Here is a 144,179-nt window from a genome sequence, read left to right on the forward strand (position 1 = left end):
GAAGCTCTTCCTAGGAGGGTTACAGGAATGGACCATTGGATTGGCGCATTTGGGAATGTACAATCTACTGAACTTTCAATTTCTTATCTCTGCTAATCACGATAACAGTACACACCCAATAGCTAACAACCAAACCCTAACCATTCAAAATTTGGATGAACTTAGATTGAATTTGCCCAAAGAATTAAGTCCTTTTTTCTGATTAGCACTTATGAGTACAGGAATGTGGTATGCAAGTCGGTGGTGGAGAAGGTGCCTGAGGGGTGGCAGAAAGAATAGTGGCAAGAGAAGTGAAGAATTTGAGAGACAGAAGATGCCTATCAAGAAGGAAGAGGTTGGGCTGAGAGCCCTGGTCCATTTCATTTCCATTCTGGTAGACATTGATGATGCCCCTAGAGGATGGGAAATATGACAAGAGTATTTCCCATGGGGTTCCACCATTAATGGGTGAAGAAGAGAAACCATATGGGGAATCCAAAGGTCCAGAAAGGAAACGAGAAAGAGGATTTCAGTTACAGTCTGCCTGGAATAAGTCTTGACATAGATTTTAGAGATGGGCAGGCCTGGATTGGAGACCAGGAGACCTTTCTTGAACTTTTTCCTTCCAGACTATGAAAGAGGGATAAGATAGGTGATAGTGTAGCAGTTAGAGACGATAGGTGTGCTAGAAAGCACCATGGAGGGCGCAAGCAGAGTAATGGAAAGGGAAGAAAAAGAGTCAGGGAGAACTGCACAATTTACGCCAAACTCATCAGGTGGCCTAGCAGCAAGCCAGGCATAGATGAATCAGGTACACAAGAAAGGAAGTCCAGACCAGTAAAGAGAGGTCTGCGGAGGGAGAGCTCGGCACAGAGGCTAAGAGACTAGATCCCTTGCCATTCTTCCTTCATACCCACAGGAGACCTAATATGCAAGGATTTACTTCTGCAGTTGTTTCACTCAGAGCACAGCTATAACACCAGAGTGCAGCAGAGGCTGGACCCAGTAGATGCGGTGGAGCACCTAGAGCTAAGAGCACAGAACTGAGTGGAGGGGAGGATGTTTTGATTTCTGGATAGAGGGAGGAACACCAAAACTTCAACACAACAGCAATGCAAACACCTAGATTCAAGTTTTTGGGTAGAGAGGGAACAAAACCTACATTTCAAAACACAGCAGAAAATGCAAAACACCTAGATTCGAGTTTCGGGTATAGAGAGAAAAAGCCTACATTTCAAAATACAATGGAAAATGCAGTACACCTACATTTGAGTTTCGTGGATAGAGGGAACAAAGTCTACATTTCAAAACACAGCAGAAAATGCAGAGCACCCAGATTTAGGATTCCCGGGTAAATGCCTAAATGCCAGATATGGATACCATACAACTGAGGGCGATGGGCAGCAGACTACAGGATTTTTGGTAAAAGGAGTAATATGAGATATTGCTAATGGCAACAGAGTGGCAGATTTATCAGCTAAAGAAGCAGTTTACTTAGACAATCCTAATCTCATAGTGCCCTCTGAATTATCCTTAAAAAAGCAGAGTACAGTCCCTTGCAATTCCTTTCCTCTGCTCAGTTTACTGATTTACGAACACAAGCCCCTCAGCAAGAAACCAAGTTATGGACTAAGAGGGGGTATTCTTTCTCCTACTGAACTCATATGGAAGCAACAAGTTTTGGGGAAACCAGTTATGCCAAAAGCATTGGTCACTGTTGCCCTTGATTAGTTGCACTTTCCAACACACACATCAAAGGAGTACCAAGCTGCAGACTCTCAGTAGGAGGGGTTTAAGGAGGGGTTTATTCCAAACTTCCCAGAGTATTTTACTGATGTCATAGCAAATTGCATTACTTATCAAAGATGCACTAGTGGTCAGAATCTTAAAATGCATAAGGCAACATTGCCCTGCTGGCCTATTAAGACACGTCTCTATTTACTATGTGGAAATAGTTAACAGGTGCAGTAACCTTCATTATCTTATTGTTTTGGTTTACCCCTTTTCATGTTGGCTTGAAACATAATCCTGTGTTCACCAAGATTCTATGCCTGCAGCATATTTTCATGTACGTGAGGTGTTTCCCCGGTTAGGAATTTGTGACGTTATCTGGCCTGACAATGGAACTCATTTTTTCAATGTTAAATGCAGGGTATAAAACCCACATTATGCACTATTTATCACCCACAGGCCAACAGGGGTGTTGAATGCACAAATGATTTGTTGAAACAGAACCTTGCAAAAATATGTATTCACAAAAAAGAGTTGTTTGCTCTGTTTGTTTCTCTCTTTATTTGCTCACAGGAATCAGCTGGCGTTTGACCAACACCTTATGCTGCACACAATAATCACAGAAAGAAGGTTTCACACCCCTCTCACACCTGCATGCACAGCCTCAGATGCACACATGTCTGCTCATATGTTAGGGAAATAATTCCAGGGGTGACTGAGGGAACTAACACAATCTCTCAGGTTTATACCATGCAAGGTTTTGCCCCAAGAACATGATCATGATCCACCAGTAGACGAGTCATCGCCGGCACAACAGGAGTCAATGTGGTGTGTCTACATCGACAGCTCTTCCCATGTGATCATGTTTTTGTCAAAACTTTGTGCAGAAGTGGAAGGACCCTTCATTTGACAGATCCTACTTGCACCACCCTCAAGGTTTCAGGCAGGAAGCAATGGATTCACCTCATCAATGTCCGGAAATACAAGTCTTGTCTTGCCCCCCACCAGCAGGTGGTAGAAGAGGGGGGATCATGAAGGGAAGTATGATTCCTATGGCTATGCATCCATTAGGGGAGCAGGAGACAGTTGCATCACTGCAATCAAAAGAATACTGATAGACTCAAACAATGTATGCGTTATCTTATTCTTATTTCTTTAATTGTGTGTTTTCTCATGTCATATTTGTTGTGTATTCTCTCCCTCTGGGATGTAGCTGTCTATAATGTTCCTAATATTACACACACTGAATTGCTAGAAAGAATCAATGTTTCTGAACCCACTGAACTGCTAGGGAGTATTAATGTTTCTGTGTGCAGAATTAAGAGGGATATTACTGACCCATGTGTTATTCCATATAGATCTAATGATGTGCATCACCATTCAGAGGATAGCCTCAGGTATCATCCCACGTGGGTAGTGGGGAGAAATTATGTGCCCCCTGTTTTGTTTGTTAATTGATTACCTATGTGGTAACCACGCTCAGGCTAATTCTACCCAAAGAATTGCCACCAGACATAGCATGATGTTTAGTTCACCTGGCTTTATGCAGAGTGTGAGGCACTGTTCAGGCAAATACGGTCTATATCCATTGGAAGGGAGTTAATACAATATATGATGGAACAGGAAATGATAACAGAAGAAAATGGGTTGAATAATCTTATATACAAATGTTTCAAGGTAGAGGGCAGGAACAGATAACTGAGGCAAGAAGAGTGAGTTCATTTTAACAACATCCCCTGAATGCAAGGGTTTATACGGCACTGGAAGAGACAGTCTCATTGTGGAAATAGACCTGCTTTGCAGGTGATGCACTTAATACATCAACAGTGGTACCAGGAGAACGAGAGAAACTGAAGAAGGATGGCAGGAGGATGTAAGGATCAAATCAATTTTTTCATTTTATTTAGATTTGTAGAAAAACCATAGAACCTTTTAATAAATTCTTAAAAAACATTGTACTAATCATGCATTCATACATTCACTCACTAATTGAATAGCTAAAAAATATAAATGTGCTAAGATGTTACAAGAAATACAATTCATTTCATTAATACAATTCTTTACCATTATACTATTAATGGTTCTAAACAACATATCATTGTTAATAACAGTTCATTCCAGACAAAATATCGACTATTGGTGTCCAAAAGTAGCGATCTTTTTTACGAAAAGGGCATCCCAGTTAGTAAAATAGTTTCGACTTGACAAATTGTGTGTGTCTTCATCTGGATAGGATGAACATTAACAACATTCTAAAAGCAAACAAACAAACAATTAAAACATTGTTTAAAATACATACTGCTGTCAACCTTCTATCAGTTTAACTCTCTAATAATATAAACCAGACATTAGCGGACAGAACAAATCTATCTCTAAGTCCACATGGAAATCCCTTTATCCACGGTCTTATAAACATATTTAAATGTTTAAAACTCAAGTCTAATGTCGCCAATTTTGAAGAGACCACAACCAGCCAAATCGGTCTAGTTTCATATACCCATCTAAGCCCTAATTTAGTTAGGGGCTCCAGGGTTCAAAAGGAGTAAAATTACTCCCATGTTCCTAATCATCAGCACTTACCCTTTGTGCTAAACAGCCCTCTCTATTCACACCCCTGCCCGCACTAAGACATGCTTCAGAAAACAGTTTAAAGTGGAATCATACCTGAAAGCCCCATTTAGTTTGCCTAGTGGCTTGTATTCCAGTAGCCTCTGGTGTGGGTTTAGACCTCCCAAAAGAGAAAAATCTAAGGCCAAAACAGGGAATAGCATCAGAGTCTTCAATATCAGTAACAGACAACACTGACTGTCCATATTAGTCTCTCTAAGCAGAACATAGACGTATAGAAAATATACATATAGACAATATATACCTTCGTTCCACGAATTTGTCTCCCAAACTGACCCATTCCTAATTAGGGTCAGGGGAAAGAATTTCAATTTTGTGGTCCTCTCTCCCTACTCCGCCGCTTACTGTTTGTTCACACTAAAGAATATGGCGCTGTCAATACAGCAGTGGTGAAGACGAAGAAAGCGTAAATCTTCTCGGACACAACGCTGCCTAATCAGCAAGAGTGACGTAGAAGAAAGTGTAGCTCTTCATGGATAAACGCCTACAGTCGCTCATGTAGCGATCTGTAAATAAACAAATCAGATCAGCTCAATTATAAAAAAGCTCAGTTAAAATATCTGCTGCTTAGGAAAACCAACAGAAGCCTAACGCCGACCCGCTTACCTTAGAGGCAACGGCGCTGTCTATACAGCCACGGAGAGGAAGAAGGAGATATAGCTATTCTCGAGCACGGCACTGCCTGCGCTGCGGTGTTGAAACGGAGAGATGCGTACCTTCACTTATGTAGCGATCTATAAGTAAACAGATCGAATCAGCTATTTTGCAAACTAGCTGCTGCTTAGGTGAACAAACAATCGCCTAATGCCAACCCGCTTACCTTACTCACAGCGTCTCGAACCAATATTGTAATCCGCGAGTATCTGAGGGATGAGGGCCGGACGGCATGCATCACAGTCCTTCTTTTATTTCAGAAATGTATCAAGAAAACAAACAACGGACCAATCTGGAAGTCCATCCAACGCGGCAAATGTGCCGCTGATTACGGGAGTCCTGAGCTAGAAAAAGGACTCCAAAAGCCTATCAAAGAATATAGTATTTCCGAGAAAGTCAATCACTGACAAACTGCAAGTCAATAAGGCATTCAATGTAATGGAAATCAAAAAATGAATGGATTCTAAGAGCCAAAGAGTCTATCAGTAAAAGGCCTCAAGGCAAAGGGATCTATACGCCCAAAGGGATACAAACAAATATATCATAGGGCATGAAGAAACAACTTAGGACACGAGAAAAGACTATTTGGCAGAACGGCCAAAGAAAGGGAAAAGGGGGAGGAAGAGACGGGTGTACAAAATCTCAACCTTCTCCCTGGGAAATGGGGAACCAATTCCATTCCTCCTGTTAATTCAGGCCCCTATCTAGGCTGTTGGTGTCGTATATCCACCATTGTTCCTTCTGCGCTAAGCGTGCGGCGGTGTTGGCCGCATCAGTGCCAAACACTTTTTCAACTGCCCACATTTCAAATCTTCTGGCCTGTGATTCAGTTCCAAAAAATGCATCATTAAGGGAGCATTCCACTGACCTGTTCTGATCTTAGATTAATGCTCGCTTATGCGTAATTTTACTGCTCTAGATGTCTTACCAATGTAAGCTTTCTTACAAGGGCATATGATAGCATATATTACATTGGCACTAAGGCAGGTGGTATGATGCCTCAGTTTTCAGTCCCTTTCGTGGATATTCTTGGTGGCTGGGGCAATTTAAACAGTTACCACACGGGTAGTGTCCCATAACAGGTGGCATACCCCACGAGGCTGGTTGTGGTCTCTTCAAAATTGGCGACATTAGACTTGAGTTTTAAACATTTAAATATGTTTATAAGACCGTGGATAAAGGGATTTCCATGTGGATTTAGAGATAGATTTGTTCTGTCCACTAATGTCTGGTTTATTTGTTAGAGAGGTAAACTGATAGAAGGTTCACAGCAGTATGTATTTTAAACAATGTTTTAATTGTTTGTTTGTTTTCTTTTAGAATGTTGTTAATGTTCATCCTATCCTGATGAAGACACACATAATTTGTCAAGTCGAAACTATTTTACCAACTGGGAAGCCCTTTTCGTAAAGAAGATTGATACTTTTGGGCACCAATAGTCGATATTTTGTCTGGAATGATCTGTTATCAACAATGACAGGTTGTTTAGACCATTAATAGTATAATGGTAAAGAATTGTATTAATGAAATGAATTGTATTTCTTGTAACATTTTAGCACATCCATATTTTTTAGATATTCAATTAGTGAGTGAATGTATGAATGCATGATTAGTAAAATGTTTTTTAAGAATTGATTAAAAGGTTCTATGTTTTTTATACAAATCTAAATAAAATGAAAATAATGATTTGATCCTTACATCCTCCTGCCATCCTTCTTCAGTTTCGCTCGTTCTCCTGGTACCACTGTTGTTGTATTATATGTCCCTACCTCAAGGTGCCAGGGATTGTTGAGGTTCCCACCTTGGGTTTTGTTTTGCAGGTGATGCACACCATTTATTACAAGTGCATATGGGTCCCAGGGATAACAGGATGTGGGGAAGGAGTGATGTTCAGGCTACGCAATGATTTTCTGCAAAACATTTATGCAAATTCTTTTTTCTACATGGGGCTAATATGTAAAAAGTTTGACTTGGATAAGTTAACATGAACCACCTACAAAGTAATCAAACCAACCCTCACAATTCTCCTTATGTTTGAGGAGCAGTGGCAGTATGTTTGTCGCAGTGAGTCAACACCCCTACCCATTCCAAAGGCTGCTCACCCTAGACTGGCTAGGAGATCTGAACTGTGTGGTCAACATTACAGGCATCTTCCCATTCCCCTGGTCTGACCAAGTTATTGTGAGCTTTGATATACCTTTGCCCATGAACAATCATCCCTCTGGCACATTGATGCCACCCACGTGGTCCAGAAGCTCTCACAAAATCACTAGAGATAGCATCTCTCCTCTCCTTGCCAACCTCCACCCAGACCGCCTTGCACCTTGGTTAGACAACCCAGAAGCACCAGCTGACCTCTATAAAACAACACTTGAAAATGCAGTGGACACAGTTACCCATCTGGCCACTTGAAAAGACAAAACGCTCACCCATACCAACTCGTGATTTACTGATGACTTCACGGTCCTACAGACTAGCCATCATTCAGGCGAAAGCCTCCCATACAATAAAGGAATTGTCAAAGCTAGCTCTAACACAAAGGAGCTCTTCACCATCCTTAAATAATTGGATGCCCCCCAGCACCTACCCCATACCCCCAGGTATCAAAAAAGATGATACCTGGTGCATGAGCATCCAAGAAGGCCTCCCATGAAAAGTATCCTCCCTTCATTAAAAAAGAAAATTGCAACCAAACAAACCTCTATCATAACCAAACCACCCACGATGCCACAATCTGGCCACCTACATCTTGACCCTCTGCTCATCCATCAGGTCTCAGAAAATGAAGTGGGTACTATTGTTAAAAGCTTTAAACCCTCAAGATGCAAAGGAGATGAATGCCCTGCCCACATCATTGAAGAATGTGCAGAAACGGTCATCCCCGTCATCATCAGTTTTATCAATGCTTCCTTCTCTTCCAGTTTAGTTCCCACCTCTCTAAATGAAGCATGGGTCCTCCCCCTCCTAAGAAAAACCCTCACTTGACCCAGCCATGCCCAACAACTACGCAACAACTACCGCCCAATCACGTCCCAATCCTGCTCAAGATCTAAGATAGGGAGGCCTATCTTCAAATCCAGCATTATCTAGAATCTAAGAAGAGACTGGGTCTATGCCAATCGGGTTTCAGACCAGGTTATGGTACAGAATCAGCCTTGTTTAACCTAAAAACTCAACTTGACTCCATCAGAGACGATGGCAAGCTGGCCATCCTCCTCCAACTAGACCTCTCTGTGGACATTGATTTGGTAGACTGCAATATCCCGAACACAGCAGCTAACTTTTCAGATGATGCTACATCCTGGGTAGCCTCCTACCTCTCTGACCAAACTATGGCTCCTGTGTTTCTCCAACACTCTACAACATATTCACCAACGCCCTATTTGACCTTGTTAGACAAGATTATATGCAGTACCCTGTGGGAGACTGCACCAGCCCTGTCTCTTGGTAATAGTCAACCCAACCTGTGCTATAAGCATGTACTACACAAGTTGGTAGAGTGACTGAGCAGCCAGGCTTATCTCAAAGAGGGGTCAATGTGAGCTGTAGGTTTGTAACATAGAGATTCACAAGTATTCACATAAACACTTACACTTACTCTCAATGTTTCTTGATTAAACACATATTTATTAATTTAACAGTCAGTTGAATAAGCCTTCCTTAGAGGGGAGATACATATGTAACACAATAATATACTTCTAAAATACACACTCTCAGGTTCAATAAATCAGTAGATACCCATTTGGAATGGCATACGTGTACTTTCTTCACCCTGAGGTGACTTAAATAACTAGGACACTGGGACATTGATAAATCACTGGCACATTTATGGCAATACTGTGGTTAGTGTCAAAAGGAAAAGATGAGGGAATAAAACAATGATCAACAATTATTCTTAAGCAGGCAAGTACTTTTTGAACCCCTCAATGCAAAGTAAATTAACCCTTTCCCAGCTACACAAGTTAAATAATGTGTGACTTTTGTTGAGGGATAGTTAAAGCAAAATGTCAGAGGATAGAAGACTCTTCCAGAGAGCCAGGACAGCCAATCTCAATTGAGCAAAAGTCTAAGTGAGATTAAGCACTTCATGAAGGTTAGTAAAACGTCTTGCACACTGAGAACTAGCAAGGCTACGCAACAAGAGGTAAGCACTCCTTAGTATACAGTACCTTAGGTCTGAAGAAATTGGTTAGAGCAGGCTTCTCTTCCAGTTGTATTATGGCAGATCCTGTTGTTCCTGGGCCTCAGTCATGGGGACAAGAGGGAGGATGTCTGGGGACACCTGCACTATGAATTGAAGGTCGACGGCAGCAATGGGCAAACCTCAAATCAGCTGCACTTTGTGGTTTCAGCTTCTCGCAAACAGCACCACTGTGGTTTTCGGATACCTTACAGACTTTCCTTGCATCTGTGATCCAGCTCTCTGTTGAGGTGGCTCATGCTTGATCAGTCCTGCTTCATGGGATTCCGGAGGATTTTCCTGGAGCTCGGGTCTGACTTAAAGATGACACAGTTGAATCTGGTGTTCCTCTCTCTGACAATTGGTTCTGGCAGCAGCAATTGAAGTACAGCCAGCTCCAAGAGGATTTCCAGATGTGTTCAGGAGTTACAGCAAGCATCTCTTCCAAGTTCTTCTTTGGATTCCTTTGTCCAGTGGTCAACTCTGCATTCCAAGCAAAAGACCTCGCCTTTTATGCAGGTTATTCCAATTCATTCACAGCCTAGCTGTCAATCACACAGCAGGGTGGCTGTCCTCTGAGGACAGCCAGCCAGCAAATCACATTTGGGTGCATTCCTGTAACCAAAGAGACTAAGCACAGGGAGTTTTGGGCATCTCCCTTGCTTCCTGCCCTGCCAGATACACTGGAGCCAGAGGCGAGCTTCACTGGTGATTCCTGCCAAAGACAAAATGAATAAAGGGAACAAACCTGGTTTGATGTGCAGAGTAAATTTTAAGAAGGACCTTTCAAACATGAAATGGTGAAAAAAGAAGACCAGGGCCATTTTGACAAAATGGGCACCCATGGGTGCTTTACTGCAGCTGCAATTGCAGCCCGCGGGAGAAAAAAAATGGTAGGAAAATGTAAACCACTGCCACCAGCCATTAATTTTAGAAAGGGTATCATATAAATGTTACATGAGAAACTAGAGAAAGGGGATACTAAGTAACCTCCCAACACCCTATTGTAAGACAGTGTGTGCTGGGTCTAGAAAGTTACAAAATGTAAGTAAAGTCAATTTCACTTCGCTGCTCTTGGAAACAGTAGTTTAACCAAGAGAAGGTATTTAAACCTTTCAGAAACGTGCTGTTTGACACAATGTAAAACGATGATGCCCATGGAGTTTGCCAAATTCCAAAGTCAAAAGAAATGCAGTGTTCAAATCAATGAAAAATACATGAGTGGGAAAAAGGTCTCACTCTCTCCAGGTTAGAAATTACAAGTTTAAAGTCCAGCAAAAGTGCTGGGGGTCTCTAAGGTAGAAGGGAATTAGCACATTCCTGAGATTTCTCCCTAATAGACCTCCTGGACTCCATCGGCATGTCATACACTAACTATGCTGATTGTTAGGGAGAATTCTCCAGAATGGCTAATTTCCCTTAACTACTGAGTCCCTCAGCAGCTTTGCTGGATTTCTAGGATTAATTTTTTTTCACCCGGTAACAGTGTGAGCCTTTTTTCCCCACTTTTACATGAGTTTTGCTGTGTGTGTTTAACGTGTTTGTGTTCATAGACTGTGGAGCCTCACCTACTCCATAGGCATCATCTTTTTACTGTGTGTTACACAGCACCTTTAGTGCGCTGACACAGGGTTGTCTTTTCGACTTCCCAACTCAGACTCCATTTTTTGGGACTGACTACTGTCTCCCAGAACATGTAAAGTTGCCATTGACTTTATTAGTCTTTTTAAATCCACAGACCGAGTACAAACTTTCTTACATACTGGAAAGGGTTACAAGTTATCCCTTTTTGTCTGTTACTCATGGAAGATTGTTTTGTTCCCTTTTTATTAAGATTTGCCTGGTGGCAGTGGTAACTATCCTATTTTTCCTACTGTGGTTATTTTATATAGCCTTCATATTGTTTTAGGCTATCTTGGTAGCCTCAAACTTAAACCCGCTGGACCATATTTACTTTTATACAGTTACGGCTGGGTTTATTTGCCATTTCTTTTTGTAAAAGTCTTTCTCGTGTTTTCCTCTGCGTGCCAAACCAGGTTTGGTTCCTTTGTTCACCAGCCTTTCGCAGGCTTCTGCACAGAAGCCCTCCTTAGGCGCCTGTATGTCTGATGGGGACAGGATGTGAGGGAGGGGTTTGAGACTCCCTGCACAGGGTCTCCTTGGAGATCCATGTTGCACTCTGGTATGATTGGCTGTGGTGACTCTCCCGGTGGGACAGCCACCCTGCTGTGTGACTGACAGTCAGGCTGGGTGAATGGGGGAAAACTGCATAAGAAGCAGGTCTCTGGGACTGAGAAGGCAGAGTCACCACTGGATCGAGAGAACTAAAGAGAAGCTGACAGAAAAGGACCTCTACCACTACTGAACCTCCTGTGAAGCCCTGCTGCAGGTCCAAATCTCCAAACTTCGACAACAGGGAAGATCTGCAAGGAATCTTCTCCCCTTGAGCTGGTGGGAACAACCAGTATGCCAAACTGCAAGCCAAGCCTCCCTCCTCTGGTCGAATTTGCTGTGCACATCTACAGTGAACCGGATAGCCATGAAGGACAGACCCTGCTTGGGTTTTAACAAGCTCACCTTTTATTTGTTGCTTTGCTCCGCTGCTGGTTTCTTCCCTGGGCAGTGCAGGACCCTCCAGTCTTCCTTCTTCTTGTCAGTCCAACAGTCACTTCAGGAACCGTGAGCCTGCAGGACCTGGCAGGAATGTCTGCCTCAGCTACAGCATTCTTCTGGTCTAAAGTTACTGTGCTAACCCGGTTGTTCGCTTCATCCAGACGCAGTGAAAGTGTTTGAAATCTTTTGCCAATCCGAGGGCTTTTCCTTCTCTATTCTTTAAAGTAACTTTTCGTCTGACCAACTTCGTTCTGAACTCTTGGCAAAGACTTAACCATAAACGACCCTGAACTGTGTGATGCTCTGCAAAGCTTTTGGTCTATTGACTTTGGCCATGGCCTCTTGATTTGATTTCCTTTTTCTAGATTACCCTGCTTACTTACTTGTTGATGATGCTCAACTTCTGTCTAACTTTGTCTTTCCCTCCCTTTTGAATTACTGGCGTGCCATTTTGCTCACACTTCATTTTGTGCCTAACTTGTCCAGAATCTATTGGGTGTGGTGTAGTGTATTAGAATCACGATTTTTCAACTGCTTAATAATAGTGAAATGTTTAATAACTGATGTGTAAATAAATGTATATTCTTTTACTCAGAAACCTTGAGTCAGTGTGTGTTTGAATCATAGTAATTGCTGTCCTTTGTTTAACTATTGATACTGCTCACTTTACTCTTGAAATATGTCTGGCTGCTCAGCCATCGCTACCACTTTACTGTGTAGTACAGGCTTGTACCAAAGGTGAATTTGTATTGTCACTTGTAGTCTTAATTGTGTGTGGTGTTCCCAAAGGGTACTGCATATAATTCTGCCTAACACCGATGACACTCAAATTCTGCAACCCCTAACTGCAACTATCTAGATCACTCCCTCAACCTAAAGTCATTCTATTCTGGCAGGTAGGCTTGGCTGGCCACCAACGGCCTATGTATAAATGACAAGAAGACAGAGATCTTGATGGATGGGACACCAGCGGTACTGAGAAGCCTCCCCCCTAAATACGCTGACTTCAGCATTGACAATATACAGATTCCAGTCTCCACCTTGGTTAAGACCTTAGTAGTTTACCTGGACTTCTCACTATCCTTAACACGGCAGCTCAACGCCATTGCAACTACCGCTGTCTACATGACAGAGCTCATCAATGCTACTAGACCCTTCCTAGGCCCAGCCGACTGCCTTACCATCACAAGAGCTATCACAAGAGCAAGACTGGACTAATGCAATGCCCCCATTGCTGGCACATCCCTTCATAAGATTCACAAACTGCAAGTGATACAATTTTAGAAAATGATATTTTCTTTCCCCTACCCAAAAAGTCCACATCTCAGAAGCAAGAAGGAATGCCCACTGGCTGCCAGTTAAGGAAAGGATTATGTTCAAGTCCCTGTCGATCACAAACTGATGCCTGTCAAACTCTGCACCACCGTACCTCGCCCGAAGCTTCACCAAAAACCAGTCCTCTACACCCCCAGACTTGTCCTGCCTAAATGCAAGCTAACCAGGGATGGAGGTACAAGCTTCCCCTCTGTGGCCGCTCATCGATGGAACTCTCTCCCACCACATCTGAAAGCAGAACACTCTTATTGGACCTTCAGAAAAGCTTTAAAAACATGGCTTTTTACATAGCGACACTGACACTACTTCTCTGTTTAAGCAGGTTTTGCCCTCCTGCCTGTTCATATTGTAAGAGTATCTGGTTGCTCACCGGTTGTATGTGCTTAATAAATGTAAAAATACATAAATAAATACAAAAATCTGAACTGCAACATAACTGTTGACATTCCTGATGTTCAAGGGGGTACCGCTGCCCTGATGGACCGCTATTGGGTATGTGGAGGATTGGCCTATACAAAACTGCAACTATCCTGGGCAGGTCTTTGTTCCATGGTGACACTGCAAGCTCCCATGCTAGTGTTCTCCATTGTTAACATCTATGCACACAGCAAGCACCCATTGACCAAGCCAATTCACCTGTTGCATCAGCAGGTTTGCCAGTCTCTGAGCCTGTGTCACCACCGCTGCAGCAACTATTTGACTCAAGCTTCAAGTGCTCTCATGAATGAGTAATCACAAGGTACTGATTCCTACTGTTGTGTTGCTAATTGTTCTTTATTGCTTTTGCCAACTGGTCCTGGAGTGTTGCAAATGACTGATCGGTAAAGTAGTACCTATCATGTCACCCACTATGTAATCTGTTGATGCTACCCCTCTTGTGCATCATGCCCACACCCAAACCAAAAATGTTGACAAGCCTCACATGATTCAAATATCACAACCAATTGCCCTAATAATGAACCTAAACATTGTGTTTAAATATATTGATTCCAAGGGTATAGGGGTTGTTTTTACAGTGTAGCCCAGAAGAGTATACAGGGGATTTGTACAATGTGATGAAATTGTGGGTGCCAAAGACTCCCTTTGACAAGATGAAAGAGAAAAGTGGTGTAGTTGATACATCAACTAGAGGGGGCATGCAAACCTACAGGTGCAACATTTTAAAACGTAAAAGAAAATATAGACTTTATGAATATTATTTAAGTGAATACATCGAAAACTTAGCATGTTTCACTGTGACTGCTCAATTGTGGTTCTAGTACCTCCATGGAGAGATTTGAAGTAGATGAGCTATTGAGCAGCAGTGTATATGTGCAGTCACCCTGCTGCTTACCAAAAACCTATGAACACCTTGCACTTCTTGTTGGAAGGAGGCCTGGCTTCAGATTGCTGGCTAGCAACGATTTCATAGGTGTGCTTACTCATTGCATTGGACGAGCAGTGCCGATTGCCATCCATGCTCTTAATTCAAAGGCCAGCTGCCACAGCTAGTGGCCCATTAACTCCATGGCACTAGGATATCCCCTTTGCAGTTCCAGGCTTTCGTTTCCCTAATTATTGGTGCTAGGTTCCTTGGCCCGATTAGCTCAAACGGTTCAAATACAGTCTACACTCCCAGAATGCATTTGTTTGATAAAATCCCTGGCTAGGAGTTGTAGGCATGAGACCTGGATATACGAAGCCGTGGCAAAATACGCCAACTCCCAGACAAGCCTATGTTATTGTGCCCACGCAGATTACAATCAATATACAATGATAATATGACATTTTTATGTAACACTTCCTGAAGTTTTCCTCCCACTCCTAAGCGCTGTATTAATATGTATGTTTATTGCCACACTTTATTTAAGACCATGGCGATTGGAACATTTGAATGCAAATCCCCCATACATCTCGAAAGCCAGAGTTTCACTCGCATAGCACATTTATCATCATTGCTCAGCAGACAATGCTCCTGCTCCAGACATGAAGGTGACCTGCAGGGCACAGCTTGACACACCAGTGCAATACAACGTTGATATCGCTGTTGCAATACTCTTTTTAAGCTGCAGGTTGCAGTTTCCTGAGTTCTGCTCGCTGTGCACAGGTACAATTAGTGACGGTCCTAGTCGTGCACGGAAATGGAAAATACGGCCCTCTCCTCGACTCCTTTCCCCTAACTCCTCTTTCCCACACGAGCACCTGTTGCGGCACTGGCTTTTCCTTTGCTTTAACGAGTGTGCGCTAATAGAAACACAGCAGAGGATACATTTAAACCAACCGGGTTCAAACATGTAATTTCACTGTTTTTCCATCGGGGTTCACCCGCCCACCCTTCGCAGCCTCACTCAATCCATTCTTTCTGTGTGATGGCTGCCAGCCGATGGAGCACCCATGATGCCTTCGAGCTGCTTTACATCCGTGTTTCACCCTTTGCCTTTATCAATGGACACATAAATTCATTAACAGGGTAATTCATAGATTTCAGCGCAGAGGCAGCGCAGAGAGCGAGTGTGCGCCAGTGAGCGCCAGCCGTGTGCGCTAAACAGAATTCTGGCACACCGCGTATTCATGGAATTTCAAAGCCATTTTGAGCGCTGGCGCAGAGAACATCCCGCAGCGGCAGTTACGCTCCCAAGAACGCCCCTTGCGCAAGGAAAAGGCATGGAAATCCCCAATGAAGCGCAAAGGGCCACGCTAACCCTGCACCAGTTCACAGGGCCGGTACACTGTATTTCGGGGGTGCGCAGGAAGTATCACAAGCGACAGGCCTTGTGCGAGCAGGGTATGTGTATTTTGGGGGTGCACAGGAGGTATCACAGGCGACAGGCATTGTGCGAGCGGGGCACGTGTATTTTGGGGGTGCGTGGGAAGTATCACACATGGTAGGCCTTGTGCGAGCGGGGTATGTGTATTTTGGGGGTGCGCGGGAAATATCAAACGCGGCAGGCCTTATGCGAGCGGGGTACGTGTATTTCGGGGTGCGCAGGAAATATCAGACGCGGCAGGCCTTGTGCGAGCGGGGTACGTGTATTTCGGGTGTGTGCGGGAAGTATCAGACGTGACAGGCCTTGTGCGAGTGGGGTACGTGTATTTTGGGGGTGAGCGGGAAGTAGCACACGCGATAGGCCTTGTGCGAGCGGGGTACGTGTATTTCGGGTGTGCGCGGGAAGTATCACACGTGCTAGTCCTCGTGCGAGCGGGGTACATGTATTTCGGGGGTGCGCGGGAAGTATCACACGCGACATGCCTTGTGCGAGCGGGGTACGTGTATTTCGGGGGTGCATGGGAAGTATCACAGACGACAGGCCTTTTGCGAGCTGTGTACATGTATTTCGGGAGATCGCGGGAAACATGTATTTCGGGAGTGCACGGGAAGTATCCCACGTGTTTTCGCTAGGGGGTACGTGTATTCTGAGGGGTGCGCAGGGAGTCACACATGCCATTTGGCAGTGTTGTCCCTCTCCGGTGTATCCCTACCCCCCTCCCCATGCCCCGCAGGCAGCCCATCACCCCTGGGCAGGCCCTGCAGGCAGTCTGCATGGCAGCATGCACCTGGGAGACTTCACATATGTTAAACAGGCACCCACCATTGATGGGAACCTGCAAGCAGGCCCCGAATCATGTCCCTCCACCCACTCACCCACCCAGCAGTGACAGGCACCTGCCAGCAGGCCCCGTTTCATGTCCCCCTGCACCCCCACCCACCCAGCATTGACAGGCACCTGCCAGCAGGCCCTGACTCATGTCCCCCCTAACCTCCACCCACCCAGCAGTGACAGGCACCTGTCAGCAGGCCCCGACTCATGTCCCCCTGCACCCCCACCCACCCAGCAGTGACAGGCACCTGCAAACAGGCCCGACTCATGTCCCCCACCCACTCACCCACCCACCCAGCAGTGACAGGCGCCTGCAAGCAGGGCCCGACTCATGTCCTCCCACCCACTCACCTTCCCAGCAGTGACAGGCACCTGCCAGCAGGCCCCGAATCATGTCCCTCCACCCACTCACCCACCCAGCAGTGACAGGCACCTGCCAGCAGGCCACGACTCATGTCCCCCTGCACCCCCACCCACCCACAGTGACAGGCACCTGCCAGCAGGCCCTGACTCATGTCCCCCTGAACCCTCACCCACCCAGCAGTGACAGGCACCTGCAAGCAGGCCCCGACTCATGTCCCCCCACCCACTCACCCACCCAGCAGTGACAGGCACCTGCAAGCAGGCCCCGACTCATGTCCCCCCACCCACTCACCCACCCAGCAGTGACAGACACCTGCCAGCAGGCCCCGACTCATGTCCCCCTGCACCCCCACCAACCCAGCAGTGACAGGCACCTGCCAGCAGGTCCCGACTCATGTTCCCCTGCACCCCCACCCACCCAGCAGTGACAGGCACCTGCCAGCAGGCCCCGACTCATGTCCCCCCAACACGTCATCACGATCCACAATCATGGGCCTTATGGCCACCCAAATCCCACCCCACGCCACCCCAGTCCAAACACACATCCAAGTATTACATCCACCCCACATTGAAATCCCCATCTCATGATACACCCAAATGGCAAGTATGCACATCAATACCTGTTCATCACACACACACAATGGGTGCAAGTGAATGAGAAAACACACATCGTGACATGCATGAAACCAAAGAGAAAATACCACACATTGAAGTATGAAATAAAAATGTATTAAACACAAAAGCAAGGGAATGAAATGAAATCACACAATGATGGAAATAATAAAGAAAAAGGTGCATGTCCAAAATGTTAAAAAAAAATGTGTGAAAGCAGAATCCAAATCAATCCAAAAGCACATGGGTCCAAAGAGTCTGTCCGTCAAACCAAATCCAATGTGAAAAAATAAGACAAATCCATTGATCCATGGTAAACAGAAAAAGCTTAAATGGAGTGAAATCCAGTGTTGAACTATATACAAAGTACAAATCCAGGGTCCATGAGCCCAACTGTTGAAAGGAAACCTACAAAGAACCCTACCTAATGAACAACTATATATAAAAAGGTGGGGTATTGTCCAAGCACCCCAAATGAAATAAAAACAGAAAGGAAACCTAACACTAATTAACTATATACAATGGCGGCGGGCAAGTCCTACGGCTCATTTGTTGATTTCCCGGGCCAGGGCATCATCGAACTCCCGTTCCACGTCCTGGAGGCGGGCCTGCTCCATGGCCCTGAGTTTTCGCAGGGATAAAGCCATGTCCACCTCCAACTCCCTGCAAATTGCCTCGAAGGCACTCAGCCCGCCTCAGCGCCCTGCGCATGGAGTTCTCCGCCCTGACCATAGTGAGCCGTGCCTATTCTGCCCGCTGCCACTCTGCATCTATTTGCTGGCACAACCGCTGCCCCAGGGAAGACACTCCTAATCTAGGGTCCTCCTGCCCTCCAGCCGATGCCTGCCCCTCGGATGATGATGGCCCGAGCCATCATCGCTCCCACCTTGAACCTGCTACTGCTGTGCCTGTGCCCTGGCTCTTGATGCCTGCCCGTCCTCCTCCAGCTGGGGTGCAGTTGTTGGGGTGCCCACCCCTGCTGGACCTCCGACTCCTGACTGTGGCAGGGATGTGTCCTCCACCAGCCTGGCTGCTGGGTCAGAGGCAGCTCCACAAGGTACCCAGGTGATACTTGGGCCGGAAGATGACACGGAGGCCGACTGGTGCATAGGGGGTTCCGTTGAGGAGGGGGTCGGTACAAGGCCCAGCACACAGAGGAATCCATCACTGGTGACCCGTCCTAGTAGGTCGACGCAGTCAAAGAGGCATCTGAGATAACGTGCAGAGTATTCACGAAAACTCTGCAGGTTATCTTGCATGCCCCGTTGACGCAATGCCACCCCAGCCAGGACAGGTTCAACACAGTCCCGGATTGCCACGTCTGCAAGGAGAGGAAGGCCAGTTGTTGTGCGCTCATCCCCTCCCTGAAAACGGGTCTGGGTGAACGCATCCCTGGTGGTGCGGGATGATGCAGTCACAGGATCGGGGACAGGATTACACACAGGCACCTCCGTGGTGGCCTGTGCTACCTCCTGTCCCTGCATCCTGTCCCTGCCCCTGGACTGCACCACTGGCACCAGTGGAATCCCCCCTCCAGAACCTGTGTGTGTCCCTTCCACAGCCTCCTCCTCAACCAAACCCCCCATCAACCTGGATGACTCTGTGCCATCTTCCTCCATCGGACCCTGTGGGGTCTCAGCTGCCCCTTATGCTGCCGAGGAGTCACCTCCGACCTCCGCCTCTTGGAACTACCCTCGGCAGCTGCGGCCATGGACGTGGCACCAGACTCCTCACTCCCCGACGAGATGACAACATCGGAGGGAGTCGGGCCTTGCGTCTCCGGCTTGCGGTGCGACCCCTGCCGCTTTGCTCCACAGCACCGTCTCCGCCCTCTTCATCAGTTTAGGCTGCAGACAGGGAGATATAGAACACAGGCATCAGGGCACTGTACAATGGTTTGATACACACATGACAGTTGCACATGAGTGGCAGTGTCAAACTTCAGACATGGCATCACACTCCCCAACACACATATCATTTCAACTCACACACATGAGCAAATCAACAGGAATGTTGCACCAGGCAGCACCATCCATACACAAACAACAGCATGAGCAGCCGAAGGTTAGCCTGACATCACATGCAACACAGGGAGTGCAGAACACATGCACACATGCCACCAGACATACATGCATCTGTACATCTCCACCACCTGTCGCAGTGATAACATCGCCATCCATGTCACATCTGGCAATCAGCCTCCTACATGTCAGTGTCACATGCATCCATGGTGTATCACAGCTGCACACTTGTCAAATACACACACATGCACTTGTAGATTGTGCACATACATGAGCGTGGAACCAGCATCCATGTGTGACATCACAACCATGTCACAGTACATACACAGAAATTTAAAAATGTGTGCACCCACACATGCATTCGGGCAGCATGCTTTCCCACACATACACCATCGATGTGTCTCACACATGACAGGAGTCGCATGCGACAGGCTACTGCCCCTGTACATACACATCCATACATGGCCCTACAAAGATATATGTGCAACCTGCACACTCCTGCCACACGTCCAATCGGTATGCATGTACACTTACCGCTCAACTCCGGATGGGTCTGCCTCTCAAGGACCTGGAGGTGGAGCCCGGAGGGGTCTGCCTCTCAAGGACCTGGAGGTGGAGCGCTGGGCTTATACGTTTCAGGACCCTCATCTGGTTGCTAGTTAGGCAGACCCTTGTTGAGGGTCCTGGACCTGAAGTCCTCCCAGCGCTTCCGGATGTGTTGAATGTCGCGGACTGCCACCCACTCCACGTTCATGGCAGCCACAATGTTCATCCAGATTCTCTTCTGTCCTTCATTGTCGGCGCGCAAACTTCCAAAGAGGGCATCATACTGCCCCAGGACTTGCTCCACCAGGATACCAACTTCATTGGCACTGAAGCTGGTAGCCCTCTGCCTCTCTGGCTGGGGGTTGCCAGTGGTGCCAGATGGTGTTGTGTCTGACATGACAACCCCAGAGGCAGGTGTGGGTGGGCTACTGGGTCCTGGGGCTGGGATGTGGAGTGATGGAATACCAGTCGGGAGTCTTCTGTTCCAGCAGGGGTGGTCACAGCAACTGGACCCCTGCAGATGGCTGATGTGCAGGCACCAAATAGCAGGGCACGTGGCCAGCAGGCAGGTAGGCAGCAGCAGATGGCAGGTGGTAGCGTGCTCGGGGCTCTCGCAGGCAGGAAAATGTCCTTCTGAGCAGGAGCGTGGTCTTCCCTGTGTTGTTGCGTGGCCAGCTTGATACAGAGTGATTTGGCACGTGAAAAAACTGCACGTCAGCGTGTAATTTGAGGAAAGGCCCTTAGCGTGTAAGCGCATCTGTGACGTGAAGCGCAAGGGCGTTCCCCTCAACACGGGTGCATGTTCATTTTACACTTGCAAAAAGTACGAGTCCGGGTGTCACTGCGTGTAATTGGAGGAAAGGAGCTTAGCGCATACGCGCGTAAGTGACATTGCACGTGTGGGCTGGGTTAAAAGGTACACGTAGGCCGCCATTTTCTTGTACGTGCTTTTTGTGGAGAGTGAGCGGGTGATTCTTGTACTTCTTGTTGGCTCACATGCGATCACTTCACAAGTTTGTACTCCCTGTATACTCAGACAGTGTTCAATTCTTCTTTTGGCGGGGTGTTGCCTATGCACACACGCTACTCTTTTTCACATTCTTTTTCCAGGCAGACGGTGAGTCACGCACGTATTTTTCAACTGTGGTTGCCCCTGTGTTTCGCTTACCCATTCAGAGGTCATTGTAGCCTCTGCATGTACCACGTGTATGCTTATTTTTGTGTTTCTGGGTGCCACAGCGTACTGCGGGTTCTTTATTCCACGCACGTGGTTTACCAGGGGTTGCGTGCACATAAAATTTTGTTTTCGGGGTACCTGAGCATTGCGTGACCCGTCATCTTCCCCCAGGGGTCACAGACAGCCTTGCTAGAGCACTAGGGTATGTATTCCATCTAGTACCCTACCCCTTTCACCCCAATTGCCCAGGAGAATTGTTTACTGCACCTCCCATTCGCACAACAACATCAGTGCCATGGTTGGGTGGCGACCAAGCAGTAAGGGAGGCAAAGGTGGCCGACCTCAAAGACGTGGGTGCAGTAGGGGACGTGGCCAGGATGTGCAGGGTGGCCCAAGAGGCCAGTTTGTGGAGGACCAATCAGGGACACCTATGCCCCGCCCCAATGGGTCGGGGAGATGTAGCTGACACCATCCAAGCTCAGCCCTTGTTAACCCACCCCATATTTGCAACCGAACCGGCACAGGATGACTCCCAGGCTGACTTCCGTGTCACCAAGTCAAAGCCATGTGTGGCTGTGAAAGTTGCTGTCACCAGGCCACGTAGATCTGGGGCAGCAATGTCATCTGCTGCACCAAGTAGCCAGGGTGAGGAGGCTCCAGGGGCAGCTGCAGCTCAATCCACCCCAGCTCCGAGTCTCCCAGCCGGGACAGTGTTAGTCCAAGTCCATCACACTGAGGTTGGTCCTGCCAACATCACCAAGCAGCCAATGCCTGCAGTGAGACCTTTGGTCATCGTGCCTTTGGCTACTTCCACTGCCCAGTCCACCTGCGCTTCAGCCCCTACCAACCAGAGTGGTGTAAGCCACTCAGGGTCCGCACCACCTTCCAAGAGGAAGAAGGGTGCTCTTGCTGTACAGGCTGGGACCCCAGACACGGCTACCCACTCCGGCATGTCAAGGAAGCCTAGTTTCAATGATGCAGAACTAGACGCACTTGCGGGCTACGTGTCGGCCCATGGCCGCGAAATGGTGGTGACTGCAGGGTGCAAGACTACGACTGCTCAACGTAGGGCCCACTGGCAGACCATCGCGGACCACATTAGTTCCCTTGGATTTGTGAGGCACATGGCTGATGATTGCTCTAAATGGTGGAATGACCTCAAATGCAGAACAAAGAACAAGCTGACTTCCAATCATGCCTCTACTGTGGTGACTGGTGGTGGGTCTCCACCAGAGGAGGAACAACTCACTGAACATGAGTCTATCGCTGGAGCCTTCATCACAGAGGATCAGATCCAAGGCGTGGGAGACCTACCAGATCTTGAAGCAATGTCCGGTGAGTACCCATGCATGTGTGTGCAATCAAAGTGTATGTTGCTTGGGTGATGTGTTCTGATTGAGTGCCAGGTGCTATGGGTCACCCATGTGGTCCCTCCAAGCCATTCCCCGCCATTGGGTTTCGGTTTCACGGTATCCCTTCTGACCGTAGTTGACAATTTGCACCTGATTACTGCACTTGCCCTTCAACTGTCATCTTGCCACAACACTGTTCATACAGTTTTCCTGTTCATTCTGCCTGATTGATGAAATCAGTAGCATTTTTACCACACATTTTGGTACCTACTGCCCCAAATGTGACATACTTCAGTCATAGATTACACCCCACAATGGCCCACATTTCTTATCTTATTATGGGAAACTTATTATGGGAATGATTTGAACAATCAGGCTGATTGAGTAATGTGCACCTACACATGGCATGCACACAATCATTTTGGGGCCCTGTTTGAATGTTGAACATGAAAATTGTCTTCTGTCATGTCGAAGTGACCAACCATTGATGTATCCATGTGCCTGCCATCACCGCATCAGTCAACACTGGCTTTGTTGCAGCATGCAGCACATGTGTTGGTTTTCCATCTTGGAGTGTCTCCTTATTGCCTCCCCTTCCAACTCATTGACAGTGCATGCATGCCAGAGTTATTGTCATGTGTGACATGTGTCATTTATGTACTGGATGTCTGCCTCGTCATGCCTATGTGTGTGTGCTATGGTGCTCATGCCTGTTTTCATTACTTTTCTTTAATGTTTTTGCAGGTGATGACGCACTTGATGCTGTTGAGGAGTAGGAGATGGCGCAGAGGCAGGCGTACTCACAGCCACAACCGGGCACCATTGGAGGACGTGGGGTGGTGGTGGGTGAAAACCCATTAGTCATGCAGACCATACTGTCCACGGGTGTCTCTGGGTACATCTCCGGAGACCTCTATGAATCAGGTGCTGAATCGGACATTGAGACATATGTCCCGTCGCAGGTGAGTGTTTCTGGCAGGGATGCTGTTCTGTCCAACCCACCTGCACTGGGTGTAGACCCATCTATGGGGCATTCAGTGTTGGAAAGTCTGCCTGTGGCGGTTACAGATTCAGGGTCACACTCCACAATGTTTGTTCCTGTTCCTGGGCCAGCAGATAAAAAGGAGGAATGCAGTCCTGCAGCCGCAGGCAGTGCCAGCACAACAAGGTGCACATCACCTTGCCCCAAACAAGTGTGGTGCTGGCCAATGCGGTGTTCGTGCGCCACCAGGCAATACTCTATGGAAAAACTCCATGTACACTATAGCAGCACAACAGGGGTCATCGTGTGAAATGATGGCTCAGGCCATGGATAGGGTGGCCACTTCCATTCTCCCCCCTGAAAGGCAGGTGGAGCTCCAGCAGCAGGCAACAGAGTCCATTTGCCACTCACACAGGGAGGACATGTTGGCATCCAACAGGGAGCGACGGGCTGGACTGGAGACTCTGCGCACAGCCATATCTGCAGAGTCACAGCCCCACAGGGAAGCCCTGAGGTTAGAACACAGCTCCCTCACAGATACTGTCCCTCATTACAAGGTGGGCGCAAAGGGATACCGGGCACCGGTAATGACACCGGTGCCGGTAATCCCTTTGCGCCCTATTCCGAGGTCCCTTTGCGGGTCCTTCCCTTAATGCCTGGATTTACCAGGCATTAGGATGGGACCCGCAAAGGGATATCAGGGTCAATGACGGTACTGCAGTTTGCGGTACCGTTATTGACGCCTTTCCATTGAGCCCTATGGGGGTTAAAATGGGAATGGGGAATGGCTTTTCAAATGGGGACTTACTGTTTCCGCCAAGGTCGGACTGGACCGGTAAATCCCCATACCACCAAGTCGGTGGCGGTACCAGTATTGGTGCTAGTCATGGCGCTAATAGCGCCATGATTAGCACCAACCGCGGAATGAGGGCCACTATGTGTGAACTTGAGGTGTCCCGGAGTACACGGTCAGAACAGCAGCTGGAGCAGCTGACAGGCACACTCTCAGCTGAGCTCCAAGCAACCCGTCAGGAGATCCGGGCATCACACGAGGCCATGCAGGCAGAAATGCGTGCTACCCGTGAGGTGCTGCATGGGGATCTCAATACCATCATCCTGCAGAACCACCCGCAGGCTTGCTTCCCTTCCCAGGGCTTTTCGTGGTCTGTCTCCCATATCACACCCACCTTCTGATGTAGCACCAGAGGGTGATGACAGCGATGGCAGTTCTCCCACTGTAGCGTACCCGTGCAGGCCATGAGCCCATGGAGGTTTTTTTTTTCTCAACATCCACTCATGTGGGTGTTGGGGTGCACCCTGTACCTTGTCCCTCCTGGGTGCCCCCAACCCTGGTCCAGACATGGCCATTTTTGTTTTTTTTACAGTGTGTTGCTTTGTGTGGCTCCCGTAGGAATCCACTGTGTATTCCAGCTGGGCACATGCAGGTTTGTCCTGTCTTTGGGTTAGAAACTTGACACACGGGCTCGCAAAGGGTGTGACCAAGTGACAGTAACTTACACAGTGACATTGGGCTCCCATAAATTGTGTGGGCAGTCTGTAGTCAAAACTGTGTATACATCCCTAGTGGGGATTGTTGTTCAATTCTCCACTGCATGGTGGATTTATATATGGTTGTACATCCATAACTTTTAACTTATATACATATACCTTCTTCATTTCTTTACAAGCCTGTCTCCTTTGCAATGCAGTTCATGTTGTATGCAGTACACTGACACATGTGCCTACCAGCAACACTCTGCAGTTGGAAGCGATCGATGTGCTGCCTTACTCAGGTTGTGACACTTGTACTACTTTAATTTTTTACTGTCATATATTGCCACTGTTTGATCCTGTACTGATGTTTTGTCTTGCTGGTAAGTATTTATTCATGTGTGTTGTTTTTTATTCATTACTGAGAGCACATCGTCTGTGGCCTGTTTCCATTTTGGACAGTGCACTTTGTGACACTTGTGTCATGTGTTGTGCATTCATTTAGTTGCTTTCACATTGCATGCCATGCCATGGTGTGTTGGGTAGCTGAGATGGGGAGGGGTTGGGTGACATGCCTCTATTTTGATGTCATATTTTGCAAGGGGGTAGTCCTTCATGCTGCATGAATGTGTGGCTTTTTCTGACACAGCATTGGGTCTGTTTAAGTAGCTAGGGATGCACAGCATGTAGCACTTCCAGGTGAACAATCTCAGGCTGGTATGGTTGTGACAGTTGACTGCCCCTTTTATCATCATCATTGATTGTCAGCTGGTATGTGCCAGGCATGTGTGAACTCCACAGGGGTGGAATTTTAGGTGAAGTAATTTGCCACAATCTGGGTACGGGCTGCCTCACCACGTGCCCTTTCACCTCCCATGCACAGCGGGCGTGCATGTGGTTGGGGATGTGGGGGCACCAGCATGTCCACCGACACGCCTCGCCGGGTTGCAAGATTTTGCAAGACACATGCTGCCACTATGATCCTGCACACTACTGGGGGTGCATATAGCAGCTTCCCACCAGAGCGGTCAAGGGAGCGAAGCATGACTTGAGCACTCCGAATGTGCGCTCCACTATGCCTCGGGTTGCAATATGGGCTGTGTTGTATCTTAACTTGGGTGGTGTGGTGGTGTTACGAATTGGCGTCATCATCTAGGTGCTCAGAGGGTAGGCACTGTCCCCTGGGGAGGTGATAATGGTTGCCATTAGTGGGGTTTTCACATTTCTCAGGGTCTGACATGCATGCATGTGCAGAGGCATTTATACTCATCAATTAACCATGTGTCGCCATGCTGCCCAGCTTCCAGGTCCCGATTTAGGGGTGACATTCTGAATATGAAACTATCATGGGAGGACCCAGGATAGTTGGCATATACTGAGGTGATGATTTCCTTGACATCACATACAACCTGCACATTGATGGAATGCCAGTGCTTGCGGTTTCAATAGATATGCTCAGTGGCCCTGGGAGGACATAGAGCCACATGGGTGCAATCAATGGCACCTAGCACTTTGGAGAGTGTGCCACCCCGTAAAAGTCCTGGATGACAGCCTGCCTTTCTGCAGGTGTTCTGGGCATATATATGTGCCTGCGGACTGAGGGCCGTGCAGTCATGATGGCCAACACCTGGTGTAGGCAGCGTGACTGCGTGCCTGTGAGACACCCCCAACTATGGCACTTGTCCGCTGAAATGACCCAGTAGCCAAGAAGTGCAGTACATTTAGCACCTTTTTTAGCACCTTTTCCAAGGGGCGCAGTGCTTGGGAGCACAGGGTGAGTGAGGTGAGGGCATCCTCCCACTCCCTGACCAGTTCTAGGATTATGTGTGGTGGACACCTGTACCTCCCATACACCTGGTCATCAGGCATCCCAAAAAGGCTGGTCCTGAGTAAAAAAATGCAGGGACTGGCTATCCTCCTCCTCCTGCGCTGTCCCATGACCACTGCTGTGAGGAACGGTATATTCATCGTAGTGTATGAGCTTTTTTGTTGTTTGCGTGCACTTTTATGCTGCCTTCGCCTGCTTCCTGCTGGCGTACGTGTTTCTGGATTAGCACGTCTTTTTTGGCGCACGGATTTCCCCTGTTCTATTCCATGAATACGTGTTGTTTGCGGGCATGTGGGCTTTGCGAGCATTTACCTCCTGTACTTCCCCCGTAGCGCTCACATTTTCACGCGTTGTTCCCCATTCCGCGTGTTACGCCCACTTTTCTTGTGTGCGCTACACGATGTGCGCTTTCCCTGTGCGCATCGCGCAAACCGTTTAGTGACGTGTGCGTCCGCCACTCAAGGATTTGGCGCACATCCCTGGTTTTTCAAGTGCAGCACATTCCATGAATCGGTGAACGGCTGTGTGCACGGCTTTGGCACACGTGCGCTGCGATTTTCACACTTGCGCTCCCCTTTTCGGCGCACATTTATTCCATGAATTAATGTGTAAATGTGTACGTGATGGGATAGACTCTTCATCGGCCCTGTATTTCAGGGGCTTCAGCTTGTCGGGCAATCCAGTGATTTCCCAGTGCATCCATTTTCGTTGAGTAGAACCACACGTGGGTTTTCTGAATGCTGATTCGCATGCAACCTCATTCCTCGTTTGTCAGAACTCTCTGCAGGCCTCTGGCAGCCTCACATAATGGGCAGCCTCACATATAAGGGCTATATTCCTGCTGCAGCAAAGGACTGCAATCTTGTGAACAGGCTACTGGGAATGGGCAATATTGAAACCGAGTGAGCATCGGTCTATCTGTCTGCTGCTGTCTTTAGGCCTCCAGCTGCTATCTACAGGGTTTGTTCTAGTTGGTTCTACAGCAAATGATTTTTATGTCAAATTGCCGGAAATAACTTTTTCTCCCCGAGCTGCGCTGAGCCCCACCTGTGTCGGATGATGAGTCCACCCCAGGTGTACAGTCATAACTGCTGGACCCATATGCATGCAAGTTCCACATCCGACCCACCCTCCCTGTAATAAATGAGTTGGACCACACAGTTTGCAAGCGTTGGCAATAATAGGCCGTAGGATTTTATTGTCACAGATGTGGTTATGAAAACAATAACGATAAACACATATCCATCTGATGTCATACTTTTGGGCACCGGGTCCAGAGGTAGCCCCCTCTGGCCTCTGCCACCTTTCTTGTCCCACGACTAGTTGTGGTCACCGTAGAGTGCCCTGTTCCTATATTCCTTTGTTCTTCTCCCTTCTTTTCTATGGTGGGAGGGTTTTGTGGAAAAGGAGTAAAAACGGGAGGATACTGAGTTAACAGTGAACCTCCTGCCTGTTTGAGTCCCAGTTCAGGGTCAACAAACAGATTGTGTTTCCGTGGAGCTGTGGAGCTCTTTTTATAAGACCTAGGGCTGTCTGTTGGGGGCAGTGCCCCAGCCCCCAGGCAGGCAGTAGCCGATCTCTGGCCCCCCAGGAAGGAGGTGTGTGTTGTTGCTCTCCCTGCCTGTTAGTTTCCACTAGGTGCTAAACACCCTGCTGTTTTGTGGAAGGGTGAGGTGATTTTCTCACCTCACCCTTCCTTTGCTTTGTGCTGGGCAAGACTGTTGTCTCCTGCCTAAGTGGTGGAGAGGGGTCAGTTTTGGAAGAGGGGAGCTGGCCCTCTCCTTGGTCTGCTGGATGGTACCAGCAGTTACCCCGCCTCACTTTGGGAAGCCCCGCAGCATTGCCCATCACTGTGGATTGTAACCAGCCATAGGTGCAAGGTGATCGGTCAGAACTCCTGCAAACTTCTAGGTGTACTTTCTTTGCTCATTATTCCAACTGCCTCTTATGTGCCAGCCAGGGTGGCTTTCTGAAAGAGTTAATTAGAGTGAGGTTTACGTGTTAGGAAGGGGGAGCTACTATATAAGTTGACCAACACTTCCTGTGATATCATCTGGAGGTCAAGGGCCATGTGAGGTCACTTCCACTACTCCTGACATGTTGGTGAAATGGCATCCCTGTGAAATGGTGTGAGGATGCTTCAGAACCAGTTAAGTCACTGGTTTGCAGGCCAGACCTGCTGCGACTAACTCTTGTGCCCTTCCAGAAATGTCTGCAAAGTGTTTTGCAGTCCAGTCTTCAAAGTCTAAGGGTTTGATTCATGGAATATTTGTCCCATTCAAAGTGACTTTGCACTGCTGAAAATTGACTTTGAACTGCCGACACAAACCCAGATTCATGGAACTGTTAAAAGCATATTTTTGCAATGCAAAGTCAATGCAACGTCATTTTCTGCTGTAAACATGACCACGTGCACTGACTTTGCACTGCAAAAATCACTTTGCACAGTTCCATGAATCAGGGTTTGTGTCGTCAGTGCAAAGAGCAGGGCAAGGTCACTTTGAGCCGTGCAAATATTCCATGACTCGGGCCCTAAAAAGTTGTGTTCTCTGATGTTTCGTCATTGTCTCTCCAAATGTGCTGCCTTGCTCTGGTAATTAGCAATGCCTTTTTCTGTTCCTCATTGCGGTCCGTGGTTGCTGCCAAGAACTGGAGGAGCTGCGGGATACTTATGAGCCTCCCATATGGGACGTTTCAACAGCAGGGTTTTGGATATCTTCCTGCTGTAACCAATATGCTGCTAGTGCTTATTACAATGTCTATTATGTCTCTTACAGGTTCAGATCGGCAGTATTGTGACAGATGCATGGTTCTTCACACAAAGTGCTGAGCTAGTAACTATTGACTCGTGACTGTGAGCTGGTACCTATGATTTATTTCAGGTGTTCCATTAACTTTGGGTATTGGATTCTTCCGACTAAGTGCAGAGAAGGTAAGGAACCTCCGAATTGCAGTGGTATTTTAATGACAGAACGCTGAGTCTGTGTGAGAGCTATGCCCAACATGGCTCCCGTGGTTTGGGAGCTAGCACAGGATATCGTGTGTTTTAGGCAAGAGCTGACCAATGTGGTGGCCATATTGGAATGCCCTGCATGCTGCTAGAAACAATTGTGTACAGACACGTTATAAATGACTTATATCATATCGTATCAAGATAGACCATGTTTGGGTCTGTGGAATGGTGGTGGAGCACCAATGGTGGCTGTATCAAAGTTTAGGGCGTACAGTCATGACAGATATCAAGAAAAGGAGTTTAGGCAGAGGAGCTGAGAGAAGAATAAAAAATGTATTTTAGTTTTCAACAACATCACCCATACACAATTTAGGACCCAAATTCTTAATTTCTGTAGTTATTATAATCAATTTCCGGTAGTAAGACCATTTCAGAGACAGTATGACTGTGAGATTTGTTTTGCCAACAGTATGATATGATATGATATGATATGGCATTTGTAACGCGCCTATACACAAGTGTTTGAAGGCGCGACGAGGCAGGGAGGGGGGAACAAGGGGAAGACAGACAGCGATCCTACTAGGCCAGGTGTCATTCAGACCGCGCAAGTGCAGGGGTAGGGGGAAGGGGAAAAGTGCAAGGGGAAGGCGGAGGGGGGGAGTACAGTACAAGTAGTAGAATAGAAATAAAATAATAAATAAATAGGGCCAGCTGGTGGCAAGTGCAAGGTAAGTGCAGACAAGTGCTGGGGGCGGGGGGGGGGGCTGTAGTGATACAGAGACAGTCCCGCAGTGCACGGGTTGCCAGGGAGGCAGTGCAAGTGAAGAGTGACTGGGCCCAGGACCGAGGTCGGTGAGAGTGGTCCAGTTGCAGAATCAGTGCAGTTTTGGTGAAGAATTTAGCAGGGGAGAGTGAGAGAGAAAGCAGAAGTAAAGAGGAAGGTTTTGAGGTGCCTCCGGAACCGGAGATGGTTCTCCTCAAGTTTCAGGGAGGCAGGAAGGCTGTTCCAGAGGGAGGCACCTGCCGCGGAGAGAGATCTACCCCCAGCTTGTTGCTTCGAGAAGCGGCTGACCCTGAGGGAGTTGGAGACGGATGAGCGTAGGACTCGGGAAGGAAGATATTTAGGAAGAGAGAGTTGAAGGTATTTAGGCCCCAGGCCCCAGAAGGCCTTGTGGACAATGCAGAGGGTTTTGAACTTAATCCTCGCAGCCACTGGGAGCCAGTGTAGAGATTTCAGTCCTGGAGAGATACGGTCCCTGGGCTTGAGGCCAAGGACAAGTCTCGCAGTTCTGTTCTGGATGAGTTGCAGAGGGCGGAGAGAGGAGGCAGGCAGATTAAGATAGAGGCTGTTACAGTAGTCCAGCTTCGAGAGAACCAGGGCTCGGGAGACAGTGAGCTTCTGGGGGAAGGAGAGGAAGGGAAGAATACCTCTGAGGAGGTGCAGCTGGTAATGTGACTTCTTAGAGACGTCAGATATATGAGGAGAGAAGGAGAGTGTGGAGTCGAAGATGACCCCGAGGTTTTTTGCCTTGCAGGTAGGAGCAGGAAGAGGGCCAAGAGAGGCCGGCCAGAGAGCTGCAGGGAAGGAGGGAGTGGGTGTGCCGATGAGTAGGATCTCAGTCTTACTAGCATTAAGGCAGAGGTCATTGGCAGCACACCAATCCTGGATAGCAGACAGACAGTCGGAGATGAGGGAGGGAGAGGAGGAGGCCGAGGGTAGCCTGAAAATGAGCTGGGTATCGTCCGCATAGCACTGAAAGTTGGGGCAGAGGGCGGCGATGCAGTGGGCAAGGAGTGCCAGATACTGGTTGAAAAGCCAGGGAGAGAGATTAGATCCCTGGGGAACGCCACAGGTGGAGAAAAAGATGTCAGAGAGGAAGGACCCAAGTTGGACCTGGGAGGGTCGATTGGAAAGGAAAGAGGTCAGCCACGCCAGAGCCTGACCAGTGATACCCAGGTTATCACGGAGACGGTTGAGCAGAATGGCATGGTTGACAGTGTCAAAGGCAGAAGAGAGATCGAGCAGAATGAGAACACACAGAGTGTTGGAGTCGAGGTTTAAGAGCAGGTCCTCACAGATGTTCAGGAGAGCAGTTTCCGTGCTTCTGGCCGCTCTGAAGCCAGATTGATGGTCATGGAGACTCTCAACAGCTTCAGCATGGAGGTTAAGCTGGGAGATGGCCAGTTTCTCCAGGATCTTGCCCAGGAGGGGAGTGATGGAGATTGGGCGATAGTTAGCCGGACAGGAGGGGTCGGCAGAGGGTTTCTTAAGGAGAGGGTGCACAAGGAAGTGCTTGAGGGGGGATGGGAAGACTCCAGAGGCGAAGGAGTGGTTGCAAAAGTCAGCCAGGGCAGGAGCCAGGGAGTCGATGTGGTCCTTGATAGTTTTGGAGGAACAGGGGTGAATCTGTTTGGACGAGACTTTCATAGATCGGAAACCTCGTCAGCAGAAAAAAGGGGAAAGGCAGAGAAGGAGGGAGGAGGGGTGGCTGCAGAAGGGCCAGAGGAGGAGCAGGGAAGAGAGGGGGGGAGGTGATAGGAGGAGAGTGAGGACAGGATGTCCTGAGTTTTAGAGATGAAGTGGGAGGCCAGTGCAGTGCAGAGGGCCTGGGAGGGGACAGGAGAGGTAGAGACTGCAGCAGGGTTGGCAAGCTCCTTGCAGATTTTAAAGAGTTCAGCCGAGTTGTTAGATGCCGCAGAGATGCGGGCTTGGATAATGGCTCTCTTCTTGGTGAGAACAGAGAGACGGTATTGCCTTTGGAGCAGGCGGCAGGCCAGTTTGTCAGAGGATGAACATGAAGCACGCCATTTCCTCTCTGCCACCCTGCACTTGCGTTTTAGGGTGACGAGATCCGAATCATACCAGGAGTTACATTTGGCTTTGGGCTTCAGGCGGATTTTCATGACAGGGGCAAGGATATCAAGAGTATCAGATATAGCAGAGTGGAGCAAGGATTAACAGATCAGAATGACACAGATGTTGCCACCACTTTCTCAGTGGATTCGACCCTTCTAAATTTGTTCACACTGTACCACTGGGAGTCACTGTCAAACGTTTATTCCTAAAAAAAAAAAAAAAAAAAACTCTTTGGGCGAGAATATTGTTCAGCGATATAAATGGCTCAAAGAAAATATACGTTAGTATTTGACAAATGCAAATATCTCTGGCTAATCAATTCGAATGATGAATCCAAAACGTATTTTTTTAAAGCCAAGTAGACGTTTCTTCTGCTTGCTACATTTGCACATGTTATCAAGATATAACATGCAATAATCAGACAAACATAGAATCATATAGATGTCTCCATAACCAGATCCTTTACATGTGCCTGCACTGCTGGCACTTACTAATGCAATAAAAGGACACTTACAGGCTGTGCACTTTGATTGAAATACCTCTGATGTGTCATACACTAAAAGTTGGAAGTATTTATTGTGAGTATAATCAGAAGGACATGATGATTTCATTAATGGCATGCACAATACGGCACAGCAGACTTGACATTGTTCCTGCAAATATCTACATTTGGCATTGCAGGTTTAGTTATGTAATTCATATATATATATATTGAAAATGCTCAAAAAGATATCTTAAGATCACTTTTATAGAAAAGTAAAATCCTCATCCACACATTTAAGAGTTTTCCGTGGCCTGAAGGAAACAAAAAAAGAAAGTTGCTGTAATCACAAAAAAGATCATTGTCAAAGTGTAATGGCAAAGAACTGAGATTCAGATTTGCATTTTATTCTGAACAAATCCCAATAAGAAAAAAGAAATGTGTCGTGTACGACTACTGGACCATTACAAGAGCAGCTTGTATGCTTTAATATCGTTGAACAACTCTCAGCAAATTACAAGAATCTTCTGGTGCTAGCCATATGTTGTGCTGCTCCTGTAAATGGGAGACTAACACTATTATCCTTGGCTCCTGTCACCATCGCTGTTCTTTTGCCAGCACGTACTAACGAATGTGCGATTCTAGGAGACAGCGCATGAACTCCTGCAAACATATTACTTTAAAAGATCCCAAATGTAATATCCATAACCAATGTATAACGCTGCCTTATTTCCTATGTATTATTGTCACTTCAATTGCCAGGCAGGTGTTAAGCTTGCCAAGTCTTCAGACAAATATATTAGAGAACAGGAAAAAAAATACTGTACTGTACATTTTAGATCATGGATAGAAGTATATCCTGCCCCTGCTGGATATTTCTGAAAATGTGAAACTGTGTTTTTGATGCAGCGTTTGCACCCTAAACTTTGTATACTCAAACATTACACAAATAGCTAAAGTGGTAGCAGAAGGGATGGAAGTGTAGGGCTCATTTCACTTTTTGTCTGATGGCTGACTACTGTTGCCCGTTCACCACTCAAACAGGTACTCATTTTGTGTAACACTACAACAAAAACGAAATATACCATAAAACAATTCATGATACACTTCTTGAAATACAGGTAATAACATGTTGTTGAGACAATTGTATAAGCTTCTTACATCTTAAACACGTTTTCATTATATAAGATGTGCCACACTAAAAACAACGTCAGTCGAGTTCGAGATTTTACACACTTTGGCATCATTCAGTGTCCCCAATCAGTAATTTCTCAAGCATATTTTAAATTCCTCGGGTATCTTTACAGACACGCAGATACAGGAAAATACTGGTGTGATACAGATTTGATTTATAAAAAGGACAGTCAGATGTCATATTTACTTATTTACTGTCTGTGAAATCAGAATGCTTAATTAAGGATGGTAAACCCTCATGGGTGAATTTCCTGTCTCAGATGGGAGGGAATTTTCCACCAAAAAAGGCTGGGACGCTGGGTGGTGGGTCTGATGGACTGCACAACCAGCAAAAGAAGAGTGGGGGGAAAGGGGGGCTTGGTTAAAATACTCAACAGGTCTGACAAAAGGAGCCTGTAACTGGAAAGATTGGTTGACAGAGAGGTGGAATTAATACTGAACAGACATACATATTTTGGAGAATTTACATTTTTACATTGTGTGGCAATTTTAAGGCAACTTTGCTCTGATGGTTTTGCATTAATAGAATATGCAGACGAGATTCATCTTGGTTCATCGTCCTCCACATCCTGTCACCATGTGTGATATAGTCAATCAGGGAAGCGAGTGTAAGTTCAAGGTTATTGGGTTTTGATATCGTCCCGGTATGGGACCACCAAATAGAATAAAAGCCAGAGCACGTTATCTTGGGAAAGCGGGTGTGGTACCCCTCGTTATATCTGCCAAAATGAAAAAATAGGCTGTAAGGTGATAAGTAATGGTCCTGCTGCTTTTTGCCCAGCATCCAGCCATCTGGCCGATAACAAGATCTGGCAGCATTGAGCAGTGGATGGATCTGAATTGGATGTATTTAAATGGAAAGAAAACTGAGTTGATGGTCTTCGGTTCCCAGCAGGCCAGAAACTCCCTTTCCCTAGAATATAACTCTTTTCAGATTGATAACACACCGATCAAGGTCCCTGATAAGGTTAAAACGCTCGGTATCGTGATTGAAGCATCACTAGGAGCCAAAGCACAGGTGCAATACATAAAAAACCTGCAGATACTATCTTAGATTCCTTCAAATCCTCAAGCCCTATCTTTCACAGGATAACTGCGCCACAGTGGCTAGGGCAACCATACTATCTTGCTTGGCTGGATTACGGAAACACCTTGTTGGTAGGAGCTAACAATAAATGCATCAAAGCCTTCCAGATCATACCAAACAATGCAGTCAGGATCATTAAGCGCATACCCAAACACAAACATATTAGCAATTTCAGGAGAGAACTGCCCTGTATTAGAATAGAGAACATAATTCAATTCAAAGCCCTTACCATCGCACATCACTGCATTTACGGCAAAGCTCCTGTGTATATGAAAGAAAAAATTCACACATATGTACCCACTCGCTCTCTTAGATCGGCCAACCAAACAAAATGGTGGTAGAGAAGCATAATCGTAAACTAGGCCTGGGCAAATCCTTCCCAACGGTTACTGCAGGTCTTTGGAACAACTTACCCATTAATATAAGAAAAGAAGTGAATTACTTAAGGTTTAGAAAGCACATGAAGAATCATATTTTTAGCTAATTGATCTTCATTTTACTTCTAACCACATTCTTTTTTTTGTCCCGTGTCTCATGATGGTTTTACATGTGTCCATGTTTCTGCGCCCAAGACTTGTGAGTTACTGGCGCAATATAAATGAAAGAGAAAATAGAAAATAGAAAATAGAATGTAAAAGAGAAAACAGTGCCCCCTAAACATAAGTTTAGTATCACCATGGGATGCAGGGGAGCCACTAAATTTGGGAGGAAGGTTGAAATAGTAGAGGGGCAAAACATAGTATCTGGTGAGGGGGACTCCTGAACCTGGCTGCTGGGAGCTTTAATGGGGCAGGCCGCAAATTATCAGAGGGCAGACGGGGGGGGGGGGCATTTTACTCTATGGCCTCATGGAACACCAGGGTTCGCACTCAACGTTATCCTAAGTGAGAAGTGAGAATTGGTGCTTTTGACCTGATCTGTATTCAGGAGACTTGGCTATGAACCAAGCCAAGCCTGGACGACTCTTCCATTTTCCTGTATCCTGCTATTTGTGGTTCAAGCGGTAGACCTAAATCAGGGCTACTTGTGGCTGTGTGCAACGGCTTAGAGCTGGAAATGGAAACAATCTTTAATTGTACTCCATATATACAAATGGTTGAGTTGCAATTGAATTCTATTAAAACACATACATCTTAAAGGAAACACGACTTTTTGGTGATCATGAATCTGTACTGAAACTCGGCAGCAGAGAGTAACAATTTCGTTCATTGAGAACGTTACAGATCTGATTGATGAGTTATTAAGTGGTGAAGGTAAGATATCAATAATTATCAGTCGAGATCTAAATTGCACATGCCTGAAAGGGGAGAGGAAAGTGTTTCAGGCACAGTCCTAGTATTTAACTTCATCAGAAAAAAGGGGGCTTGCCTTGAACTCCACCCTGGATTCAAGGGAAATACACCTAATGAATGGTCATATTGAGGGGGCTATTCCTAGTAATTATACCTGGTCATGTGGTGCTCAAAAAGCGGTAATAGATTATGTCTCTGTTTCTTGAAATCTTGTCCAGGATATTAAATCTTTAGTGGCCAGGAATACTTATTTAAGTAACCATGGGCTACTACATTTGCTTTGGTGGAGGTTGCAAATTGGGGATTAGACTCAAAATGTAGAAAAGAAAAATTGACAGTGTTGTTACTCAATTTACAAGAAAGGTGATCTTATATAAGAGGGCTCAGGGTATTGAATAGGTTGATTAAACACTGTTTCTGTGGAACTTAAAGGTGAGAACAACTTCACAAGGTGTTGAAGTATCAGTATACCTACGATAGAACTTTGGTAAGAAACAAGAAGGGAGTTTAGGAGAACCCTAAGAAGATAGCAAAACAAATTATGGGAAACAAGATACGGCTGACCTCAAAGTCATCAAGCTAAAAAGGGAATACAAGGGTTGAATCAGCTGGCATAATGCCACTTTAATCCAGCAAAATGCAGAGTCAATGCTTAGAGTAATTTGTAAAAAGGACTCACAAGACATCTAGAGCCTTATTAAAAATCAGTGTTCTTACCAGCCGGCCTTGCCGACAAATAGTATCTCTGAGGCAAACTGGCTGGCCCATTTTAAAAATCTTTATTTGGCCAAAGGACTCCAGCAATACATGGATGAAGGAAAAACACTCACGTAAAATGGAAGGTCCCCTTTGAAGTGGAAGACATTAAGACTCTTATAGCTGGAGCAAGCACCTCGAGAGCAGCAGGCCCAGATGTTCTAATGAATGTCATCCTTAAACAGGAACAACACTAAAAATGATCACCCTATTGCCCTTCTGAACATGATTGGAAAATGTTTTGGCTCCCTGTTGCTGTCTAGATTAAATGCATGGTCAATTGGAGAGAACCACTGCGATAGCTTTCAGACAGGATTTGTTCACAGGCTGGGTACTAGCCGAAATATTGCACTGATCACCATGCTTAAGGGAAGAGGATTGGAAGGCAGGGTGAAAACATACATTGCCTTTGTAAACCTGGCAGTGCCTTCGATAGAGTACACAAGGCCAGTCCATGGGGAAAATGAGCATCCTGCAGCTGTCTTGTTGACCTGTGGGAACAGATGGAAGCCCTTCACACTGGGACTTGAATGTGGGTAAGGTTGAACACAGCAGGGAAACTCTCTGAGGAAATACCAACATGTAGGGGGTTAAAGCAGGGTTGTTCTCTGGCCCCTGCACTGTTTAACGTTTTTGTCTCGGACCTTGGCGAAACATTATCTGAAGCAAACAATGTTCCTCCTAGATTTGGAAACACCAAAATGAGCTACGTGTTATATGCAGATGATCTTGTCCTAATGGATCAAATGGTGATTAGTCTGCAAAGACGATTGAAAAAATTAGAAGAATATAGGGATGAAAATGAGCTCCAAATAAACATTGAAAAAAAATGTTGGTTCTGGAAAAATCACATTGCAGGAAAAGATTGCATCACATTTGTTGGTTGGGTACGAGTCAGATTGAAGAGGTGGCAGATTTCAAATATGTGGGTGTCTCCATTAACATGAGTATTAGAGAGGCCATCACTGAAAGTGCACTTAAGGACAAGGTTACACTGCTGGCTCATCAGGCAAGGCTTGTGTGTAAACAATTCTGTTGTTTTTATCTGATTACAGTAGTAGAGTTATGCAATTTTAACTTATGGTGCAGAAGCCCTTTGTTTTATCCCAGACTCGTTATGGCCATTGTTAGAAGGCATATTTTGGAAGAGGGTTTTAAATCTGTCCACAGCTACTCCTATCCAAGTTATCAAGTGAGAGCTGGGTTTACTATCAATGAAAGACAATGTGGAGTGGAGCACACAGCATTGTATAGGAAATGTATCCTTAAGGTTGCTCTACTGATCTTTGTAATCATGAAGAACTAAATTTTTTTTTTAGAATATGTTTTTATTTTTTTTAGTATACTGCCCAAATGATTAAAAGAATGCTAGACTCTGCTTAACATAATTGGTACCACAGAAGACAAACTCATGAGAAATCCAGACAAGGTAAAATTAAATCTTTGGAGATCAGACTGAATTCTGACTTCTGAGGAAACCAATACGTTTAAATTGTTCAATCATTTGGGCCATGAATTTAGGGCATTTTGCTCAATATCAAAATACTTGCAAACATTTTTTCTCTAGCTTGCTCATGGTCTTGCTCATGGGCCTCCCCATATACCCATTCAAAAATCTCAACAAGGTACTGAATATGTAAAATCGTTTGTGGATGACCAGATTCTGGTAAAGGCACTACTTCCCAATGTGTACACAAATACAAATGAAACCCAAGGGTTTACACAGGTCTGTTCCAGTTGGTACAAGTTCAGACACTGATTAAAGTTCATGAATCTTTCTAAAGGGCTATCAATTTCACGTTCCTGAAATGCCTCATTTCTGGAGAGTTGTTGCACATTTGTGATGTCAACTTTGATGTACTGTGTGTTAGTCATAGCAGTGCATGCTGGTGGCACGAGGTATAGATGCATAGCTTACCAAAACTGGTGAATTTCTTGGGTTTTTCGATTTTACTTGGAGCCATGAAGTCCCTTTAAAAATGTTTGTTCACTGAATTTGATAGGTTTTTATTAGTGCAATTTAACCATAACATCCCATTAGCAAAGTTTTTTCAGTGACATTCATAGGTTTCTATTGGTGAACATGTTTCATTATGTTACATCAGCATCTGCAAGTTGTTAATTCCTATTTTAAAATATATAAAAGAACTATAAACCACCTTTAACAAACATATTTCTTGCAGTGCTTACTGATGTGTGTCATTATCAGCAGTGCATGCTGGGGATGGAAGCCATGGTTGAATTGTCTAGGGCATGAGGCGCAACCATGACCCCATACCACCAAGCCACCCCTGTTATCCAATGGAACTTACTTGCATCCTAGTTCAGTGTCCACTGTACCTTATAATGTTCCTAATGGTCAGTGTTCATGGCTTGCTCCACAATGAGAGTGGGAATGTTCCAATAAATGGGCTGGCATATTTTCCCTGTAAAACAAAATACCAATAAGAAACACATGTTTTTGGTCTTGGGGGTAAGTGTCTGCACTGGGAACATGACAACCTGAGTAAAATCCTGTCAGCCAAATACTTGAGTAAGCTTGCCGCCCTAATAAAAAAAGAAGGGGTTGCATAAGCCCTCTGAAAAAAAGTTATGCTGTCCACCACATGTGTCCTTCTCTTGTGTCCGGAAAGCAGCCACAATCAGGTGCCAATAACTGTACAGTGTCAAAGATTGCAATCTCTTTTGCCACATCCTGGGGCGAATACTCATGACTTACTTACCCACTCATCATTTCCCCTCCTCACCACCATGTCTGGCTTTCAACAATACTCTGCTTTACAAAGATAACTTGAAAAAGCACACATACCATATTGTCACTCAAATATATAAATCCTTATAGAACTATGTTAGGTAAAACTTGTACAATGGTGGCATCATTCCCCCCATCTTGACTGGGAGACTACAAATACCAGAATGTAATTCAGCAGATTAGCAGCTCCTTACCCAGAGATAGCTGCTCTTTTCATGTGGGCCTCATGGCAGATTGACCTTTAGAGTGCAATACTTTCAAGGACTGACAGTGGCACGGTTTAAAAATAATAATGCAGATGCAGTTTGTTTTCCTATTGTGTTATGGGATATTCAAAACTAAGAAAACACTCGGCATCCACAAATGTGGACTGTCTCCCATCCTTGAAATAATCGGGAATATCCAAAACTGTTGTTAAAACATTAAATACAAGAAAATGTCTTATTTGCCCTGTTTACACCCATGTCAGTTTACATGCATAGATCCTCATCCTGAGTACGCTAATAGTGTTGAGCGGTATCCCGGCACAATTAGTGCCGGGATACCGCTCAACACTATTAGCGTTACAGCAACTTTGTCCGGCGCAATTTGCACTTGATCCCGAATTGCAATAGGGAGGTACATCCTCATTCCCATTGGGTCCACAGAACCCAAAGTGGTTTTTTTGGCACTATTAGCAAAGTGCTAATAGCACCGAAAACAGGTGGAAAGGGGAGATTTCTATCTCCATCAAAAAGCTGGTGGTAAAAAACTTTCCACCAAACTCGAGATTGGGCGGATCACTAAATGCAGCGGTATTAGAGTTATCACCACATTTTACCACTCTGCCCAACTCATGATGAAGCCCTATAGTCTTTAATCTTTCTTTCTGATGCAGCATGTAAAATACATTTTTACCATGTAAAGATGCTGATTCCAAAGCAATCTACAATGCAATTTATTGGACTGACCCAAAAACTGTACAATGTTTGCACTGAAAAATGCCTAATGCATGTAGTGCCTGGTCAGGGGGAATCATGGTGTGAATGCCTGTTATATTAACCCATTGAATTTGACTTATTTTTTTTCACCATCACTACAGCCTCAACCGTGTAACCTCTGCCCTCAACATTCCTTACATTCTTGGTTTTCTTGTTTTTGATGGTGTGCTTCCTATTTTGGGTTGAATCTAATTGCCTTCACAAAATCAGTTTCCGTACAAGTTTGGTAACCAGTTCTGCTAAAGGATATCAATTTGTTTAAGATGATTAGTTTTAATCTTGTCTGGCACTGTCAATTACAGCTTTCATTATTAATTTTCGCTGACAGCTTAAAAGTGTTGGACTTGTACTCTGTTTTCAGCAGATTCTTGACAGGCCATTTTGTTTGAATGGAGTATTGATCTAACATTGTCATTGAAACATATTGCGAGTTTGTCTGTGGTTTGTAATGGAGTATTAGTAAGATAAAAAAAAGGAAAAATGACATTGAAAAATAATTTTAGGAAGCCTGTATTGTATTGGTCATACTCATTTAGACAATGAATAGCATTAGCTGTATCTTGTGGTAGACCTGCATGTAAAACACTCAGTTTGTGTGAAAAAAATAATATTAAAATGTGTCCGTTAACGAATGAGGATGTTTCTTAGTTGGATCTGTCTGGAAAAACAAGTACTCGGAAAATACTTTTAGTACATCTTTGTAGACCAATACAGAACAAGACATAGGGCCTCATTCCGAGATTGGTGGTAGTCATGGCGCTATTTGCGCCATGACTGCCACCAATATTGGGTCCGGCACTGGTGTAGTTCAATGGGGACTTAACGGTCTAGTCCGACCCTGGCGGGTCTGGTAAATCCCCATTGAACATGCCATTCCCCATTCCCATTTGAGCCCCCATAGTGCTCAATGGGAATTTGGAGGCGGCTAATAACAGGCTTGCGACGTGCAAGTCCGTTATTATTGCCCTAGCCCCTTAGCGGGACCCGTAAGGGACGTGTCGTCTGACCACACATTCCTTACAGTCCCCGCCAAGGGACCTCGGAATAGGGCGGTAGGGGATTACCGGCACCGGTCTCCTTACCGGTGCCCGGTATCCCTTACCACCATACTCGTAATGAGGCCCTGTAGAAAACCATCCAGTGTAGCATTGTAGAAATCCGCCAAAAGGAGCAATTTTAATACAAAAAATGTACACTAAGGAAAAACAGCCTTGAAAGGAAGGCATATGTGCTCACTATACAGTGAAATGTTAAGATAAACAAGCAGTAACAATATAGAACATTTTTTTTTGAGTGAATACATTGTGCTTAGGGCTAAACTAGATTTGGTCAATTTAAATCAACAGCTGGAGGAATGCCTTTCATCACAAGAAGTTATCAACAGAGAGAGCTATGTAACTGGAAAGTATTTATGTTTTTAATGTTGTTTAATTATTTACAGATCATTTCTTGAGTAACAAGTTAACGAGGACTTAATAACTGGGAGGGTCGGACAATACTGTTATTAATGGCCTGCTACATAAGTCAAGGGCTAAAGCGAATAGTGCACCATACAATCCAATCCAATCACCCGAAGCATCAGGGTATATGATTTTAGGATACAAAATGAATGCTAAAAATTATGTTGGGATGAGAATGTGTTATATACATTTAGGAACTGTATAAGGCTGGACACAGTATAATGGTAGTGGATTGATACATTTAAACAAAGCAATATTTTTGAATGGAGGAGTGTCATCAACATAGGTGTGTACTGTAAATCAATTGAATGTACTGCTACATTTCTCAATTGTGAATTCAATTAGTAGTTGAGGGATTGTTTAGGCATTTTCAATATTTTTATGACGTTTGATGAAGACACATATTGTTTTTTTAATAACATGTTAAAAAAGTGTACCCTAGCAACTATGTTCAATACAATACATGCTAGAATTGTGTGTATATTGATTCTTCTAAACATAGTGAATACGTATTCAAGTACATTGTTGAGAGGAGAACATCCTGTACACCACCAGTACAAAGTTCACTTAAAAACAAAGCTTATATTTACTCCTCATGCTCACTATACCTGGACATATATTCATGGTTTTGTAAAAGCTACTTTTGATTGCAGATTGTGTACTTTAACAAAGTGTTTCTACAAAAAACAGAAACAAATATGATTAATGTTGCCATATTTATTTTACATTTTTAAAGCGCTCACACAGCCCACAGGCATCGAAGCGCTGTTACAGGAATTGTTTGTTTTTGGATGCGTAATTGTTTTTTTTTTTTGTCTTAGTTGTGTATTTATAACGCGCTTAAACACCCAGAGGTTTCTAAGCGCGGACCCGGGGATCGAACCTGTGTTGCTTCGTGTCGTCTTCCTTCCAAGGCGCGCACGTTGCCGCTGAGCTATCATCCCGGATAATTGACATCTCGAACGCATAAGGTAAGAGGAAGCTAATGCGTGCAAAGAAATGCATCTGCGTGTTTTTCTCGATTGTTCAAATGTAGAGAATGTTGAGTCCTTTGATGGCCTGGGGCTGTGCATTTCCCAAAATGCTTCCTGGCTACCCCAGGTATACAACTGTGCCTTAACCCTACGCATAAGGGGAGGAGCACTGCAAGGATTAGCAAAGTCCTATAGGGGTGAGAGACACACATAATGCAATGTTTGATATTCCTCAGGTACTGCCTGCAGCATTGCATGGATCTGTAGGTTGTGGGACACGGGGAATCAACGTGCTAGAGATCAAGAATATCTTTTGTTTACATAATGTTTAGTATTTACTTTGCGTTCCCTGAATATCCCACGATGGTTATTAGTGTGCTCCTGGAGAAAACTGCAGGAAGCTCAACTAAAACCACTGCTAAACTGGGAGAACGTTGTAGTAGAACTTCTAATTTGAGATAAGCTGTGATTTACCCCAGAATTGTTCCAGGATTAAAAATGTGCCTTGGTTGAAATATATTCACCTGCTTTCCACTGTTTTGGACATCTAATAGATTTGGCAAGATCGAACTACCACAGGAACCCATTCTCGGCAGAAATGAAACATGCTTACTATGAATATCCATTGACTACTCTTGCTTAATTGGGCAGTGCACAGTCTGATGAATGAATATTATGGAATTGTACATGATATAGGAGCTAAAACCGAATTAAGCCTGAGTGAGCCCTTTGATGGCAGGATATTGTGTGTAACTGAGATGAGATATTTTACTTTTGGTGGCATTTGTCTCAAGACGGAAGATGGGAGCTGGAAATACACATGTTTTGTTATTATGCCCGCATGTGAGACAATTATTGCTCCCCTGCAGGAGAACATGTTTGAGTAGTGGCTAAACCACCTGCTCAGCCCTCACACTGTACAAACCAACAGTTATCCCCATTATAAAATGAACAGAGGCACAACCAAGAGATAAACCTCCTTTGCCTTTTTGTGATAACGTGGGGCAAATGAAAGATATACTCTTTGAAGGTGTGTTAATATGAGACAATAGCAACTGAATGAACAACAATACAGAAGTTCAAAAATAAAAGTAGGACCATTCAAGGTTACTTTAAAGATACATAAACATTTTCATTGAACAAATCAATCATACAACTAGCTATGAAAGCACAATGAAAAGGCAATCATGTAAAATAATGCAGAACATGCAGAACATGTATGTGTAGGCACTCAGGATACTTTAGGATGAAGGAGAATTGTAAGAATTGCAACACTTTTCACTCAAAGTATACATTATTCAGGAAAAATATGCAATGAGGGCTTTAATCAGTCACTAAGGCCCCCGAAAAGGAACAAGGAACAGTGGGTATCAATAGTACCTGATTCCAATACTTAGGCAGTTCGACCAGGTACCCTGGCTTGAAGGCGCTATTCGTAACAGGTTCAAATGTGGCGAGTCATAATTGTTCAAGCAGCGATCTGGCATCAAATTGGTTCAAAGCGGGTGTGCAGTGCGGTCCAGAGGTGGCATTAGAGCATTGCATTTTGAATGACTCATGATGGTCAGTTCAAAGGTCGAGTTGGTTACAAGCATTGGTGTCGGCCATGAGAATTGTAATGATCTAGTGGTTTGAGTCGAAGTACAATTGTTAAATCTGTGATCCTGACATTCTGATGCGATACGAAGAGGCAGTAGTTCAAATACATCCACAGACACAAGCTGGTTGTTGGAGCTGAACAGGTGATGTGCTCTGCTTGGTACGATGAGTGGCTGAGCACCGTCAAATCAAGGTTCAATGATGGTTCGATGTTGGATGATGGAGACCAGTTCATTCATCGGGTGGCTTTGAGTCCAAATCAAGTGGCTCAGGGAATAGATTGATCTGTGTTCTTTTCACTCTAAACCAAGGGGAGGCAAGCTAGCACCTGTAATAGTGTTTCACCTCCAATAAGGATCCTGAGTACCAGTGCAGCTGGTAGAGAGAAGCAGAGAGAAGCCGCCTGGTCTACAACAGCAGTTTCCCCCCAATGAGGATGACAGTGTACATAAACTGTCACTGTCTTTGAGCCTCTCTTTACCCACGGCAAATTCATTTGGAGAAGACTGTTCTCTCTATAGGGTCCAGATGAATTCTTTCTGATGTCCTTGAAGGCCCAAACATAAATCTGATAAGCTTTAGGAGATCCCTCATTTAAAGGTAAAAGGTCACAAGGGATTGGAGGAAAACAAACCTGCTTTACGGTGTTCAATCTCTGTCCCTAAGACAATGCCACAGAAGAGTAAGATGGAGGAACCCTTGCTCAAGGTCACTCAGCCCCGTTTCCAAGCCTGCTACCTCAAAGGCTCTCGTTTGTGCAACCCCCTGGTGTGAGGCAGGCCTTTGATGTCAAAGTTTCTCTTTGAGGCCAAGCCTACAGATGATCAGGAGGAGTAACTCACATAGCCTCTTATAAATGATATTATCTTACAGGGATGACACTGGTATGCTACAAATCATGTAAACTACCAGCCACCATACCAAAACCTAGCTATACCTTATGTTGCATGATTATCTTCCCAACATGCAGAATAGTTCATCATATTTATTATGGTTTTGGAACCAGACTTACATGCAATGTTTGCACTGCAGTGACTTAGCTGTCAGAGAAGTTGTCAATGCACACCTTTGACCTCTGAACCTGTTCTGTGTCAGTCGAGAGCAGGAGCTGCAGATCAGGGAGACTGATTCACTAGGGTGCAGGTGTAAACTATGATTTTGACATTAAGCTCTCTGATTACCTGACCACCGTTTCTTAGATGAAAATACTGACATAATGTTATTATTTGTAAAAATAAAAATTGCTAGGATTTTTACAACTGTACCCAATGGAATTACTGACACTGCGGCATTTTAAATGTCGAAAGACCTGGCTAAAATCATTTCTGTGATCTTGAAATGTTAGCTATGTAAAAAAGTCCCTCTTAAGATTGTCAGTCAAATCAGCATTTCACTGGTATCTTCAGATTAGCAAGTTGATTGTGGACAGCATGTATTTTGAAAACCAGATCAATTAACACATCGGCTAGTTAAACCAAGTATAGGCGTGGCATGATACAACAGTGTATCTTTCCAAAAGAAGTAGCATTGACACTTCATTAGCATATTTCTTTTCCAATCATTATAAATCATATTTTATGGCTGTAACTGGCAACACTGTGGGCCTGATCAGGAGTAGCTTGGTAACCCTTAATTGATGTGGTAATGCTAATACTGTTACACTTAAGGGCTGCCCTGATCACGAGTTGGGTGCTAAATGGGCTGCTTTACCTCCAGTTTTTGTTTGGAGGTGAAAATCCCATTTAGCGCCCCGTATTTGGCCCAATTAGAGCTGGCAGTATTAGCGTGCAGTAATTGCACTGAAATGGACCCAAAGGGGAATGGGGATTTCCCATTATTGCCCAACCCGTGATCTGACACTAATAGCACCAGACCAGATGGTACTAACTCAAATAACATTGGGTGGTATCCTGGCAGTATTACCGCCGGGATACTGCCAACTCATGATCAGGCCCTGACTGTTTTAGCTGCATTGTGTTGTATTTTTACTTTATTTTAAACGCATGTACATTTCATTGAAATTATGTAATGCTTTCTGCTTTTATATGTTTCATAGATTTTCCTCTGAATAAACATAATATACTGTCTAGACAAATTGACTTCTGCCCTGTAGGAGAACAAGAATGAGTAGAGGCTTAAGTGTCTAATCAGACCTCATACTTTTACAAAAGAAAATTGAGCACAGTCTTAAAGGTAACGTAGGCACATTTAAGAGTTAACCGCCTTCGCCTTCTGTGGTAATGTGGGCAGAGGGAAGGCAGTACTCCCATGAAAAAGTAGTAGCAGCCCCCAATCAAGTTTCTTTAAGCATACTATAATCAAACACACAATATGAAATTCTATCAATTGCACTTGCAGGATTAGTAAGGACTCATACCAAACATATTAAGGACAAACTAAATTACTTTTCCAGAAAACAAGCATGGACACGTTTTTGTCACCATTAGCCAATGTTTTGCAGCCCTCCTGTCTTTAGCCTGTCAATTCCTTCTATCATTCGCCTCAATTCAATGCTATCGGGACTCACAAAACATTATGGGCCTCATTACACGGATGGCGGAGAACCATGGCGCTATTAGCGCCATGGTTCATGCCGGTAAAATACTGGCACCGCCTTGGCGGAAAGGGGAATTACCGCCCCATTCCAAGGTTGGCAGGGCGGTAATTCCCCCTTCCGCCATTGCCCTTCCCCATTCCCATTTTTGCCCCATAGGGCATAATGGGAATGAGGAAGGCGCTAATTACGGTACCGCAAATTGCGGTACCGTAATTAGCTCCCTGTGTCCCTTTGCGGGATGGTTTTGAACGCCTGCAAAAAGCAGGCGTTAAATTCCCCAACCCGCAAAGGGACCTCGTAGTAAGGCCGTAAGGATTTACCAGTACCGGTAAAATACAGGTACCGGTAAACCCTTACCGCCATCCGTGTAATGAGGCCCTATGTCCCATTATCGCGTAGTCATTGGGATGTCTGGCAATTACATTGGCAATTTGAGAGATGGCTGGTTGTGGCATGTGGGTCCACCAGGTTACACAAGCGGTGATGCTTTTGGGAGTGGAGGTGTCAGCAAGAGGGAGCATTGTAGAGCAGTTCTAAATAGATTTTAACCAAATGGGCAATCAGCATCCTTCACTGGTAGTCAGGGAGAGACATAGTGGAACACTTAATTATCCTCTCAAAGTGAGGTCATTGCTATGGTGTTACAAGTGCATCAATCAGGGCATCATTTCTGGACTCAGAACAATGCATGGATGCAAGCTCCACAAACTTCACAACTGTTTTTTAATCAAATGTAGTGTTGCACTTTTCACATTTCTTTTCTCATTTTATTCTTGGGAATCTTGTTAATCATAATCATTATATAGCCGTTTCCTAATCTTTTCCTCTTCTCTCTGCTTCTACCTCGGATCATTTGGTAATAACCTTCAAGTTCTTCAACTATGCACCAAGCTTTGCATTTGCTTGTTTCAGTGTGGATAATCCACACCCAAGATCAGCTCATTTCGGCCTACTGTGATGCTGCTCATCATCATCTTCCATCTTTACAGCACTTTATTATCTGGATCCCCTCAGTGCCAACTTTGTGGTTTGAGTTTTCATACCCCAATCCCCTTGGTTTCTTTTATGCAGCAGTGTGACCCATTTTAGGATACCATGAGGTTCTTCCTCTACACAGAACTTTAATATCGCTCAAACTTCCAAACTGTACAGTTAAGGGATTTCTCTGCTCGTCTGTCTGTAAGAGCAAGTACTGTGATTCACCAAGTCGAAACAGTTAATGATACTTAAGCTAAAAACACGTAAAGAGTACACTAGGAAACCTGTTTACAAAATGATCACATGGGGTTGTTGGACTATACACCTTCTAATCTCCAACACAAATAGGGCAGTGGCAAGCAAACAACAGCTCCCCAGATGATTTTACCCAATTGACTAAGCTGGCTGGGGCTGTGATATGCTGCGGTGGTTGTGGCAAGTACCTAGAGTCTTGGGTGCATTGCCGCATGCCATACACCCAAGACTCTAGGCCCTGGCCACAACAACCACAGCATATCACACCCATAGATCACACCCATAGAATCAAATATTTTAACTGTCTATATGGACCCACCCATATCACACTTTTGGTAAAGTTTGGTGAGAATTGAATATCTATCAAATATTTGCAAATCTCCAATTTGTGTACTGTTTGATTTGTATAGTTTGTATGTGAAGTTTTGGTTATGTTATGTCATTAAGATTGTACAGTTTGGTAAAAAGCACTGCAGTATAACATATCCATGGAAATAAACATTTTGTATTGTGGTGTATGGTTAGATGTTTGCTTCAATGGCTCTGTTATGCAACAGTATTTATGTGTTCTATTAGAATATACTTACTGTTTGATTTTTTGAGATTGGAGATATTTTTTTCATGAGTTGGGTAACTGGAGCACATATTCTTTTTCAATTTCTGTGATAAAAGAAAAGAGCATGTTAATGTATGTATTTTATAAAGACTTATTAAATTGCATAATAGACATTTGAGCTTTAGTTTACAAACCAGTGTACTGTGCAATTTGCTCAGTCTGTGTTTGTTTTTCAAATCATTGGGTCTGTGAAAAAAATCAGATTAAAACAACCCTTTTTTGTTATGCTACAGTCCATTTGTTTGTTTGTTTTCAGTGTTCACTTGTTGTTTCTGCCTAATGTTCTATCTGTTGGCTTGTTGCAGATTTTTTGAGCAGTTAGATACCTTTTGGCGTATTCTAACTGTCTATTTTTTGTTATAATTTAGTGGTATTGATTTATCTGTTTGGTTGTTGCAAAATCTTGGGGCAGTTAGATACCTGTTGGCGTATTCTAACTGTTTATTTCATGTTATAATTTAGTGGTATTGATTTATCTGTTAGGTTGTTGCAAAATCTCAGAGCAGTTAGATACCTGTTGGTGTATTCTAACAGGGTATAGTTTTTTAATTCATGTTTTGTTATGTTTAAGTACAGATTAGTTATTAAATTTTGGTTTTAAGAAGATTATACAAGGGTTTGTAAGATTTTAGGGTTATCTCTCCTTTAGAGTAATGGTACTTTCATTACATTCAAACCATCCACATTTCTTTTTTATATATGCTGTGTAGTGACCTGCATTGGTTGTGGCTCCTGTGTGGTAGATTACACTTATTGTTGTGAAGGTTTTCTTACCAAGTGATACTTGACCATGTGTGAATCCAGTCAGCTTGCAGTTGTTTTTGGTACCACAAGTTGCTAAAATGGAACGGATTCACCTTCAGGTATGGATACATACACGAAGCGCTCATTAGGGATTTGTTCCTGTGCCACACTGTTGCAGAGAGTGCATGCATGTTTCCACATGTATGAAATCTGGAAGATTTCATTTATAGGTATGATTTTGTTTTCCAGTACTTGTAGTAAGTACATTAGAAATTCGTGTGGATTTTCTTGTGAGTTTATAGTGAATTTCACGATTCCAGCACAGTAGTCCAATTCTTGTCTTATTCCATGAACACTATACGTGTTGTCAGGATTGTTTGTTGGGTTTCTATGAAGGACTAACTTTTGCAAACACAATTGGCCTTACTGTGTAAGTAAATGTTGTCAACAATTGGTGGCAATTACAATCGAATATTCATTGCTACATTTTCGTAGCAACTTACACCAGTTATATTTTAAAATTTGGATGGACCAGATAGTTCTGTGTCCAGGTCATTTTTTCGGAGTGTGTGTTGCTTCTTTGAAGAAGTACCTGAGTTACTTTGAGTAATAGGTTCTTCTTTGGTTGTGGTAATTGATGAAGTATTAGCTTCTTTTACTCTCTTTGGAGGATTTGCAGTGAGATCCTGTTGCATTTCTGTTTGAAATAGTTTTCTTTTACAACGTTTTTCTTTTTGTGGAACAGGATATGTTTTTAGATGGGGTGCATAGTGAACGTAGTCTATTGTAATCTAAAATGCAAGGAATATCAGCATTTACTTTATTTGCATCAAAGTTGATTAGAAATAGACCGTCAAGTGTACGTAAGCGTGATAGTGCTACGTAGCTCATGCCTTCTTTAAAGACTGTGTTACCAATATCTATCAATGCTTTGTCTAGGGTAAGATCTAGGGTAAGATCTTGTGATTTGTGAATGGTGACTGCATATGCGAAAATTGCTCTCTGTGTACATACATATCTTTGAAGAGAAGGAATCAAGCTGTTGAGTGCCCTATCCTTTTTACTTCTGAAAGTTTGTCAAAGAGAAAAACGGAATGTTGTTGTCACGTGGGTATGTTTGAAAGCCAACAACTGTACACAGTGCTCCATTAACTAGTCCTTGCTCCACGTCAAGGTTATGTTTAAGCATTACTCTACAGTTTAAGGATCGTTTTAATATTTTCTCCAAACCAGCTGAGTTGGAGATATAATTTGAATTTGGAACAGCTTGCAAGAGTCGGCATTAAGGACATACAATTGACATGTTTGTGTGCTAATTGTTCCATAACATCAGTAGCACATGAGTTACGGCCATAAAGTGCATGGATGTGCCGGGTTTTTAATATTACTTGTGCTTCTTGAGATAGTACACCAACTCTAATACCTTTTAAAATGTTGGCGTAAGTGAGGTCTGCAGATTGGTGCATGTTTTCTGTTAATTCTCTGTATTGGAAATGTTGCCAAAGGTTGATTTTTCCTATGCTGCCAACAGTTTTACGGCAGAGTTTGTGTCCTAGGATTTTAGAAATAGGTTCACCTTTCACTGGTGTCAATTGAAGAAGATCTCCGAACACAATAATGTGTTTTCCTCCAAAGAGCTCTTCTTAGTTTGTTTTAAGTACTTTTTGCAATCTGAGGTGAATCAAAGCCAACATTAGGTTGGAGACCATGCTCACTTCATCTATTAGTAGCATTTTCATTTGTGTTAACACTCTGCGTAGTTCCATTGCAGCTTCTGTAGAAAGTTTGTAATATTCAAATTTGTTTTGGTGTTCTACTGGAAGGAGTAGTAATCGGAATAAAGTGACACCACCTATGTTGTAGGCAGCTAAACCTGTGGGGGAAGTTACAACAGCTGACAGTTTGTTGAAAGAACTTGCTGATGATTTTAAGAATGTTTTGCCTGAACCAGCTTCACCACTGACGTATAGTAGTATAGGTTTGTAATTTTGGCAGGTACATTCTTTATTTTCATGTTGTATACCATGTGCAATTTCTTTTGTTACTTCTTGAAAAATGGTATGCTGCTCTTTGTTCAGTTTTGATTGTAGTACAGTTAAGTCTTCTGTATCTTCATCATAGTGACACATGGTGTTATCTTCTTCTGTCATAGCTAATTCTGCCTCAGTTGCTATTAGTGGCTGTCCCAGTGGTTCTTGACTTCCTGTTACAGAAGGTTGACTACTGTCGGGAGTGTCCTTATCTAGTTGGGCCAGGAGTTCTTCTTTGTGTTGCTATTCATTGTGCAACATTGTTTTGTACTGCGTAAAGTTTATATCGGTGATAGTGCTTTCATTTGCTTTGAAAGCATCTTCATAGGAGTCATAGTTTTCTAGTATGTCTTATTCCTTTCTCCATGGTTTAACAAGTTGTAGCAGGAACAGGTAATATAGTTCTTTATGTTGAGGAGTTTTTGATGACAATTCGATATGATTAATTAAGCTTCATTTGGTAAGCTTCACTAAGCTGCCTTCACAATCTGCCACTCTATATCTACCTTTTTTTTCATCGGGTTTTATATGATTTTTGTATGTGAAGTTTTGGGCTATGTGGTATAGACACATGGTTTCCAAAGTGGTACTCCTGTTCGGGTAGTATGTGTCTAGTAAATAGTTTTTCAATGCTTTGGCTGTTGGGATCATGTTTGGCTATTGTTTCTATGTTGTCGTATGATCTGAGAACTCTTTTTCTAGACTTAGCAGGACCAAAACTTAGCAATACTATATTTTCAGATTTTCCATATAAAGCAGTACGGGTTAAACACTCTGCAGCTTCATAGGAGCCACATTCTCTATGAGAGAGGATTTTTATGCCTAAACTGTACAATTTCTGAGATAGAGTTTTGTCCGCTGATAGGTCATTCCAGAGGTCTTGAAGCTCTGTTTTTTCTGCTTTCGTTAAGTAGGCTGTAACATATCATGCAACTGCAGTGGAATTGCCTGCAATGTACTGCACATCTATGTTTGCATTCCATAAGAGGGCAATGATTGCATTGTAATCATTGATATATTTTGATTCTTCTGTTCTTTTTATGTAATACGTGTTCTTAGGTGATTTACCTTTAACAATATGTCTAACTGAAGACATGAAGTTGTTCACTTCACCTGTTTCTGAAACTGGTCTAGGGAAACCAAAGCGGCATTTGGTGTAGTATTTCCCTTTGTTTTATTATTTGCGACAACAATATTTGCCACATTTGTGTCTTTGAAATTGTAAAATATGTGCATGAAGATCACTATTTGTTGCTTCTGATTGAATTTTCGAAGTGACATATTTTTCGATAAACTGTAAAATAGGGGCATCACTGTCTTGACCAAATGTAGGAGCATCTTTAATCCATAAAAGCAAGTGGATATGTGGTGCTCCTCTGGCTTGGTATTCTTCACTCCAAAAGAAGTGTTGCACTTCGCAGAGGGGAGGAACAGTTTTATTATAAACCAAGTGTAGCATAGCAATGAAACGATGATGGAAATATCTTGAAACATTAACAGGATCTAGAGAGAAAAGTTCTCCAGGTGTTAGTATATCTATGTTTATTTTGTTTTTGTTTGATATGCGTAGGAAATCATGTAAATCTTCCCATGCATATTCTGCACAACTTAACGTAACAAAGCAAGTGGGTGGGCCAAGGTTTCTTATCATACAACGTACATCTCTGTGATGTCGGAACCAGTACTCTTTCGTACCACGTATGTTTGCTAACAGATTTGTAATGCTTGATTGTAAAACCTCATCTTTTTCTTGCACTTTTTGTATTAATTGCGTAGCTGACATATTTTGAAAATGGGTTCCTGATTTCAATATGTGTGCAACTCCGTAACATAAAGTTGCTAGTTCACTTTCAAAGAGAGGGGGAATATGTATTCCACATTATTTCTAAATCTGGGTTCTTCAGAATACATTCGTAACTAGCGGTATTCTGATTCTGTTATCTGAGTGGGTCTATCATCGTACCTTCCTCCTTTGCCAGTAGGAAAGAGTACAGTAGTTTTTGTAGTAGGTGCTTTCCAATGATTTGAGACTTGTACTCAGAGTCATCAAAAGTACATTTGAAGTGCGGAACTCTGATGATGGAGTTAGATGTAGAGGTCGTGGATGTGATTGGTGGATGGTTATGTGACTGCTTAGCTGTATCCAATGAGGGAATGGCACCAACAGTGATGTGGAAAGGGTAGAAGGGCTGGCTAAGAGTTACACGCCGCACAGACAATGCAGCTGTCTGCGGATAAGGTGGGCCACATCCAGGGTTTTCCAGCAAATCCAGTATGGAAAGGGGACTGTAGGGAACAGCCAATCAGATGTTGATATTGTGGATTTGTGTATAATGGACTGCGTGTAGTGAAGATGGCAGAGGTGGAGAAAGTCAGGGTGTTGGTGCTCTGATATATGTTTGTGCATGCTTTACAGCAGTATGCTCAATGCAGGCATGTGGCAATCAATTTCGATGTTAAAGGAGTGGAGGTGGTGTGGAGCGCTGTGTCTGATTGCAATGTAGAGCGAATTCTACAAGTTTGTGAAGATGCGCAGGATGAACAGTCCCCATCTGGTAGGTTTGCACTATGGTGCTTTCTTTTTGGGCCAAGTCAGTGCCCCTACTTTGTTGGCAGATTTGGAACAGTTGGTTCAAGCAGTAATGAACATCCTTCCAAATGTGAAAGTATTTTTTTATGGATTACTACCTACGGCAATGTGGGACAATAGTTCTGTTTTTTGTCCTCAGCAAAACATTGCTAGGTGTGCAATCAAGAGGCATGTGTGCTTTCATGCTTAGAGCTGGTATGTTTTTCTGTAATAATGAGAATATTGATTCAAGTAATGCTGTTTATTTTGAAAAGATGGGATTTACTTATCTTTTTTGGGAAATGTCATGCTGTTTCGGAATGTATGGGTTGCTTTGGAGCTAGGGTATGTGAGGATTTTATTAGTAAAGTAAGAAGAAAAAAGAAGAAAAACAACACAAAAAAAAACAAAATAACAGGTGTCTGTCAGGCATCTGCAAAAAAAAAGAGAAATGGTGCACACTATTTAAATTTACATTCACCACGCTCAGATTTTCGATATGTCTGCGGACATGGTGGTTGTCCGTGGACAGTGCATATTACATAAGGGGATTTTGGGATGGAGAGGCATGAAAATGAGAATGAGCGGAGCTAGGGGTTGGTCAGTAAAGTTTACTGGGTGTGTTGTGCAGGAGAGATTTTGTCAGAACGTCTTTTTCCTGAGAGAAGAACATATAGCTATGGCTGTGTGTTTCCGAAAACAGATTATCTGGATTTTGGGAGACTCATGGATACATTGGTTGGAGGTGCATGCAGAACGTTGTGGAGTAGCTGGAGATCTTGGATTCCCTCATGTGGAAGTGCACTGGAATGCAGTGCATGGAATGAAGTGGCTGGACTTGGTACCTCTCTGTGCTACTTTAGAGACAGAGCATCATCCAGACATAATTATAATTCATTGTGGAGGGAACAGTTTAGGACATGTGTCTGGAATGTATTTGCAATTTGCAATGAAAGAAGGACTTGGGAAGTTCATGGACATGTTTCCAAATTCCCAAGTATTTTTTTCTCGTTTTGCGCAAAGACAAATGTGGCTGCGTTCTTCTTCATTTGGTCCACAAACAGAGAAATAAGTCGCAATGTCAATAATGCTGTTTGTGCCTTTCTAAGAGATGTTGGCATGTCCACAATGAAAATATTATGTTTCGTAGCAGATACATTTTTGCAGAGATGGAGTCCATCATCTTACTTATGCTGGCAAAGAGTTTTTTCTGAGAAATGTACAAAATGCAATTACAGTGATCTATTTGGCAGTAGATGTTGACGATTTCAAGTTTTTCAAACAAACAAAAACCACCAAAAGGCTCTTTTCAGAGCCACCACTTCCTCCCAGAGAAAAGTGCATTGGTTTTGCTAGGGCAGCACCCTCAAATTTTATATGTCCTAGGACTGTCCGCAGACTTCCAAAAAATGCACAGGGCCCTGCACTGTTTATTTGCCACTTCTATTTATAAACTGTGAAAGGCAGCTGTGAAAAGGGAATTTTTTTCAGATTTTTGTTTTTTAATATTTTTTTTGTTTTTTTACACATGACACACTAAGAGAGGAGGGGAAAGGAGGGGAAGGAAGGGACACCAACCACGGGGATAAGAAAGGGCAAGTGGACAGAGGAAGATGTAGGGTGGGCCTTACTTAGGTAGGTAGCAGGTCTAATGGTGCTCCGTGGCCATAATCCCAAAAGCACTTTGAAGACTCTCACCCCTGCAGAGTATTGTGTCACAGTACACACACAATTTGAGACCCTCGAAAGGTAAGGGTCAACAGCATCGTGAATGGCCTGGGAAGGAGCTGGAGGGATGCGCTCTCCCACAGGAGTGTCTCTAGTGGTCAGAGGAGCAGAAACAGAGAATGCTGTAGAGGAACTCAACCTACTACATTTATCACAAGGTACAACCTTGCGAATGTCCCCACTGTGGAACAACGTTGGGTGTTGCTTCAAGGATGTCGTACTAAAGCTGTACAAACCACATCTCCCAAGACTCAGCACCATTTTGCACTGTTTGCAGGTGACCTTGTTCGCACATGCTCTTGGTACGTTACCATGAATGGTAAACAACCGCCACACACAAGACTCCCGGCGAGTGCTGGTAGTAGGGAGTTCCTCAACCTCATTCTCCTCATCCTCGTTCTCTACATCCTCACACCTGTTCCCCTCTGCAGGTCCTTGGGAAGGTGGTGGTGGTGGAGGGTTTGGGGCTGGTGCTGAGGCAGATGTAGCAACAGCAGCCATGGATGTCATCAGGGTTGATGAGATAATCTCAGCAAGAGCAGCAAAGGCAGCAAAAGTTAATCTGCAATAGCCAGAAGTACAATGATGATGAGCTCTGGGGTGTGGCCTTTTATAAGGGTGGAGGGGTGCACTTCGCGAACAGATCGAATAGCCAAAAAGGTTCAAAAACTTCAAAAAAGTATGTGGAAAGCCAGGGTCATTGTCTGGGACATGTGCAATGTTGAATTTGTACTGTAAAATAATTTGGATTGTCTGAAAAAGTTATTTTAAAATGTTGGGGAACCGGACAGTGTCTGAAAATTAGAACACACACTCAGCGTGGGTGCAGTCACATGATGACGTCGGGAACATGTGCGCAAAGGGAACAGGTGTCCGCAGGACACAAAATGCATGGGAACAGTCGTGTGCATGCGGGCAGGTGTTCTACGGACAGTGTTCGGGTCCTCAAACAAATTAAAAGTGCACCACTAGTGAGACGGACAGTTACGGACAGGCACGATGTTCGCAGGACTTTTGGGTGTGGTGCGCATGTGCGTAGATGTCTGCAGACTGTACGGACATGTATAGTGTCCTTAGGACAGCTCTATTTTGTTTGACTACGGACAACCCGGACACTGCACGTGTTCTTAGGATAGTTTCAACTTGGCTGCGGATGGTACGGACAGGTATAGTGTCCTTAGAATTCCTCCATTTTGTTCAGTTATGGACATTCCGGACACCGGGTGTGTTCTAAGAACAGTTCCATCTTGGTTGCGAATGGTACGGACAGGTATAGTGTCCTTTGGACATCCCCATTTTGTTAATTATGGACATTGCGGACAGGCGCGCTGTCCGCGGACATTTTAACTGCTTTTAAAAAAATAAGACACAAAGGATTTCATTAAAAGAAACATAATATTTTTTTTTACAAATACAGGGGAATTGGGGGTTTGGAGAGGATGGATGGGAGTGGTAGAAGGGATGGAAGTCTCATCAAAACGTTTTTCTTGCTGTTGAGGGTTTGGGGATAGTTGACTGGGACATGGAGAGGGGGAACAGGTACATGTGGGACAATGGTATTTAATGTTTTCTTTTATGTGGTCCTCCACAAACTGTTTCAAAACATTGACATTTTCCTTGAGCATGTCCATTTTCTGTTCCATGCGTTGCAGAGTCTTTTCCAATGTGTAGAATTAGAGCACATGAAAATAAAAGTGTCCAAAATAAGCATCCATCTCTAGCAGAATTTGTACAAAAAGTTAAAACAAAAGATCTAGGAGTCATTAATGAAACAAAACAAGCTTCCAGTACAAAAACTATGCCTCCTCTTTTAAAATGTAAAAGGAAACAGAAAGTGATTAACAAGAATTCAGCTACCACTACTGCTAACACTGCTCTTATAAATCTTGATGTAGTGGCAAGTAACCATACCAACACAAGTATTTTACAAAACAAATTCTGCCACAGAGTCCTTCAGAATCTTATAAAAATAGGAGAGAAATCATTCACAACCCTTAAAACCTACCATAGAAAATTAATCTTAGAAGCTCTCATAGACAGTGCAATACTTCTCAAAGGAAGTTATTTATTTTAGTTTAAAACAGAATGAAACCACTAACAAAACTAATTACTAATCTAAAAAAAAGACTTCTCAATAAACGGAATGTCAACAAAAATAACTTCTTAAATATCTGTGGAGGTGAGTGGAGTCACACCATGAAAACAAAAGCATATTTTAATGAAGAAGCATACAAACAAAAGCAAACAAACACAATTGCCATACAAAGCAGTGGACGAGGGTATGATGAATGTAGTAATACCATAATGAAACAAGAAACGCTGCTTACAAAAAGATCCCCAGAAAACTCAGTATAACCTCTCCATCAGACTGAACCAAAACGTCCAGTGTACAAATGGCTGTGCACGTCAATGTGTAACATTGACAAAACATCTTTCAAATCTTTACGCCAGTTCCTCAATCAATATGTAAAAGGCAAAGACAAATTCAAAATGAAACTTCTACAAAATATGGATACCTGTCCAGTGCGCAAACACACAGGATTACAAGGACACTCATTAGCCTGCATTTCAGGACCTAATTGCAAAAGCACCTTCCATCAAATAAAAATGATATCAACACATCATTCAACTATAAGAAATCTAGTCCATAAATAACAATCTTCTACATGGTACAGCCAAATACCTACTCAAAGAAATAGAGCATATCCAGAGAAAATATTTTGGAAGTGAAAGCCACTTACAAAATGCAATAGCTTTACAACAGACTAGGAACAATTCTATACATGGCAACCTTCGACTAAACACATACAAAAAAGAAATACTAAAATTTAAAAGAACATCCGCTTAAGTACCAAACCATGTGTGTGTGTGTGTTGCCGCAGAACTTTTTATAAAAGTAGCACAAAAACTGTAGACATTACATACAAAATAGAAGACAATGAAGATTCCAAATGGTTTGAATTAGCTCTCAACCTTATCGCAGAAAACAAATACGAAATAAATGACCCCTTACTACTTTGTAGTTACTGCACTGCAAAACTTGACACCCACCAAACTCCTTCACTGCTATCACAAATCACTTAGAAGTATTCCTACTACCAAAACCCTTGCAACAACTCAATTTATATGAGAGCATCATAATTCAAACAGTGCATCCATTTCAAGCAATAATACGCCTTCAACCAAAAACAGCAAAATTACCTCTCTCAGAATTAGTGAAAGGCATTTATGGCAAAGTAGATTATTTACCATTAGATATGAAAGAAAATGTAGACAGTCTTTGAGTGCAACATCCAATAGACCAATCTTTAATTGTCTTAGTAAATGGTGTACCTACAAAAGACATAAATAATTGGCAACAACTCGTAGACTTATATAAAGTTAGACAAGCCTTGCAATATCTAAATGACAACATTGAATACTACAAAGAAATTAATATTGAAGAAAACCTGAAAGAAACGACTGAAATAATTCAAGAATCACCAGAAACTGGTCAATTTGAACTTCTAGATCCTGATACATTATTCAATATTTTAGACCACTATATAATTCATCCATTACACTCTAAAGACACCACAGATGATGCACTAGAAACATACCAAATGGGCAAACCAAAGGATCACCAATCAGCATATGGGAAAAAAATATAGAAGCACAAGCTTTTCCTCTACTCTTTCCTACAGGGAAAGGAGGAAGGTACGATGATAGACCCACTCAGATAACAGCATCAGAATACTGCTTGTTACGAATGTATTCTGAAGATCCCAGATTTAGTAAACATGTGGAAGACATATTCACTTACTCTTTGAAAGTGAACTACCAACTCTATGCTACACAGATGCACACACATTGGAATCAGGTACCCATTTTCAAAATATGTCAGCTACGCAAATACAACAAAAAGTACAAGAAAAAGATGAGGTTTAACAATCAAGCATTACAAATCTGTTAGCAAACATGTGTGGTACTGAAGAGTACTGGTTCTGACGTCACGGAGATGTACTTTGTATGATAAGAAACCTTGGCTCACCCACTTGGTTTGTTACATTAAGTTACATGATTTCCTCCACATATCAAACAAAAACAAAACAAACATAGATATACTAACACCTGGAGAAATTTGCTCTCTAGATCCTGTTAATGTTTCAAGATGTTTCCATCATCACTTAATTGCTATGCTACACTTTGGCCCTCATTACGATACCGGCGCTAAACCATGGCGCTATTAGCACCATGGTTGGTGCCGGTACCTTAACGTGTCTGCCATGGTGAAATACCGCCCCATTCCAAGGTTGGCGGGGTGGTATCTCTCCATTTCCCCATGGCCCATTCCCATTTTTGCCCCATAGGGCATAATGGGAATGGGGAAGGCGCTAAGTACGGTACCGCAAATTGGCAAATTGCGGTACCATACTTACCGCGAAGGTCCCTTTGCGGGTCCCTACTTTAAAGGCTGGTCTAGACCAGCCATTAAGGTTGGGTCCCGCAAAGGGACCTCGTAATTAGGTGCTAATGGGTTAACGGCGCCGCAGCCTTTTACGGCGCCGTTTACCCATTAGCGCCAGGGTCGTAATGAGGCCCTTTATTTGTAATAAAACTGTTCCTCCCCTCAAAGAAGTGCAACACTTCCTTTGGAGAAAAGAATACCAAGCCAGAGGAGCACCACATATCCGCAAGCCTTTATGGATGAAAGATGCTCCTAAATTTGGTCAAGACAGTGATGCCACTGTTTTAAAGTTTATTGAAAAATATGTCACTTGTGAAATTCAATCACAAGCAACAAATAGTGATCTTTATGCACAAATTGTTCAATTTCAAAGACACAAATGTGGCAAATATTGTCGTCGCAAATACAAAAAACAAAGGGAAATACCACACCAAATGCCGCTTTGGTTTCCCTAGACAAGTTACAGCAACATAAACAACTTCATGTCTTCAGTTAGACATAGCGTTAAAGGTAAATCACCTAAGAACACATATTATATAAAAAGAAGAGAAGCAACAAAATATATCAATGATTACAATGCAATCATTGTCCTCTTATGGAATGCAAACATAGATGTGCAGTACACTGCAGACAATTCCACTGCAGTTGCACAATATTTTACAGCCTACTTAACCAAAGCAGAAAAAACAGAGCTTCAAGACCTCTGGGATGACCTATCATGAATATATAGTATGGCTAAGTCTTGGTCCTGCTAAATCTAGAAAGAGTTCTCAAATCATACGACGACATAGAAACAATAGCCAAAAATGATTGCAACAGCCAATACATTTTTTAAAAACAATGTACTAGACACATACTACCCAAACAGGAGTACCACTTTGGAAACCAAGTGTCTATACCACATAGCCCAAAACTTCACATAAAAACATAATATAAAACCAGATGAAAATAAAGGTAGATACAGCGTGATAATTTGTGAAGGCAGTTTAGTGAAACTTACCAAATGAATCTTAATTAATCATATCAAATAGTCATTAAAAACTCCTCAACATAAAGAACTATATTACATGTCCCTGCAATTTTTTAAACCATGGAGAAAAGTAAAAGAGATACTAGATATCTATTACTCCTATGAAGACGCTTTCAAAGAAAATGGAAGCACTATAACCGATGTAAACTTTACACAGAACAAACAATGTTACACAATGAACAGCAACACGAAGAAGAACTCCAGACCCAACTAGGACACTCCTGGCAGTAGTCAACCTTCTATTACAGGAAGCCAAGAACCACTCGGACAGCCACTAAGAGCAAATGAGTCAGAATTAGCTGTGACAGAAGTAGAAAACACTCAAGAAGCACAATCAATATTAAAAACCCGGCACATCCATGCACTGTATGGCCATAACTCATGTGCTACTGATGTCTGGAAATATTAGCACACGGAAATTTCAATTTTATATCCTTGATGCCAACTCTGTTCAAAATGTAATGACGCAATGTTGAAAAAAGAAATGCAGCCAATATTTGAAATTTGCTCCACAGACAAACTGGGCGTACATGGTATGACACTACCCATGTGTCAGCAAGCCACAACAAGACTAAATACCTTAGAAAACTCTATCTCCACACAGCTGGTTTGGAGAAAATATGAAAATTATCTTTAAACTGTAGAGTAATGCTTAAACGTAACCTTGAAGTGGAGCAAGGACTAGTTAATGGAGCACTTGGTACAGTTGTTGGCTTTCAAGCATACCCACGTGACAACAACATTCAGTTTGTCAATATTCTCTTTGACAAGCTTCAGAAGTAAAAAGGATAGGACGCTCAACAGCTTGATTCCTTCTTTTCAAAGACATGTATGTACGCAGAGAGCAATTTTCTCTAACTCTTTGAAGCATCGATAGATAGTGGGAACACAGTCTTTAAAGAAGGCATGAGTTATGTAGCACTATTACGCTTACGTACACTTGACGGTCTATATCTAATCAACTTTTATGCAAGTAAAGTAAACGCTGATATTCATTGCATTTTAGAATACAATAGACTACGATCACTGTACACCCCCATCTAAAAACCTATCCTGTTACACATAAAGAAAAACGTTATAAAAGAAAACTACTTCAAACAGAAATGCAACAGGATCTCACTGCAAATCCTCCAAAGAGAGTAAAAGAAGTTAATACTTCATCAATTACTACAACCAAAGAAGAATCTACTACTCAAAGTAACTCAGGTACTTCTTCAAAGAAGCAACACACACTCGGAAGAAATGACTTGGACACATATCTATCTGGTCCATGAAATTTTCAAATATAACTGGTGTAAATTGCTATGCAAATGCAGCAATAAATATTCAATTCCAATTGCCACCAATTTTTGACAACATTTACCTAACCAATACAGACCAATTGTGTTTGAAATGTTAGTCCTTCAGTGTTCATGGAAATAGACAAGAATTGGACTACTGTGCTGGAATGGTGAAATTCACTATCAACTCACAAGAAGATCCACAACAATTTCTAATGTACTTACTACAAGTACTGGAAAGTAAAATCATACCTATAATTGACATCTTCCAGATTTCATACATGTGAAAACATACATGCACTCTCTGAAACAATATGGCACAGGAACAAATCCCTAATGAACGCTTTGTGTATGTATCCATATCTAACTGTGAATCCATTCCATTTGAGCAACTTGTACAAAATGCAAACCATGGCTGATGATTTACAACCTGCAATTCAGATAATCGCTCCACCTTACAAATGCAAACACATAGTAAATACGTAATACTAATGCTTTTATGTTACAATGCAGATGGTACCAAAAACAACTGCAAGCTCACTGGATTCACACATGGTCAAGTATCACTTGGTAAGAAAACCTTCACAACAATAGGTATAATCTACCACGCAGGAACCACAACCAATGCAGGTCACTACATTGCATATATAAAAAAGAATTGTGGATGGTTTGAATGTAATGATAGTGCCATTACTCTAAAGCAGAGATTACCAGCAAATCTTATAAACGCTTATATTAATATTCTTAAAACCAAAATGTAATAACTAATCTGTGTACGGCCTACGTCCTTCGGCCATGCACCCAAGACTCTAGGCCCTGACCACAACCACTGCAGCATAAGACACCCATAGAATCAAACATTTTAACTGTGCTATATGGGTTACTGCATTTTTTAGGTCCGTGGACAGCCACGATGACCGCGGACATGACAAACACATCAGGGGCGCCTGCCACCAAACAAATATTGCATTTGACCCACCTCTTACTCCCCCACGTTCCCAAAGCACTCTTACACACCAACACACTCCCCAAAGTTGTATTTTGTCCCCCTTTCATCGCTGCGCTGTCCGCGGATCCAAGATGGCAGGCGCAGGAAGGTCGCAATTTGGTGGGAATTAAACAATGGGCAGTGTAAAGCAGGTGTGTTAAGAAATTACGATAAATGGGCAACACTCTCACCTGCAGGATAGTCCTCACTAGAAGAGACCAAAACCACCAAGATAGGAACCATAATGAACCACCATTGCCAATAGAATGAACTCAATTAAGCACTGATGCCCTTTCAGAGATTTATGAACAATACACAGGTCATCTCAGAAATATGTTTATATTATTTCAGTTTACACACACACAAACACACACACATATCATTGCAAAGAAATAAAGTCCACAGACATGTTAGTCCCCAGTTCATAAGGTCAAAGACAGTGACAAAGAAGTCATGCACAAACCATGAGAAAGGAAATTATAAAAGGGAATTGAGCAATGTTTCCAATGAAGAGTTGCAATGTTAATTGTAAGTTGAATGGTTTTTAATGGTGGGAACACCCTCAAAACACTAAAAGCAACATTGTCCCACCCATCAGTACCCTTCGGAGAGCTTCACACAGATGATATTGATATGGTAAACAGATGCAGTGTATACAGATATGTAATAGTAATTGTGTCTTTGTATTCCCATTGGATCAAAGCAGGACCCCATATAAATGCAGATGCTAAATCTACATCCCAATCCCTAGTGAGGGAATAGTTCCCCAGATGGGTTATTTGCAAAATATTGAGGTCGGACAATGGCCCTCAATTTGTCAATGAATTATTTAATGAAGTAACAAGATTTTTTAGTATAAGACACAAGTTATGCACAGCCTACCACCCCAAAGATAATGGGGTGGTAGAACGTCTGAACTGTCTACTCAAGATTAAACTTGCAACATTTTGTGACACACTAAATAAGAGCTGGCTTTATTGTCTGCCTCTTGCACTGTTCATTATGTGCAACCAGCCAAGCAAAGACCACCACTTGTCACCTCATGAGGTGGTGACGGGAAGGAGGAAGACTGCACTCACAGGAACAGTAACTGAAGCACACAGAAGTGCTGGAACCCCTTCATCGACAGCAAGGTAACAGAGTCTACGCTAGACAGGACATGCATCACTGGATTTAGCCCAAGTTTACAGTATTGTATGAAGTGGAGAAAGCTACATCCACTGAAGCAAAGTTGAAGAACCATTGTGCCTGGGAGCACCTCACTTAAGGACTATGAAAAATTATGTTAGGAAAATGCAGCCCTTTGAGCACAGCAAAGCCAGTTCAGCGGCAAATATTCAAGAAGCCAAAATGAACAATCACATAAATGTTAAGACTATGTTTCTTGGAATATGTTGTCTATTCTTTTTTCTCATTCTCTCTTTTTCGTTAATGAAACTAATGAGTTTAGATTTTAGAGGTGAAGGAAGTAATAATACAGAAATAGTAAATCTAGGCACTATTAGAAATAACCTCATGACCAAACATAAAAATAATTGAATACAGATGCAAATACTAATTTGTTAGATGAGCACCATTCTGATGGCACAAATATCTGCTATGAAACTATGAAAATAATCAGCAGGGCAAAAGTGAATGAATCATGTTATGTATAAAGGCTAATCCTGCATGCACCCTCAGACTATTCTTTTCTAAGGAAGTGCCAACTTTAGATGCACAGAGCTTGGCAAATTTAGTATGCTGCAAGATGCAAGGGAAGTTTAAGGATTCACAGAAGAAGCTATAATAAAAACAGATGAGAGTTGTAAAAATGTGTGGGCATTGTATGTGAATAAAGTGACAACCTACATCAACATGTACCTGTAAAAGTACAGAAACTTACTTGATCTTTTTTTTGTTTCAGGGGCAAAGAAAGTTTGCCAGTTGGTCAGAATAGCAACTGAAACACAACCTTTGTGATGCTAGCCTTGGATGAGGGAACTGCCACAATCATCTACTTTCTGTGGCAGTGTGGTAATCAAGCCTACTCATATTTACCTGCCTCATGGAATGCACTATGGTCCTTAGTGACCCTGCATGGTCCTGTACTGTTGGTCTGTTGGTCACAGAAAGCCATGTCGAATTGCCCAAGTCCCAGTCCCCTGCAGTGCCCCCAACAGTCAAAGGACAAGTGAACTCACAAGCAGCAAGGTGAAGGAAAAGGTTCAAGTATTGCTCAAATGAAGCAGGCAAGACCCTGGATAAGATACCACCATAATATAGACTCTTCTCAAAAACAGAAACATTTTTCACCTCCCTCTTAGCCCCTGAAATACAAGTTAAAAACTGGATCCAAATAGTCCGCTGGAACTTGATGGGACTCTCAAATGCCACAGAACATGGACTCTGTGAAGAGCCACGTGTGCTAAAACATATTATTTATTATTATGGCTCTCCAAAATCAGATCATATTAGATGTAATAACAGCAATGGACGGTGGCGTGTGAAAAAACAGGAGCAAGTGTTGCACATATGTCCCTCCAAATGTTGCAGATAATGGTACATTGACAATCACAATTAAACAAATGGTAAAACTAATAAAGATGAGAGTTGGTTATCAATCATTACCTCCTGGATGCCACAAATGCTCACTAATATATATAGAGTCCTTTTTTCCCTTCTTTATTTTCTAGATAATAATCTGGTGTGTTTACCAAATAATCATTACATACTGTTTGTCACATAGAAATAAAGTAATTGTTCATTCAGTTTCCTGCTTGGAAACATGCAAGCTGGCAAACTGATCCAGAAAAAGAGGTAGGGAAAATAAAAATGGCTCTAATAGACCATCCGGTAGGCCCAGAAGTTACCCTCTTGTTAACACCCCAGGTTCCTGAAAAGTATCTAGAATGGTGTGTAGACCCAACAGTAGATGATACTGCAACTTCTTATTATCCAACCCAAGGGATTATACAAAGGGGGAGGATATTTAAGAAATGTATGCAACATATGGCTATCCAAGATTACAGTTGATTGAAAAAAAGAAGATAGGGAAATTAGAATATATAGATAGATTAGTCCCTAATTGGACGAAAGTGGACAATGTTTGGGAGTACATCCAATGCCCTCAATGTGCACAGAAGTACAAGTGCCACATAATTCCCTTTGAAGAAGAAACAAAGCTATAAAGAAAGCAACCCCACCATTGTAGAACTCAGGTTGTAGATCTAAAATGCAAAAGCCAATGTGCTTCATTAGGCAATGTCCCTGAGGTGATAAACGCAATAAAGTGCAAACTATATACCTGAGTATACACACATATGGATACAAAGTTTACCAACATGTAATACTAGCTATGAAGTGAGTAGAGCCACTACTCATGATAGCAAACAAATGTAGGCTTGACACTAATTGAATGAATGGCACATAAAGTGGCCTGCGAAACAAGCTCAGCCATTTCAGAAGAATAGTAATGAGCTTTAATTCGCAGAAAATATCAGCCAGGCCTTTACAAAAAAGTGTGCACATGCTAGGCCAGTAAATGCAAACAGTAGAGCCGAATGCTGCACAGTGAGTGGCCAGGATAGGTGAGCAAAAAGGTGATGCAAAGGCAAAACAGAAGTAACAGTCCCTTGAGCTAGGAGACAGCCACTGCATACGGATTGGTTAAGAAACATCAGTTTAGCCCTGTTCCCAAGCATGTACACAAAAGAAATATAATAAGTCATGTTCCAAGCCAGTGCATTGAGAATTAACACTGAATTTGTTGGGAATGAAACAATTGACAGTGAAAAGCATGTGTGTTAAGAAAGTACGATAAAGGAGCAGTGCTGTCCCCTGTATTGAAATCCTCACTAGGAGAAACCCAAACCACCAAGATAGGAACCATAGGAGACACCATTGCCAATAGAATAAGCTTGAGTAAGCTCTGGCAGCCTTTCACAGAGATATTTGAAAATCCCTACCAATACACAGGTCAGTTCAGAATTATGTATATATTATTTGGACTTTTATATAAACACACACACACACACACACACACCCCATTGCAAACAAATAAAGTCCACAGACACCTTAGTGCCCAGTTCATAAGGTTAAAGACAGTGTCAATGAAGTCATGCACAAGCCATGAGAAAGGAAATGATGAAAGAGAATTGTCTAATGTTTCCAATGAAGACTTACAATGTTAACTGTCAGTGGAATGGTTCATAATGGTGGGAACGGTAACTTGGTGCCAACCGATGAAGTCTATGGGAAAGGATATAAAGTTATAATTTTTGTTGCCACACTTTCACACCTAACATATCGATTGGTTAAAACCCTTCAACTCACTCACCTCAAAAGATACCTCACATGAAATAGCCAATGAAAAGCTAAGTTTATATGATACAAGATTAAAAGCCTAACATCCACTCAGCATCATGGGAAGGAAGATGTTCTCATTGCCGATAATAAATAATCTGAAGACATGTTAAAGCCAATATGAGTTTGAATAATCCAATAGGGCTAGGAATTGTTCTGATTCACCTATAGTGTAAATGATGTTGCCCAATCACAGGCTGGAGATTTGTAAATAACCTGTAACATTTGTTGTCACCCACTTCTGATTCTCACTATAAATGCAGATATTTATTGATGTAATATTGAATGGCTTTTGATTATTCTCTACCCAGTTTTTTTGTATTAAACATTTGTTTTGTCTCACATCGCGTGCATTCACTTTTGGCACATTGATTATTTACTTTTTATTTTGGATTTGGGACTTGTCTTACACGCCCATGTGCCATGCTCCCCATCATCAGAGCTCCTAAACAATAATTTTGTGTCCAGAATATTTGCTGTTTGGTTACAGTTTCAGAATAAGGGCATTGCTCATCAGAATGAGTGCAGCTCTCTGGCAGATAGCAAAAAAATCATGGACGCATAGAGAAACACATGTACTGTGTGTAATCTTTCAACATAATTACCATCTTTGGAATTAACATCCCATTTCAACCAAGAAATATTAGTGCTCAGGTCTGCAATCAGTGGCTTTCCATGATCCTATTTCATTCACTGTGCTGACCAGAGGGTAATAGGAGTGGGAGTCCAACATAGCTGGTAAAGCAAACATAGTATTTCAGTGCCCACAACATGACTAACCCAAAACTAAAACGTGTACTGTCTGTCTGGCCACCATGTCAAAATAAGGACATCCATTGACTTGGGTAGATGGGAAGTCAAAAAGTACTTGTTGTTTGACATTGTTAACATTAGTGGTATACTTAACCACAAGTGCACAACATCATCACCTTTGGGATACAATGCGCCTTACCACCCAGTGAACTACAGGTGGAATGCTCCTTCCCCATAGACTGTGCTCGCTGCGAAAATTTGTAGTCAAACACATCTGTTGAGCAAAAGAGCTGATGCCGACAAAGCAATTCAGTGAACTTGGGCTGGGATGGTACCAATACGGGTTGTTTGCAGAGGCGGATCTAACGGTCACCAGGCAGACCAATGGCGACTGGGCCCCTGTGCAAGGCCCCGCCCCTTTCACGCAGCACAGGGCCCTTTGCAGCACAGGGCCCTTTCTGTTGTACATCTTGGACGTCACTCCAGGGTCCAGTCTCCTTTCTTTCTCCCTTCCAATCCTGGGCCAGTGTAGGTAGTGGTACCTGAGAGACGACCGTGACGTAGACACATCTCGTGACGTCCCTACACTGGCCCAGGATTGGAAGGGAGAAAGAAAGGAGACCATTAGATCCGCCTCTGCCAGGTGACTCAGTGTTATGTGCCGGTGTGGTGGTGACACGAGGAAGGAGTCGCCAATCGCCATTGCCCGGGCCTAGCTGCAGAAGAGAAGGTGCTGCTGCTCGAGTCGAGGGAGGCTGTCATCCAGCAGTGTTTGCAGTCTGCTGCTGCTGCTTACTAAAACAGGTAAGCTTGGCTATTGTGGGGTTGGGGGCTGGATGGTGTTTTTTTATTTCCAGTGTTTTTTTGTTTCCAATGTTTCTAAGCATTTGTCTGCAGGCCTTTGCGTGGAAATGGATGTATTTATTTAAAGGGGGTGTGTAATCCGCGCTATGCCACTGTAAGCCGCTTCATGGCGCTGGAGGGAGGGGTGAGGAGTGGAAGGGGAGACAGGTTGAGAGAGAGGAGAGATATGGCAGATTTACTATGTTTTATGTCGTCAGTGCTTCCGAAACTAAGGGGTGTGTAACTGTGCGTTTTCATTTCGTTTTAAATTCATTGTAGAGTTTAGGCTGATGTGTCCTGAACTGCCCGCCTCCTTGACTGTTTGTCTTTGCTGGGCCACAACATAGCTACTGCTGTGGGGATCAAATGGGCAACTTAGGTGGTTGGCCTCTTTATTGACGGAAGTGTGCAGCTGCAGCCACTGTGCACATTCCATACTTGGACTCTTTGTGTGGGGGAATTAGTGGATTTCGGTGGGTGATGCTTAGCTATGGGCCTTGCCCAGGTGTTAAAAGCAGTGCAGTCAGTGCCCATCCAGTGATTGTTCTTTCTTCTCTGGGGGCGCTGGGAGAAGTCTAGCCTCTCTGCTCACTCAGTGCTCGGCCATAGGGCCTCCCACCTATTCGCTGCTTGGCCTCTCGGTGCCTCTCCCCTGGTGTTGTGAACTCTGGAAGGCCTCGGCAGTCAGTTTGGTGATTCATTGTCTAATTTGTAATGCGTGCCCTAGGCTGGATGTAGTGAAGTCTGCCCGTTTGATATGCTGCGTGGCCAGGCCTTGGCTGGGGAAGAGTACTCTATAGAGTTGTCTTATGGTTATTGCGGCCCTGATTCAGAGGCAGATCCAATGGTCGCCAGGCACAGGGACCGTCCCTGGCACAGTGAGTCAGAGGCTCTGGGCCCAGCTCAGAGGGGGAGTTCATGGACCACAGTAGTGCGATGCCACCAGGGGCCCACCTCGTTGCCTCTGTGTCTCTCTATCTGTGTTTGTTTCTCTGTCTTTCTTTCTCGTCCTGTCCGCCTTCTTCTCCCTTACCCTCCATCTCGTTCATCTGTTTCTCTACAATCCTCTCACCTGCATTCTTATCTCACCCCATCGCCCTTCCCCTTTACCCACTTTTTCCTCTTCCATCCTATGTTCTGTCTTTCTTTCTCTTAACTCACTTTATATAATCTTTCTCACTCCCTCTCCTAGACTCCCTGTTTTTCCTTATTCCTTTCTCCTTCGTTCTCATCCCTCCATCCCACTTCTCACTTGCCCCTCTTGTTCCTCTTTCTCATCGCCCTTCTCTGGCACCCATCATTACCTCTCTCGCCTTTCATCGTATTCCCCTCGTCCCCCCTACCATCCGCCTCAAAAGCACTCTTTGTCCTCCTTTGTTTTTCTTTTTCTTTCCACCTAGCTTGCTCTCTTTCACTCCTCACTCCACAGCCCCCTCCCCTTTCTTCCCCCATGGATCTTGCACCAATCTGGTTTGAAATGATTGGCACAAGACAAGCAATGCCACGCCTGATATAACTAGAACACATATCACGTATATATCTGTTGCAAAGAGCTAGAAGCTCAGAGGCTACAACCAAAAGGCTTGCTCGCCTCGAGTCCAGACAGTCCCGACATTAGCATAGCCCAGATCTTTTCCAAATCTAGCAACACCCCTGTCTGAAAGGGTGGACTTGTGGGGATAGATGGGCCTCTGTGAAACGTGACTATTTAGGGATCAAACACGTGACTCGCCACCCTAACTTGCTGTTGAGATTCAAAGGGTGTACAAGGGCATCATGCGCATGGTGCAGCAGTTGCTACCCTGGGTTGCTGCTTGTCAACCCCTCACCCCCCCAATGAAGCATAATCGGGACACTGATAAGCTAAAGAGAAATCTGCTTTTGTCTTTTTTTCAAATGTTACTGTCTGTGGTCAAAGTTGAAAGTCATTAATTTGAGCTTCAGGAGGGGTCCGAGAGAGATTCAAAGTTCTGAAAGGTAAAGCTCGACTGGAGCGTAACTGACCCCTAGGTAACTGTAATAAAGACAACTTCATAAAAAATAGCTTCCGTCCCTAAGGTTTGCCATGGTGCACTTGTTACCAAAATTAACTCCGCCCACCCAAAGATCCGCCTCCATGACCCGCCCACCTAGGGCCCTGTGTCAGGTGCTGCCCACGGGGCCCTTTGCCTTAAATCTGCCACTGGTTGTTTGTTTCTATTTCAGAATTGTTATTGTGGCCAGAGACAGGAGGTTTTTAGAGCAGGTTTTCTAAAAGGTTTTTCTTTAGGGAGGGGAAGCCATTTAATATACATTAACAAAGGGGGTGTAAACAATTCATGCACAATTTATTTGTTGAAGAGAGAGAGAAACAATTAAAAAGGGACATTTAAAACATAAATGTTTTAGGGCACCGTTTTGGGAAAATAATTGACAGGGGTCAAATGTTGCATGGCATGCACGGGCATGGCATATCGTGTCACTGACGAGCAAGTAAGTAGAAAACCCAGGAATTCGCTGGAGGAACGCATGAGATTGTATTCATTGGCTGTATATATGGGGGCATCATTTTGTGTTGAGAGAAATGCTAGTTGCAAAGAAAATATCGTATATGTCTTTGACGACAGCAGAACATTATTCTCAGTGACTGAGTTTGTGATGATTTTGTGATTTAATGGGATAGGCTTCCCTATTGGGACTCCCCCAGATGGCGGGGTGCACGAATGAAGGGGCAAATCTGCCCCAATATCACTAATACCCATTTCCTGTTCGTCAATCCCACAGTTGGATTTAACCTTATTATCTGCAGGGCCATACCCAATTTCAAATAATAAACCCTCTATCTTGGATATCAAAATATTAACATCCTAGATAGGTTTAAATCTTTTAAAAAGTCTGTTCGCCCCTTTCCCAGGGGAGATTTCAGATGTATCCTTCCTTTTCAACATGGTGTATTATGTAGTGTAAATATCAGGATATACGAAGATTCTGTTCATCACTTACCACATCCAATGAGCCTGAGAACAATGATGCTGACAATGTTAATGAGCCATACAAGTCTTGGCTACAGAACATATGATTCTGGCAACTGCTGATGAGGGAGAGGCTAGATAGAGGTGGGAGGGGAGGAATGCAATATCACATTACAGGCAATTTACAAAGGGTTTCTCACAAGCAGGTAATGGAATGTGCAAAAGACACAGATCATTCTCTTGTTGGATACAGTATAGGCAGTCCTGCTCTTTCTTCTCTAACAGGCAAACACAGGAAGCAGCAGGAAGAGAGCTGAGCTTTCTGCATGGCAACCAAAATCGCTGAGGATATCTAGAGCATTGATTGGCCTGAAAAGGCGCTCTGACATGATCACTGATTCTTATAACTACAATGAAATTCAGGCCTACACTCAACAACACGAACACATGTTTCAGAGTTATTATGGGATTTCCAGAGAATCCTGCAAGATCTTGCTAGGACACTGAATACATTAATGCAGGCCGTGTGGGATCTGCCAGACAGAGGGTTGCCCAGACTTGCTCAACACTGCAGCTTGACAAAATTAATAGAGCATTTCTGAGTCCACAAGAGATGCTTGGAGGATTCTTCTTGGGTTGTTGGCTTCCTTTTTTTCCTTACAATTACTCCTAATGTAGACTTGCATATTTGCTAAAAATGTGCAAAATGCCTGAGATTTCCATTTGTTGTGCCTTTGTGCGTACCATTATTCAAAATGTATATTTGAATGTGGGCGAGGATGTGTGTGACTTATTCAGTAGTATATTAGATAACTGTTATTTGTTGCACTGACACGGCATAAAAACAGGGCCATAGCTAGTCCAATATTTTATATTTGTTACATGTTGCCAATACAGTTTTGAGGGGACCAGCCAGTAAATTGTTGTCCAGATATAACAGGCAGAATGCCTCCGCTTGATTAGGGCTATCAAACTGGGGCAGTCATTTGCAAGCTTTTGCTCTATTGATGTTTTGCACTACAACTGCCATCAGCCCTAGCCAGCATACACAATGCCAATAGAATAAGCTTGAGTAAGCTCTGGCAGCCTTTCACAGAGATATTTGAAAATCCCTACCAATACACAGGTCAGTTCAGAATTATGTATATATTATTTGGACTTTTATATAAACACACACACACACACACACACACCACATTGCAAACAAATAAAGTCCACAGACACCTTAGTGCCCAGTTCATAAGGTTAAAGACAGTGTCAATGAAGTCATGCACAAGCCATGAGAAAGGAAATGATGAAAGAGAATTGTCTAATGTTTCCAATGAAGACTTACAATGTTAACTGTCAGTGGAATGGTTCATAATGGTGGGAACGGTAACTTGGTGCCAACCGATGAAGTCTATGGGAAAGGATATAAAGTTATAATTTTTGTTGCCACACTTTCACACCTAACATATCGATTGGTTAAAACCCTTCAACTCACTCACCTCAAAAGATACCTCACATGAAATAGCCAATGAAAAGCTAAGTTTATATGATACAAGATTAAAAGCCTAACATCCACTCAGCATCATGGGAAGGAAGATGTTCTCATTGCCGATAATAAATAATCTGAAGACATGTTAAAGCCAATATGAGTTTGAATAATCCAATAGGGCTAGGAATTGTTCTGATTCACCTATAGTGTAAATGATGTTGCCCAATCACAGGCTGGAGATTTGTAAATAACCTGTAACATTTGTTGTCACCCACTTCTGATTCTCACTATAAATGCAGATATTTATTGATGTAATATTGAATGGCTTTTGATTATTCTCTACCCAGTTTTTTTGTATTAAACATTTGTTTTGTCTCACATCGCGTGCATTCACTTTTGGCACATTGATTATTTACTTTTTATTTTGGATTTGGGACTTGTCTTACACGCCCATGTGCCATGCTCCCCATCATCAGAGCTCCTAAACAATAATTTTGTGTCCAGAATATTTGCTGTTTGGTTACAGTTTCAGAATAAGGGCATTGCTCATCAGAATGAGTGCAGCTCTCTGGCAGATAGCAAAAAAAGCATGGACGCATAGAGAAACACATGTACTGTGTGTAATCTTTCAACATAATTACCATCTTTGGAATTAACATCCCATTTCAACCAAGAAATATTAGTGCTCAGGTCTGCAATCAGTGGCTTTCCATGATCCTATTTCATTCACTGTGCTGACCAGAGGGTAATAGGAGTGGGAGTCCAACATAGCTGGTAAAGCAAACATAGTATTTCAGTGCCCACAACATGACTAACCCAAAACTAAAACGTGTACTGTCTGTCTGGCCACCATGTCAAAATAAGGACATCCATTGACTTGGGTAGATGGGAAGTCAAAAAGTACTTGTTGTTTGACATTGTTAACATTAGTGGTATACTTAACCACAAGTGCACAACATCATCACCTTTGGGATACAATGCGCCTTACCACCCAGTGAACTACAGGTGGAATGCTCCTTCCCCATAGACTGTGCTCGCTGCGAAAATTTGTAGTCAAACACATCTGTTGAGCAAAAGAGCTGATGCCGACAAAGCAATTCAGTGAACTTGGGCTGGGATGGTACCAATACGGGTTGTTTGCAGAGGCGGATCTAACGGTCACCAGGCAGACCAATGGCGACTGGGCCCCTGTGCAAGGCCCCGCCCCTTTCACGCAGCACAGGGCCCTTTGCAGCACAGGGCCCTTTCTGTTGTACATCTTGGACGTCACTCCAGGGTCCAGTCTCCTTTCTTTCTCCCTTCCAATCCTGGGCCAGTGTAGGTAGTGGTACCTGAGAGACGACCGTGACGTAGACACATCTCGTGACGTCCCTACACTGGCCCAGGATTGGAAGGGAGAAAGAAAGGAGACCATTAGATCCGCCTCTGCCAGGTGACTCAGTGTTATGTGCCGGTGTGGTGGTGACACGAGGAAGGAGTCGCCAATCGCCATTGCCCGGGCCTAGCTGCAGAAGAGAAGGTGCTGCTGCTCGAGTCGAGGGAGGCTGTCATCCAGCAGTGTTTGCAGTCTGCTGCTGCTGCTTACTAAAACAGGTAAGCTTGGCTATTGTGGGGTTGGGGGCTGGATGGTGTTTTTTTATTTCCAGTGTTTTTTTGTTTCCAATGTTTCTAAGCATTTGTCTGCAGGCCTTTGCGTGGAAATGGATGTATTTATTTAAAGGGGGTGTGTAATCCGCGCTATGCCACTGTAAGCCGCTTCATGGCGCTGGAGGGAGGGGTGAGGAGTGGAAGGGGAGACAGGTTGAGAGAGAGGAGAGATATGGCAGATTTACTATGTTTTATGTCGTCAGTGCTTCCGAAACTAAGGGGTGTGTAACTGTGCGTTTTCATTTCGTTTTAAATTCATTGTAGAGTTTAGGCTGATGTGTCCTGAACTGCCCGCCTCCTTGACTGTTTGTCTTTGCTGGGCCACAACATAGCTACTGCTGTGGGGATCAAATGGGCAACTTAGGTGGTTGGCCTCTTTATTGACGGAAGTGTGCAGCTGCAGCCACTGTGCACATTCCATACTTGGACTCTTTGTGTGGGGGAATTAGTGGATTTCGGTGGGTGATGCTTAGCTATGGGCCTTGCCCAGGTGTTAAAAGCAGTGCAGTCAGTGCCCATCCAGTGATTGTTCTTTCTTCTCTGGGGGCGCTGGGAGAAGTCTAGCCTCTCTGCTCACTCAGTGCTCGGCCATAGGGCCTCCCACCTATTCGCTGCTTGGCCTCTCGGTGCCTCTCCCCTGGTGTTGTGAACTCTGGAAGGCCTCGGCAGTCAGTTTGGTGATTCATTGTCTAATTTGTAATGCGTGCCCTAGGCTGGATGTAGTGAAGTCTGCCCGTTTGATATGCTGCGTGGCCAGGCCTTGGCTGGGGAAGAGTACTCTATAGAGTTGTCTTATGGTTATTGCGGCCCTGATTCAGAGGCAGATCCAATGGTCGCCAGGCACAGGGACCGTCCCTGGCACAGTGAGTCAGAGGCTCTGGGCCCAGCTCAGAGGGGGAGTTCATGGACCACAGTAGTGCGATGCCACCAGGGGCCCACCTCGTTGCCTCTGTGTCTCTCTATCTGTGTTTGTTTCTCTGTCTTTCTTTCTCGTCCTGTCCGCCTTCTTCTCCCTTACCCTCCATCTCGTTCATCTGTTTCTCTACAATCCTCTCACCTGCATTCTTATCTCACCCCATCGCCCTTCCCCTTTACCCACTTTTTCCTCTTCCATCCTATGTTCTGTCTTTCTTTCTCTTAACTCACTTTATATAATCTTTCTCACTCCCTCTCCTAGACTCCCTGTTTTTCCTTATTCCTTTCTCCTTCGTTCTCATCCCTCCATCCCACTTCTCACTTGCCCCTCTTGTTCCTCTTTCTCATCGCCCTTCTCTGGCACCCATCATTACCTCTCTCGCCTTTCATCGTATTCCCCTCGTCCCCCCTACCATCCGCCTCAAAAGCACTCTTTGTCCTCCTTTGTTTTTCTTTTTCTTTCCACCTAGCTTGCTCTCTTTCACTCCTCACTCCACAGCCCCCTCCCCTTTCTTCCCCCATGGATCTTGCACCAATCTGGTTTGAAATGATTGGCACAAGACAAGCAATGCCACGCCTGATATAACTAGAACACATATCACGTATATATCTGTTGCAAAGAGCTAGAAGCTCAGAGGCTACAACCAAAAGGCTTGCTCGCCTCGAGTCCAGACAGTCCCGACATTAGCATAGCCCAGATCTTTTCCAAATCTAGCAACACCCCTGTCTGAAAGGGTGGACTTGTGGGGATAGATGGGCCTCTGTGAAACGTGACTATTTAGGGATCAAACACGTGACTCGCCACCCTAACTTGCTGTTGAGATTCAAAGGGTGTACAAGGGCATCATGCGCATGGTGCAGCAGTTGCTACCCTGGGTTGCTGCTTGTCAACCCCTCACCCCCCCAATGAAGCATAATCGGGACACTGATAAGCTAAAGAGAAATCTGCTTTTGTCTTTTTTTCAAATGTTACTGTCTGTGGTCAAAGTTGAAAGTCATTAATTTGAGCTTCAGGAGGGGTCCGAGAGAGATTCAAAGTTCTGAAAGGTAAAGCTCGACTGGAGCGTAACTGACCCCTAGGTAACTGTAATAAAGACAACTTCATAAAAAATAGCTTCCGTCCCTAAGGTTTGCCATGGTGCACTTGTTACCAAAATTAACTCCGCCCACCCAAAGATCCGCCTCCATGACCCGCCCACCTACGGCCCTGTGTCAGGTGCTGCCCACGGGGCCCTTTGCCTTAAATCTGCCACTGGTTGTTTGTTTCTATTTCAGAATTGTTATTGTGGCCAGAGACAGGAGGTTTTTAGAGCAGGTTTTCTAAAAGGTTTTTCTTTAGGGAGGGGAAGCCATTTAATATACATTAACAAAGGGGGTGTAAACAATTCATGCACAATTTATTTGTTGAAGAGAGAGAGAAACAATTAAAAAGGGACATTTAAAACATAAATGTTTTAGAGCACCGTTTTGGGAAAATAATTGACAGGGGTCAAATGTTGCATGGCATGCACGGGCATGGCATATCGTGTCACTGACGAGCAAGTAAGTAGAAAACCCAGGAATTCGCTGGAGGAACGCATGAGATTGTATTCATTGGCTGTATATATGGGGGCATCATTTTGTGTTGAGAGAAATGCTAGTTGCAAAGAAAATATCGTATATGTCTTTGACGACAGCAGAACATTATTCTCAGTGACTGAGTTTGTGATGATTTTGTGATTTAATGGGATAGGCTTCCCTATTGGGACTCCCCCAGATGGCGGGGTGCACGAATGGAGGGGCAAATCTGCCCCAATATCACTAATACCCATTTCCTGTTCGTCAATCCCACAGTTGGATTTAACCTTATTATCTGCAGGGCCATACCCAATTTCAAATAATAAACCCTCTATCTTGGATATCAAAATATTAACATCCTAGATAGGTTTAAATCTTTTAAAAAGTCTGTTCGCCCCTTTCCCAGGGGAGATTTCAGATGTATCCTTCCTTTTCAACATGGTGTATTATGTAGTGTAAATATCAGGATATACGAAGATTCTGTTCATCACTTACCACATCCAATGAGCCTGAGAACAATGATGCTGACAATGTTAGTCAGTCAAACAAGTTTATTCGGTTGTATAAAGCAACCATTAAACGACAAATAAACACAATTATTACACTAATTCAAATTGCAAAAATCTTAAAATTACATTTCCATAAGAAAAAATAATTACAAAACATTAGCGGAAACAGCATACAAATGCATTTAGCAATTAGGCGGTTGTCTCGACATGAACTACATTTGAAAATTATTTTAGTGAGGATTAGATTAAAAAAACAATACAAAAATACTTTAACCCAGTACAGGTACTATAGAGTTTTCTTACGGGCCCTCGCCACCTTGCAGTTTCACAATGCGATTCCTAAAATACATCGCTCTTTTCAGAAACGTCAAGAGAGCCCAAGCGGTATAGACTGATTCAGCGCTCAGGAGAAACACAAGAGCAGCCCTGTGTGTGCGAACCGTTGACTTCTTAAGGGCAGGAATCAGAGACATTTTGCGTATACCTGCATACCCTATACAAAAGAATAACAAATGAGAGAGATCCTCTCTATCATGTCCACAAACCGGACAGCCCGCTGAGTCAGAAGAACCCTTCCATTTATAGGTGTTGCCTTGCAACCGAAGGCAATCGAACCGTGCCCTTGTAATCAGCCACCTATCCCTTTTTAACGTACTCCAAAGCAAGTAAGGTTGAATTCCCGTTAGACAACTAATACTTGAATGGAATTCACCTTTGCTATGGCCACGCTCAAGCAGAGTTCTTTTGCTTGCTATGAGTTTACCCAGCGAGGCTTTGTATACAGACCCCTCCCTTTTGGTCAGAATATTATCAGGTGGAAAAAGGGCGCCTATGTTGGCTTCACCCAAAATTGAGAAAACATACGCAAGCCATGGAATTTTTTTCCAGCCACCTTTGCCCAACACGGTACGAATAATAGTATGGCATAAGGAAGCTTGCTCGTTAGCCCACAGCCTGACCCAAAATAAAAGAGGGGCCAGCGCCCACTGATCTTCCCAAAACTCCACACCCAACTCCCTATGGACGGCTATTCCAGATACACTGGACGGGAGCCCAAGCAGATTTTTGAAAAATTTGTTCTCCTTTGTCTGAATTTCCCCTGTATTCTGGAAACCCCAGATAGCTGCGCCATAGAGGGTAGAAGCCACAGTTTGAGTGCCATAAATCTTAAGGATCACATCCAAAGGCCGGCCCCTGCACTTCGACATGAATCTAAAAATTCCACCTATCTGTTGACTCATCTTAATAGATTGTTTGGTCACGTGGTCTTTACCATTTAGGGCCTCCGAAAAACTTATTCCAAGGTAATCAAAAGTCCTAACTCTAGGAATAATTTCGTCTGCACAAAGCATGGGTTTCATGGGCACAGGGCGTTTTCTGCCAACGCACGCCATTACTGCCGATTTCTTGGGGTTGATTTTTAGGCCCAGATTATCCATAAACCTTGAATAAGCATTAATCAGTATCTGTAGGGCCCTAGGTGTTCTTGCAAGAAGGACAGTGTCATCAGCATAGGCCAAAACTGGAAACCCCCTTCCTCCCAAAACTAAAAAATCGGCCAATACTCCGGTCAGGTTCAGTGATAGGCCATTAATGTACAGGCAGAAGCAGATGGGGGCCAGCACACAGCCCTGCCTCACACCGCACCCCACCTGGAAACACGCCGTACAATGCCCCTCAGAGCCACTTCGTACACAGGCCTCATTGTTTGTATGGAGGTCAACCAAAGCCTGTAAAATTTCCCCAGGGCACCCTAAGGACCCAAGCACTGCCCAGAGCTTAGCTCTATCTACTTTATCAAAGGCAGTGCTTAAGTCCATGAATGCTAGATAAACAGCCTCGCCCCTACAAAACACAGAATTAGCCACCAATAAATACAGGTTAAGACTTTGTTCAATGGTGCCTACTCCAGGACGAAACCCAAATTGAATATCAGAGAGAACTGGTTGTGCCCCAAGCCAAGCTTCTATGCGGGCCAGCAATATTCTCCCAAAGATTTTAAACGATGAGTCTAGTAGGGAAATAGGTCTATAAGCACCGGGGCTAGACATGTCTCCCTTTTTAAAAATGGGGAATATTATTGCCCTCTTCCACGAGGAAGGGTATTTCCTCGATTTAAGACATGCATTGAATGCCACAGTCAGAAGTGGGGCCCACAGATCAACTGGGTCCTGGAACATATCTGAGGGTATCATATCCGGGCCAGGGGCGCGGTTGTGTGCTTGGAGCCTAATTGCCTTAGCAGTCTCTTCCACTTCAAACATCAAACAGGGGCCGCTAAAATCTGACGCGACCTCTGAATGTTCAGATCGAAATAGACTACCAAAATGCGCTATCCATGCCCCTTCTTCCACATGGGTGCCACTCCCCACGTTGGACCACCAGCCATCCGGGCCACTTTTTACAAATGCCCAAAAAGCCTTCTGGTCCCTCTTCATGGCGGCATTCAAAAAACCTTCCCAGGCTCCCTGTTCTATCTCCCTTTTCCTTCTCTTTAGCTCCTGTTGGTAGGTTTTCCTATCTTGTGCAATCTTCGATCTAGAACTAAATGGGTCCTTAAGGGTTCTCAGCAGCGATTTCTTAGCATTTTTGCAGGCTTCATCAAACCAACCTTTCTTTAGTATTTGACCATTGGACTTGATAGTTTTGGAGAATTTTGAAGTTAGTGCGGCCAATAATTCTACAAATTTCTCTACAATTATGTATGCAGAATGATGATTGCCCAATATGTCCAGCACAAGCGGGTTATTCTCCCTTAAGGAAACATGATGTAGCCCCTCCTCTAAGATGGTACCCCATTTAATTCTTCTGGAACCTGAGAGTACCCCCTGACGCGGACTGGGGGCTGTAACCAGAGATTCCCGTTCCCCTAACAGACCCATTAGCGTAAGACAGATGGGCAGGTGGTCACTATGAGTATCCGCCTGCACCTCAAAACTCACAACACATTCCCAGAGGTTTACTGAAATACAAAAGTAATCAATTGTGGAACAGCCTTGGTGGTTCTTAAACGTTCCCTCCCCTGGGATATCCGGGGCCTTTCGACCATTAACAATACGGAACCCCCATTCCAACAGCCAAGAATTAAACTGAAAACCCTTCGGGCAAACTCTTGCATCTCTCATGCACCTAGGCGGGATGTTCTCTACCAGATCCTCAAGGGGGTCAAGAGCACCCTGGTCCAGCCCCCCCCCATTTTTAAATTAAAGTCCCCCCCCCAGATGCAGGAGGTAAACTTCCTGCCTTCCTTGGACAAGAGGTTCTCAATGAACCTCATGACCTTGGGCAGTCGCTCCAGATCAGAAAAGTGGGGGCTATTATAGAAATTGATAATGCAAATTACCTTCCCCAACCTAGTTGTTAGGGAAGCAACCTGCAAAAAATCCAGCCCGGTTGGGATCAACTCAATTCTACATTCCAGCGCACCCTTGATCAAGATGCACAAACCACCAAAGAGTCTACCTCTCGTCTTTTTGTTGGCTGGAATATCGAATGAGATAAAACCATCTAAATGTGGAGGTTCTAGGGCCCAAGTTTCTTGAAGTAGGACTATAGAGTTAGCTTGGAGAAGTTCCATCACTGGACCCAGCTTTAATTTCCTCGTTGCGCCTGCTATGTTCCAGGAGAGCATGCGCAATTGCTGATTATCAATAGCCAAACTCCTATGGAGTGCTAGGGGGGTCGACCCCATTGCCACATCCTCAGTTAAAGCCTCTTGTCAGTCCACATCCTCACACGACGTCAGGATCTCGAAATGATTTTCCAGAGGCAAGGGTGTTGGAACGATTTCTGCCGGGGCTTTACGCTGACCCTTTTTGGATAAGGTTGTGCTCCAACCGTCCAGGGAGCTATTAGACAATGCCTTTCTGTCCAGGCTAATATTAGAGTTTCCAAAACCTCCGGCCTGCCTACTACCTAAAAATGGGGTCGGCAACTTCCTTTCCCCGACAGGGACATAGAAATAATCCAAAGGAAATAATTTACTGGACAGTTTAGAGCCATTGGGTTTAAGGCCCCGGGCTAAGTTGGTATTCAAGAGATAGTCCGTAATCTGAGCATCAGAAAAGGTGATTACCACACAGTCTCCCCGTAGATTCTTGGGTCTATTTCCCACCCATCCCACACGCCTAGCCATACGGATCATTTTGGGATCGATCTTGGGTCCCATCAGATTCGAATTAACCCAGTGCGAGGCTTTGTTCATCAGGGAATGAGTGGACTCAAAACTTCCAATTGGCAACCCGGGCAGACCAGTAATAATCCCTACCAGGGGGACCGCTTCCGGGGGTAGGTTCAGGATTGTGTTGGTCCCTAATCCAATCCCCGGCCCCTTTTCACATTCCATTTTTCTAGGTTCATCACTCTCCCCATCCCTTACAGGCCCATTTAAATTCTTGTTAGCCCCCGAGATATCATCCTGATCTTCAATAATCACCACCTCCTGACTGCACCTTAGCGGCGATATAACTTTCTTACCATTGGAGGCGGTTTTCCTCGGTAAAGGGGCGGTTGGTGGGCACTTGCACCGCCAATCCTCTGGGCCTCTTTCCTCAACAATAACAGCCAAACCAGACAATTTAAGAGATATTGCCCTAATGGAGTCATCCATAATAGCCAAGGTGGTCAGAACCCCTTCTTTAAGCCCCTTTAAAGAGTTTAACATCAACTGTAGAGGCTTAAGCTTCTCCTCCAGTATGGCCTCCAACCATTCTTTGTCGCCCTCACTGGCGACAGAACAGTCTAGCGTCCCAGATTCCCTTTGCGCCAAAGTCCTGCCGTTAATACTGGATGCCCCCTCCACGGGGTGCGTTAATTGTGACAGTGGATGAGGAGGCGTCACCAGACCAAAGACAGGCGCATCCCCCCTCGACACCACATCCCTATCTACTATCCCCTGTCCCTGCAGGTCCGCCAAACCCAGTCCGCCGCCCCTGGGGTCAACCTCTCTAGAGGCAGGTTCAGCCGCATTCATACAATTAACTATTTTATTTGCCATGGCGTCCATATAAAAATCCAACGATCTCTGGGAAGGTGTTACACCAGCTTTCGGAAGGGATTTAGCTTTAATTCCTATTTTTGGGGGTTTGGTGGTATGGGAAGAAGTGATGTTTTTAGGTTTTTTCGCCCTTTTGCTAACCACCCCAGCGCCAGCCCCAACCCCTCCTTCTCCAGCTTTTCTCTTCCCCATAGATAATATAGATTAGAAACTTAAGAAAAAATGGTAGGCGGGGAACAAAAAGAACTGGGCAGCCAGTATAAGCCAGAAGTAAGATAACAGTGAGAGAAGAGGGGGAGAGAAAAAGAGGAAATCTCGCAGCCCCCTCACACTCTCTACAAAATTAAACACTAAATACTGTATTATACTATATAATGGTAAAAGAGAGTTATACTCTAATAAAAAACCCCCATATAAAATATGTATATAAATATGTGAATATAGAATGGGTTAAATACATCAAATGTTATACAGATATTAAAACCATGGGATAAATAGAATTACAAGCATTCACATTTGATAAGTAAAAAAAAACGGTATGTAAAAAAAGAGCCGTACACGGATGGGGATATGGGTAAGTAAAGACCCCCCTTACATAAGTCAGAGGCAGGCAGTAGCAGTCAATGGTGGGTAATAATAGCCCAATTTTTCCCCCTTCCTCCTTCCTTCTCCAGGTCTGGAGCAGAGTCAGCTGTAAATCACGGTTTCCAGGGATAGGTGTGGGTAGCTGGCTGCAAACAGGGCTTATAAAAACAAAGACAGGGGTTATAAAGCCAGTCCAAGTTCAGGGGAGCACACCAGTGGTCTGGGCAAAAAGTCACTGGAGCTGGAGGGCGGGGAACGCCCGACAGCTCAGGGAGCTGCCGTAGTCCGTCTCTCCCCCCCCGCCCCTCCAGCAAGCCTTAAAAGATGGGCAAACAAAAGCACAGAATTTAACCGCGAACAGCTGCGGCAGAAGCCGTACCTTGCGTGCATGCAGTTTTCGTTGAAGTCGTATGCAGAGGGCTGGGGTTGACAGAGCAGTTCAGGGCAGCACCAGCAGCGGATGTGAGTTGCCTCCCCACGAAATGCCACAAAGGACACCAAGGACTCTGCGGACTCCGCGCGCTCCGCGCTGCCGAGGGTTTTCGTGCCTGAAGGCCCGCCTCCTTCGCCGGTCAGGAAGATTAACCCCTTGCAGGGACGCACACAGGTAAGCTCGTGAACAGGGCTTCCAGGACACCAAGGACTCTGCGGAGTCTTGGCTACAGAACATATGATTCTGGCAACTGCTGATGAGGGAGAGGCTAGATAGAGGTGGGAGGGGAGGAATGCAATATCACATTACAGGCAATTTACAAAGGGTTTCTCACAAGCAGGTAATGGAATGTGCAAAAGACACAGATCATTCTCTTGTTGGATACAGTATAGGCAGTCCTGCTCTTTCTTCTCTAACAGGCAAACACAGGAAGCAGCAGGAAGAGAGCTGAGCTTTCTGCATGGCAACCAAAATCGCTGAGGATATCTAGAGCATTGATTGGCCTGAAAAGGCGCTCTGACATGATCACTGATTCTTATAACTACAATGAAATTCAGGCCTACACTCAACAACACGAACACATGTTTCAGAGTTATTATGGGATTTCCAGAGAATCCTGCAAGATCTTGCTAGGACACTGAATACATTAATGCAGGCCGTGTGGGATCTGCCAGACAGAGGGTTGCCCAGACTTGCTCAACACTGCAGCTTGACAAAATTAATAGAGCATTTCTGAGTCCACAAGAGATGCTTGGAGGATTCTTCTTGGGTTGTTGGCTTCCTTTTTTTCCTTACAATTACTCCTAATGTAGACTTGCATATTTGCTCAAAATGTGCAAAATGCCTGAGATTTCCATTTGTTGTGCCTTTGTGCGTACCATTATTCAAAATGTATATTTGAATGTGGGCGAGGATGTGTGTGACTTATTCAGTAGTATATTAGATAACTGTTATTTGTTGCACTGACACGGCATAAAAACAGGGCCATAGCTAGTCCAATATTTTATATTTGTTACATGTTGCCAATACAGTTTTGAGGGGACCAGCCAGTAAATTGTTGTCCAGATATAACAGGCAGAATGCCTCCGCTTGATTAGGGCTATCAAACTGGGGCAGTCATTTGCAAGCTTTTGCTCTATTGATGTTTTGCACTACAACTGCCATCAGCCCTAGCCAGCATACACAATGGTGAGAGGTCATTGGAGTGGTACGACATCCTTTCATCGCAGGATGTTTTTCATTGGTTTTTTTTCCCACAATATTTTTGCCAAAAAAAACGAATCAGATTTTTTTGTGGGGTTGGAAAAATATATATATTGGGATAAATAAAAAAATACAAAATGAAGGGGATGGGGTTGGGGAGAAAAAAAAATAATGTGATGAGTTTTTTCATTAAAAAAATCTGTGGTAAAAAAGCCAGCGAAAAAACACCCCATGACGAAATGACATGGAACCCATTGGAGTATTAGTCCAAGGCATCTAAAAAGGGCCACAGTTTGCAAACACAGGGGAAGAGGCAAATTCATCTTCACAGAGAGAGGGGAGAGCAGGGCATCTGGATTGGCGTAACGTGCATAACAATGCTCACGCTTGGTTCTCTCCCTGTACATGCAAGCTATACATCCAAACATCGCTACACTCTTAATATAAGATCCTTTTGACATCTGGCTCAGCTGTGGCCGTTTTGTATTTTTCGAGTTAATATTGTCAGGAGGAAATGCATCCTTCAACGGTTCCTAAGTTGTTTGACCACCAGGGTCCAAGATTCTGATTGCACAATTGCCAAAAATCTAAGACTCGACTCACAACTGAAATACGTCATGTTCTTGTTATAGCTCAGCACCCCCATCAGGATCCAGCTGTAAGGAAATTAGTTCAGTGCATTCATACATTTATTACATGTCACATAGATATTAAAATAGTAATATTGAAAACTCATAGTAATGTGTAGAAATTACTCCCTTTTGCTCTGTCAGGGCTGTCATGCCGTGAAAAACAAACACAGAAACAACAGTTGCACACAAGGTGATTTGAACACAGTGGGCTTTATAGTTATTACAGATGTTTGACTGGGGATCTCTTTTTAATAAAGCATGTGCATAGAACGTATTATATATTTTCGTACACTGTTTAGTTCAGACTTCGCCGATGATAATGAAAAGCAATATAACACTGATGTACCTTCTACTATGCACCAACCTGCACCAGTTGGAATTTGCTGTGTAGTCACAGTCCATGTTTTTGTAATGGGCTGGCTGGATAGAATTATGGTTTTGCATCATTACCTGCTATAATGAGCAACATTGGCATCTGTTTAAATATAATTTAGAATGGGATTGCAGCATTACCGAAGCGTTGTTGTTTTTAAAATATCGTTGCATTTGTCCTAAAGCTGAAATACTGGTAATGCGCTTTGCAGCGTTTTTAGGGTTGAGCTTGACTTCCAGCAGCACAACCTAATACATTATACCGCAGTCTCGTATCGAGCCATGTCAGGGCCACATGTCATGGTGTACGGTAAACTCCTTATTCTTTTCTGGTAAAGAGAGGCAGGAAAACTGGAAAGAGTGAGAAAGCAACGATTGACTGCCTTTTGGATTTCCACAGACCTCCCAAGCCGCCCTTTTAAGTTAGTGTGATAACTACATTGGACATCATCAATAAAGGATTAGATACAAGCTAAGGGCCCGATTCATGGAAATGTGCAAAAAAATCTGGCAGGAGCTGCGCACCGAGAAAGACAAAGAGAGCCAGAACACAGATAAAAAAATGCACGCCTCACATATTCATGGAATTTTACTGTGTAAAGTAACCATATTCACAAGTCGCACCGGAACGCCCCAGACACGCCCCCACGCAAAGCAAAAACAGCCTGGACAGCTACCTTTGTGTGCTCTGCGAGAGCAAATACATGCACCCTTCAAACAATATGTGGGGTCCCCTGCAAGCAGGACTGCATTTCGGGGACCCTGTGCAGGGTCCGCCCTAACCGTATCGGGCACCATGACAACATGCGTAAGAAAAATTGTAACTCGGTTGAAATCTTGAAAGACCTGTGTGCGAACCCCCGTAAACCGTGACTGCACCTTGCTACACTGAGTACACGCACCCCTAAATTGTATCGGAACCCTGGTTGCATACACGTACCCAAAAATCCAACATGCAAACCCACCTTCGTGCTGCCATTCCTATGCGCAAGTGTGCATATGCCTGCCTCTGTGTGGCGGATAGTATGAAGGACTTTCGTGGACATTTCCAGGCCGATTTGCGCAATTGAATCCATGAATACGTTGTGTGCCGCGCAATTGTGTGCGTGCGAGCGACTGTCTGCAGGCCGTCCCTCAGTACGCCCACTTTTCCGCAAGTTCTTCCCCATTTCTGGTATTCTGCCCCCTTCCCAGACCCTCTGCGAAAGCCACGCCCACGTGCTAGCGTGGAGTCTCACGCAAGGCCCTCGATGGCTCGCAGAGATGTGCCAAGCCTGCACAAATTCCACGCAAGTCCAGGAAAAGTAGCACGCATTCCATTCAATGAATGGACAAAAGCGGATTTGCATGCAGATTGGCGTGAAAGTACCCTTTTTTTCCACGCAAATAATTCCATGAATAGGGACCCACATGGCTGGATCTTTTAGTAGATATAAAGCAAATAGTCTAACACATTCAACGCTTTGACTAGTATATCTACTAGAAATTGTAACTAAAGAGATGCAGGAGCATACTAGAAGCCATGTGGATGCTGGCCCAAACACTGTCAATGGCATTTTTACTAGTTCAAACGTTAAAATAATCTTGTACATTCCCACGGTACTCATGAACGTTTTCATCTTGGGGTAACAAATAAAGACTGATGTCTTGAAAGACCCCTACATTGCTCTATTTCCCTGTGCCTGTACTGTGACTCAGTAGACCAGTGACATAGGAAACAACGACCAAAGCACACACATACTAGTGCACGTTCGATTACAAATCACATTGTGTACGGGCTGTGTGTGACACACTTGACAAGTATGAATTGGTTGAACATGAAATCTAATATCTGAAGGCTCAAACTACAATTGAAATGTCAGCTTGTGACCATTTCAGTAGAGGTTGTACAGCTTTGTGTGTAATGGTACTAATTGTGCATATACATCAACAATACATGTTAAAGAATGTCATTGTTTATCGCATCCAAAACGCTGCATAATTTAATCTAGGGGTCATATAACCAAAAAGGCTTTGTATGCAGAGAGCTCACACAGTGTCTACAGTGCAATAATACTTGTCTGTTATTTTAAAGGGGGGCTACACTGCCCCTTCTGTAATACTAAATGTGGGGTTGGCATTCTATTATCTGTGCATAGAACGGCAAATTACTTGATTTGTACGTGTGCATATTTCAATTATTGACCAAAAGAGGTGTCAAACCCCAGCACTAAGGAATTAATAAATATTGGTCATATCGGATATGGATTCAATATTGCTCCCTGCTGCTGCCCAGTCGGGTACTTAGAAAAAAGGAGAAGAATCCCATACTGACCTCAATATGGTTTGAGATGTATAGAGTGGAACAGACCATGGTCCTCTTTCAAAGACGAGATGGATGCAAAGGCAATACGGATAACCAGGGTTAGTTGCAGTGCTGGGAATTCAATCAGACAGCTTTTCAAGGAAAACAATACATCCACAGATGTAGGCTATCATGAATGGGTGTTATGAGGAGCGCAGCATGCCGTGATAGAAAAGTGGGTAAACATGATGTGTTGTCATCATTATCACACTATGGGCATGATTCATGGATTATTTGCGCCAAAAAAAAACGGATTTGTGCGCCATTCTACCCGCAAATTCCCATTAGTTAAACAGCGATTTGCGGGCAGAATGGCGCACAAATACTGTTTTTTTTTTTTGGTGCAAATAATCAATGAATCAGGCCCTATATTGCTGAGCGTCTTCAAGTCTGCAATACTTGAGATTATTTAAATTATCATGCACTATGACAACAATTACTGGGTGAAGGTCAGTCTAAAACAAATTCTTCAACAATTTTCCAAGTGGTCCTTGAATCATTTTGGCATGGTTTCTCTTATCTTTTGATTGAAAGACAGTATTTAGCCTGGTTCAATCCTGGATCCAACTCACTTCATGCAATTGGGTCTCCCCGAATATTCATCATCCAATCGGGAGCCTCATTTCACTGGTTAGATCTCAGGTTTATTTTACATTTTTTTACAGGTTCTGTTCAAATCTTGTTGCCATCATATATCCTGTACTGTGAGTGTGGGACTGTATTTGGCATTCTCCTATCCCTCATGAAACTCACGTGGGGCTTCTGGTTCCTTCTGAGGATTAATTGCCCAATCTTGAGGCTCAGATCTTGGTCATACTTTGGGATTCATAGTTACGTTCATTAAGCCAAACTAAGTTCGTCAGCCAATCTGATCCTCCTAACTAATGTTCCACCCTCAATCAAACTTCAAGTTCACTCTACTTGCCTTTGTGGATTCTGATAGGTTGTGAGGGAAGCAGTACACAGAGCAGCGGCATGCATTACCAGGGGTTTGCAGAGAGATTGAAATGCTTTGAGGTGAGATTTGTGAACATTTGAGATGTTTTAGGCCAGACAGTGATCTGTTCCCTTCTCCATGAACCCAAATTGCCTAATAGTACACAACTAAACCGCTGTATCAACCCCAACAATACTTCTGGGAATATGTTTCAAGCTTCTCCACAAACTTCTTCTGCTACTGCTCTAATGAATTAACCTACCCTAACATCTCTGAATACCAAATGCCCACCCAAAACCACCACAATAGTAGGATCCCTAATTAACGCCAGATCTGTCGTGGCCCATGCCACCGATATAGCTGATATCCTAACCTCAGACAACATTGACTTCCTAGCGGTCACAGAAACTTGGTAGCAGGCCCAATGCTGTCACTGGCTTTTCCAAAAGAGTACCAACTCCTAAGAATGGACAGACCCAACGCTAGAGGAGGTGATTTAGCCATCATTGCTAAATCCAACATGGAACTAAGACTCTCTACGCTACCACCACTAAAATCTTCTGAATTACTATTGGCAAAACTGCCCATATCCCCATGCCGCACCCTGACTATCTACCTCATTTACAGGCCACCTGCACCCTTAGGCTCATTTGAAGAAGATATCTCAAGCCTGATAGCTAGTAATACAAAAGAATCATCCCAGATAATGTTCCTGGGCGACCTCAAATTAGGTCTTAACGACCCAGACGACAAACAAGCGCTAGTAATAGCCACCATGCTTAATGAACATGGGCTCTCCCAAAAAGTCCTCACCCCTACCCATGACAAATGCAGGACCCTTGACTTGGTAGCCAGCTCAAACTGCCCAACTAGAATCACAAAAATTACACCCCAACCCTGGTCCGATCACTTCTTGATTGAATTCAGCCTAACACTCAATAAAGAAGCAAACAAAGAAAAAATAATGGCACCCCCTCTCCCTACCAGATCAAGGAAAAACATCACAACTAACAACATCCTACTTTGTCTCCTTCCAGTGATTAATGCCCTACCATGCAACTCTAACCCAGATACGCTGGTAGACCAATACAATGAAACTATGACTAAGATCCTAGACTCCATTGCCACACTTAAGATCTGTAAGAGCAAACAACAGGCTCACCTGAACACCTGGTTCACCTCTCACCTAAAAGAACTTAGATTGGAAAAAAGGAAGCTAGAAACCATATGGCAACACCCCCCCACAGATGAAAATAAATAAAAACTCAAACTCTTTACTACTAAATATAAAAATGAAATCATTCAAACTAAAAAAAAAAGTCTATAATGAAAGGATTGCCAAAGCATCCTCCAACACCAAGGAACTATTTACGATCCTACATGATTTAGAATCCCCTATACCTCCACCGGATAATTTACCTAAAGATAAACAATGGTGTACCAACATTCAAAACGCTCTAGCAAATAAAATAAAAACATTGGAAACCAAAATCACTTTAAAAAAGCCTCACTCCCACCCATGGAAACCCCCACTATCCCTCTTCCTAGTAACAAACACAACCTAGCAGCATTCAAATTCTCCAAAACTTCTATTCAGGAAACAGAAAAAATGATTGCCTCACTAAAACCGTCAAACTGCAAAGGCGACATATGCCCTGCCCAAATAATTAAGGATGCATCCAAAGATCTAGCCCCCTTTATATCCAAATTCAATGCTTCGTTTATGTCAAGTACCATCCCAATTTGCTTAAAAAAATCCTGGGTCTTACCCCTTCTTAAAAAACAAACCTTAGAGTCATCCATTCCAACAAACTACAGACCTATCGCCACTGCCCCCTTTCTCCAGAAGATAATTGAAAGAGTGGCCTACTTGCAAATTCAAAAATACCATGAAACAAAGCAACTATTAGGCTGTCGCCAATTGGGGTTCAGACCCCAGCATGGCACGTAGACAGCTCTAATAGATCTTAAGCCCAAATTGATGAACTTAATGACAAAGGAAACACAGCTATGCTACTCCTCCTTGACCTGTCGGTGGCTTTTGACTTGGAGGACCATGCAGTCTTATGCAAACACCTAGCATCGGCAGCCCACTTCTCAAGTGAAGCTGTAGCCTGTGTCCAATCATTCCTTGATAATAGAAGCATGAGAGTCTTTTCCACGGCAGCTTCTGCAGAACTAGTCTTAACAACATGTGGAGTCCCCCAAGGGTCATGTGTCTCCCCCACCATGTATAATATCTTCACTAAGCCTTTATTTGATACATTGGACAGGCTGGGTGTCACTTACACAAATTACGCAGATGATACCCAGATCCTTATCCCCCTCATGGGCAATTTCACATCAGATACTGCCTTAGTGAATGAAATCTACATCCTCATTCAGGCATGGATGGCAACCCAGGGTACCTGCCTGAATGACGATAAAATGGATATCCTAATCCTTGGCTCAACCAACAACTTAAAAAAACTTAATGACAACTACAGTGCCTTCAATATCGACAGTAAAATAATTACTGTGGCCAAAGAAGTGAAGACTCTAGGCTCTTACCTGGATTCCACACTTACCCTAAAAAAAACAAGCAAACTCCCTGGTCTCATCCACTGCCTACACCGCCAAACGTATCAAAGCATGCATACCTTTCCTCTCACCAGCTAGCTGCATCATTCTAGCCAATGCCCTCATCCTCTCTAAATTGGACTACCGCAATGCACTCCATGCAGGAGCTAATAGATATATCACTAACAAACTACAAATATTGCAAAAAAATGCGCTCAGAATGGCCCTGATCCTCCCTACCAGAGAGCACATCTACATCGCCAGAAGAAATCACAACTGGCTAAAAATTACCGATTGGATCCTCCTCAAAACAGTGACTCTAACCTTCAAATGCCTAAACAATGCAGCACCCCCATACCTGAAGGAAAGAATAACCAGAAAAGTCTCTACACATCCAACTAGAACAGTCAACTCCTACTGTCTCCAAACACCAAGATTCCGCTTACAAAAAATAGGTGGAAATAGCTTCCAAGTAAAAGCCGCTCAGCAGTGGAATGCTTTACCAGTCGAGTTAAGAAGGGACCAATCTTATAACAGCTTCAGGTGCAACACCCGCAACTGGCTACGCCACAATGATCAGTAACCTATAGCCACATATGCTTGCCCTCTTCCAACTCCCTCAGGGTCAGCTGCTTCTCCAAGCAACGAGTTGGTGGTAGATCTCTCTCTGCGGCAGGGGCCTCCCTCTGGAAAAGCCTTCCTGCCTCCCTGAAACTTGAGGAGAACCATCTCTGGTTCCAGAAGCACCTCAAAACCTTCCTCTTTGCTTCTGTTTTCTCTCCCCCTCCCACCTTCTTTGTGGTTCACCATTAACTTCTTTTTACACAAATTATTTAACAAATTTTACCTCAAGAAATAATTAAACTGATCAATAACCAAAACAATTATAAATGTAGTGCTGTGCAATTTAGATTTTTCTGCGGGCTTAAAAGGCTAGCAATAGTGTTTCAAGATTGGTACACATACATATGGCAATTATTATTTTTTTTGGTTTAAAGTAAACACAGGGTGATTTAGTGGTTTGTTTTTCAGACCCCCCCCACTTTGGTCTGTGTTGGGGAAGTCGGACAGAAAAGTTGGAATGATTTGGGGAATTCTGGATGTCAGACCCCCCTCCACTGAAAGGCAAGTGTTAGGAGAAGCTGGACAAAAAGATTGGAGTTATTGAAGAACAAATATGCACCTCTTCCTTAAAGAAGTTGGGCTTAACAGGACAACAAAGATCATCCAATTAAATCCATAGTTTTTCAGCACACCCTGGGAATTGAGCTTTGTAAATTTCAAATTTTAACAAACATCACCCTGTATTGTTCCACCAAAATGGGAATTAATTAAATTAAACCTTTATTTGAGTAGGCTAAGGATTTGCACAGTCCCCCCCTGCCTACTATAAAGGAAACAGATTTAAGGCAAGCACATTTCCCCATCTTTTGCTTTCCCAGGGCTCAGTTCTACTTACAAAGAAAGCCTCTGTTTACATTTCAGGAAAGCCAGCTGCATTTGAGGACACTATGAAAAGATAAGGTAGGGGTCTGGTCACTCCACTCCCAAGGGTTGCATCTCGCTCTCCACCATAGGACCCAGTCAGCTCTTAGGTTTTCCTAGAAATTGACAGCTCCACCCACATGCATTCAAAGCAATCTCGTCTGGTGTTTCATTGCAGCTGTCAGATGGTAGGTTTCAGCAGGCCTCCTGATGGTACATTTACACAGCTTTGTCTCCTCCTCCTAGTGCAGTCCTCTTATATAGCAGCGATTACACAACCAATTTCACAAGCTTGGGGAATTACCCTGCCAGAGTTATTGTAAATAGGATTGGACAGTTACCCTTCTCTCTCCTCTACACTCCCGCCCCTCACTATGCATTTGTTTAAGAGTCTGGGGCAGACATATGCCAACTTAGTTTACAAGCCCCATTTGTTCTCATTTCACATTTTTGGCAAAAACGAGTTATGTGGCAAAACTCCATAATTGTACTAATAACTGCCATAATATACATATTTTCTGATTCAGCTAATCATGGGAATTAAATGTTGCATGGCCATGTGGCAATTTTCTGCCATTTTTGTAAAAAGCTCAACAGTTAAGAATATTTAATTTATTACCCATTTTTCCAATTTCACCCTCCATACATTCACCATCTATCATTTTTGAAACATTTTCAGATCAGCCAGAAACACCTCTTAAATGGCCATTAAAATTCCCTGAGTCACAGTTGGAAGAATTTTATATCTCCACAATCACCGGGAAATCAACTAAAAAATGGTGTATGAATGAAGATAGTTTGCCTTATGGTTGATGAGAAAAAGCCGAAATAATAATAATAGTCTTTTAAAATTAATAATACATCTTCATGTGGGACAAATAACAATTATCCTGCCTTCAGGCAATATGGTTTCACTGGCCTCGCCTGTAACCATAGTTTTTTTGTTGTTGTATCAGTCTCTGTGAAGTGGGTTACCTGTTTGAAGTTGGGGTTTCAGGCTGCCTTCATTGAATTATCTCTACAGCTCCCCTCTTCAAACCGACTGTCTACATTATGGTCAGGCATCACCCAGTCAAAAAGGGTCCTACAGAGACTGCCAGTCTAAAAAAGAAAGCCACAATTAATTTTAATTGTAAACACTAGAATGCAAGCCTTACATGGTGGAGGTTACTTGCTGCATATGTCCAACAACAAGCACAAGGGTTTGCCTCTGGATACAGAACGTATCCCATGGAAAACAAAGTGTCTTTTGAAATGTCTCCTGGTATTTTGTATACTAAAGATAATATAACTTACTTTTTGTCAACATGCACCATGGGTCTTTTTTGCACAGTGCAACATTACTTTGCACTGCTGAAAAGTGAGTTTGCACTACCCACACAAACTCTGATTCATGGAGCTGTGCAAAGTGTCATTTTGCCATGCAAAATCACTTTACACTGCAAAAAAAACAACTTTGCACTGCTCCACCCTGATTCATGGAGCACTGCAAACTGTATTTCTGCTGGACAAAGTGACTTTGCCTGTCAAAAAAAGCACTGTTCTATGAATCAGGGTGTTTGTTGTCAGTGCTAACCCGTTTTTTGGTCAGTGTGGAAAAATACTGCTTTTCCTGTGAAAGGGACCTTGTGTTTTCACTTGCAGCCACAGATGCAAATCCGTTTTCTTTTTGTCAGTTTGAAAAATCTACTTTTCATGTGAAAGGGACTTCAGTTTGGGGACTTAGAATGCACCCCACACATTTAATTTTATGACACTAAAATCAGAGAATGCAGCAAAGCCCATGTTGCATTATTGCATTCATATTTTGCAGAATGAGATTCACCCATTGCAATTTTGACAGCCATTTCATGATAAAAACAGCTTTTGTTTCTAATGTGGCACATTACTCTTAAGTGGTTAGACTTTCATTTGGGCGCAGTTAACAGTTAAAAAAGCAGTGGGAGCAAAAACATCCATTTTAAAGTTAAATATACATTTTTATTATTTGAAAAAGTTGGTTGATTTGTATTACAATTTACACAAAGCTTGTGAGTCACCAAACCATTCACATTCTTGTATTCATATTTAGCAAATGGAGTTTCATTCATTATACTTTTGATAGTTGTGTCATAATGACAAAAATCTCCCATCTCAAGAGGGATACAGGTTATGGTCTTGAACTGCCATTAGGAAGTACATCGTATGAAACTCTCAATCAGCTTTACATGTGTAAAAAGTATTTTGAATTATCAGTGGGAGCAAAAATATATACTTTACATCGAAATGCATTTTACCATTTAAAAAAATGTAGTGTTGAGTTTATTTTATTTTATTACAGTTGACTCTGTGCTTACAGCAGAGATTGTGATTGATGCTTGCATTTATATTTTGCAGATGGGACATCATCTTTTACACTTTTGACAGTGATGAAATAAAGAAAAACCTCAGTTGTAAAGGGACATGTAATTACTCAGTGGTTAGAGCGTCCAAATTGCATTAATACGGACATGGATTCAAACCCTCAATCACATAAAAAGCAATGTTTTAGTTGTAAATGTGTTTTACTATTTGAAAATGTTCATTTTGTATTTCATTTTATCACGTTCGACCCAGAGATTGCATCAGACCCTGATCCATTGTGGCATTCATATTTTGCAGATAAAGCTTAAAATAATACAATGCATACAGCCATGTCATAATGAAAAAAAAAACAGCCATGTCATAATGGAAAAAAAAAACACTATCAAATTTAGAGGGGCTCATAGTCCAACGATTAGAGTTTGTGACTTCATTTGACATGGACACGGTTCAAGTCCCCAAACAGGCAAACTCATGCACAGAAGATGAAGTGGATTTGACAGTGTAAGTAAACTTATACATTTCGTAGCTGAATGTGTTTTCCTTTTTAAAAAAATAGGTTCTATTCTTATATTTATTATAATTGACTAAGACATAGCAGCAGACAACCTGATCGATAATTTCATTCAAATTTTGCAAATGTAGCTTCATTCATTAAACTTTTGACAGACAGCAGTGTCAAAATGAACAATTTTACAAAGACACACTGAATAGCCAAATAGTTTGAGCTTTGGTCTTCTATGAAAAAAGACAAGGGTTCGTGCTTTCAATCACAGGCAGATGTAAACATAACACAATGTCCTAAATGTGTTTTACTATTTGAAATAATTCGTTTCGAGTTTGTACAATTGCCTCAGAGCTTGCAGAGGGACCCTAATCAATACATACATTCATATTTCGCAGATGACAATTTACACTTTTTACAGAATTTCTTTATGAGAAAGATTTACTTCTCTAAAAGGCATTTAATAGTTCAGTAAATAGAGTTTGGGCCTACCATTAAAAAAGACATTGGTTCAAACCCTCAATAAAATGTACAGATACACAACAAATTAAGCTAATGGCTTGGCAACTGGGGGAAAATATACCTTTTCTTTAGTGCTGAATGCTATTAACTCTTTCTAAATGTTTGTTTATATAGATTTTTTTAGAATAGAATGAAAGCTTACAGCTGATAGTTGCATTCATATTTTGCAGAAGGAATATTATTCAATAGACATTTGACAGCCAAGTCATAATGACAAAAGCTGAAATTGCTAAGGGACACCTAATAGCTCAGTAGCTAGAGCGTGTGTCCCCCATTAACAAGGACAAGGGGGCAACCCCTCAGACAGTTGTACAATTGCTCAGAGCATGGAAAGCTGAGTTGGAAGTGAGAGGGATAACATACGATTTGTTTACTAAATGCATTGTTCCTATTTGAAAACAAATACATTGTTTGATTATTTTCATTTCAATTGACTTTGAACTAGCAGCAGAGACCCCGACTGAAAACTCATATTTCCGAACATGAACATAAAAGCTCATTGAGTAAAGCTTCGGATTGGCATTAGGAACATTATGAGTTTAAACCTACACCAAGGTGCACAAATACTGAGTATAAATAAGTTGCTGAGCTGGAAGGGTTGAGGCCATTTCTTTAGTTGTACATGTTTTTTTCATATTTGAAAGAGTAGTTTCAACATTTATTTGTGTAATATTCGACCCATGGCTTTCAGCAGACACATTCATATTTTTCAGATGGAGCGTAATTCATTAATATTAATACAGCGGTGCCATAATAGAATAATATGTCTGTTTGACGCTTGGGAATTCCATCAGCAAGGATATGGATCATGTCATTTGCTGGGTAAACACAAGTTCATGACATGAAGTGTATTTGCCATTAACGGAAAAACGTAATTTTTAATTCTAAATCCTTTTTTTGCAAAAACATCAAAGACCCCGATCGGTTCTTGCATGCATACTTTTTAAATGGAGTTTCAATCATTATACTTTTAAAAGAGGAACCACATACTCAGAGCGTAGAGCTTAGGTGTTTCTTTAGAAAACAGCCTGGGTTAAGACCTCAATCAGCTACACAAGTCCTCAGAACATGAAGTTGAGTTGGCAATGAGCAGAAAATCATTTCATTTTTAGTACAAATGCTTTTTTTCTGTTTGCTTAATTAATCTTATTTTTTATTACAATTAACTGTGTTCTAGCTTCACAGACCGTGATCCATTCTTGCATTCCTCTTTTGAAGATGGAGCTGTATTCATTACACTTTTGACCGCTAGGTCATTATTATAAGATCACATTTCTAAAGTGGCACAGCATAGCTCTGTGGTTAGAGCTTGTGACATCCCCTCATAAAGGACTCAAGCCAACCTCACGCAGATTCACAAATGCTAAGAATTTGAAGTGGAGCTGTCAGTGACATCACACTTTTTGTTCTAAATGCAATGTTATCTTTCACACATTTAGTTGAACCCTTATTTTAATTACAATTGACTTCGAGCCAGCAGTAGAGAATTATTGATTTCAACATTCATATGTTGCAGAAGGATCTTCATTCATTACACTTTTGGCAGAAGCTCACATTTGATGTTATTTGATTTTAGTTCTTATATCACACTAAATCGTTCACAGGCCTCACAGTGCACATATAACTAGACAGTAACAGACATACGGATACCCAAGTGAGTAAAGGAACAGCTGGTCGAATTTAGTCAGGGTTAAGTTTGAAAATATAGTTCTTGCTTCTCTTTTTAAATTTAGGAAGTACTGTCATCTTTCATAACAGAGTCGGAATTGTCTTCCAGGCCCAAGGAGCTTGTATGTCAAACCTGGTACCACCAAAACTTAATAGTTTTTAACCTGGGTTGTGAACGCTTGATGGCATCTGTAAGGAAGGCATGGTATCAAAAGTAAGACAGCCACAAGTGACCACAGTTAAAGGGTGTTTATTAAACTTCAACAAGGGTTTGATGAATGCCTATCTAATCCTACATGTACAGATAGGAGTAAGCTCTGACCATCATATAATAATGCTGTCCTAGTGGAGTTTCGTCAAAATAAAAGGGCCTATACTAAAAATCCTATTGAAAATCCTTACCTCTAAATACAAATAGTGTGGGGTGGTGTTTATTGAAAAGAAAGAAGTGTTCACAAAAATATATCAGGATGTTCAGGGCATTTGTCTCCCTTACCCACATTTCCAACATGAGACAAGGCAGTTCAATAGAACATAGCACATTCTCTGGCTTATTCGGCACGAGGATACAGTTCAATTACCAACATCAGGACCATCTGTGCCCAAGTCTCTTTACTTATCAAAGTCTCTTGATTCAGAAGGCCTGATGTACCAAAACAAATTAAAAGTTCCTTTCCTCGTACAAGTATTCAATTCAGGTGATTTACTTTCACCCTGGATCCCCCTCAGCCGGCCTCAGATCCCTTTTTATACAATGATTGTGCACAGGGTTAAGCTTAACCCATTGCAGCATCACTTGGATTTCACAATTCCTTTTTAAATTTGCCACCTCTCAGTTGGATACCTAACAGAGACTTTCGAATGACCACTCTTTCGAGTGCAGGACCACTCTGTAGACGGTATCTATCTTGGTTTCAAACGTTTAGTCACTCCTTTCCTGTTTAATTATATTTGTGTCTATCGTCACATATGCTTCACACAGTTATCTTCAAATTGCTTTCATAAATGTTGCCGCTTGCAACCTTGGTTCTAACACAGACCGGTCTTGTATCAGTCTCCCCGACTAACCGGCTAACATTACTGGCGCTGCTTTGTTGTAGGAGCCAAGGACAGTACCACAACAGCAAATGCTCCTCCCCATCTTGGCTATCAAAGTGGGAGAGACTCGAGTAACTCTGACACACAATGCAGGTTTCTTCAGCTTTAATTCCAGGTCTTATGTTTGTTATTGTCGAAGGCTCGTGAAAGTAACATTTTTTTTCTCTGAAAAGGTCAAGGGCACTTCCCTCCTTGCAACCTTCTCTGGTCTTGCTGTCTTTCTCCTTATATTAAACTGCCATCTTGGAACAGCTGATTCCTCATGTACTTTGCCTTGCTTAGAGTGTGTTTTTGTGCTCCGCCTTTTATCCATATGGGGAAGTGTGATGGAAGTGAGATGTGTGTAATGATCAGTAATTGCATGTCTCTGCCTGACCATTGTGTTGGAACATGTCAGGTATACAGCTTGGATGTTATGTCAATTTTCTCTCAAAGAGAGCTGTCCATGAGAAAGTGTTTGTGTCGGGAAAGGGGAGGTTGAGTTCCAAAGTATCCTACCTGCTAGGATGGGGAAAAAGTGTTACAGGGAAGGGGATACCATGTCTCACCATCAGGTGTCCCACTCCCATTGCCCAAAGACCCCTCATCCAGGTGAGCCTCCCGCACTGGTCCACACACAGAAACTGTATCCAAAAGTGATGGCAGTGCCCGGCCATCTCGATGACAGATCCCCGGGGAATAGAGAGTGAGACACTTTCAGGTTTCTCACACATCATAAGAATGCAGTGTGCAACCTACACTGCAAGGGTTTAGTCGATTGGAAAGGTACTAACGTGCATCAGCATCAGGTGAGGGTAAGAATTTTATGTGTGATATGTTGTTTCACAGTGAGCCAATGAACCGTCCCTCTAGCCCCCGGGAAGTGGTCTCTGCGAGAGAGACTAAAATGGCTCTTGCAGCATTATTTTGTATAACCTTTAGAGTCTAGCTATTTACTTTTGTAGTTCCCGCCAAAAGACTGTTGCCATAGTCAAGCCATGAATTTACAAGTCCAGTTGCGAGCAAGGACTATTCTGCAGGGAAATGTATAGGCAAATGTGATGGAGTAATTTAGACACATAACTGTTGCATAGATAGTTCTGCATTTAATGTAATGCCCAAGGTCTTTACTGAACTTTCCAACTTGATCTTGTTGTTAGCTATGACAAAAGCATCATATTCAGAACCCAGTTCATTGAGTTTATGACCACAGGCAACAATCAGTAGTTCCGTTTTTTCCACATTCAAGGCTAGTGAAATTGGTCACCATCCAGGCGTGAATATTGTGATAGATGGAATTAATGGTGTTGGTGTCACTAGTATAACAACCTGTTGAATTATGGTCTGGGTGTCAGCTGCATAATTAGTAGATTGGACACCCAGGTCTTCAAGAAGGGTGTGGAGGAGCATGATATATACATTAAACAGAGTGGGAGTAATGCATGAACCCTGGGCTACTCCACAGGTAACTGGTGTGGGGTTGGAACTAACATTATCAACTGCCACGCATGCATGTCTTGGATCCATGAAGGATGCAACCCATTTGGAGGCTGATAGACAGCAGTGTGTCTGATCCACTGGTATTTCTAAACAGGGCCCTAATAGACCAGCCGTTATACCTTAGAACTTTCAATTCAAAGGACATTGGTTCAAACCCTCAATCTGTTCCACAAATGCTAAAACCATTGTAGGGGAAAATGAAGGAAGATTGAGAGTGTGGCATCAAGTTGCAAAATGCTGAAAAAGTCCCCGACATTCTCTATCTATGGTATACTTATTCACCAGCTACGAACTGAAAACCTGGTACTTTAGTGCACTAAAACACTGTGGTAATATCTCAAATTCTGCAAGCAAGACATATGGAATGGGTGAAATGCAGAGCAACACTTCAGATAAATCATTAATGACACAATTCCATGGAAATAGTGGGTAGCAAAATGGGTATTGAGTAAAAAAAAATGAATGCATAAATAACGAGTCTAAAAATAAATAAATATTTTAAACTGAATTTATGCACAAATCTTGCACGTTTTTCCAAACAAATCGATGAGGGGTTGGATTAGGTTATACATGAATATGAGATGCTGTGGGGAGTCTCCCCCTGCAAACAAAAAGAAAAAAGTGCACACAACCCCCAACACTTTTTAAATTCGTTTAAAGAAATTCATTGTTTTTGGCCTCGTCGTCTTTTCCCCGTTATTTTAACATAGATCCAGCAAAATGCATAAAAGCTGATGCCTGTTTCTAAATATTGTGTCAGAAATGCTACCAAGCAAAGAAGAAAACCAATCTTAGATCAAATAAATATCCATGTTAAAAGTAAATAAGCCTTACAAATGAGCCTCAAATTTAATTTGCCGACAAGTGAAATAATGTCAAGTATAAAGAAGATGCAAAAATAAATAGAGAAATATATTTTAAGTCTATCAAGTGTTCATGAATACCATTTAGTTTGCTAGAAGATATCCAGTGAATGCATGAATGCTTAATCTGGATGGGCAGAATGAAGTTCTTTGTTTGGTTTGGCCAATGCTTGTTTTTGCAGGTTTGCTAGTCTGTTTGATTCAAATACAAAGGTTATATTAAACTACATGAAACACATTCTTTATGGGGGAACGCCTATGGTTACAGTGATTAGCTTGCTAGCTGAGGAAAAGCAAATATATGTATCTTTCATCAAATGCACACAATAAGTGCAGTTTAACAGAAGAATTTCATGCACAAGGTCCCTCATTAATAGGTTTGTCCTAATACACATGTTCTCATTTTAAGATGGTTGCTCTTAAACACACATTGAAATGCATTCCAGTGAATTTAAAAGTGGTGATCCAGCTGATGAAGATCTAAGCACTCACTAAACAGATAGGCCTGTTTTCAAGAACCCTAGTACAAGAACTAATGCAAAGGATGGGAGAACATGTGACTTTCGGAGAGAGGTAAGAAAAAACAAATGAAAAAGATTGGGATAATGCATTGTCACAGATTGAACCTTTGAAGAAACATTGAGCCAGTTGGCAATACATAAAACAAGATTCTTTAGAAGAAATACATGTTTATCTGAAATAGAAATACTCCTTGCAGATGGAGTTACAAAGCATGCACACAAATATGGATTCCAAAACTAGAGTGTATTTTGTTTTTATTTAAGTGCATTAGTTTGTTACACACCATCACACTATAAATACAAATGTAAACAATACGGATAATACTTATATAAAATTAAAATATGGTACAAGTTTGTTAAACATAAAACCATTGCAGAATACTAGACTATTACATCCAATCATCAATACAGTAGACAACTGAATAGTGTATATCCTAATCATATACCATTAAAATCAATATTAATCAATACCTTTCCTTTTTCCGTTCGTTTTGGCATTTGCATAATGAACAGAATACTAGAATATTACATCCAATCATCAATACGGTAGACAACAGAATAGTGCATATCCTAACCATATACCATTAAAATCAATATTAATCTATGTCTTTCCTTTTTCCGTTCATTTTCGCATTTGCATAACTTCTAAAATACTAATCTGTTTCCAAAATGTGCGTTCTGTGTTTAAAAGGATCACACAATTAGCTTATATTATGCTTGAGCAAAACTGATCATTACTAATGTTCCCACACGAGGAAAATACATGCCCATAAAGTAAGCAATACTTAACAATCAATATGTCACATTTTGTTAAAGATGCCTGTACATTTGAGAAAATTATGACATAATCTGCATATACGATGTTCTTACAAAATGCCCAATCTAGGGCCTTTTGCCATAAGTTAAGGTAATAATTTCAGCTGTAGCACCATGATGAATCTTTTTTGCTTCATAAGAGATGTAATTTGCACGATCCAGTTGTGTTGCAATCAATGATAGATTATTTTAAATGAAAGCTACATTCTCTGATATATCCATGTTCCATGTTCCGCTCTATACTAGCATGACGGCTAATGCATTCTGATACGTAGCTAACCAGTACCTTAACCTGCTTGTAAACAGAGGATTATATAAGGATAGAAGAGAAGGTGTGTCAGATGTAACTATTTTATGCAATACTTTGTTTGATTTGTAGTAGTGTTTCTAAAGATACAAGACCTAATACTAATCGTAAAGCTTCAACTGGGTCAGAATTAGGCAAACCAAAGGCAGCTTTCCACAATGTACCGTCAAACTTTTTAAGCCATTGAGTATATTGGAAGGGAATGACATCAAGGTCACATACAACGGCCAGTACTATGCTAATTGTGCAAATGCTTATCGAGCCTTCTACAGACTGTTAGGGAGAATTCTCTGTTTAGGCTGAATTTCCTAACCTAGTGAGTCCCCCAGCAGCTTTGCTGGATTTCTGGAGTTTGTTTTTTTCATCCTGCCAAGAGTGAGACTTTTTTCCTCCCACTCTTGGACATGATTTGTTGTATTTCTTTGAATGTTAATGTGTTCTATGGGCTATGGGATCTTTTACTCCATAGGGCCCCATGTGTTTTGCTATGTGTGTTACACAGCACCCTCTGTGCCGTAACACTGGGGTGTCCTAGGTGACCCCCACCATAGGCTCCATACCCTGGGACTGAATACTGTCTCCCAGGGCATGTAAAGTCACCATTGGCTTTACTAGACCTAAATTTACTAACAGAACCAGTACAAACCATCCTACTGTGGACGTACTGGTAGGGGTAATCCGATTATCCCTGGGTCTGTTGTTCGAGGGGGCACTGTCCGGTCCCCCTCGTCCAGTTTTGGCTGGTGGCAGTGGATACTACTTTTTTATATTCGACCGCGAATATTTCTCTACGGGATTTTCCCATTGTTCGAGGCTAATACTTTTTCACATTAGTCTTTAACATAACGCTGCCCTTTCACCTCTCATGTGCAGTGGCTGTGCATGTGGTTGGGGATGTGGGTGCACCACCATGTCCACCATCACACCCGCCAGGTTGCAACGTTGTGCAGGACACATGCTGCCACTATGATCCTGCACACTACTGGGGGCGCATATAGCAGCTGCCCACCAGAGCGGTCAAGGGAGCGAAAGCGTGACTTCAGCACACCGAATGTGCACTCCACTATGCCCTGGGTTGCAATATGGGCTGTGTTGTATCTTACCTCGGGTGGTGTGGTGGGGTTCGAATTGGCGTCATCATGTAGGTGCTCAGAGGGTAGGCACTGTCCCCTGGGGAGGTGATAATGGTTGTCATTAGTGGGGTGTTCACATTTCTCTCTGTCTGACATGCATGCATGTGCAGAGGAATTTATACTCACCAATTAGCCATGTGTCGCCATGCCGCCCAGCTTCCAGGTCCCGGTTTAGGGGTGACATTCTGAATATAAAACTATCATGGTTGGACCCTGGATAGTTGGCATATACTGAGGTGATGATTCCCTTGACATCACATACAACATGCACGATGATGGAATGCCAGTGCATGCGGTTTCGATAGATGTGCTCAGTGGCCCTGGGAGGACGTAGAGCCACATGGATGCAATCAAAGGCACCTAGCACTTTGGGGAAGTGTGCCACCCGTAAAAGTCCTGGACAACGGCCTGCCTTTCTGCAGGTGTTCTGGGCATGTATATGTGCCTGCGTACTGAGGGGCATGCAGTCATGATCGCCAACACCTGGTGTAGGCAGCGTGACTGCGTGGCCTGTGAGACACCCCCAACTATGGCACTTGTCCGCTGAATTGACCCAGTAGCCAAGAAGTGCAGTACATTGAGCACCTTTTCCAAGGGGCTCACTGCTTGGGAGCACAGGGTGGGTGATGTGAGGTCATCCTCCCACTCCCTGACCAGTTCTAGGATTATTAGTGGTGGAAACCTGTACCTCCCATACACCTGGTCATCAGGCATCCCAAAAATGGTGGTCCTGGGTAAATAAATGCGGGGCCTGGCTATCCTCCTCCTCCTACGGTGTCCCACGACCACTGCTGCGAGGAATGGTATGTTCATCGTAGCGTATGAGCTTGTTTGTTGTTTGCGCGCACTTTTATGCTGCACGGAGCCACTTACGCCTGCCTCATGCTGGCGTACGTGTTTCCGGATTAGTGCATCTTTTTTGGCGCACAGCTTTCCCCTGTTCGATTCCATGAATACGTGTTGTTAGCGCGCGTGTGGGCATTGCAAGCATTTACCTTCTGTACTTCCCCGTAACGCCCACATTTCCACGCGTTGTTCCCCATTCCGCGTGTTACGCCCCGTGTTCCACCCACTTTTTTTGTGTGCACTACACAATGTGTGCTTTACCTGTGCAAGTCGCGCACGCCGTTTAGTGACGTGTGCGCCCGCGTGCGCCACCCACAGATTTGGCGCACATCCCAGGTTTTACAAGCCAGCGTATTACATGAATCGATGAACGGCTGCGTGCACGGCTTTAGCATGTGTGTGCTGCGATTTTCACGCTTGCGCTCCCCTTTTCGGCGCACATTTATTCCATGAATTACCCTGTAAGTTATTTGATCACTCTCTCATTGGATTGCAGATTTCTTTAGATGTGTTGGCCGGTTTTTCGTATGAAAATGGTTTATGGATGCATTCCCATAAAAATAAAATAATAAAGATAGGTGTCAAAAATATTAGACACAAATTAAACTGGTACATGAAAGGCACAATCAATACGCATATCTGGACACTCCTTTGGCTGACACAAAAATTGTCTCTCACTTTATGAATTGTGTTACACCAAAAGCTAGTAGCAAATTTATATTGCTTATTCACTTTATAACCACCAATGGTCATTACTCTGTGTTAGGCAGAAACCTGTGCAGTTCCCTCTGGGACCACTGCAAAAAGTTTAAGACTACAGGAGTTAGCAGTAAACCCAATTGGTAGCAGTCTGCACCACCCAGATTTACCTGGTAGCTGTGGCTGAGCAGTCAGACTTCTCTCAAGACGAGTTAGGCAGTATTTAGAGTATACAAAATAGGGCAATTTACACAGTAGAACAAGCAGACACTGATCAGAGCTTGGGTGTAAAAATATATAATTATTTATTTAAAAACACATCTATGAAAAACACACTGGCACTAATATGGCAAACAACTTCAAGTCACAGTTACTATAAGTATATATCAATCCCATAACAATATTTCGACAAGTCTAGGTTCAAAGGCACCACTTATTTGCAGACAGAAGTGAGTGCTTTAACCTAGATGGCACTCTAGTATTTGTTAGAAAGGGAGAGAAAAAGGCAGGGTTTGAAACCAACTCAGTACCAATACTTTTACGAAGCAAATGCAAGGCAAGCAAGGCAGGGTATACTGTAGATCATAAAGTTCAGAGGCCAGGCCCACTCGGAGAGAGGCAAGGCGGTATGTCCCAAAAATACCACAGTGGAAATGCACTTCAAGTCTTTGTAGCAAAATGTCACAGGAAGGTTGGACCAGTTTTAGAACAAAAGTTAAGAAGGTCTGGAGGCCACCCAGTGGAAAGGTAAGGATTTAAGACACCTCACGCTAACCGTTTCAAGGGAAGCCAGGCGAACACAGTACCTTGGAATTGGAGAGACAGCTCCGGCGGGGGCAGTTGTTCCTGGTGATGGATGCAAGTCGGGGCTTTGCCAGAAGAAGAGATGATCTCGTCGTAGAGGAAAGTTGAAGATGGTTGTACCACCAGGGAAGAGACCAGCCGCAGAGTTCTCCGTCACAAGGCACCACCTTTTGGTCGCGGTACAGTGGTTAGTGGCTATCCGGTTGCCGGGGTGCTCAGCATGGGCAATTCGACCACTAGACGTCCTGGAAGCGAAGAAAAAGCAAGGGACTGGTTGTTCACACCAGTCTAAGGGAAGAAGACTCTCCGGCAGGGAGATCTCCTCTGTCGTTGGGAAGTGGTGAGTCGGTTCAGCAGGGCTCCACCGGTGGTGTCGTCGTTGCAGGTCAGCTCAGCTTCTCCCTCATCGGATTCTTAGGTCCTGTGGTGACTTCTGAAGTTCCAGTCCCCAAAGCCCTGCTTTTATGCAGAAAACCCCCATTCATTCAGCCTAGCTATCAATCAAACATGCTAAGTGGTGAGCGGGGCGGCTCACCACTTGGGCCAATCACACCAGAGTGCGACTTGAGTTGGCAAGGCAACTCAGTCCGGGGTGCCTAAACCCCCTCCCACACCCCTGTGGTAACCCAGACAGAATGGCACCACTTTGGAGGGTCTCTGTCCAGAAGCCCGCCAAAAGTGGAACAAAGGGCTCGACCTTTGGTTTAGGAGTCACAGAGACGAACACAGACGCCATTTTAAAAACCGAGTTCTGGCAGAAAATACCATCCGATAGACTTATTTAAGATAAGTAGACCGGTGGTACGTTAGAGATTAACGAGAAAAAGTATCAATCTCTAACAATGGGAAGAATCCCATAGGGTTATATTCGGGGTCGAACATAACAAGTAGTTTCCACTGCCACCAGCCAAAACTCGACGAGGGGGGACGGATCAGTGCCCCCCTCGAATAACAGACCCAGGAGTAATCGAATTACCCCTACTAGTACGTCCACAATAGGATGGTTTGTACTAGTTCTGTTAGTAAATTTAGGTCTAGTAAAGCCAATGGTGACTTTACATGCCCGCGGAGACAGTAGTCAGTCCCCGGGTATGGAGTCTATGAGGGAGGTCCGCTAGGACGCCCCAGTGTTACGGCACGGAGGGTGCGGTGTAACACACATAGCAAAACATATGAGACCCTATGGAGTAAAGGACCCCATAGCCCATAGAACACATTGACATTCAAAGGAATTACACACATTCATGTCCAAGAGTGGGAGAAAAAGAGTCTCACTCTTGGCAGGATGGAAAAAACAAACTCCAGAAATCCAGCAAAGCTGCTGGGGGACTCACTAGGTTAGGAAATTCAGCCAAAACAGAGAATTCTCCCTAACACCCAGCTTGTGACAAATTACTTCACCTAAAATCCCATTCCTGTGCAGTGCACACAGGCCTGGCACATACCAGCTGACAATCAGTGATGATGACAAAAGGGAGAGTCAACTGTTGCAACCATACCACCCTGAGTTTGTTCACCTGGAAGTGCTACATTGTGTGCATCCCTAGCTTACTAAAGACACCCAATGCTGTGTCAGTAAAAGGCACACATGCATGCAGTATGAAGGACTACCCCCTTGCAAAATATCAATTCCAAATAGTGGATTGTCACCCAACCCCTCCCCATTTCAGCTACCCAACTCACCATGGCATGGCATGCAATGTGAAAGCAACCAAATGCATGCACAACACATGACACACGTGTCACAAAGTGCACTGTCCGAAATGGAAACAGGCCAGAGACAATTTCCTCTCAGTAATGAATAAAAAACAACACACATGAACAAATACCAGCAAGACAAAACATCAGTACAGGATCCAACAGTGGCAACATATGACTGTAAAAAATGAAAGTAGTGCAAGTGTCACAACCTGACTAAGGCAGCACATCGACCCCTTCCAAGTGCAGAGTGTTGCTGGTAAGCAAATGTGGCAGTGTACTGCATACAACATGAACTGCATCTGCAAAGGAGATGGCCTTGTAAAGACATGAACACACAGGCCTGCATGTGCCCAGCTGGAATACACAGTGGATGCCTATGGGAGCCACACAAAGCAACACACTGGAACATTAATTCACAATCTTAAAGGAAATGGTTATGAATATAAATGTAAATGCAAATGAAATATAGAAAAAGCAAAAGTAAATGTAAAGTAAAACAAACAAATTAAAATAATAAAGTAAAAATCAGAAGCATAACCAAATAAAAATAAATGTATGAAAATGAAAATAAGAAATCAAGATTGAAAGTAAAATGAAAATAAAAAATAGAAAAAACAAGAAGAAGAAATAAAGATAACAAATTAATTGAATACTATTTCCATTGTGCAAATTGGAATGAAATGTAAAAAAAATAAAAATGGCCATGTGTGGACCAGCAGGGGGGTGGACACCTAGGAGGGACGAGGTACAGGGTGCACCCCAACACCCACATGCGTGGATGTTGAGAAGAAAAAAAAAAACCTCCATGGGCTCATGGCCTGCACGGCTACACTACAGTGGGAGAACTGCCGTTGCTGTCATCACCCTCTGGTGCTACATCAGAAGGTGGGCGTGATATGGGAGGCAGACCACGCAAAGCCCTGGCATGCTGCTCCATGGCAGAAAGCATGTGGGTGTGAAAGGTTTGGTTCTGTAGTATGATGGTACAGAGATCCCCATGCAGCACCTCACGGGTAGCACGCATTTCTGCCTGCATGGCCTCGCATGATGCCCGTATCTCCTGACGGGTTGCCTGGAGCTCAGCTGAGAGTGTGCGTGTCAGCTGCTCCAGCTGCTGTTCTGACCTTGTACTCCGGGACACCTCAAGTTCACACAAAGTATCTCTGAGGGACCTGTGTACTAACCTCAGGGCATCCCTGTGGGCCTGTGACTCTGCAGATATGGCTGTGCGCAGAGTCTCCAGTCTAGCCCGTCGGTTCCTGTTGGACGCCAACATGTCCTCGTTGTGTGAGTGGCAAATGGACTCTGTTGCCTGCTGCTGGAGCTCCACCTGCCTTTCAGGGGAAGAATGGAAGTGGCCACCCTATCCAACGCCTGAGCCATCATCTCACACAATGCCCCCTGTTGTGCCGCTACAGTGTAGATGGAGTTCTCCCACACAGTATTGCCTTGTGGCGCACGTCCACCGCGTTGGCGGGCACCACACCTGTTTGGGGCAAGGTGATGTGCACCTTGCTGTGCTGGCACTGCCTGAGGCTGCAGGATTGCATTCCTCCTTTGTTCTGCTGGTCCAGAAAAGGAGCAAATATTGTGGAGTGTGACCCTGCATCCGTATCTGCCACAGGCAGACTTTCCAACACTGAATGCCCCATAGAGGGTGTACCCCTAGTGCAGGTGGGTTGAACAGAACTATATAAACTTAGGGGGAACTCAGGTATAGAGCAAGTGAGGAGCCAACCTGACATATCTTGTTAAAGTAAGGACAAGTTCTAGGTTAACAAATGCTTAGTTGCAAATTTAACAATCAAACTTGTAAGAACAGACAACCTTTGACTTGTTCTAGTGAACACAAGGAGGGAGGAGAAACCACACTAAATACAATATACGAGACCTCTCTTTTTCCAATGTCTCAAAAGAGTAAAATAATGAGGTGTTAAGGTTACCAGATACCTAAAAATACACCTTGGCTGGTATTAGATCCTAATTGAGGTACTTGATGTTAGTGTCTACATTGACCCTACATGTTTCGTTCCTATAGTCCTTTGGATTGGTTGAGGAACTTCTTCAGGGGAGTGTGTGGGGGAGCTGAGACTAAACACGTCCTTAGCTCGAGTTGTGGTCGAAGCTTAATAGAACAAAACTTTTTCAGGCTGTTGTAGCAGCGTCGAATCCTCGATTTTTGTTGCAGAGGATAAGTCTAAATATATAACCAGTCGCAAACTCTTGTTCGTAATACGCGTTGTGAGGTTGCAAGGTTGAGCCTAAACATAAAAAACACAGAAAACCACCTTTAGTATAATGTGGTTTCTAAGTCAATGCCTTAGTCATTGAAACAAAAAGAAATTGGACTCCCTGAGATTAGGGGTTTACCGTCACGGTATCGGTAAGTATTTCCTAGGTACTGCCTGGATTCATAGTGTTGCAGTCCTCAGGTGGATCCCTATAAACACACAAACATAAAACTCAATATACACTAATCTATAGATAAAATGGTGTTAAACTAGTGCAGTGGTCTAGTAATATTTTTTTGGTGACTAATACCAGTATGGGAATGCTATAGTCAAAGAAAGCAGGGCAAAGCCGAGACTTACATTCAGTTTCATTTAGAGGATGACAACATCATTCCTGTGTCATCTGTTGTGATATTGGCTTGCTGCTATATGGGCACACTCTAAAATGGCGAAGTAGTCATAATCTGTGGATAAAAAAGTAAAGACATCTTGTAAAAGAGTAACTTGTCAACTAACCAGAGATATATAAATAATATTGTCTAAGGACTCGCTTTGTGTAGTTTGAGTCAAGAAACCATAGATGGTGAAGAGTTTATGCTTTCAAAAATAGTGGAACTCTTCAGATAGTAATGAGGCACAGTTAAATTACTATTAATACAATGAATAATGGGCACTTCTGTATAAATAAGTGCCACGAGGTACGCGGTACCGTACATCAAACTCAAAACATAGCGTGCGTGAGGCGTTCGCCTCGAATATCACTTAGGGACTAGCATATTGTGGCGAGTCACTAGGTCTGGGGTACCTAAGCATGATGGCAGAAAAGGAGTGTAGGAGCACAGCAGTTACCTGAGACGGCGGTGTGACTCCGCTTGGTGGGGGCAGTTCCGCGGATCTGGCAGCGGTCAAAAATCTGCATGTACGTTGTTAAAGCAACAGAACAGAACAGCATCCCTGCCAGAAACACTCACCTGCGACAGGACATATGTCTCAATGTCCGATTAAGCACCTGATTCATAGAGGTCTCCGGAGGTGTATCCAGAGACACCCGTGGACAGTATGGTCTGTAGGAGTAACGTGTTTTTACCCACCACCACCCCACGTCCTCCACTGGTGCCCGGTTGTGGCTGTGAGTACTCCTGGGTCTGCGCAATCTCCTCCTCCTCAACAACAAGTGCCTCATCACCTGTAAAAACATAAAAGAAAAGTAATGAAAACAGGCATGAGCACCATAGCCCACATACATAGGCAGGACGAGGTAGACATCCAGTACATAAATGACACATGTCACACATGACAATAACTCTGGCATTCATGCACTGTCAGTGAGTTGGAAGCAGAGGCAAAAAGCAGACACTGTGGACTCCAAGATGAAAAAGCAACACATGTGCTGCATACTTCATAGCCTTGGCATCACACATTAGCCTGTGAGTGGCATGGGCAATCCACATACATGACACATGCCAGCACACAGATGGCACATTGCATAGTCATGTCAGATTTGACAAGGACACCCAGATGGTATCAAATCAGTACTGTCACCCATCCATGTGAGATGGACATCATGAAATTGAACATGCAAAATAGTGTGACAAAACACGCATGTGCCACACGCTGCAACAAAGCTAGTGTTCACTGATGCAGTGATGGCAGGCACATTGATACATCAATGGTTGGTCACTTCGACATGACAGAAGACAATTGTCATGTTGAACATTCAAACAGGGCCCCGAAATGATTGTGTGCAGGCCATGTGTAGGTGCACATTACTTAATCAGCCTGATTGATTATATCATTCCCATAATAAGGTAACAAATGTGGGCCATTGTGGGGTGTAATCTATGACTGAAGTATGTTACATTTGGGGGAGTAAGGCACAAAAATGTGTGGTAAAAATGCTAAGGATCTAATCAATCAGGCAGAATGAACAGGAAAAAAGTATGAACAATGTTGTGGCAAGGTGACAGTTGAAGGGCAAGTGCAGTAATGTGGTGCAAATTGTCTACTGCGGTCAGAAGGGATACTTGAAGACCCTAACCCAAGGCTGGGGAGGCACCACATTGGTGACCCATAGCAGTCATGACTACACAGCCTCACCTGGCACTCAATCACAACACATCACCCAAGCAACATACACATGATTTGCACACACATGCATGGCCACTCACCGGACATTGCCTCAAGATCTGGTAGGTCTCCCACACCTTGGATCTGATCCTCTGTGATGAACTCTCCAGCGATTGCCTCATGTTCTGTTAGTTCATCCTCCTCTGTTGGAGACCCACTGCCAGTCACCAGAGTAGAGGCATAATTGGAAGCCAGCTTGTTCTTTGCTCTGTGTTTGAGGTCAATCCACCGCTTAGAGCAATCATCAGCTGCGCGCCTCACAAATCCAAGGGAACTAATGTGGTCCACGATGCACTGCCAGTGGGCCCTACGTTGAGCAGTCGTAGTCTTACACACTGCAGTCACCAGCATTTCGCGGCCATGGGCCGACACGTAGCCCACAAGTGTGTCTAGTTCTGCATCATTGAAACTACGTTTCCATTACGTGCCGGAGTGGGTAGCCGTGTCTGGGGTCCCAGCCTGTACCACAAGAGCACCCTTCTTCCACTTGGAAGGTGGTGCGGACCCTGAGTGGCTTACGTCACTCTGGTTGGTAGGGGCTGAAGCACAGGTGGACTGGGCACTGGAAGTAGCCAAAGGCACGATGACCAAAGGTCTCACTGCAGGCACTGGCTGCTGGGTGATGTTGGCTGGGCCAACCTCGGTGTGATGAACTTGGACCAACACTGTCCCAGCTGGGAGACTCAGAGCTGGGGTGGATTGAGCTGCAGCTGCCCCTGTAGCCTCCTCACCCTGGCTACTTGGGGCAGCAGATGACATTGCTGCCCCAGATTCGCGTGGCCTGGTGACAGCAACTTTCACTGTTACACATGGCATTGACTTGGTGAAATGGAAGTCAGCCTGGAAGTCATCCTTGCCGGTTTGGTTGAGAATATATGGGCCAGGATTACAAGGTCTGAGCTGGGATGGTGTCAGCTACATCTCCCCGACCCATTGGGGGGGGGCATTGGTGTCCCTGATTGGTCCTCCACACACTGGACTCTTGGGCCAACCTGCACATCCTGGCCACGTCCCCTACCGCGCCCACCTCTTTGAGGTTGGCCACTTTTGCCTCCCTTACTGCTTGGTTGCCTCCCAACCATGGCACTGATGTTGTGTGAATGGGAGGTGCAGTAAACAATTATCCTGGGCAATTGGGGTGAAAGGGGTAGGGTACTAGATGGAATACGTACCCTAGTGCTCTAGCAAAGCTGTCTATGATCCCTGGGGGAAGATGACTGCTCATGCAACGCTCAGGCACCCCGAAAACAAAATTTTATGTGCACGTGACCCCTGGTAGACCACAGGCGTGGAATAAAGAACCCGCACTACACTGTGGCACCCAGAAATACAAAAATAAGTGTACGCGTGGTACACGCTGGCTATAATGACCTCTGAATGGGTACGCAACACACGGGGGCAACAACAGTTAAAAACTACGCGTGTGACTCACCGCCTGCCTGTAGAAAGAAAGTGAAAAAGACGCGTTTGTGCGCGTTGGCAACACCCCTGCCAAAAGAAGAATTGAACGCCGTCTGAATATAAAAGGAGTACGAACTGGAACCGTTGTGAAGTAATCGCGTGTGAACTGACAAGAATACAAGAATCACCCGCTCGCTCTCCACAAAAAGCACGTACATGAAAATGGTGTCCTATGCATACCTTTTAAGGCAGCCCACACGTGCGACGTCACTTACGTGTGTACGCCTAAGGGCCGTTCCTCCAATTACACGCAGTGACACCCGGAAATGCAGTTTGTGCATGTGTACAATCAACATGCACCTGTGTTGAGGGAAATGCCTGTGCGCGTTACGTCACAGACGCGCTTGCGCGCTAAGGGCCTTTCCTCGAATTACACGCTGATGTGCAGTTTTTTCACGTGCCAAATCACTCCGTATCAAGCTGGCCACGCAACAACACACAGAAGACCATGCTTCTGCCCAGAAGCCCATTTTCCTGCCCCCCAGGGCCCCGAGCATGCTCCCACCTGCCATTTGCTGATGCCTGCCTGCCTGCTGGCCACGTTCCCTGCTATTTGGTGCCTGCACCTCAGCCATCTACAGGGGTCAAGTTGCTGTGACCACCCCTGCTGGAACAAAAGACTCCCGACTGGTATTCCATCGCTCCAGAGCCCAGCCCCAGGACCCAGTTGCCCACCCACATCTGCCTCGGGGGTTGCCATGTTGGGGCAAACACCATCGGACACCACAGGCAACCCCCAGCCAGAGAGGCAGAAGGCTGCCAGCTTCACTGCCAGTGATGGTGGAGCAAGCCCTGGGGCATTATGATGCCCTCTTTGGAAGTTCACGCGCTGACAATGAAGGACGGAAGGGGATCTTGAAGGACATTGTGGCCGCCATCAATGTGGAGAGGGTGGCAGCCAGCGACATGCATCACATATGGAAGCGCTGGGAGGACTTCTGGTCCAGGAGCCTCAGCAAGGCCCAGTGGCTCTTGAAGGCAAAGCATGCAGAGGGGTGCCGGGTCCACCTTACCAACATCCAGATGAGGGTCCTGGAACTCATACACCCAGCGCTCCACCTCCAGATCCTTTGGAGGCAGACCCGTCCGGAGTTGAGCGGTAAATGTCCATGCATAGTGATTGGACGCTGTGCATGTTGAGGTGTGGCAGGAGTGTGCAGGTTGCACATATGTCTTGGAAGGGCCATGCATGGATGTGTATGTACAGGGACATGAGCCTGCCGCATGTGAGTCCTGTCATGTGTGAGGCACATCAATGGTGTATGTGTTCAAATGCATGGTGCACAACTGCATATGTCGGTGTACACATGTTTAAATTCATGTGTATGTACTGTGGTATGGTTGTGGTGTGACACATGGATGCTGGTTCCACCTTCATGTATGTGCACAATGCACATGTACGTGTGTGTGTATTTGACATGTGTGCCACTGTGATACACCATGGATGCATGTGACAGCAACATGTAGGAGGTTGATTGGCAGATGTGACATGGATGCCGATGATTTCACTGCAACAGGTGGTGGAGATGTACAGATGAATGTATGTCTTGTGACGTGTGTATATGTTTTCGGCACTCCCCGTGTTGCATGTGACGTCAGGCTAACCTTCGTATGCTCCTGCTGTTGCATGTGTATGGATGGTGCTGCCTGCTGCAACATTCCTGTTGATTTGTGTATGTGTGTGGGTTCAAATGATATGGGTGTTGGGGAGTGTGATGCCATGTGTGAAGTTTGAGACTGCCACTCATGCACAACTGTCATGTGTGTATCAGGCCATTGTACAGTGCCCTGATGCCTGTGTTCTGTCTCTCCCTGTCTGCAGCGTCAACTGATGAAGAGGGTGGAAACAGTGCTGTTGGGCACAGCGGCAGGGATCCCACCGCCAGCCGGAGACGCAAGGCCCAGGCCCCCTCCCATGTTGTCATCTCGTCAGGGAGTGAGGGGTCTGTGCAGCGTCCGCGGCCGCAGCTGCCCGGGGTAGGTCAAAGAGGCGGACTCCTCGGCAGCAAAAGGGGCAGCTGAGACCCCACAGGGGCCTGTGGAGGAAGATGTCACTGAGTCATCCAGGTTGATGGAGGGTTTGTTTGAGGAGGAGGCCGTGGAAGGGCCACACACGGGGTCTGGAGGGGGGATTCCACTGGTGCTAGTGGTGCAGTGCAGGGGCAGGGACAGGAGGCAGCACAGGCTGCTGTGGAGGTGCCTGTGTGTAATCCTGTCCCTGATCCTGTGACTGCATCATCCCTCACCAGCAGGGATGCCTTCATCCAGACCCGTTCGCAGGGAGTGGATGCGCAAACAACAACTGCCTTCCTCTCGCTGCGGACGTGGCATTGCATCAGCGGGGCATCCGGGATGACGTGCAGAGTTTTCGTGAGGACTCTGCACGTTATTTGGGATGCCTCATTGACCGCGTCGACCTACTAGGACGGGTCACCAGTGCTGGGCTTCTCCGTCTGTTGGACCTTGTACCGACCCCCTCCTCAACTGAACCCTCTATCCTCGTCCTCCGTGCCATCTTCCAGCCCAAGTATCACCTGAGTTCCCTGTGGAGCTGCCTCTGACCCAGCGGCCAGGCTGGTGGAGGACATATCCCTGCCACAGTCGGGAGTGGGAGGTCCAGCGGGGGTGGCCACCACAACTACTGGACCCCAGCAGGAGGAGGACGTGCAGGCATCAACAGGCAGGGCATGTGCAGGGCAGCAGCAGGCTCAAGGTGGGAACAATGATGGCTCGTGGCCATCAACATCAGAGGGGCAGTCATCGGCCGGAGGGCAGGAGGACCCTGGATTGGGAGTGTCTTCCGTGTGGCAGCGTTTGGGCCAGCAAATAGATGCGGATTGGCGGTGGTTGGAAGAGGCACGGCTCACTATGGTCAGGGCGGAGAACTCCATGCGCAGGGCGCTGAGGCGGGCTGAGTGCCTCGAGGAAATTTGCAAGGAGTTGGAGCTGGACATGGCATTATCCCTGCGAGACCTCGGGGCCAGGGAATAGGCCCACCTCCAGAACTTAGAACAGGAGTTCGTTGATGCCCCGTCCCAGGAAATCAACAAGTGAGCCGTAGGACTTGCCCGTCGCCATTGAATATAGTTAATTAGTGTTAGGTTTCCTTTGTATTTTCATTTCATTTGGGGCGCATAAACTATGCCCCACCTTTTTGTATATAGTTGTTTATTAGGTAGGGTTTTTGGTAGGTTTCATTTGGATTGTTGGGCTCATGGACCCTGGATTTGAAAATTGTATATAGTTGAAGACTGGATTAGACTTTTTCCATGGAGCTATGGATTTATTTTTTCATTTGGATTTTGTTTGATGGACGAACCCTTTGGAGACATTTTCTTTTGGATGTATTTTGATGCAGCATTCATATGTTTTATTTCATTAATATTGGACATGCAGCCTTTTGTTTATTATTTCTATTATTGTGTGATTTTCTTTCATTCCCTTGCTTTTGTATTTAATACATTTTGGTTTCATGCTTCATTTGTGTGGTATTCTGTCATTCGTTTCATGCATGTCACGATGCAGGTTTTCTCATTCACTTGCACCCATTGTGTGCGTGTGACGAACATGTATTGATGTGCATACTTCCATTTGGGATCTATCATGACATGGGGATTTCAATGTGGGGTGGATGGAATACTTGTTTGGGTGTTAGGACTGGGGTGGCATGGGGTGCGATTTGGGTGGCCTTAAGGGCCATGAGTGTGGATCGTGATGACATGTTGGGATGGGGACATGAGTCGGGGCCTGCTAGCAGGTGCCCGTCACTGCTGGGTGGGTGGGGGTGCAGGGGAATATAAGTCAGGGCTCACAAATGTGCTCACAAGTGCATGGTGCCATGTGGGCTGCCTGCTGGGCATGGTTAGGGTTGTAGGGTAGTCCCCTGCGGTGTGAGCAGCCTGCAGGGCATGGTGACGGTTGTAGGGTAGTCCCCTGTGGTGTGGTCTGCCTGCAGGGCATGGGAAGGGTTGTAGGGTAGTCCCCTGTGGTGTGAGCTGCCTGCATGGCATGGAGAGGGGGGAAACCGCACACCCGGGAGGGCCCACGATATGAAATCACATCTGAAACTCCCCATGCACCCCCCAAATACACGTACCACGCTCTCACCTGGAGTATCGCATGTGAAACTCCCCACGCACCCCCCAAATACACGTACCACACTCACTCAAGGCCTATTGCATGTGAAACTCCCCTTGCACCCCCCAAATACACGTACCCCGCTCGCACATGGCCTATAACGTGTTAAACTCCACGCGCACCCCCGACATACACGTACCACGCTCTTGCCTGGAGTATCGCGTGTTAAACTTCCTGCGCACCCCCAAATACATGTACCCCTCTCCCACAAGGCCTATCACGTGTGAAACTTCCAACGCACCCCCCAAATACACGTACCTCGCTCTAGCCTGGGGTATTGCGTGTGAAACTTCCTGCGCACCCCCAAATACACCTACCCCGCTCCCACAAGGCCTATCGCGTGTTATACTTTGCGCGTACCCCCCAAATACATGTACCCCACTCCCACAAGGCCTATCGCCTGTGAAACTTCCCGCACACCCCCCAAATACACGTAACCCGCTCCCACAAGGCCTATCATGTGTGAAACTTCCTGCGCACCCCCCAAATACACGTACCCCGCTCTCGCCAGGAGTATCGCATGTGAAACTTTCTCCGCGCCCCCCAAATACACGTACCCCTCTCCCACAAGGCCTATCGCGTGTGAAACTTCCCACACACCCCCCAAAAACACTTACCCTGCTCCCACAAGGCCTATCGTGTATTAAACTTCCTGCGCACCCCCCAAATACACGTACCCCTCTCCCACAAGGCCTATCACGTGTGACACTTCCCGCGCACCCCCCAAATACATGTATCCTGCTCCCACAAGGCCTATCACATGTTAAACTCCCGCGCACCCCCGAAATACACGTACCACGCTCCCACAAGGCCTATCGCGTGTGAAACTTCCTGCGCACCCCCAAAATGCACACAGGCACCCCATCCACTCTGGGCATGCCCCACAGGCAGCCCACTCACCCTCCCCATGCCACACAGGCAGGCCATCCACCCTGGGCATGCCCCACAGGCAGCCCATGCCACAAGGGGGTGCTTTTTCTAGGCAATTTACCTGGGGCTTATTCCGAGGGGTGCGCCAGTACATTTTCACACTTTTGGCTGCCATGAGCGGGGTATGCGTAGTATTTTCACACGATTACAGTGTACCGACCCTGTAAACTGGTGCAGGGTTAGCACGGCCCTTTGCACTGCATTGGGGATGTCAATGCTTTTTCCTTGTGCAAGGGGCATTCTTGGGGGCGTAACTGGCGCTGCAGGATGTTCTCTGCGCCAGCGCTCAACATGGCTTGTAAATTCCATGAATAAGCGGTGCGCCAGAATGCTGTTTAGCGCACACGGATGGCGCACGCTGGCACATGCTCCCTCTCTGCGCTGCTCGCGTGTTCTGCCTCTGCGCTGAAATCTCCGAATTACCCCCATAGTATCCTCATTATACCCTGTTCATATAATGGGGTGGGACACTACTTGAGACAGAAGAAAAACACCCCTTGCATGTCTGCAACATATACATTGTAAAGAGTGGGTGCCAGCACGCATCCTTGCACCAATCAAACTTTTGCTGTGACCATAGTATCTGTGTAAAATGACTGCACTAAATGAAGTATGGAAGAATTAAGATTCCAAGTTTTTAGCTTGCACAAAAACATCTTCCTATTGACAGTCTCAAAAGCTTGGGAGTAATCTATAAATGCCAGATATAAGGGAACTGCATAAGAGCAAAGAGCTCTAGCAATATGATGTGGGAGAGTCCATATATTAAACGTAATTCCCATTCCTTTCCAAAAACCCACTTGTTGGTAGAGTTGCAATTTGTTTTTATTAATCCAGTTGTTGATATGTATCAATAAGATAGAGCAACATTTTACCAGGTACATCCATAAGTGCCAGAAAATCATAGTTAGTCGAAAGTTCCTTACATACTTTTTTTATGTATCATAATCAACCTTTTCCAGGAGGAATGGTTAGCCCCTTTCATGCCAAAATCATTAAACAGTTATTTAATTCACGCAGCCCATATAATAGGGTCTTTTTTTACTACTACATTTGCAAGCCCATCCAGGCCGAGAGCTCAAGAGGGACTTAAATGGGTTATTATAGAAATTATGTGTTTGTCCTGCACCAAGTTAACTATCTTTGCATACACTTCATTCACTTCTTTCACAATAGTCTCTGACCAATATATAAGGGATTGAGGGGGTAATTCATAGAAATTAGTGCACAAGTGGCTCACGCGGCAGGCACACATAGTGCGCATGCGGCTTTCTGCGCCAGCCGCATGCGCCAACAACCATTTTAGCGCACAGCGTATTCATGGATACTTACATCCATAACCAGCCATGGTGCAGAGTGGTTCAGCGACCCTGCAGCAGCGCCAGTTACAACCCCAACCCCACCCCATGTGCCTAAAACATCGCACAAATCCCATACATGGTGCAAAGGCCAGTGGACCAGCATACAGCCCCCCAACCATGAAAACATGTGATAAACTCCCCGTGCACCCCTCAGAATACACATACCCTGCTCGCGCCAGCAAAAACATGTGTAAAACGCCCCTGCACCCCTCGGACTATGCGTACCCCGCTCGCGCCTGCGAAAACACATGTAAAACTCCCTGTGCACCCCTCGCAATATGCGTACCCCGCTCGCGCAAGCGAAAACGCATCACCTGCAGATCACTCTCAGATCACAGCAGCGAGCGCTCAACCCGCTGAGCTATCTTACAGGCCTACAGAGGAATATGGCTCATGTTCTTCTCTATTCAATTGAATATGATTCATGAATTGGAATCTGAACTTGATGGTATGAATATAAAGCACCAGATTATTAGCCTATGTATACTAGAGATCACAATTGGAAACAAACAAAACAATATCATAATTTTGGGGTACAAGATGTTAATCATGATTTTTACATGGATAATGACATATTGCATCAATTTAATATTAATTCAGATTCTATAAGTAGCACAGTCTGTTCCAGAATCGGAAGGGATGGGGAACTGATGGACTTCAATGATCTTGAAAATGCATTTAGGTAACATCACTTGCTGCCTTATTCAGCTGAAGTTGAAATTAAAGAAGGCATTTCTATCCCTGGAAATCTGTGACAATACACTTTGCCAATAAAGCTTTTTAATAATGTAAGTAATATTCTTCAGTAACAACACCTATGTCTACACCCAACAGCCTTAGAAGATTTTAAAGCTTATGCCATCAGAATATTGGTTGACAATAATATTCCCCAAAGCATAATTTTATCCAAGGATAAAACTGTTGATTGGGTCCCAAACCTACCTATACCATGCTTCCGACCTTGCCGGCAGACTGATCCTGACCCTTCTAATGGCCTCCGCTGAAGGCCTATGATGCCCGTCTGGGCCTCTACAGCTCCTGGTCGTTTCAAGGTAGGAGCACTAACTGATTGGGCCACTACCACAGAGTTTATCGAGGATGCTGAAGCAACCACTGCAACCAACACCAACAGCCCGCCTGGGCAACAGATCAGCACTGTGGAATCTCTGCTCCATGCCAAAATGGCCAGCAGAGACAAGGAGAACTTCGATTCACCCTTGTTGATCATCACGCAGCATGCACTCTGACACTGCTGATTAGGTCCCAACCCAACCTATACTGGGATTCCCTGCTCACCGGCAGGCTGAGTCCCCCCATTCACAAGGCCTCCTCTGAAGGCCTTCAATGCCTTTCTGGGCCACTTTATCTGACATTGCTCCTGGTAACTTCATGGTAGGAGAACTACCAGAATGTGCCACTAACGTGGAGCTTTTGCAGGATGCCGAAGCAAGCCCTGCAACCAATACCAGCAGCCCACGTGGGCAACAGATCACCACACAGGGGCATCTGTTCCACACCAAGATGCTGTAGGAAGTTTTGTCTTTTGGGTAAAATCTGGATTTGGTGGTATTTTCTTACTGTGGTAATTCTGCTATAATTTTTTGCAGTAACTTGGCCTTATCATTAGGAGCAGTTCAGTTTTACCCTATTTTGGTGATATATAGTATTCGCTTTTGTTGGTAGCAATTTTGAGTGAGATCTTATTTAGAATTATCTTATTTTTGTGGTATAGTGGTGAGCATGTATTTTATACTACCGCCCCATCATGTAACAAACTCTCCCTCATTACAATTGTGACCCACCTTTGACTGACTGCAGGTACTCTGTGGACCTAGAACACCTTTAGGGAACCAAGTGAGTTTATTCAGAATGCACTTATTGCATGTAACTCATGTTACCGACTTATTTACTTTCAGTAACTTATGTGCCTTGGGGCACCACTTTCTCTTCAACATGCAGAGAAAGGGCATCCATACACATACAACCTTCTATCTTGCTTATTTGTATGTATTTACTATTGTCCCATGTGGTAAATGAGGTAGCAAAATTCGTCAGTGGTATGAAACTAGGATCACCCACTGACTTTTCCCCTAACACAGTAATCATGAGAGACATAAAATAAAACCCCCCAAAAAAAATGCACCAGCTTTGCTTTTTGTTATAATATTGGTCATTGTTATACACAATCCAGAATGTTACAATTAAACATATGCTTACCAACAGCGAGCACAACCTCGTCCTCTAGAAGATAAACACAGAAAACAGAACAAGTACATGGCAACACAAAAAATTTGGATTCATTTATTTTTCTTTTCTTTTAAACAATTGTACATGGAAAGGAACAAAAATAAAGCATTTTGTTTTATAATTCAGCACCCTAAGCTAATCTGATCACATGTCAGCAACCCACATACTCCTAAATTGCATAACTTACAAATGTATTTGAAGTCTGCTCTATGTTCCATCTGCTTCTCTTGCTGCCAGGTTTTATTTTCGTGACCTCAAACACCACGGACACAGCCTTTGGAATTCCTTCTACTTCGATGCCAGCAACCCAACCTCTTTCTGCATGGCTTGCCAGCTATATTCAACGCTGCATTACCAGAGCCCCGTCTAGAAAGACACCAACAGCTTTTGAATGTCGGGAAGGACTACTTACTGCCCCCAGCTCAGCTGATTAAAAAAACTCTGGGTGTCTGCCAAACTCAAATCAGCCTTCTCTGACATCAACACTGCCACCTCTTGATCTCTGCCAATCATATTATTAGAATGTCCTGTAACTGCTCTTTCCCCACCAGAACAATGGAAGCTTCAGTTAACAAGAAACTGTTTCCATTTATTTCCTGCCGTGCACATGTTTCTCCTCTCCATGGAAGAATACTAAATAGAATGAATCTCACTGTGTTTAACGAACTGCATTATATGTTAGAAGAACAGTAAATGGGTTACTAGGGCAAATTAGTATAGGGTTAGTATAGGGTTAGTTAATTATATATTTCTAATGCATTTACACACAGATAAAAAGATCCAAGTTGTAGCTATACACATCTCTGCACTTTAAAATGATAGCACAGTGCTGTATGCTTTTGAAACTAAACCCCATTTTGCTTGCATGCTGCTAAAATCGTTTTGCTAAATGCTTTTAAAAATAATACTTCTCCCAAAACTACTGCTTACTTGCCTGTTGCTGAGAAGCTGTCCCTGTCACCCATTTCGGAAAAGCTGCATCTACATACTAAACAAAGAAACCCCACTTTGGCTTCCCTTTGAATTTGTACACATGTGCTGTTGTTTGCAAAAATATTTCATGTATGAATTACAGTAGTGGCTGTGTAGTTATGGTTAAATTGCTGTTTCCATAGGAAGAGCACAAAGTTATAAGCACTGAAGTGATAAGCCACCATGGGTTTCATATACTGTGGTGGTTGTGTCCAGGACCTAGAGTTTTGGGTGCATGGCCAAAGGCCATGCACACAATACCAAAATTCTAAGTACTAAAGTTATAAGCCACAATGGGTGTGATACGTTCCTTTGGTTTGGGCCAGGACCTACAGTCTTCGATGCATGGCCGAAGGCCATGCACACAAGACCAAAGTTATTAGCAGTGCAGTTATAAACAGTGAAGTTGGGTGCAATGCCAAAGGCACCCAAGTCCAACATTGTAAGTACTGAAGTTATAAGCCACAATGGCTGTGATATGCTGCAGTGGTTGTGGCCAGGACCTAGAGTCTTGGGTGCATTGTGGCACACCATGCACCCAAGACCAAAGTTATAAGCAGTGAAGTTATAAGCCACCATGGGTTTGATATGCTACAGTGGTTGTGGGTAGGACCTACAGTCTTGGTTGCATGGCCCCAGGTCGTAGGCCGTAGGTTATACATCCAAGACTCTAGGCCCTGGCCACAGCCACTGCACCATATTACAGCCATAGATCACATGTATAGATTCGAATATGTGAAATGTGTGAAATTATACGTACTGTTTCATTTGTTGAGATTCGATATATTTTTTACATGACTTTAGTACTTGGAGGAAATATTTTTTTCAATTTCTGTGATAAAAGAAAAGAGCATGTTAGTGCTTGTATTTTATAAAGACTTATTACATCGCAAAATTTGGTCCATATTGGGGAAGGTGAAGGGGAAAACTTTACCCAGCATGGTTAATCCTATAGGAGATGATAAATGGATCTCATTTCTGGAAACGAGAAATATGGGAAGCACCTCTGAGACCTACACCCCCAGGGCTAGCAACCCCCTGACTCCCCCATTCTCTATTTCTATAGAGGACTTACAGATAAGAATTAAGGCTTTAAACACCTCACGTGCTCCGGGACCGAATGGCCTCTCTAACATGGTGCTGAGGAGTAACCCCCTCTTTTGGGCAAACCTCCTGAAAATATTGTTTGATAAAATATTACATGAAGGTAGTATACCGACATCTTGGCAGGCAGCCATCATCATACCTGTCTTTAAGAAAGGTAGCAGGGCCGACCCTACGAACTATCGGCTCTTATCTATGCTGGACTGCTCTGGGAAACTGTTTGCAGCACTTATTCTGAAAGAATTACTAGTATGGGTAGAGAAGGCTGGGATCCTTGATCAATTCCAAAGTGGCTTTAGAGCAGGCTTTTCTACCTCTAACAACATATTTATTATGGATTCTTTGAGAAATAAGGCGCTAACTCGTTCTAACCCCCCTCTATATGCATTATATATAGATTTTAAGGCGGCCTTTGACTCGGTTAATCGCTCCCTTCTATGGAATAAATTGAGGAAACTAGGCTGTCCAGAGCCTCTATTGTATTATCTAGAGCTATTACACTCAAATAATACTGTTCAAGTTAGGTTGGATAATTTGGGTTCGGTGACCAAACCCATTCCCCAGAAGCGAGGAGTAAAGCAAGGATGCGTTACCGCTCCAACATTGTACAACTTGTTTATCTCAGATATACCTAAATGTCTCCAAGGGATCAACAACTGTCCCCCTAGGATAGGATCCTACCACTGCCCGCTTCTAGCTTATGCAGACGATTTGGTGATCTTGGATCACACTTTTAGTGGTATCCTAAGATCAACCAAACAGCTTTGGCATTATGCAGAAATTAATGAATTAGTCATTAACAATAGTAAAACCAAGCTGTTGTTATACACTGTCGGTAGAGTGGCTAGACCAAGAATGATGATGGGTATGAATGAAATTGAATACACGCACATGTATAGATATCTGGGGGTAGAATTCGATAACAAATGAAACTATTTCACTTGCATCCAGGAGCGCAAAACAAAAGCTGCTCAACTGACAGCTTTAGTTTATAAATTCACACGAGAGCAATGTGGATTTTCAATTTGGGCAGCACGTCAGCTATATATTCAATGTCTGGCTCCTATGGTGACGTATGTCTTAGACCCACTGATAAATATGAACTTAGGATGGTTACAACTGATAGAGGGTAAGTTTTGGAGGAAAATCCTCGGCCTTCCTCAGTGTATTCCCATGGCAATTATTAGGCTTGAGATGGGAATATTCTCCCTTAGATCCATGGTATTAAGAAAGAGGATGGAATTCCATATTAAGCTCAATAATAAACCTACAAATAAACTATTACTGACGATCAGGGAAGATTGTGCGGCTGGTAGACAGGCCAAATTTGAAAATCAGACTCGATCCCTGACTGAAGAAATTAGCTGGGCACCTGAATGGGGCCGGGATAACGAAGTCCTGATTACCAGCATGCGCAATCGCCTTAATCTGTGGGATTGGCAGAACAATTTTAAACATCTTAATAGCCTGAAAAGCTATAGTTTTGTTTTGTTTAGACTATACACTTATGGAAAGGCGCAACTTTATCTAAATCAGTGCCCATCGGAACATTTGAGGCGGTTTATCTTATTAATGCGCCTTAATCACTTACCGATTCTATCTACTCAGGGCCCTGCACTGGGGCTGAACCTAGCAGAAAGATACTGCAGGATCTGTGATCTTCCTACCGAACCTGAGACGGCTCAACACGTGTTGACGAGCTGCGGCAGGATGAGAATAGAATACAATAAGTATTTGGGCGATTTTGTCCACAATGCAGACTATATGGGCCAAGCAGACTTTTGGAAGCAATGTGTTAACACATATAATCCTAAATTACATTTAGCACTTTATCAGGTTTGGAGAGTGGCAGCTGCTCTCATGAAATTAAACTTAAGGGGGTCTCTCCCCGTTAGGTAAATGATATTCTGTTTCGTTGTGCAAGTATGAAATATTTTAGTATGAATCAGAATAGGATGTTTTCTCATCTCTTTTAGATCTCGATCCAAATCCATATGAATTAATTTCCCAGAAATTGTATTAAGGACTTTATCAAGATTTGGAATCATATTGTATTTTACTGTGTTGTATTTTGTATATTTTTTTTTAGATATTTGATGTTAAATTATGTGTAAAGTTTTTTACATTTGTTTAAAACTGTATCACATTAATAAATAATAATAATAATAATTGCATAATAGACATTTTAGCTTTTTTTTACCCTCATATTTAGTTTACAAACCATTGTACTGTGCATTATGCTCAGTTTCTGTGTTTGTTGTTCAAATCATTGGGTCTGGGGAACAAAATTCTTGTTGGATTAAAAAAAAAACTTTCTTTGCTATGCTACAAACTATTTCTTTGTTTCCTTTGTGTGTTCACTTGTTGTTTCTGGGTAATGTTCTATCTGTTGGCTGGTTGCAGATTTTTGAAGCAGTTCGATACCTGTTGGCGTATTCTAAATGTGTATTTTTTGTTACAATTCAGTGCTATTAATTTATCTGTGTGGTTGTTATACAGTCTTGGGCAGTTAAATACCTGTTGGTACCTTTAATTGCATTTTTGTTAATGTTGAAGTACAGATTAGTTATAAAATGTTGGTTTTAAGAAGATTAAATAAGCGTTTGTAAGATTTGCTGGTAATCTCTGCTTTAGAGTAATGGTACTATCATTACATTCGAACCATCCACATTTCTTTTTAATATTAGCAGTATAATGACCTGCATTGGTTGTGTCTCCTGCGTGGTAGATTATACCAAATGTTGTGATGGTTTTCTTACCAAGTGACACTTGACCGTGTGTGAATCCAGTTAGCTTGCAGTTGTTTTTGGTACCATCTGCATTGTAACGTAGAAGCATTGGTATTATGTAGTTACTATGTGTTTGTATTAGTAAGGTGGAGGGATTATCTGAATTGCAGATAGTACATAATCTGCCATGGTCTGCATTTTGTACAAGTTGTTGAAATGGAATGGATTCACAATTAGGTATGGATACATACACAAAGCGTTCATTAGGGATTTGTTGCTGTGTCACATTGTTGCAGAGAGTGCATGTATGTTTCCACATGTTTCCACATGTATGAAATCTGGACGATTTCATTTATAGGTATGTTTTTGTTTTCCAGTACTTGTAGTAAGTACATTAGAAATGATTGTGGATCTTCTTGTTTACAGTGAACCTCACCATTCCAGCACATTAGTCCAATTTGTGTCTTATTCCGTGAACACTATACATGTTGTCAGGATTGTTTGTTGCATTTCTATGAATGACTAACATTTGCAAACACTATTGGTCTGTACTTTGTAAGTAAATGTTGTTAACAATTGGTGGCAATTGAAATAGAATATTCATTGCTACATTTGCGTAGCAACTTACACCAGTTACATTAGAAAATTTGAATGGACCAGATAGTTCTGTGTCCGAGTCATTTTTTTGGACTTTGTGTTGCTTCTTATAAGAAGTACCTGAGTTACTTTCAATAATAGGTTCTTTTTTGCTTGTGGTACTAGATGAAGTATTAGCTTCTTTTTCTCTCTTTCAAGGATTTGCAGTCAGATCCCGTTGCATTTCTGTTTGAATTAGTTTTCTTTTACAACGTTTTCCTTTTTGTGGAACAGGATATGATTTGATGTGGGGGGTGTACAGTGAACTACCTATTGTATTTTAAAATGCAAGAAATATTAGCGTTTACTTTACTTGCATCAAAGTTGATTAGAAATAGACCGTCAAGTGTATGTAAGCGCGATAGTGCTACACGGCTCATGCCTTCTTTAAAGACAGTGTTCCCAATAGCTATCAATGCTTTGTCTAGGGTAAGACCTTGGGATTTATGAATGGTGACTGCATATGCAAGAGTTAGAGAAAATTGTTCTCTACGTGCTTACATGTCTTTGAAGAGAAGGAATCGAGCTGTTTAGCGCCCTATCCTTTTTACTTCTGAAAGTTTGTCGATATTGATAAACTGAATGTTGTTGTCACGTGGGTATGTTTGAAAGCCAACAACTGTACCCAGTGCTCCATTAACTAGTCCTTGCTCCACTTCAAGGTTATGTTTAAGCATTACTCTAAAATGTAAGGATAATTTTAATATTTTTTCCAACCCAGCTGTGTTGGAGATTGAATTTTCTAAGGTATTTAGTCGTGTTGTGGCTTGTTGACACATGGGTAGTGTCATACAATGTACGTCCAGTTTGTCTGTGGAGCAAATTTGAATTATTGCTTGCATTTCTTTTTTAACATTGTTTCATTGAATTTGGAACAGCTTGAAAGAGTTGCCATTAAGGCCATACAATTGACATTTCAGTGCGCTAATTGTTCCATAACATCAGTAGAACATGCGTTATCGCCATAAAGTGAATGGATATGCCAGGTTTTCAACATTGCTTGTGCTTCTTGAGATAGTAAACCAACTCTAATACTTTTTAAAAATGTTGGCGTAGTGAGGTCTGCAGATTGACACATGTTTTCTGTTAATTCTCTGTATTGGAAATGTTGCCAAAGGTTGACATTTCCTATGCTGCCAACAGCTTTACGGCACAGTTTGTGTCCTAAGGTTTTAAAAATAGGTTCACTTTTCACTGGTGTCAATTGCAGAAGATCTCTGAAAAGAATAATGTGTTGTCCTACAAAGAGATCTTTGTAATTTCTTTTGAGTACTTCTTGCAATCTGAGGTCAATCAAAGCCAACATTAGGTTGGACACCATGCTCACTTCATCTATTAGTAGCATTTTCATTCGTTTTAATACTCTGTGTAGTTTCATAGCAGCTTCTGTAGAAAGTTTGTAATAGTCTAATTTGTTTTGGTGTTCTACTGGAAGGAGTAGTAATCGGTGCAAAGTGACACCGCCTATGTTGTAGACAGCTAAACCTGTGGGGGCAGTTACAACAGCTGACAGTTTGTTGTTTGTCAATTGTTGAAGGAACTTGCTGATGATTTTGATTAAGAATGTTTTGCCTGAATCAGCGCCATCACTGACGTATAGCAGTATAGGTTTGTAATTTTGGCAGGTACATTCGTTATTTTCGTGTTGTACACCATGTGCCATTTCTCTTGTTACTTCTTCAAAAATGGTGCGCTGGTCTTTGTTAAGTTTTGATTCTAGTACAGTTAAGTCTTCTGTATCTTCTTCATAGTGACACATGGTGTTTTCTACTTCTGTCACAGCTTATTCTGCCTCATTTGCTATTTGTGGCTGTACTACTGGTTCTTGGCTTCCTGTTACAGAATGTTGACAACTGTCGGAAGTGTCCTTACCTAGTAGGGCCTGGAGTTCTTCTTCATGTTGCTGTTCATTGTGCAACATTGTTTTATACTGCGTAAAGTTCACATCAGTGATAGTGCTTTCATTTGCTTTGAAAGCGTCTTCATAGCAGTCCTAGTTATCTAGTATCTCTTCTTCTTTTCTCCATGGTTTAAAAAGTTGTAGTAGGGACATGTAATACAGTTCTTTCTGTTGAGGAGTTTTTAATGACAATTTGACATGACTAATTAAGTTTCACTAAGCTGCCTTCACAATCTGTCACTCTATATCTACCTTTGTTTTCATCGGGTTTTATATTATTTTTCTAAGCAAAGTTTTTGGCTATGTGATATAGACACATGGTTTCCAAAGTGGTACTCATGTTCCGGTAGTATGTGTCTAGTAAATTGTTTTTCAAAATGTCTTGCCTTTGGGGATCATGTCTTGCTATTGTTACTATGTCCTCATATGATTTGAGAACTCTTTTTCTAGATTTAGAAGGTCCAAGACTTAGCCATACTATATTTTCAGATTTTCCATACAAAACAGTCCCGGTTAAGCGATCTGCAGCTTCATAGGCGCCACATTCTCTATGAGAGAGCATTTTTATGCCTAGTCTGTACAATTTCTGAGATAGAGTTTTGTCTGATGATAGGTCATTCCAGGGGTCTTGAAGCTCTGTTTTTTCGGCTTTTGTTAAGTAGGCTGTAACATATCGTGCATCTGCAGTGAAATTGTCTGGAATGTACTGCACATCTTTGTTTGCATTCCATAAGAGGGCAATGATTGCATTGTAATCATTGATATATTTTGATTCTTCTGTTCTTTTTATGTAATACATGTTCTTAGGTGATTTACCTTTAACACTATGTCAAACTGAAGACATGACGTTGTTCACTTCACCTGTTTCTGTAACTGGTCTTGGGAAACCAAAGCAACATTTGGTGTAATATTTCCCTTTGTTTTTGTATTTGCGATGACAATATTTGCCACATTTGTGTCTTTGAAATTGTACAATTTGTCCATGAAGGTCACTATGTGTCATTTGTGAAGGGATTTCACAAGAGACATATTTTTGAATGAACTGCAAAACAGTGGTATCACTGCCCTGACCAAATTTAGGAGCATCTTTAATCCATAAAAGCATGTGGATATGTGGTGCTCCTCTGGCTTGGTATTCTTTTTTCCAAAAGAAGTGTTGCACTTCTCTGAGGGGAGGAACACTTTTATTACAAATAAAATATAGCATAGCAATGAAACGATGGTGGAAATATCTTGAAACATTAACAGGATCTAGAGAGCACCAGGTGTTAGTATATCTATATTGGTTTTGTTTTTGTTTGATATGCGTAGGAAATTATGTAAATCTTCCCATGCATATTCTGCACAACTTAGTGGGTGGATCAAGGTTTCTGATCATACAACGTACATCTCGGTGACGTCAAAACCAGTATTCTTTCGTACTAGGCATGTTTGCAAACAGATTTGTTATGCTTGATTGTAAAACGTCATCTTTTTCTTGCACTTTTTGTATTAATTGCGTAGCTGACATATTTGGAAAGTGGGTTCCCGATTTCAATATGTGTGCAACTCCGTAACATATGGCTGCTAGTTCACTTTCAAAGAGTAGGTGGAATATGTATTCCACATTTTGTCTAAATCTGGGATCTTCAGAATACATTCGTAATGAGCGGTATTCTGATGCTATCTGAGTGGGTCTATCATCGTATCTTCCTCCTTTGCCAGTGGGAAATAGTACAGGAAAAGCACCTGCTTCTATACTTTTTTCCCATATGCTCATTGGTGAACCTTTGGTTTGTTGCATTTGGTAAGTTTCTAGTGCATCATCTATGCTGTCATTAGAGTGCAATGGATGAATTGTCTAATGGTCCAAAAGAGTGGATACTGCAGCAGGATCCAGAAGTTCAAATTGACCAGTTTCTGACGACTCTTGAATTATTTCAGTTGTTTCCCTTAAGCTTTCTTCAATATTTATGTGTTTGTAGTATTCATTATTGTCTTTCAGATATTGCAAGGCTTGTCTAACTTTATGTAGGTCCACGAGTTGTTGCCAAATTGTTTTGTCTTTTGTTGGTACACCATTTACTAAGACAAATAAAGATTGCTCTATTGGACATTGCACTCCTAGAGTGTGCACATTTTCTGTCAGATCTAATGGTAAATAAACTACTTTGCCACAAATGCCCAATTCAGAGGGAGGTAATTTTGCTGTTTTTGGTTGAAGGTGTATTATTGCTTGAAATGGGTGTACTGTTTGAATTATGATGCTCTCATACAAATTGAGTTGTTACGTTTATAGTTTTTGTGTTACTTTTGTAAAAAGTTCTGGGCCAACACACACACACACATTTTATGGTAGTTCAGCGGATGTACTTTTAAATTTTAGTATTTCTTTTTTGTATGTGTGCAATAGAAGGTTGCCATGTGCAGAATTGTTGCTAGTCTGTTCTAAAGCTATTGCATTTTTTAAGTGGCTTTCACTTCCAACATATTTTCTCTGGATACAGTCAATTTCTTCTTGTAGGTTTTTGGGTGTACCATGCAGAAGAGTGTTATTTAAATTGGCTAGTTCTAAAGCTGGACTTTTAGCATAGTACAGTTTATACACTAGGTTTCTTACATTTGAATGATGTGTTGATATCATTTTGATATTATGGAAGGTGCTTTTGCAAATAGATCCTGAAATGCAGGCTAATGAATGTGCTTGTAGTCCTGTGTATTTGCGCACTGGACAGGTATCCATATTTTGCACCACTTTCATTTTGATTTTGTCTTTACCTTTCACATACTGATTGAGGAACTGGTGTAAAGATTTGAAAGATTTGTTGGGAATGTTACATATTGACGTGCATGGCCATTTGTATACTGGACGTTCTGGTTCAGTCAAATGGAGAGGTAATTCTGAGTTTTCTGAGGATACTTTTGTAAGCAGTGTTTCTTGTTCCCTGATGGTATTATTGATTTTTTCATATCCTCCTCCACTGCTATGGATGGCAATTGTGTTTGTTTGGTTTTGTTTGTATGCTTCTTCATTAAAATATGGTTCTGTGGTCGTCGTGTGACTCCATTCACCTCCACAGATATTTAAAAAAATATTTTTGTTGACATTCCGTTCATTGAGAAGCTTCTTTTGTAGTTTAGTACTTAGTTTTGTTAGTGGTTTCATCCTGTTTAAAAGTAAAATAAATAACTTTCTTTTGAGAAGGATTGCACTGTCTACGAGAGCGTTTAGGATTACTTTTCTATGGTAGGTTTTAAGGGTTGTGGATGATTTCGCTCCTCTTCTTATTAGATTCTGAAGGGCTCTGTGGCAGAACATTTTTGCTAAAATACTTTTTTTACTATGGTTTCTTGCTAGTATATGAGGATTTATAGGAGCAGTGTTAGCAGTAGTTGTAGCCAAATTCCTGCTAAGCATTTTCTGTTTTGTGCCACATTTTGATAGAGGAGGCAAAGTTTCTGTAGTTGAAGCTTTTTTTGTTTCACTAAATGACTGCATTACTTGTTTTGTTTGAACCTTTTGTACAAACATTGGTAGTGATGGATGCTTACTTTGGACACTTTTAGTTTCATTTGCGCTATTTCTGCATTGCTTCCTACGGACTTGCTTTTTGGTAGGCATTCTTTGGGGTCTGTTGAAAAATAAAAGAAGGCATGGGTTGGTCTGTTTTACAATGTATGTGTGCTGTGTGCAGGCATGTATGAGTTTGATGGGGAAGATGTTTTTGGTGGTGTGTGAATGTGCATTGGCCAGTTACAATGAGTTGGGAAGGCTATTTTCCTGTTTGTATATTACTACACTGTGCTTTAGATGAGAGTAGAAAGTGAGCTAGTGGCGAGGAGAAGCATTAATAGTAAACCTAATGGTGTAAAATTAAAGCAGTTCTTTGTTTTATAGTACTAACATTCTACGGGTTGAGTATGTTATTTGTGTTCCAAAAAAACGGGGATATGTGTGCCATTCTGTCTGTTAATCTTTGTTTAATAAATGGGTCTTTGTGGGCACAATGATTCAGAAATCAATGTTTTTTTGGTGTGCAAATTACATGAATGAACTACACAGTCTCTTTGAGGAACAGTAAGAATATAAAAGTAGTAATGTACTTACTTTTTATTGTGGAATGAGCAGGTTTCTTTGGATATGTTGTTTGCAGTTTAGATGCTGTTGATTTTCAGGAGAGTGGTCTTCAGTGCAATTGTAAAAGGAAGAAGTTAGTAATTTTGTTTGTTTATAGCACTGGTGTTAATGTACACGTTGATTTTTATGCATTCGTGGTAGTATTCTCATTTCATATCTGAACATAGTGTATGCATGCATTTAATTTGACTATGTGCAGCCTTTATATGTTATTTTCAGTATGTTAGTTCAAACTGCTTAAGTTCATGTAATTCCCTTGTTGTTTTGTAGCTGTGTTGTAGATAGCAGAGAGGTTTGGAAGTGATAGTTTATTATAGTAGATGGGAAAAATTTGAATAATGTTCATAATATAACTAGACATCCGAACAATCGGGAGCACCTGAAAGGGAGATTTCACCACAGCAATTGGGAACGTTTATTTTTCTCACATTGGGATAAGCATTAATGTAGGCGGGAGACAGTAAAAAATTGTGGCATTTTTTAATGAAAAATCGAGTTTTGCGTGTAAATCGGGAGGGTTGGCATGTATGTTTAGTTTATGGGGGAGATAGTAAAAAATAGTGTGATTTTTTACTGAAAAATCGTGAGTCTCACGCTTAAAGAGGGCATGTATGTATTGGCTATGTAGATTCAGTGGCATTACTTTGTTTATATGGAATCATAAGAGTTGTACATGTACTCTGAATAAAATATGCATACCTGTACTTTGTAATCATGCATGTGGATATGCATGGAGCTATCAGTAGAAATCTTCGAGACTTGCACAGAAGTTTTTGTAGTAGGTGCTTTCCAATGATATGACACTTGTATTCAGAGTGATCAACAGTACTTTTCAAGTGCGGAACTCTGATGATGGAGTTAGATGTAGAGGTCTTGGCTGTGATTGGTGGATGGTTGTGTGACTGCTTAGCTGTGTCCAATGAGGGAATGGATTTGTGAGTGATGTGGAAAGGGTAGAAGGGCTGGCTAAGAGTTATGTGCCGCGTGGACACTGCGCCTGTCTGCAGTTAGGGCATGCCACATACAGGGTTTTACAGCAAATCCAGCATGGAAAGAGGACTGTAGGGATCAGCCAATCAGATGTTGACATTGTTGATTTGTGTAGAAAGAGAGTGTGTGTAGTGAAGATGGCAGAGGTGAAGACAGTCAGGGTGTTGGTGCTCGGAGATATGTTTGTATATGGTTTACAGCACTATTCTCAATGCAAGCATGTGGCAAACCATTTCGATGTTAGAGGAGTGGAGGTGGTGTGGCGCGCTGTGACTGACTGTAATGTAGAGGCAATTCTGCAAGTTTGCAGAGATATGCGTAGGATGAACAGTCCCCATGTGGTTCTTTTAAACTATGGTGCTTTCCATTTGGGCTACATGAGTTCCCCTACTTTGTTGGGAGATTTGGAACAGTTGGTTGAAGCAGTAATCAACATCTTTCCAACTGCGAAAGTAATTTTTTCTGCTTTACTACCTAGACCAAAATGGGACAACAGTTCTGTTTTTTGTCCTGATCAAAGCATTGCTAGGTGTGCAATCAATCGTGGCATGCATGCTTTCATGCTAAGAGCTGGTATGTTTTTCTGTAGCCACGAGAACATTATATCGAGTAATGCAGCTTATTTTGAAGCAGATGGTGTTTCTTTATCTTTTTTGGGAAATGGCATGTTTTTTTGGAATGTAAGGATAGCTTTGGAACAGGTTATGTGAAGATTTTAGGAGTAAACTAACAAGAAAAAAAAAGAAAAAATACAAAATAACAGGTGTCTGTTAGGCATCTGCAAAGAAAAACAAAAAAAAATGGCTCTTTTCAGAGCCCACCTTAAAGGGCAAATGGGGAACACTATTTAAATGTACATTCGCCACACTCAGATCTTCTAAATGTCCGTGGACATGGCGGTAGTCTGTGGACAGCGCGTATTACATACAGGGATTCTGGGGTGGAGAGGCATGCACATGAGAATGAGTGGAGCTAGGGATTGGTCAGTAAAGTTCAGTGGGTGTGTTGTGTATGGAGAGATTTAGTGAGGACGTCTTTTTCCTGAGAGGAGAACAGACAGCTATGGCTGTGTGTGCTCGAAAACAGATTATCTGGATTTTGGGAGAGTCATGGATACATTGGTTGAAGGTGCATGCAGAACGTTGTGGTATATCTGCAGATCTTGGATTCCCTAATGTGGAAGTGCACTGGCATGGAGTGCGTGGAATGAAGTGGCTGGACTTGGTACCTCTCTGTGCTACTTTACAGACAGAGCGTCATCCTGACTTAATTATAATTCATTGTGGAGGGAACAGTTTAGGACATGTGTCCGGAATTTCTTTGCAATTTGCAATGAAGGAAGGACTTAAGAAGGTCATGGACATGTTTCCAAATTGCCAAGTAAGTTTTCACATATTGCGCAAAGACAAATGTGGCTGCGTTCTTCTTCATTTGGTCCACAAATGGAGAACGCGAGGCGCAATGTCAATAAGGCTGTTTATAAGAGATGTTGGAGTGTCGTCTTTCCACAATGAAAATATTATGTTTTGCAGCACAGAAGGAGTCCATCTTACATATGCTGGCAATCAGATTTTTATTCGAAATGTCCAAAATGCATTGCAACCTTTTTTGGAAGTATAGTCACCTATTTTGCATTACATGTTGACGAATCCAAGTTTTGAACACACACAAAACACCACCAAAAGGCTATTTTCAGAGCCACCACTTACTCCCAGAGAAAAGTGCATTGATTTTGCTGGGGTTGACCCCAAAATTTTATCTGTCCTAGGACTGTCCACAGACTTTTAAAAAATGTGTGGGGGCCTGCACCGTTCACTTAATAGTTCTATTTTTAAACTGAGAAACTGAGAAAGGCGGCTAGGAAAAGAGCCTTTTTACATTTTTTTTGTTGTTTTATATATTTTTTGTGGCTTTTTCTACACCCAACATACTAGGAGAGGAGGCGAAAGGAGGGTAAGGAAGGGACACCAACCACGGGGATAAGAAAGGGCAGTTGGAGAGAGGAAGATCTAGGGTGGTCCTTATTTAGGTAGCTAATGTGATGTCATCTTTGATGTCCTGGGTGTTAGTGTTAACAGTGCACGGTGGCGCGAGTTATGGTTGCTTATTTTACCATATCTTACCATAACTGCCGAATTTCAGGGGTTTTTCGGTTCTACTTTGAACCATAACGTCCATTTAACAAAGTTTTTTCAATGAATTTCATAGGTTTTTAGTAGCGCAACTTAACCCTAACGTCCCTTTAACAACGTTTTTTTACTGAATTTCATAGGTTTTTAGTAGCGCAACTGAACAGCAACGTCCCTTTAACAAAGTTTTTTTACTGAATTTCATAGGTTTTTAGTAGCGCAACTTAACCATAACGTCCCTTTAACACAGTTTTTTTACTGAATTTCATAGGTTTTTATTAGTGCAACTTAACCATAACGTCCTTTTCAATGGAGGAAGACCACTAGCATCCTAGGTTCTCAAAGTGGGAGCCCGGGGTGGTAAAAAATAGATTTTTCTTCCCAAATCAGGACACCGTTGGCAGGCGTCCCGGTGTAGGAAGGAAAATCTTTTACCAAGATGGACACCAGGGAAAGGGAAGACAGGGTGTATAAAGAGAACACAACAGGGCATCGGCAGGGGGTCGGGAAGACCAGGAGAGAGACACGGGGTATGAGTCGGGGGTAACATGAGGGAGACACGGGCCATGAGCAGGGGGTGGAAAGAAAGGAGACACGGGGCATGAGCGGGAAAGAAGGGAGACACGGGGCATGAACATGAGTGGGGGTGAACAGGAGAGACACGGGGCATGAGCGGGGGTAGGGCAAGGTGGGGCCCCCACCCCCGCTCATGCCCCGTGTCTGCCCTGTTCCAACAGTGCAGACACGAGGGATGAGTGGGAGTGGGGGGGGAAGAATGGGGACACAGGGAATGAGCGGGGAGTGGGGGGGGGAGGAAGACAGGGCATGAGCGGGGGGTGGGGTGAGAAGAAGGGAAACACGGGCCATGAGCGGGGGGTGGGGGGAACAAGAGGTCAACAAGGAGCATCATAGGAGGGTGTGACAAGAGGAAGACACAGGGCATGAGCAGGGGGTGGGAGGGAACAGGAGGAAGACACGGGGCATGAGCGGGGGGTGGGGGGTACAGGAGACGGACACGGGGCATGACCAGGGGGAGGGGGGCAACAGGAGAGAGACACGGGGCATAAGCGGGGGGTGGGGAGAACAGGAGAGAGACACGGGGCGTGAGCGGGGGTGGTGAGGGGTACAGGAGACAGACACAGGGCATGAGCGGGCGGGGGTGGGGGGAACAGGAGACAGACACAGGGCATGAGCGGGGGGTGGGGGGTACAGGAGACAGACACGGGGCATGAGCAGGGGGTGGGGGGCAACAAGAGAGAGACACGGGGCAGGGAGCAGGACATTTTGGGGCAGACGGTTCGGCGCTGGATGATTTGGCGCGGCTGGTTTGGCACAGAAGCCGGTTCTGCACGGCACGGCGCGGTAGCCCGTGCCGAACTGGCCGCACATAAATGTCCTGCGAGTTCTTCATGCAGGCACCACAGCCACGCAGAGTACACTGCCGGGCCCGCAAAGGTGGGGGCTGTGCTACTCGAAGCAGTCTGCTCCGAGCAGCACAGCCCCCACCCTCGTGAGCCCGGCAGATCAATTCTGCTCTGTGCGCCGCACCCCAGTGCACATCGCCTGCTGTTTAGGGAAACGTTCAGTGCAGTGCACTGAAAGTGCGAGTTTCAACTTCATCCCACACTATTTTAAAATGAAACCGCTCTAGAACAGTGACGCCGAACCAGTGACGCCGAAACGGGGTGTACCGACGGGGCATGAGCGGGTGGGGGGAACAGGAGACAGACACAGGGCATGAGCGGGTGGGGGAAACAGGAGATAAACACCGGTCATGAGTGGGTGGGGGAAACAGGAGACAGACACGGGGCATGAGCGGGGGGTGGGTGGGAGGGAGGGATAGATACACGGGACATGAGCGGGGGTGGGCGGCGGGAGGGATAGAGACACGGTGTATGAGTGGTTGGGGCTGTGGGCAGTGGGAGGGATAGAGACACGGGGCATGAGCGGGGGGTGGGCGGCGGGAGGAATAGAGACACGGGGCATGAGCGGGGGTGGGTGGCAGGAGGGATAGAGACATGGGGCATGAGCGGAGGGTGGGCGGCGGGAGGGATAGAGACACGGGGCATGAGCGGGGGGTGGGCGGCGGGAGGGATAGAGACACGGGGCATGAGCGGGGGGTGGGCGGCGGGATGGATAGAGACACGGGGCATGAGTGGGGGGTGGGCGGCGGGAGGGATAGAGACACGGGGCATGGGCGGCGGGAGGGATAGAGACACGGGGCATGAGCGGGGGAGGGATAGAGACACGGGGCATGAGCGCGGGGTGAGCGGCAGGAGGGATAGACACATGGGCATGAGCGGGGGCTGGGGGGCGGGAGGGATAGACACACGGGGCATGAGCGGGAGGTGGGCGGCAGGAGGGATAGACAAACGGGGCATGAGCGGGGGGTGGACGGCGGGAGGGATAGACACACGGGGCATGAGCGGGGGGTGGCCGGCGGGAGGGATAGACACACGGGGCATGAGCGGGGGGTGGGCGGCGGGAGGGATAGACACACGGGGCATGATCGGGGGGTAGGCGGCTGGAGGGATAGACACATGGGGCATGAGCAGGGGGTGGGCGGCAGGAGGATAGACATACGGGGCATGAGCGGGGGTGGGCGGCGGGAGGAATAGAGACACGGGGCATGAGCGGGGGGTGGGCGGCGGGAGGGATAGAGACACGGGCAATGAGCGGGGGTGGGCGGCGGGAGGGATAGAGACACGGGGTATGAGCGGGGGTGGGCGGTGGGATGGATAGACACACGGGGCATGAGCAGGGGGTGGGCGGTGGGAGGGATAGACACACGGGGCATGAGCGGGGGTTGGGATGGGGGTTGGGTAGAGACACACGGTGAATGAGCGGGGGGTGGGCGGCGGGAGGGATAAACACATGGGGCATGGGCGGGGGGAGGGATAGACACATGGGGCATGAGTGGGGATGGGGGCGGGAGGGATAGAGACACGGGGTGGGCGGCGGGAGGGATAGAGACACGGGGCATGAGCAAGGGGGTGGGCGGCGGGAGGGATAGAGACACGGGGCATGAGCAGGGGGTGGGGGGTGGGCGGGAGGATAGACACACAGGGCATGAGACGGGGGTGGGCGGCGGAAGGGATAGACACACAGCGCATGAGTGGGGGTGGGTGCGACGGAAGGGATAGACTCACGGGGCATGAGAGGGGGGTCGGGTTAGAGATGCACAGGGCATGAGCGGGGGTGGGGGGAGGGGAGAGACACACGGGGCATGAGCAGGGGGTGGGCAGCGGGAGGGATAGAGACACAGGGTATGAACGGGGGTGGGCGGCGGGAGGGATAGAGACACGGGTCATGAGCGGGGGTGGGCGGCGGGAGGGATAAAGACACGGGGCATGAGCGGGGGGTGGGCGGCGTGAGGGATAGACACACGGGGCATGAGCGGGGGGTCGGGGGGTGGCAGGGAGGGGAGAGACACACGGGGCATGAGCGGGGGTGGAGGGGAGGGGAGAGACACATGGGGCATGAGCGGGGGTGGGGGGGAGAGACACACGGGGCATGAGCAGGGGTTCGGGGGGAGGGGAGAGACACACGGGGCATGAGCGGGGGTGGGGGGGATGGGAGAGACACAGGGGCATGAGTGGGGGTGGGGGGGACGGGAGAGAAACAGGGGCATGAGCGGGGGTGTGGGGGAGGGGAGAGACACATGGGGCATGAGCGGGGGGTGGGTGGCGGGAGGCATAGAGACACGGGGCATGAGCGGGAGGTGGGCGGCGGGAGGGATAGAGACACAGGGCATGAGCAGAGGGTTGGGCGGTGGGAGGGATAGACACACGGGGCATGAGCAGGGGTGGGCGGCAGGAGGGATAGACACACGGGGCATGAGCGGTGGGTGGGCGGTGGGAGGGATAGACACACGGAGAATGAGCGGGGGTGGGCAGCGGGAGGGATAGACACACGGGCATGAGCGGGGGTGGGCGGCGGGATGGATAGAGACATGGGGCATGAGCGGGGGTGGGCGGCGGGAGGGATAGAGACAAGGGACATGAGTGGGGGGTGGGCGGCGGGAGGGATAGACACACGGGGCATGAGCGGGGGGTGGTCGGCGGGAGGGATAGACACATGGGGAATGAGCGGGGGGTGGGCGGCGGGAGGGATAGGGACACGGTGTATGAGTGTTTGTGGCTGTGGGCAGTGGGAGGGATAGAGACACGGGGCATGAGCGGGGGGTGGGCGGCGGGAGGAATAGAGACATGGGGCATGAGCGGGGGTGGGCGGCGGGAGGGATAGAGACAAAGGGCATGAGCGGGGGGTGGGCGGCGGGAGGTATAGAGACACGCGGCATGAGCAGGGGGTGGTCGGCGGGAGGGATAGACACACAGGGCATGAGCGGGGGGGTGGGCGGCAAGAGGGATAGACACACGGGGCATGAGCGGGGGGTGGGCAGTGGGAGGGATAGACACACAGGGCATGGGCGGTGGGGTGGGCGACGGGAGGGATACACACATGGTGCATGAGTAGGGGTGGGCGGCGGGAGGGATAGACACTCGGGGCATGAGCGGGGGGTGGGCAGCGGGAGGGATAGACACACGGGGGATGAGCGGGGGTGGGCGGCGGGAGGGATAGAGACACAGG

Source organism: Ambystoma mexicanum, chromosome 3q (assembly GCF_040938575.1).
Source record: "Ambystoma mexicanum isolate Mex_15411 chromosome 3q, UKY_AmexF1_1, whole genome shotgun sequence".
Taxonomy (NCBI): Eukaryota; Metazoa; Chordata; class Amphibia; order Caudata; family Ambystomatidae; genus Ambystoma; species Ambystoma mexicanum.